The following is a 144,179-nucleotide window of genomic DNA, read 5'->3' as shown; positions in this document are numbered from 1 at the left end:
GGATTGTATTTGCTCGAGTTCAGAAGAATGAGAGGAGATCTTATGGAAACATATAGGATTATGAAGGGTATGGATAGGATAGATGTAGGAAGGTTTTTTGAGCTGGCCGGGGAAACTAAAACGAGAGAACACAGTCTCAAGATTCGGAGGAGTAGATTTAGGACAGAGATGAGGAAAATTAGTTTTTCCTAGAGAGTAGTGAATGTTTGGAATTCTCTAACCAGGGAAGTGGTTGAGGCTGCCTCATTAAACATATTTAAAATTCGGTTAGATAAATTTTTTACATGATAGAGGAATTAAGGGATGTGGGGAGAAGGCAGGTAGGTGGAGTTAGGTCATAAATTAGATCAGCCATGATCGTATTGAATGGCGGAGCAGCCTCGATGGGCCATTTTTGGCCTACTCCTGTTCCTACTTCCTATGTTGTACCAAGTAGATATCTTTGAAAGAAGGTAACAACAACTCAGTACAAAAATTGTGTTAATGTAATACTGGCGCTGATTCTATTCGATGTAGCTTGCGAGATAAAAGAAGGAAAGGATTTTTGCTCCTGTGGACTGATTCTCTATTGGGTTTCTTGCACAAAACTTCAAACAATCTCAACCATAACAAATAAATCTCATAATTCTGCAGGCACTGAGGTTGAAGTAAAAACACAAAATGCTGGAGAAGTTCCGCATGTCAAACGGTGTCCTTTATGTCGCAAAGATAAAGATAAAGATACAGAACTGACGTTTTGGGCTTGACCCCTTCATCGAAGTATGAGAAAATGCTGGCAGGCGTCCGAACAAAAGAGTAGGGGGAAGAAAGGAGGGAGGGGACAGAAGCATTGAGGGGGAAGGGGAGGATGGCTGGGTGGGTGGAAGAACTGGAAAGACAGGAAAGGAGGAAGGGATAGAAAAGGTGAGCAGCTTTAGCAGAAAGCAGTAAAGTCATTGTTCATGCCATCTGGCTGGAGGATGCCCAGACGGAAAATAAGGTGTTGTTTCTCCAGTCTGCGGGTGTTCTGGTTGGGATTGTACACAAGGTCATGGACAGACATGAGTTCGGGAATATAACTTTGAATTGAAGTGGCTGGCCTCTGGGAGGTTGCTGTGATTACGAATGGAGAGGAGGTATTGAGCGAAGCGATCTCCCAATATACGACAGGTCTCTCTGATGGAGAGAATGCCATAAAAGGAGTCCTGGATGCAGTAAATAAGTCCTCTGGATGTACAAGTTAAGTGTTGCTTAATTTTAATGGCCTGTTTGGGGCCCCAGACTGCAGTGGGAGGTGGTGTGGGCACAAGCGTTGCACCTCCTGTGGGCACAGGGGAAGGTGCTGGGGGTGTGATGGGTGGGGAAGGTTGAGTGCAGAATGGAATCGCGGAGGGAGCAGTCCCTGCGGAAGGCCGAGAGGGGAAGAGAAGGAAAAATGTGTCTGGTGATGGGATCCTCTAGTAAGGGCCAGAAATTTCGGCAGATAATGTGTTGGATGAGGAGGCTTGTGGGGTGGTAGGTGAAGATGAGAGGGATTCTGTTTGTGGCCTCTGGAGGCAGAGGCAGCCAGGGCAGATGAGCAGGAAATGGAGGAGATGCAGATGAGGGCTGAGTTGATGGTGGTGGAGGGGAAGCCACCTTTGTGGAAGAAGGCAGACATTTCAGAAGCTCTGGTCCTCATCTTTGGAACAGATGCGGCGGAGACAAAGCAATTGAGAGAAGGAGATGGAATCCTTGCAGGGGGAACGGTATGAGGAAGTGTAGACCAGGTAGTTGTGGGAGATGAAGGGTTTGTAGTATATATCAGTGGAAAGCTTGTCTCCCAAGATGGAGACGGAGGGATCCAGGAAGGGGAGAGTGGTACTGGAGATGGACCAGATGAGTTTGAGATCAACCATAACAACGAGCCCCCTGGGACAGCTAATGAAAGCATATTCTCTTATAGTTGATATTTTATTGTGCTTCTGTGACATTGTTCAGGATTGTTTAGGGATCTGATGAACACTTTTGTTCAGCACAATCTTTTCAAACTGAGCTCTGTACAGAAATCCAAGTACCGGTAATTGTTGAGTGTAATAAACCACAGCCTGTGGTGGTTGGTACATTTTAGTCTTCAGTGAATGATGTTGCACATGTTTGTTGTTAAAAGTCATTTACCTTTCACTAACAGTCAGCCATCTGGACTGTAACTGGTGTTTTTTTTTGTATGCAAGATATATTTTTTAATGATTATCAGAATTTGTATGCAAAGGTTCAGTAACATTTTATTTGGCTTGCTAAATGGTAATTTTCAAGTAGCAAAAATATCTGTTGAAGGCTTTGTCTTTGTAACTTATATTCACGTTTTCCACAGGTTTCCTTTTCTTTGTCCTTGGCATTAATGATGTTGATGAGGTAAAAATGAATAACATTGCAAGCACATTGAGTCTCAGAGCTGGTTTTTATATTCGTGACTTCAGTGACTTGAGCAACATTGGAAACAACGTTATTGCATCCATTTGTCAAGCTGTCACTACAAGTAAGAATATTGCTTCATTTGTTGGTTTTACAGGAAGCAAAAAGTGGAAATGTTTCTGGAAACTAAGCTTAAGCAGCCGTTAAAAGATGTGCTACATCTTGAATGGCATGTCCCTATCATGCATTGTTAAATTGGTCAGATGGGAGTAACTTGTACAATCGAGGAACCCTTGTGCAGAATTTCCCAATCGAGCCGATTCATTCTTGAATTCGGATAAAACCTGCCAGCTGTGGGAACAATGCTCTGAAGGCTGCAGCTTAATTTATAATGTGATTACAAATTATGAGGTCATTGTCATGTTACAAAAACAGAATATAAATAATGAAAATTTGACGCATGATCAATAAAGGAAGTACCATATTTACTTGCTTTATTTTTATTAAGTTTGTGTTAACTTTTATCATCCTTTATCAGAGTGAATTAATAAATCTGTTGGTTAAACCAAAGATATGTGGTGATCAATCCAGTCTTTTAATTTCTTCAGCTTTCATTTGGTATCATTCTCCCTTCAATTCCGATGATTGTGAGTTCAGCTGAGAGACTTCATCCATTTAATATATAGATACTTCATCATACTAAGGGTACAGCAGTGGATTTAGATGACACTTTCCTTGTGGAGTGTTAAACTGTTTGCTTGTTTGGCTGGAAGCAAAATGTCCATCAATCAAAGAGGAGTTTTCTCAATACACTGCCTTCCTTTGGCTTTCAACAAGGCAAAAATTCTTCATACATTTGATATGTGTTTCAATCTAATTCACCTGATCACATTTATTAGATTAAATTGATTGAATAATTTGGGACATGTTACAAAATAGCAAAGTGTTTGCATTTAAGAATGCACCATTTGTGAGTAAACTGACTTTATATCTTTCTTTTTCAGCTTGTCCATTAACAAACATCAGAGGCTCTCTTATTCCAGGTATGAAACACATTTTGGTTCTGTTTTGTCAATGCCACTCATAGTTTAGCTTGTGGAAACTTCTAACTTTATTTCATAACAAAATTGCTATTAGTTCAAAAATCACTCATGCATTTTGATAATTCTCTTGAAGGAATTAACATGATGGAGGCATTTGGCTTAGCAGACAGAGAGTTTTCGGAACTTGAAGGAGTTTCTATGGAGTCCGACATCTTTACAGGTTCACCATCATATAATATTTTTGAAACTGCTCAGCTTATACAGGCTACCAGGTATGTGTGGACGTTTTCTTTCCAAACCATATGAAGGTAATATCGCCGACCTTTATTCCCTACTTATCCCACCAGTCTCCATGACCTGCCGGTTATCTACATGACAGCAGCGATAAAGATTAATCCAGACGGTGTTATATTTAAAATAATATGATTAAACAACAATTATATAATATGCAGGCCTTGAATGGTTTTTATACTTTTTTAATTTTCACACTGTGAACCATATCAACCAAAATACATACAAACATTTCCCTCTTAAATATAAACAGTGGCATTTTCTCCCCTTTTTTCCCCCCTATCTTCCCACCCCCTCCAAAACCAATAAACATTCAACATGTACAATACAATAAACCCATTAATCAATGTCATCACACAATGAAAATAAACAAGAAAAATGTGTCATCTACTTTTACACACTGGATCAAGTCATTTTGTCTTTTTATCATTTTAGGGGGTGGAGGTCCAAGGCAAGCCCTCTCTGTTGTGTTCCATGTATGGTTCCCAAATTTGTTCAAATAATGTGACTTTATTTTTTTAAATTATATGTTATTCTTTCCAATGGAATACATTTATTCATTTCCATGGACCATTGCTGTATTCTCAGGCTCTCTTCTGATTTCCAAGTTGACATTATACATTGTTTTGCTACAGCTAAGGCTATCATAATAAATCTTTTTTGTGCTTCATCCAGTTTGAGGCCTAATTCTTTACTTCTTATATTACTTAAAAGAAAGATCTCTGGATTTTTTTGGTATGTTGTTTTTTGTGAATTTTATTTAATATCTTCCCAAAACTTTTTCACTTTCTCACATGCCCAAATTGCATGTACTGTTGTTCCCGTTTCCTTCTTACAGCGAAAACATCTATCTGATCCCATTTATTTAACTTTTGGGGTGTGATATATAACATGTGTAACCAATTATATTGTATCACGCGTAACCTCGTGTTTATTATATTCTTCATAGTTCCAGAACATAACTTTTCCCATGTTTCATTTTTTATCTTTGTTTAAATCCTTTTCCCACTTTGTATGGGTTTACAGCTTGTTTCCTCGTTCTTCTTTTCTTGCAGCTTGATGTACATGTTTGTTATAAATCTTTTAATTATCATTGTGTCTGTAATCACATATTCAAATATTCAAAGCTGCTTCCTTCTGGTAATCTCAGTCGGTTTCCCAATTTATCCTTTAAATAAGCTTTCAGTTGATGATATACAAACATTGTACCATGAGTTATTCCATATTTGTACTTCAATTGTTCAAATGTTAATAAATTATTTCCCAAAAAACAATTTTCTATTCTTTTAATTCCTTTTCTGTCCCATTCTGTAAAGGAAAGGTTATCTATTGTAAAAGGGATTAGCTGATTTTGCGTCAATAATAATTTTGGTATTTGGTAATTTGTTTTTTTCCTTTCTAAGTGAATCTTCTTCCATATATTGAGTAAATGATGCAATACTGGTGAGCTTTTGTATCGTACCAGCTTTTCATTCCACTTATAAAGTATATGTTCTGGTACCTTCTCCCCTATTTTTTCTAGCTCTATCTTAGTCCAATCTGGTTTTCCCCTTGTCTGATATAAATCTGATAAATACCTTAATTGTGCTGCTCTATAATAATTTTTAAAGTTTGGTAACTGCAAATCACCTTGGTTGTACCTCTATTAATTTATCTAACGCTATCCTTGGTTTCCCCCCTTTCCATAAAAATTTCCTTATTATTCTCTTTAGTTTATTAAAGAATCTCTCTGTTAAGGGAATTGGTAATGATTGAAATAAGTATTGTATCCTTGGGAAGACATTCATTTTAATGCAATTTACCCTCCCTATTAATGTTAGCGGTAATTCTTTCCATTGTTCTAAGTCTTCCTGCAATTTCTTTATTAGTGGCTGATAATTTAATTTGTACAAGTGGCTTAAATTATTATCTAACCTAATACCTAGGTATTGGATTGCTTGTGTTTGCCATTTAAATAGTGATTCTTTTTTAAATTCTGTATGATCCGCATTACTCATTTGCATCACTTCACTTTTATTTGCGTTGATCTTGTACCCCAATATTTCTCCATACTCCTTCAATTTCTTATGTAGTTGTCATCTGCAAATAAACTGATTTTATACTCCTTCTCCTTTATTTTTATCCCTTTTATTTTATTTTCTATTCTTATCAGTTCTGCCAATGGTTCTATTGCTAAAGTGAACAGTGAGGGAGATAATGGACATCCCTGCCTAGTTGACCTACTTAATTTAAATTGGTTCAATACATATCCATTTACTGTTACCTTCGTCAATGGTCCATTATACAATGCTTTAATCCAATTAATATATTTTTCTTGTAGATTGAACTTCGGTAATACTTTGAATAAATAATTCCATTCTACCCTGTCAAAGGCTTTTTCTGCATCTAAAGCAACAGCTACTGTTGGCATCTTATTTCCTTGATCTGCATGAATTAAATTAATAAATTTAAAGACATTATCTGCTGTTCGTCTTTTCTTAATAAATCCAGTTTGGTTTTGTTTTACTATTTTTGGTACACAGTCAGCCAATCTGTTTGCTAATAGTTTTGCTATTATCTTATAATCTGAACTAAGTAGAGATATTGGTCTATATGATGCTGGTGTTAGTGGATCTTTCCCCGTCTTTGGTATTACTGTAATTATTGCTGTTTTACATGAATCTGGCAAGTTTTGTGTTTCTTCTATCCGGTTCATTATTTCCAGGAGAGAAGGAATTAATAACTCTTTTAATGTTTTATAGAATTCTATTGGGAATCCATCCTCTCCAGGTGTTTTATTGTTCGGCAGCTTTTTTAATATATCCGGTACTTTCTCTATTTCAAATGGTTTTATCAGTTTGTTTTGTTCCTCTTGCAATTTGGTGTCGGGTGTCCCTCAGCTGGTCGCATTGTGTTTGCCCGCTCCTCGGCTGAGCCCCCCACCCGTTGGTGTTCTCCTTCTCCTTAGTAAGCACACTAAGTCGCGCATGCACTGTTGTGCACTTTGTTTGACTCTGAAAGCCATTTTTGCAGTCCAGCGGTCAGGGGAGGTGGTTACGACTCTGTGGGGTCATCACCAACCTCGGAGAATGGGCTCTCTTCTCCACGACGGCTCCCTGTTTCTTCATGCAGATAAGGTCTTCTCCTTTCTCTTCTGGCGTCTTTTCTTTTTTTTTTCCCGTTGTTTTTAGTTTTTCCTTTTGGGTGCATTTTCTTTCTTTTCTCTATAACTTTATCTTTTATTTGTTATGTTTTGTATTTCTTGAACTTTGTATTTTCTTTATTTCTTCTTTTCTGGAGAGGGCTGGTATTCCCCTACCGGCTACTACTCCATCACATGACTCCTCCAGGCCTTGAATGGTTGAGGCATGCAGGCCTTGAATGGTTGAAGCACGTAGGCCTTGAATGGTTGAGGCACGCAGGCCTTGAATGGTTGAGGCACGCAGGCCTTGAATGGTTGAGGCACGCAGGCCTTGAATGGTTGCGGCACGCAGGCCTTGAATGGTTGAGGCACGCAGGCCTTGAATGGTTGAGGCACGCAGGCCTTGAATGGTTGAGGCACGCAGGCCTTGAATGGTTGAGGCACGCAGGCCTTGAATGGTTGAGGCACGCAGGCCTTGAATGGTTGAGGCACGCAGGCCTTGAATGGTTGAGGCACGCAGGCCTTGAATGGTTGAGGCACGCAGGCCTTGAATGGTTGAGGCACGCAGGCCTTGAATGGTTGAGGCACGCAGGCCTTAAATGAAGTTTGCTGTTCCTGAAGAGGGTGAAAGAGAGTGGGGTTTCAGAAGGTTGATTAACTCATGAAAACCCTTGTTCCAGGTGTTTTTTTAGATGAGTGTCACCTTCTGCATTTAATACCCTTTTCTTGGGTCGGTAGAGTGGAGTGCAGAATTTCTTTTGCATATTTTAAATCCCCTTTCCAGGGCTGAGGGGGGGTGGGTAGTAGATTAGTTGAAGTAATTTCTTATCCCTCGGTAAGCAAAATGAGGAAATCTGGCAATTCTGTCTATGACCACACAATGAGGCCAAGGTGGGCTTCTCGTTCCCACAAAGGAGGTCAAAGAGCTGTTGACTCTTGTGCTGCTTCCTCAAAATGGCTCTAGAGCAAAACTCTGTATTCAGTTGGTCTCATGGTCTCTGCATCTGGGTTTTAGAAACACTGCCTTGCTTCTCTTCAAATGTATCCATTTTCAGAACACGATAACCAGCTCAGTTTCAGACTCCAAAACCTGCAAGCTTTAATTAAATCTATTCTCTTAAAGGAACAGTCCTACACAAATAAAATGAACTGAAAAATGGGGGAAATGTCACATTGCCTCTCTGCCTTTGCTACTTGAGACACACCCAACATTTAAGATCATTTGGCTCCCCAAGCTGCATCTTCTCTGATTATCTGTAGATATCCTTCATGACATTTGTTCAAATATGTGTGTGCTGCATTTAATTACCTTATGGCCTCAATCCTCCAAGTTCAGTCTCCTGAAGCCTTGTTTGCCCATGCACTTGCCCCTTCATATTTCTATTTGAAAATCTTCATTCCCAATCACTCTAAGAAACATCTGTGTGAATTCTCTTGGAAATTGTTTAGTTCTGTGACATTTTGTTCAATACAAAGAAATAAAGTTGCTCAACAAACAGAATAACTCTTATGGCTGAATATACTGTTATGGCTGGAGGAATAATGATAAAAGAACATGAACTCTTAACTGACTTTCAGTCGGTTCTTGAAATAATCCTTAAAATCTGAATGTTTCTACACCTTTCTCTGTGGCAAAGTATCAAATTTAATTTGTGCTCTCCAATGAACTGCCTTGGGAATGCTTTACTACAAATAAGATATTCTATAAATGAAACATTGTTATTGTGGATAAATTTTAAACATAGCTTTTAAATGCACAAATTATGACGAAATTTTGCAATTCACTTTTCATTGAGAGTAAAACTTTGTCTACAATAAAAACCTAAATGTGAATTTTTTTTTTACCATAACAAATATTGAAAGTTCTAACTACATCCGGATGTTTCAGTTTATTTCATTTCAATCTCAATTTGTGTGATTTCCTTTTGTTGCCAATTTTTTTTTTTAAAAGTTCAATTTAGACAGACAGCACAGTAACAGGCCATTTCAGCCTATGAGTCTGAGCTGCCCAATTTACTCCTGATTAACCTGCACCCCCTGTGCATTTCGAATAGTGGGATGAAACCGGACCCCCCCCCTCGGGGAAAACCACGCAGACATGGGGAGAATGAACAAACTCCTAACAGAGAGCGCAGGATTTGAACCATTCGCTGGCGCTGTGAAGGCATTGTGCTAACCGAGCAGCCCCAAATATTAAGATAGATTTTAACCCAAATTACCATTACACTCAGTGTTTGGTAAATTAATTACAATTCATTCTGATTCCTTTAAGATAGTCAATCCTTTCATCCTTAACAGATAACAGTTGTTCCGAAAACTGTTGTGGAATGAACTCGTATATCAAACCATAATTAGAATGAAAGAATGTAACTCACATTGTGACAGTACAATCAAATATTGACTAGAAGTTGCTTACTGCTATAATGTAATGCACTTGTGGAATGAATTATTGTCAGAAAACTACAAAGATCTAGATTAATGAAACCTGGAAAGAAATTTTAATACTTGTAAGGAATTTAAGACAATTAGCCTCTGGAAAGCTTAAAAGCCTGGAAATTGCGTGCCATTTGTCACGCAACCTTAAATAACGCCTAACATCAGGATGTGAGCAAAGGAAAACATGATATCGAGGGCCAAAGGCTGGTCAGTCGGGAGAGAGAGCTAGTGGTCAGGGACCAGACTTGGGCCTGTGAGGGGTTGGAAGGCCGAACTGACCACCAGAAGCTCAAACAAGACCTGCAGAGCTCTGGATGCCTGGAGGTCTGTGTTTCTGGCAGAATGGCTGGAGGAAAGAAGATAAAAATTTGGATCAGGGATCTGGGGAGTTGTGGTGGTACTCCACCGGCCTACTGCAGGGGGCATCCTCTGTACCTGCAGAAGTGTAAGGGGACAGAACGACACCTGGCCAGCTGCCAATCAGTCGGCCTGAATGGATCAAGCCCCACCCGGTCTGGAGTCAATCACCCTCCGGGATATATGCCTGTGCCGGCCTCCCGAGGCTTCACACTGAGTTGCTGCAGCCACAGCCGGACTGGCTCTGTGGAGGTTTTTGTTGATTAAAGCCTGTTGTTCAGATTTTACCTTGTGTGTGTCTGATTCTGTCTAACAGTGCACCACAGGAGTTAGGATATTAGAAAGTTTGGAATGATTGTGTCAAAAGCCCAAACATTACTCATGCTGGAAAGTGTGAGATCAGAATGCTTACGGAACATGAAACAGGCCAGAAGAGGTTTCATTATTTTTGGCAAAAGCCCTGCTTCAATCATAAAAGTAACACCAGAATGTATCAATATTGATTTTCTGGGTTTTTTTTGGGTTAAGGCTTTCATTGGGGTTCATTTTCTCTCTTTATCACCCCCCCATTCCATTGTCCATTTACAGAGCTATCCCCTCCCCATAACTCTTCTCTGCTCTCCCACACATATCCACCTATGACCTCTTCCCTTTTGGCCTTTGCTCCTCCCCGCCCCTTTTTCCCTCCTCCCCCCACCTTTTTAATCAGATGCCTGTCGGCTTTTTGCTCGTACCTTGACAAAGGGCTCAGGTCCAAAACGTTGGGTTTTTTAAAATCTTTGCCTCCTTGGAGACTGAGTGGCCTGCTGAGTTTCTCCAGCACTTTTGTGTATCACAACACCATACAATCATAACTTGAGGCCCATGTTTGTATGTTGATTTCCTTGAACCGATATGCGATGATACACTTAAAGTTGATTGCATTAAATAAACTATATTGTATTGAATGCACCATCTGCTCTGTTCCCTCAACTTCATTCCTATGAATTAATTTAAAATGCTTTTAAAAACATTCTGTTAATATAATGCAACACTATAAAAAGGAGTAAATTGGTAAGTGGCAATTGCAATAGAACCCAGAGATTATTTCCAACAAGTGTGATGGTCATTTCTTTGCCTCATTTCATTCACTGCATGAACTACCAGAAAGTGCTTGACTTGTTTAGAACCACCCATGTGATGAAGGTCCCCACCACAGCATGAAGTCCAGTATATGCTGGTAGTACTCCTATGTGCGCTCCGTCATTGGAACTGAGGAGCGTTGGGGAAGTAAATTGAACAAACTGAGCAAATGCCTCCATTTGCTTTCCACCATCATCAATTAAATTAAGAAAGATTACACTTTCAGTGCATTCTAATTTTTATTTTTGTTAATGTGTATCTTTTGTTTACTAGGAATATCCATCCCACAGGACTACATCCAGAGCATACCATTACCCTGCTGTTTCGATTACTACCTAATACTCATAGAGAACCATTTGCAATTTGGCAGATTGTGGATGAAGATTTTCACCCTCTTGTTGGAGTAGTGCTCGACAGTAAGGCTATAGAACACAAATTGTAGCAAACAGATTTTTTTTAATGCACTTTTAAAGGAGAGCCTTACCTGCTTTGGTTAAAGGAATGTGTGTTTGCATGAGAATAGAATGACTCCCATTTCTAACATCCTTCCAATGAGTAGAACTCATATGGGAGAACGATTCTGTCAATGTAACACCCTCACATATTCTAAATCTTACAAATTAATGGCTGTTTTGCATTTAAAACTACACAATTCTAATTTAAGCTATTCAATTTAATTTTCAGATAAACAGCAAACTCTGAGCTATTTCACAATGAATTACAAGAGTGAATTTCAGAGAGTTACTTTTAGTCAACCTGAAGTTAAAAAGATTTTCTTTGGAAGTTTCCACAAGGTAATGCTATTTATTTTCGACTGACCAGAAATCTCAACATTGGAGGATTTCTCCTCTTCCTGTATGTTCAAAGTTTACATAATTTTACAATGTTTATCATCTGGGGAATTAATCAATTCACAGAATAAAATTAAGTAAAAATATAAATGGTGTTTGCTGATGCAGTTTTACAGAGAGAGTTTAACAGTTTTGTGTGACCAACGTCTAACTGCTGAGGATAAAGGTGCTATTCAATTTTAAATGCTGCAAAGGTCACACAAATGAATGAATCTCACATCTTCAAGGCACAAGTAACAAGGAAATTAACTGAAGAAATAAAGAGCAAATAACATATTTTTCTGAAAGTCTAATGGTAATAAGAAGAAAAGGCCAAGAAGATCAAAAAATTGGTCAAATAAAATTTAAATTTTTGTGTCACTACTGAGTACAATGAGAGGATTCTTCTGTGAACGGTCTAGCATATTATCTCTAGCATTCATATTCCATGTAAGGAACATAATGGCAGAGTGTAGGAGTACCTTGAAAAGAAAGATCGGTTAGTACCAAGCAAGGGCAGCGTGAAAGCGCTGTTATGAGGATCATTCCAGAGCCCAATGGCTGAGGGGGAAAATCTGTCCTTCGCCAGTTGGTACTTCATTTCACACTCTTATGCTCTTCCACAATGGGAGGAGGGAGAAGAGAATGTGGCTGAAGTGTGATGGGTCCTTGATACATTGGCTGCCTTTCCAAGTCACCAGAAGATGCAAATTGAGCCTCTGGAGGGGAGGGAAGTTTGCATCATGTTCTGAGTAAAACCTGAAAATCTGCAGACCCTGTGACTGAAGTAAAAGCACAATGCTGGAGAAATGACCTCTTGCCTGTCAGTCTGTGCTCCTCCTCCTTCCCTTCCCCCACCCCACCCCCCAAACCTTTTCATTCAGACACCTGCCAGATTTTTGCTCAACCTTGATGAAGGGCTCAGGCCCGAAACATTGTTTTTTTTTTAAATTTTTAGATAGCAAAAATAAAAATGCATAACAAACATTTGGAGCTTTTTAAAACAAAGCTTTTCATCAAAGAACAACATTCTGAGAGGCATAGATAGGGTGGATGGCCAGCACCTGTTTCCTAGGGCAGGATCAGCAAATACCAGAGGACATCTGTACAAAGAGAAGGGAGGGAAGTTCAGGGGAGACATCAGGGGTAAGTTTTTTATGCAAAGAGTTGTGGGGGCCTGGAATGCTGTGCCGGGGATGGTGGTGGAACATTAGGGGCATTTAAGAGACTCTTGGACACAAGGATGAAACAAAAATAGATGGTATTGGGGTAGGGAACATTTAGTATTTTTTTGAAGGTATAAATGGGTCAGCACATCATCAAGGGCTGAAGGGCCTGTACTGTGCTGTATTGTTCTATGCACCATGCAGCTTGAAATGTTAGTTATGTATCTCTACCTTTTCTGTATAAAGTACACTGTTTGACCTGCTGAGTTTCTCCAGCATTGTGTTTTTACTTGCATCTGGGCTGATTCACTACTTTCTGTAGCTTCTGATCTTGATCCAAGCAGCTGACGTACCCCACCACAATGCATCAAGCAAGTATGCTTTCGCTGGTGCATCTGTAAACTTTTTTGAGGGATGAGGGGTGCATGCCAAACGTCTTCTCAGAAAGTAGAGGCGTTGTTGTATTTTTTTTGACTGTCATGTCAATGTATTTGTCCCAGGTCAGGATATTGGAGATATTTATTCATAACTACTTGAAAGTACCCTAACCCTAACCATCGACTCTTTGCTGTTAATGTGGAGACAGTACTGATGTTGAGAGAGGGGTCTTGGAACCATGCCAAAAGTCTTTCAATCTCTTTCCTCTAGTTTGTCAATTACAAGCAATATTTAAACCGAATTAGTCTTTGTGGTTTCTTTAGGTCCATATTGCAGTGAGTAGGGATAATATCAAACTTTACATTGACTGCATGGAAATTGGAGAGAAACCCATCAATGGCATTGGAAAAATTTCCACAGAAGGATTTGAAGAGCTTGGAAAGCTGGTAAACAACAAGGATACTGGCAATAGTTCTGTACCAGTGAGTGATTCCATGGAAATCATTTAAAATTCATTTGTTGAATATTTTTTGATATGTTTCCTTTTGATTGCATCTTGTTCAATTGGTTGTTTAGTTTCAGTTACAGATATTTGAAATCGTTTGCAATGCTTCCTGGGCCAAGATGGATAACTGTTGTGACCTCCCCACATTGGTGAGTCAAACTAAAATGAATAAATAGAGACTTTAATGCTAAGCCAAGGGATGTTGTGGTTTCTAGGGGAAAGCGATGACTGAAGTCCCACAAAAAATGACAAATGTCCCATTGTTTGACGCACTAATGTAGTCCAAACATTATAGAACCTGTCTGCTTTTGAATCACTGCCACGGAATTTATTGCGGGAACAGCCTGCATCAACCAACAGCTGGATTGACTAATAATGTGGCAGTTCTTCAATATTGTCAACTTGGGTGATATGTTGGTTTGCAACCCATACTGTAGGTCGGAGGCAAAAAATGTTGCTGCTTGATCTATGGAAACAAATGAATCTTTTTTTTCCCCAAATCAATGGAAAAGCCACAATTAAATCTGACTTTGTTATTTTATAATTGACCCCCAGCTCCATTATTAATTTTCAAGCTATAAAACAAGAAATACCCAATTTAATTGAAATATTACTCCAAAATTTCACTGGAGGGAAAGTTATTCATTCAGTTCCCTCCCAACACTGAAATAAAGAAGTTAATGTAAAGCATTGGTTCCTGTACGTCTGTTAATGTAAGGAGAAGGGGTGTACCACATTTATCATTCAACTGGAATAGAATGGCATTTCCTAAAAAGCACAATGACTGGAATATTGGCTCTGTGGTGGTGCCTCTTTGAGTACTGCACATAATAAAATCCATGCTGTTGCAGGACACAATGTTATTCTCTTTTTCACATCAATAGTGCCTGAAGCTCAGCTTGACCATTCCCATTTTGAATACAATAAAATCCCTGTCATCTGGAATTCATGCACCTGGCAGCTGAAAGCAACTGGCAAATAAATTGCAGAAAATAAATAGGTAAAAAATATGGAAGTTTAAAAGTGGCGCACCTCACCACAACAGGAAAATTCACCTATCCGGCATCCACCAATCCCCCCAAGTGCTAGATACCAGGGGTTTTACTGTACTTGTGTGGACCATTTCCCTGTCATACATGATGCCATTTAAGTACAGTCAGAGCAGTTTTACATATAAGAAAGTTCACTGATAAAAATTAATAGACATCCATTGCAATATTATTCTTAATGCTACTGCAGATTGTATGGTACATGAGTTATGCTGAGTGAATTTTTTTTTTCTCTGGTTATAGAGAGATGATGCGAAATGTCCTCCTCGAGCCCAAGTCTGCACTTGCTCATCAGCAATCAGAGGAGGACCAGGTCCTTCAGGGCCACCAGTGAGTTGTTCATTTATCCTCACACAAGTCGCACAGCACAATGATCCAAGAAGAGGTATACAAGCTGGTGCAGGCTAGGCCTAATTACATCACCAATGCCTGATTGATGCACGCAATAGATAAAACTATTATTATTATTTTGGGAATATTGTAGCTTTCACTACACACGGTAGACCTGGCAGGTGATTTTAAGAACATAATGTAAATATGGAGATTGACTCTATCCTAATCAATCTTGATTGGGATGGAGCCTGTCGTATCTCTATCAACCTCCACAATTATGTGAACAATTATGTACATAATTTATGTTTATAAATATCAATGTGAGGATCTTCAGTAAGATTGATAACATTCTCAGGCAGTCTCATTCTTTCAGCATCATGTTCATGTCTGACTGAGTCAAATATTTTTGATCAGATTCACAAAGAGTACTGATAGTTCTTTCCGGTTGTGATTTACCCTTTTCATGATGTTTTGGAAAGCTATTGTATTTTGTCTGGGTTTCCTGCAACAAAGACCACCTGCGTGGAATTGAGGTTTACTGACTCATGATATTCCTTGCTTAGATCTTTATGACGAGTCTGAACATGGTTTTCCCTTTGTATGTGCCTTTGAAGAGACGACCTTCAGTGAAACTTCATCCTCAATTCTGGGTATCAGGATCATTCTAGGACAGACATGAGCTTAAGGGTGAAGATTCCAGTGAGCAGAGCCTCACCTTCATTGACCAAGACCTTCAGATCTTTATTGGGACCTGAAGTGCCAGCTCTCTCTATCACTCTTAGGACTTCTTCTGTCTACTTCTTATCAATTGGATTCTTCTTCTCTATTGTTAACAGGGCCTCTGTACCTCCCAGTTGATGAATGCTAATTATATGGTCAGCTGTCATTATTTTTGCCTGAAAGAACATTTGTCATTTATTTTGACAGAGGACATCAAGCTTGCCATGATCTGATAAGAAAGTTATTGTTAATAGTTCTAGTATAATAATTGGTACATCTTACAGGTTTTATTTTTGTTCAAGTCAATTTTAGTGCCAGGATCACAACTCATCTGTTTAATTACCCTCTTGCCCTTGGTTCTTAAGGATCTTGTCGACTGAATGACTATTTCAACCAATCAAAAACCTCAGCCACTCCAGATTGTTAAATTGGAATAATTTTCAAGGCTCCCTTGGTGGTCCTGACCCTAATATTGCCTCCAGAAGAATTGCTTCAGCCATGCTCTTTGCTATTTGAGTCCATCACCATCAGCTCCCCTCCCTGCCTGGTCCTGGAGCTTTATTCCCGAAGGTGACCTTCGGAGCAGGGGTGTGGTGCTAATTTTTTTTTGCTATCGGAGCTCAGCAAAAACAACAAGGATGCGCCCGGAGCGGCCCCATGAGGTGCCCGGAGCGGCCCCATGAGGTGCCCGGAGCGGCCCCATGAGGTGCCCGGAGCGGCCCCATGAGGTGCCCGGAGCGGCCTCATGAGGTGCCGGAATGAAGCACCAGGGAGCTCCAGCAGCCCTGCACCCCTGTTTAGGAGTGTTCTGCATTTGTTCAAAATCTATTTATTGGGTGTGCCAATCTGTATTCTTCAAGTGCCCGGTTAGTTTCGGTAGGAGGGCAAATTCTGTCTGCAGCCTTATTCTGCCAGTTTTGATTTGCAACTTTGTGATTTTTATCTTTCCCAAAATTAGGACAGCAGTGTCATTCACACTGGCTAAGTTCACTCCTTTAAGGTCCAAAAAGATTTGCACACCTCGTTTTTAAGTCCTCTTTCACTCTCCACTCTCTTGGTGCCTTTTCACTTAACAGGATGGAGTATAGTTGTGTAGAATGCTCTATTAGTTTTGCATGACATGCAAGATAATCCTTTGGCCACTGGCACTTTTTGAGGTAAACCTGAAACAAATGAACTCAATCTCACAAAGTTCATTGAACTTCACAGAAGGAATATAGAATACTTTCCATGATAAGACCAATCACCCTTTCTGCCGTCTTCTTAAAAAAAAAAGTTATCTTTTATGGTACTGCAGTGAACTGGAATTCACTGTCTGGATGATGTTCTGATGGCTGGCACCTCCCTTGGCTCCACCCTCACCCTGGTTTTTCCCCCCTTACCTGAGGACAATTGTATCTACCGGCCATTGATTGTAAGCTATTAAAAGGGCGTTTGTGTTTCTCTCAAGTCTCTGAGTGCAATCAGTCGCGTTACAGGCATTAATTAAAAATCCTCTTAAAAGAAGGAAAGGCTCATTTATAGAATGAAATGGAAGTCTGCAGATTCAGTGATTGTAGTAAATGCACAAAATTGGTGGAGAAACTCAGCAGGTCCAGCATCCATAGGAAGCAAGGATATATAACCAATGTCTTGGGTCCGCGCCCTTCGTCATACCTTGATACTGGTTATATACAGTATCTTTGCCTCCTATGGACATTATGGAACCTGCTGAATTTTTCCTGCAATTTTGTGTGTTTACTGGTTTATAAAACATTTCTCAAGCATTAGATAATCCCAAAGCACTTGACATTCCGTTCACCATTTTCAACCATAGCCACAAAAGGAAGTAACATAATGATCAGTCTGTACCTTTTAGAATGTGATTCAGGTGACAGCTCTTGAACTTCAGTCTTTTCATTAGACACCATTCTTTGTTTAATTGCCTTATAAAAATTTCAACTGCGTTTCTTCACTCCAAGTTTTTGTTTTAAAATAAAATTATATGTTTTTTTAAAAAAAAGTTTGAGCTCTTAATCCCAGTTTTGTAATCAATTCTACAGGGTCCTCCTGGTGTAAGAGGTCCCCGGGGTGAACGTGGGGTGCCTGGACCTCGGGTAAGGATTCATTTCTTGCTTGATACCAATATAAGCTTCAGTAATAAACTAGCAAACAGGTGTTTATTCAAGACTAATGCTCCTTTCAGAATTTCCTTCTGTCTGAACCTATTTGTTTCCTAGGGTCCAGAAGGTCCAGTTGGGGAGAGAGGACCAATGGGATTGGAGGGTGAACCAGGACCTCCAGGTGCGAGGGGACTTGGTCAACGAGGACCTACAGTATGTATACTATACGTGTATAGACATCAGATACAAAAGAAACACGCTAAGAAATATTTCATTTTTTTTAAAAAACTAAGTATTTGTAAATGATGACCTGTTTGCTGCCGGGGGAAAAATTACATTTAAGATATTAAATTGACAAAATTATTTTCTAAAGGGTCCTCCTGGAGAAAAAGGGCAAAAAGGTGAACCTGGACAAAGAAGCAATCAGGTAAAGATGCAAACAGAAATATAGAATAATACAGCCCAAAAATGAGCCTTATTGCTTCACCTTGTCCATGTCAACTATGACACTCAACTGCACTCATTCCATTTGCCTGCATTAGGCCCATATACTTTCATGCTCTTCTTATTCAAGTACCTGACAAAACACCTTTTAAATGTTCTAATTGTATCTGCCTCTACCACTGCCTCTAGTAGCTCATTCCAGATGTTCACCTCTTTCTGTGAAAAATATATCCCTTAGATTGCCTTTAAATTCCTCTCCTCTCACCTTAAATATGTTCCCTTTGATTCTAGACACGTCAATCCAAGGAAAAGGACTTCATCCTGTCTTTGACCCTCAACATTTTATAGACTTCTGTAAGGTCACCCCTCAGCTTTCTACGTTCCAGTGAGAACAATCTCAGACAATTGAAATTTTTTTGTAACTGCTGCCCTCCATTCTAGGTAACATCTCTCTATTGCTACCACATCTTGTCAACAGGAAGGGCTCTCACTCCAGCATGTATTTGGCATGCAACCACAAAATGATCTTCATGTTGATGTGCACAAAGGTTTGCCGGAGCCTTCTACAACATCCACATATTACATCAGTTCAATCTTTCTGATCTCTTTGTATCTTCCTGTAAGCTTATCAGCAGACTGTACAGTAATAAAATAAACCAATTTAAATTGGGGTAGGTGATTTCCGTGAAGTATCTAAATGGAAAGATTTTAAAAAATAGCTCAATAAAAGCTGTAAAGTATCCCAATCAGCTTGTCATCAGAATGTGCAGTTTGTTTGTCCAGACAGATCAACTGATTAACTTTTTTTTCTGAAACTCAAAGATAGTCTGGATCTCCAAGCAAAACATAATCTTTAATATCTCTGTTAGGACATAAATGCAGCCTATGAATACCTGAACTTTGTGGAAGCCTCTGGGGCAAAATCCTTGCGCTCCCTCTGCCTGCCGTTATTTTCAACTTCATGGTGGAATTTTGGCGACGTCCCTCATGCAGCAGGGAACAGCAAACTGAGGTGTGACAGAGGTCAGCGACAACAGCCAAGAATGAGCCTGAGGCAGAGAAAGTGACCATAATGTTTACTTCCAAATGGAAAGGAGTCAGGACATGAAGAAAACCATGGCATAGGAGCAGCCAATGAGGCTACCTTGCTATTTAATCATGAGCTAATCTATTAGGGGGAAAAACCCAACACCCAACCCCAACCAACCAATTTTCCCCTGCAGCCGCTGCAACCGTGTCTGCCTGTCCCGCATCGGACTTGTCAGCCACAAACGAGCCTGCAGCTGACGTGGACTTTTACCCCCTCCATAAATCTTCATCCGCAAAGCCAAGCCAAAGAAGAAATCTATTTTCCCACTCAGCCCCACTGCCCTGCCTTCTCCCCGTAACTGTTGATGCCTGACTAATCAAGACGCCGTTGATCTCTCTTAAATACCTAGCCTCACTACTGCTTATGGCCAAAATTCCACAAATTTAACTCCCTCTGGCTGAAGAAATTCCTATGCATTTCTGCTCTAAGTGGAAACCCTTCAATCTTGAAGTTGTGCACTCTTGTCCCAGACTCTCCCACCATGGGAAACAACCTTTCTACATCTACTCTGTCTATGCCTTTCAACATTCAAAATATTTAAATGAGATCCTCCCTCATTCTCCTAAATTCCAACAAGTTCAGGCCAAGAGCTGTCAAACACTGCTCATGTGATAATCCTATCATTTTCAGAATCATCCTTGTGAACCTTCTTTGAACCCTCTCCAATGTCAGCACATCCTTCCTTAAATGAGGAGCCCAAAGCTGCCCACAATACTCCAAGTGAGGTCTCAACCACGCCTCATAAAGCCTCAACATCACATCCCTGCTCTTGTATTCTATTCCTCTTGAAATGAAGGCCAGCATTGCATTTACCGCCTTCACCATTGACTCAACCTGTAAGTTTACTGCAGGCTGTCCTGCACAAGGACTCCCAAGTCCCTTTGCACCTGGGAATTTTTAATTTTCTTCCCACTTAAAAAATATTCTCCCAATTTATTTTTTTCTACCAAAGTGCATGACCGTGCACTTTCCTGCATTATATTTGCTACTTCTCTGCATGTGAAATGCTGTTTTGGATTTTTGAACATTTTAGTTTTTTAATTAAAGAGTTATTAATGGGTAAAAAGGAAGATAAACTTGTGGTGATCATCTTGCTGAATGAGCAATAAGTGACTCCAAGGTTTCAGCCTAAATTTTATTTTTTCCTTAGGGACTTCCAGGTTCTAGAGGTCCACCAGGGAGAGATGGAGTTCAGGGACCAAAGGTAAAATAAAATTTGCTTGAAAATAACTTGGCAGAGAACCAAATAGTTGTTCCAATAGTTTAGAAAGCATTAAGAAGGGTACACCTTTGCCATATTTCATTGGGAACAACATTTAATTGCCATTTTTCCAAATGGAAGACAGGACAGTGACAAGATTAGTGTCACAATGTCATCAATTTCATCTGTTGCAAAAAGTAATTTGAGTTCATACATTGGGATAGTTCATTTGCAAACCTGTCCAAGATATGAAAGTGTAGTGATGGACAGTATATTGGACATGCCAATTTGTGTTAAGCTTTGGTCTGTTTCCCATGTTAGTGGTTCTTAAACATATCTTCATCGGGAAGATGCAGGACGAGAAAGGAAACTTAGTAAGGAAATGAGGATTTCTTACTCATGTTATCACCTTTATTCTGGGGACAAGGAACACCATCAAGTCAACCTGATGTCCTGCTACCCAACTGCTCTGGAATAGGTGACACCAACAGTGAATTGATGCCCTTTGTATCATTTGAGAAATGTTTAATATTTAAGAGAAAGATCAAACTGGATTTGAATAAATTAAACCTCTCTTTGAAAAATGGGGAACACCAACATCTCTTCAAATCAACTATGTCTTTTTTGTTGGTTTGTTATCTGCGATCATACTGCACACAGCAAGGAGTGTGAAGATTAGTCATAGAAAGTAAATGCAGCTGTGTTTAGGCCTTTACGTTTGAAGACCTGTCTTCTCGTCATTTTTTTTTGTGGGGAAGTAATTGTCAACTTCTTCACATTTGCCGCAAGAAGCAATGGGGTAAAGATCAGGTAATCTTTCTTAGTATGTTGATTAAAGGATAAATGTTCTTTAATTCCCAGTGAAAACTCCCCATCTGTTCTTCAGATCCTGTACATTCACATAAGAGGGCAGTTAATCTCAGTTTAAAAATCTCATTTAAAAGATGGGACCTCTAAAAGCACAGCATTTCCTCAATTCTGCACTGGACTTTATACTTGATTGATAAGGAGGTGGTGGGGGGGTGGGGGGGGTAACTTAAACATCAGAAATGGTTGTTCTAGGGTCAGGTGAGATGCTAAATACAAAAAAAAATTTGCAAACCTTCACCAACCCTTCTCTAACTCAAAAGGTGGAAACAAAGTAGGAGAGGAAGGAAGGCTGGGTAAGTAACCTGGTCCCAGGGGGAAAATTCACCATTAACATTGTATAATGAAGCTACATATTTAATCTGCCTTTTCCATTTAACACTGACTGTTTGAGAATAGAACAATTAGAAATCATCTTTCTTTCATTGATCTTTAATTGACTTGATATGAATATAAGAAAATTTATCAGGGAACATTCAAAAGTTGGCTCAGAATACTGAAAGTGTGGCTAAATTGTGACATTTTAAAATCGTTTGATAAATCATTTATCTTGTTTGAAATCAGGAGAATTTACTTCCAATGGATAGAGGCTTCAATAGCTCAGAGGTTAGAGCTTTGGCCTTGTAAGCCAGGGGTCGCGAGTTCATTCTTCATTGGGGCCTAATTCCCTGTGAAGGGTGATGGACAAATTGGCAACTCTCTGTCTTCCTTAAAGAATTTCATGCACGCTACATTCTAAATGTAGTATTGCATGATAGTAATGGAACCTTTACCTTTATTAACTCAATCTTGTAGCGGGAATGAATCTGACAGTTTAAGGCATAGATTGGAATGGAACTACAACTTCTGATTTCCATATTGCCAATGAACAGACTGAGTGCTTATGAATTATGCAATGATGTGAATGTTTTAGGGGACAAGAGGACTAGAAGGTGCAATTGGACCCCCAGGACTTCCTGGACCAAGAGTAAGTTTACTTATAAAGAAAATTGTTTGATAAGAAGTGAGAAATAATGGTTAGCATAGCAGTTAGCGCAAAGCTCTTCCAGCACCAATGATCAGGACCTGCATTCGAATCCCGCTCTGTCTTTAAAGAATTTGTACATTCTCCCCATTTATGCTTCGGTTTTCTCTGGATGCTCCAGTTTCCTCCCACCCTTCAAAAACCTACCAGAGGTTGTAGGACAATTGGGTGGTACAGGCTCGTGGGCCGAAAGGACCTGTTATAGTGCTGTATGTCTAATTTTAAATTTGAACATTTAAAAACTTGTGTGGAGAAAATGTTTGGAATCCTTTTGGCCTGTGGATGTTTGAATGATGTCCTGATCAGAAATGAAAGGAATAGGTTGTTTGGATTGGATTGTTCATGGGAAAAGGATATTCTATTTTTCATTAATATTTTAAATTGTCAATTATAGTAGGAAAACTATAGGCTCAAAATCATGTTTGTGGAATGCATTGATAAGTCTCTTGCTAAAAATGAACATTAAAAGCAATGTTACGTTATATTCACTCATCATCTCTTATTTGGTTTCGAAGAAGTTATAAATCAAAACATTTTCAACATCTATGGTATAAAAAAGAGTGTTCATGTCTCATTCTTCCCTTTTCCACCATAACTGAGGGATTTACCCACTGAAGTAAATCATAAAGTATAGAATAAGTTAATGTATCAAGGGGTCTTGCATTAAAATCGTGTGAATTACTGATCTGAAAAAGGTATGCCCATCAACGTTCTTTTCAGCCATCCTGGCAGTTACATCAAACAAATATGGAAAATTTGACTATTCCTGACAATCCATCTCCATCTCCAAAAGAAACAACAAATCCCAGATCTGGAGAGTTTTTGACAATGCATGCTGTCCTTCTCATTCATACCTCAAATGAAAATTTATGAAAAAGGAGATGATTCAACCCACTTTGGATAAAGTGGCCAGAGTAAACGAGTCACCTAATCTAATCCCACCTTCCAGATCACTGCTCTTTATGTGCATAACCAGGCACTGTTAAATTTTGAGGGTTCCTGCCCTGAGCAATAATTTTGTCAGTGAGCTCCAGACTCGCTGAAATGCAGACAACAATCATCTCTCCATTAGTCCATCCACCAATTAGTTTAAATCTGTGCCGCTTCATTTTTAAGAGTTAAGAGAAAAAGTTTCTTCCTACTAAGTTTCACACAGGCTTATGCAATCAAAAGGCTCTTATTTTCTGACATTTATAATTTATATTTCAATTGATTAGCATAATCTCCTTCAGGTACATGTTCCATGGATTACAGTCTCAATCTTGACCTTGGGTTCCGTCTATGATGAGATGAGGGTTTATTGTACAGATTTACAATTAGGCCAACATGTGACTTCCACATCTCTGCACTGCTGTCACATATCTTTGACATCTGGACATTCAGACAAACCCTCCTCAACTAGCTTTGTGTCTTTATGGAGCTTCTGACAAGCTCTCGGGGTGGCCCAGCCCAATTTCCTACAGTACACTAAATATTGCCTACAGCAATTTCATTCCTCTGTGTGGCTTGGCCAATTTATGGCAACACGGTTTGCTAATTGAATGGTTATTAATTGAGAGTAAAGTAGGAGATGTAACTTGTTTTATTTCAATTAACATGATGATTCAGAATTCCCTACTGAAGGAACTTATGTTTGTGAGCAGGAAATAATATCTCAAGTTTTCTTTGAGGGCTCAGTGATTATCAAACTTGATGAAAGAAATTTAATTCTGTTTCAGTTTAAAACAAAGCGGCTGGTCATAAGTGCTTAATCATATCATTCTTTGCTATTTTGTTTTCTGCCACTAGTACAAGCCTCTGGAGTATTTTCTAAATCATTCACAAGGTACATGTTCCTGGCATCTTGCCCTTTAGATGAAGATGTGGAATACACAAAGGATAATGGCGTTCTGGTACATTCCTCTCCCTGCTGGTTTTAAAAAGGCACAGTTAGTGTAACGCTGTTTCATTGCCAGCGATCGGGACCGAGGTTCGAATCCTGCACTGTCTATATAAAGAGTTTGCACGATCTCCCCATGTCGACTTTGGTTCCCTCCAGGGGCTCTGGTTTCCTCCCACTTTTTTAACCATACCGGGGGTTGAATGGGCTTGTGGGCTGAAATGACTTGTTACCTTGCTGTGTGTCTTTGCAGCTAAGACACCCATAAAATAATAGACAGACAAATCTCTGATGGTATGATTGTGCACCTAGATAGAATGTTACATTTTTAGCTTCAATTTCATAACTGCCATTGAGAAAATTCTGCCATGATCTTTTTTTTTAGGGACCAATAGGTATCACAGGCCCATCGGGTTATCAAGGAGATCAAGGGCTGCCAGGTGATGTAGGGCCATCCGTAAGTATTGCAATGGATGTTAGTTTGTCACGTGACATAATTGCACTTATGCACTAAAATGAGCATTCATTCACATATTTCAGTGACTCTGCAATGTCCCAGTCAAGCAGATTCAAGATTCCACTTATTGTCACATACGCAAAATACCAAAAATCTTTCCTTTGTTTGTCCTGCAAAGGCACACAAAAAGGGTGCCATTAATCTAGCGCCTCTATCCAGACAAGAAGCAAAAGAGAGTCTCTTCGGAGATGATGAGCATCCAAGGATCTTGCTGCCTCCTCCGATGGTGTAACCTCCTGTAAACTCTGTAGCTGTGTTGCCTCCTGTCCTGTCCAATGGTGAGCCTGAGCACCAGGCATTCAAGTCCCATTTCCTCAACCCCTGGTTCCAAACCTCTGAAACATTAGAAAGCCATCAAAGTCTGAGGCCCAACGGGAGCCCTGCTCACCATTGGCATCTTTGTGAATCTCGAATCTAACAGAAGCTGGTCACAAAAGCAGCTTGTAGCCTGGTGTGAGGCCTTCAGCCACCAAACCCTGACCTAGAGCCTAGTCATTTGCTATGGTGTCCTATTCTGTAGGGTCCCTTCCAAGGCTTCACCTCCTCGGTAGGGAGATGATCTCTTTCATCAGTGGCCTGCGCTGATCTGTTGCTTCCTTGGAGCCTGAAGCCCTGGGCTGCCAAACATGGGTGCTACCATCTTGGATCCAAGCATCCAAGGAGTTTTGTTGTTAATAAACATCACTGTTCTGCAGGCAATTTAAATCCTGTTGTTGGGTGGCCAGGCAATGGAATCCCATGGCAGAGCTCTGAAAGGCCATGGCCCTGCTCCTCTGTTGGGTCCACACCAATAGCAACACTGCTGTGCCACCATCTTGTCTGCACAAGGACGGTGTGCATGTGCATGTGTTACAAATTGGTGATGTGGACAGGAGGAAATGAGATAAGGTCAACAATGGATAAAAGCAAAATCTTAGTCTGTTGTCAGGCAGGATTGTCTGAAAGTTAAGTTGGTGGCGAAGGCAAACATAATTCTGGCATTCATTTCAAGAGAAATGGAATATAAGAACAGGGATGTGATGTTGAGGCTCTATAAGGCACTGGTGAGACCTCACAGAATGTTGTGAGCAGTTTCTGGCTCCTAATTTAAGAAAGGATGTACTGATGTTGGAGAGGGTTCAAAGAAAGTTCACAAGGAAAATTCTGGGAATGAATGGTTTATCTTATGAGGTGCGTCTGACAGCTCTTGGTCTGTACTTGTTGGATTTTAGGAGAATGGTGGGGGGGAAATCTCTGAAACATTTTTTTATTTTGAAAGGCATTGACAGAGTAAATGTGGAAAGGTTGTTTCCCATGATGGGAGAGTCTTGGAAAAGAGGGCACAACTTCAGGATTGAAGAGCGTCCGCTGAGAACAGAAATGCACAGGAATTTCTTTAGCCAGAAGGTGGTAACTCTGGAATTTGTTGCCACAGGCGGTTGTGGAGGCCAAGTCATTGGTTGTATTTAACATTGATAGGTTCTTGATTAGACAGGTCATCAAAGGTTATGTGGAGAAGGCCAAGTAGTTGGGCTAAGTGGAAAAATGGTTCAGCTCATGATTAATCAATAATGAAGATTGATAAGAACATCTCCTCCATAATCTCCATCGGTACTGGAGCACCACAGGGCTGTGTTCTTAGCCTCCTGCTCTACTCACTTTCACACCTACGACCATGTGGTTTGGTAAGACAATAACATGATCTACAAATTTGCTGACGATACCACGGTAGTGGGTTGTATAAAGGAAGGGGTTGAGTTAGCATAGAGGATGGAGATTGAAACTTGGCTGAATGATGCACCAACAACAACCTTGTACTCAATGTCACCAAAACTAAGGAGCTGATTATTGATTTCAGGAAAGGAAAGCCAGAGGTTTACAATGCAGTGATCATTAGGGGATCAGAGGTGGAGAGGGTGAGCAAATTTAAGTTCTCAGGAGTCACTACCTCAGGATTTTTCCTGGCTCAAACACACCAATGGGATCATGAAGAAAGAACGTCAGCACCTCAACTTCTTCAAGAGTTTGTGGAGGTTTGGTATGACATCAGAAACCTTGGCAAATTCCTACAGAGGTGTTGTGAAAAGTGTGTTGACTGACTGCATCATGGTCTGGTACGGGAACACCAATACCCCTGAGTGTAAAGCCCTCCAAAAGGCAATGGACTCAGCCCAGGACATTCACAGGCAAAACCCTCCCCACTATTGAGCACATCTACAGGGAAAGCTGCTGTTGGACACCAGCAGCAACCATCAAACACCAACACCATCCAGCAGGTGCTCTGTTCTCTGATGCCATCAGGAAAGAGGTATCTGTGCCACAAGACTCACCACCTTGTTCAGGGACAGCTGCTCCCCCTCCACTATCAGACTCGTCAACAACAAACTCAATTAGAGGCTCATCTAAGGACTCTTACTTGTGCACTTTATTGATTTTCTTTTTGTTCTCTCTCTGTTGCACAGCCAGTTTGTTTACATTTCATGCTGTGTACACTTTATTGTTTGCATGACTAATTAATGGTAATTCTGCCACACCTGCAGGAAAAAGGAATCTCAGGGTTGTATGTGATGTCACGTATGTACTCTGAACAATATATCTGAGACCTGAAATGTTGGGGCAGACTCGGTGGGCACAGCTGGTGGACAAGCTCAGGTAGCAGGCTGCTGGCTCTTGGCAACCAGGCATTGGAACTGGAATTTGAGAAGGTGCTGAAGGCAAGAAAGGCTCCCAAAGGAACCCAGGCGCTGAAGGCTGCCTGATTGTAGCAGAGATTTGGATCTGGTGCTCAGGTTGTTGATGGTTAGAACTGAAGTACGTCCGGCTGCAGAGGCTATGGGAGCGCTGGACACTTGGTGTCTCTCAAGGGACTCTCTTTTGCTTCTCTTTCTCCTATTATTAGGGGCACCAGGGCAATGCTCTCGGCAACTCCTTGTATCTCTTTCAGCAGACATGTTGAAGTATAAAATATATTACATTTTTAATGTATTATTTTAATAAATGAAACTTTGAACCTTTACCTCACATGTGTGCTGTCTGCGTGAAGCTTGCTTGATCTTCAATGACTTTATTTTCTGGGTCCTCTGGTTTCCTCCCACACCCTAATTGTGGCCCTTGTAATTTGCTCCTGACATATAGGTGAGTGGTAGAATCTGGAGGCTTGGGGCATGGGTGGGGCAAATGCCGGGCAAAGAAAATATGATGAATGTATAGTAATATGCGTACAAGGCCATCCCTGGGAAATGAATACCTGACATGGTCCGTGTTAAAGATCAGGAAATCAATTTGCCTGAAGCTGTGCAATTCAATAATGGAACGTGCAACATGCGCATATGGAAGATGAGGTGCTCTTCTTCAAGCTTGTGTTAGCCCTCATTGTAATAGCGCCAGAGGTCACAGATTTATAGGTCAATGTGGATGTAAGATGGGAATTAAAGTGGCAGGCAACAGGAACCTTGCTGTCACCCTCACCCGCTGAATGCAGGTCCTCTGCAAAGCAGTCATCCATTCTGGGTTTGGTTTCTCCATTGTATAGGCGACTGCATTACGAACGTTGAATGCAGGACATGAGACTGGAAGAAATGCAAGTGAATCACTGCTTCACCTGGGAAAGCTTGTTGGGCCCCTAGATGGTAAAGAAGAGTGAACTATGAAGTCCCTGTGAAATGGGAAGACGTGTCCGATGGTAGAATATCTTTGAAGGTCACTGAAATTATAGAGATTAACTGTCGAACGATGAGGCTGTCCAGGTACAAGGTGAGGTCCAGGTGAACTATCTTTGTTTAATCCCAGAAAGGGCAGGGGCTTGGAAATTGATGATATGCTGTCGAAAGAGCATATGGAGGAAAAGTCATGGTTCATCAAGAGGGGAGACAATTCAGGGGTCCCTGAACAGAAAGTCTCATCATCAGAACCAACATGACAGAGACATTTCCCCATCCACCCTCCCTGCAGCTTGAAAAACTTGTTTTCTTCTTCCCCAGTCTGACAAAGACTCTTTGATCTGAAATATTAGCTCTGTTTCTCTTTCAACAGACGCTGAGTATTTCCATCCTTTTCTGGTTTGATTGGCTAAACATCTGTCAGTTGACACAGCTTCAGTCAAGTATCATTATAAAAGCTTGTTCAACCAAACTCTTGAAGATCAGGTCCAGAGGAAATGTTTAGTGTGTCACAGCTGTCAAAAAGTAGAACTACGGGTGATTATCAATGATTACATTCATTGACTGAATCAAAAGATTGTTATAAAAAATTTCAAATGGGGCTGGAAGGATGTTTTCACGTGGATACTTGAAAATCATACTGTCGGGAAAGGGCAAAAATACATAATACATAGATATATGAATACTCACGGATATTAGAGGTTATAATGAGAAACAATTTAAGTGTATGATCAAATTTGTGTGTTAACACTAACTTATTCCTTTGAAAATCCGAGATGGGGCATGAGAGCAATAGTTGAAGAATTTGTAAGTATGCAACAAAAGAAAATTAGGACCGAGCACGTAAATCAGGTCAAAGATGATAAGAGCATCCCAGGTAATGATAAAGTGCCAAAAATAACAGGGAGTTTTACTGGCTGAATTCCTCTGCGCTTGGAGGAGGGGGCTATCAATCAGTTTGGTCCTCTGCATCCAGGCCAGGGGAGTGCAACTGGCAGAGAACATGGGTGGCTGGTCAAAGCCAGCCCAAGTAGCTCATTAGAAATATCGATCTGTTTGTATCTGACATTTAATCAAGGTGCAGTCAAGTATGAAGTGTATTTGGTTTAATGACTCATTTATTTTTGATAATTATTTCACAGGGACTTCCAGGGACAAAAGGAGAAAAAGGAGAGAAGGTGAAATTTTGTTCTCTTTGTTTTCCCTGGTGATAATTCTGAAGGAAAGGTAGCGGCAAATCCCCCCAAAATTCTCTGGAGTTATGATTTTGTTTTACCTGCAGGGAGAACCTCAATCCCTCACGGCAGTTTATCAGATGGTTAGCCAAGCTTGCGAGGAGCTTGTTCAGAGTAAGTAACAGTTTAAGATTCGTGGTGCAAAAGCATGGAGGTAAATGGGCATACTGGCTTTGATCATTTCTCATTCAAATTTATTTAAATATTTAAAGCACGAGTGATGATAAAGTGAGATCAACCAGGCCACTTGAGCAGAAGAAAGGAACATGACAGGCTGTCTGCCTTTGGGGTTTCCCACATTTTGGGTACACAAACTGGGGTTAGCATGGCCTGGACTGAGGGAAAACAAAAGTTGAGACATTCTACTGATACAGGGTGGGAAGGGGAGAGGGAGAGATTTATCTGGGAGCCAAAAATTTCAACGAAGTCATTGCAATATTGACAAACAGTGAAATGAATTGATGAGTGTTGTTCTCAGCTGAGCTTTTGAGATGAGAAGCAGGCAAAAGCTGATAGCATCAGAATCTCCCCATGTCTGCAAGGGTTTTCTTCTGGGGCTCCAGTTTCCTCCCACCTTTCAAAATGCACTGGGGGTGTTGATTAATGGGGTGTTAGTTAGGCGGCATGGACTCGTGGGCTGTATGTCTAAATTTTAAAAAATAAATAACAACTGTTGGGCCTTTGTAATGTCTGCCTCATTAAGTACTTGTATGTAAGTAACCTATTTGTAATTTCACAGCTCATGAATGTAAAATTTCACAGGTTAGCAATCCATCCTCAGTCACATGTTTCATTCATGATTTAATGTGCTTGCATTTTTTAAATTAGAATTTTACTTATTGAATCAAATGTCTGTCAGTTAATGTGTTGCATTGTTATCATTTGAGATTTATCTGCCACATTTGAATCCTGTTCTAACATTTGAATTTATAATTTTGTCGGGCAACTCATTTCATTCAGGTACCTTGCCATTTGGCGTGGGCTGTCATGTCTCTCCATCCGTAACCATCTCTGACCTTCAGAATTGTAGTTGTTGGAGTTCTCCTTCGGTGAAGGCTCCATCTTTGAGCTGAGACCACAGTCGATGTTGGGTTCATGATTATAAAAGGGAAAAATACTGAAATGGTTCCCCGTTGCCTTCTTCAGTTGCAGTTGCGATGTCCACACTGGACGGGTGACCCTGGTCAATGATCAGCAGATTTATCTGCCCAGTGTTTTTACAACCGTAAATTCCAATCTGTCGAATCTGCTTGTAAAAACCATCTACAATCCATGGCTTCACGTGACCCTGATTTGGAGGCGAAACAGGTGCTGCACCTTGCCCAAGGGTGACATCCAGGCTGTTGCACGGAAGGAGCTCCTTTTGCTGAGCAATTGCGTAGCCCCGACACCGATGTCAGACAACTTATACTGTGTAAAATCTGCACCTTAGAGAGCCTAGAAAAAGTTTGAGGATTTGCATTCCCCAGGTAATTATTTGTACTGCAATAGGAGTTTCATAACACTACAAAAATCTGTGATGTCCAAACAGATGAGTGAATTATAGCTGACGGAATTATCATCCTTTGTAATAAACCTTTACTTTCTTTATTCACAAATCACTAGGTCACATGTTGAAATTTGATTTGGTCGTGAATGAGTTTACCACGAACCCAGTGCCGGTACGGATCATCCAGGGACCTGCTGGTGAGGTTGGTCAGCCGGGGAAGCCAGGACCACCTGGGAATCGGGGGCCTCCGGGAATCCCTGGTGTGCCTGGCAATACTGGGAAAGCCGGCTACCCCGGAGAGATAGGTAATTTGATTTGCCTGCTTCAAGCTACGACAGGCAATCTTATGTTGACCATGAAAATATTGCCAGCTTATTTCCCATTCTTTATCTATGTAATGGAATGTCATTGTACGTGCCAACCCAATTTCTGATCGGTAGTGAAGGTGAATGGTGGTGATTTCTCTTCCCCCCCCCCCCCACCCCATTTCAGATCCTGGCTGTCTTTTGGGGGATTCCCATTTAATCTGCAAGTAACAGGGCAGTGAATGGAATTGCAAGCATCCTTGTGGTGGTTTCTTGTGTCCAGCACAGCCGCCAATTGTGCTCAATTATCATCTGCCAGCAACTTGGCCATTGATTCCACAATCTTGGCTCAGTCTGATATTTTGGTAGGTGGCTGTGGAGTGCCCTAAATATCCATTTTACAATTCCTATATTACCCAAGAATCCCTTGCAGGGGGTGGGGGGGGGGGAGGAGTCTAGTTGTCTACAGAATACAGCACTGTAGCATTATATTGTTTGGTTTGAATATTGTCAAGGCTGCGCATTTGGAGAAGAGTGAGAGAAGTAGTGCTTGTCCACATGGATTTATGAAGGGGAAACCAAGACATCATACTTGACGAGTGCTCCAGAATTCTGAGGATGTAACTAGTGCACTGGACAACAGTGAACTAGTTGATGTGGTGTATTCGATTTCTGATAAAGTTCTGGACAAGAGGTTATTGTGCAAAGTCAGAGAGCATGGCATAGGGGATAATACGTTGATGTGAATAGAAAACTAGGTGGTAGGCAGGAAGCAGAGAATGGTAATAAATGGGTCATTTTCAGATTGGCAGGGAAATGCCACAAAGTTTAGTGCTGGGACCCCAGTTATTTACAATACATATTTATGAACCAGAAAAAGGATCTAAGTTTGCAGATAAGACTAAGCTGGGTGGCAGTCTGAGGGAGAGTGCAAAGATACCTAGGTGCCAGTTATTGGAGGTTGGAATGCAGGTATGGCAGGCAGAGAAGAAAGCAAATGGCATGTTTGTTTTGAACATAGAGGGAGGTCCTACTACAGTTGTATAGGGCCCTGGTGAGTCCCCACTTTGAGTACTATGCACAGTTTTGGTCTCTGAATCAGAGAAAGGAGATTCTTCCCATTGATGGAGCATAGCAAGGTTCACCAGACTGATTTCTGGGATGGCAGGACTGGTGTATGAAGTAAATCAGGATGGACTCATTAGTACTCTGAAAAATGAGAGATCTTACCGAAATATAGATTTCTGACAAAAATAGACTGGTTATGTGCAGGAAGAATGTTTCCAATGTTGGGGAAGTCGAGAATAAGGGGTCGCAGTCAGATGATGAGGGGAAAGCCATTTAGGGTTGGGATGAGGAGAAATGTCTTCACTCAGAGAATTGTGAACTTATTGAATTCCCTACCACAGAAAGTTGTTGAAGCTAATTCCTTAGATAAATTCAAAAGGAAATTGTGTGTTGCCCCTTATGACCAAAGGGATCAAGGGATATGGAGGGAAAATGGGAGAAGAGTACTGGAGTTCTATGATTTACCATGATCGTATTGAATGGTAACCCACCTCACTGACAAAAGGCAAAGGAGGAAAAACCCAACCCCAACCCACCAATTTTCCCCTGCAGCCGCTGCAACCATGTCTGCCTGTCCCACATCGGACTTGTCAGCCACAAACGAGCCTGCAGCTGACGTGGACATTTACCCCTCCATAAATCTTCGTCCGCGAAGCCAAGCCAAAGATTGAATGGTGGCGCAGTTTCAAGAGATGAATGACCTTCCTCTGCACCTATTTTCATTGATTTTATTATTGCTGCCATAAAAACATTTAAAATGTAAGAGTGGATTTGCTGCCTTCATCTGATGGTGTTGTGTACCTGATCTCAGGCACTGAGAGATCAAGCCCTATACAAATAAAATGGAAAGAAAAGCACTCGATCTTGTGCAGTTTTAATATCTCTGCATTTAATGTTATTGTCAACAGGTAAACCTGGTGAAAAAGGAGAGAAAGGAAGCCCAGGAGCCAATGCTCCTGGTTCTGAAGGACCCAGAGGGACCCCAGGTACAGGGAATGATTATCTTCATTCACCTTTGGTTGTAGTAGACTTACAAATTTCAAAATTTGCTAAAAAGGAAGGCAGTATATATTGTGGGTTTAAGGTATTACAATTTAGAGTAGTTGTTTTCAAACTTTTCTTTCCACTCACATCCCACTTTTAGTAATCCCTGTGCCATCAGTGCTCTGTGATTAGTAAGGGATTGCTTAAGGTGGAATCTGAGAGGGAAGGGAAGGTTGAGAATCACTGCTCTAGACCCAATTGTCACTGAAATATTTGGCTTGAGAAAAATTATCACTGGGCCGTTTCCTACGGAGATCTGAAACCGTGCACATAACGAGTCCACGAGGGACGATTAAAACCATGGTTTTCAACCTTTTCCTTTCTACCCACATCCCACCTTAAGCAATCCATCACTCATCACAGAGCACCGACAGCAGAGGGATTGCTTAAGGTGGGATGTGGGTGGAAAGGAAAAGGTTGAAAACCAATGATTTAGAAGAATCTAGATACAACTGAATCTTAGTAACAAGGTACTAATATTTTACCCACCTCTTTGGCATAGAATCAAGGTAAAGAAAAATTGAATTTCAGCTGCAAAAAGCCTAACCAATTACTGAAACTCAATGTAATATGATGAAAACCTGTGTCAAACACTACTCTAGATGGAATCTACTCTAATCTCTGAAAAAGATCCCATACAATATCTCTACAATCAATTGAGACATAGCAAATGGTTACTTGCAGAGCAGCATGCTTAAAGCTGTTGACGCAAAATGACCTTCGAGTAACAATTGGATGCCCGTGAATCAATTATATGTTCTCACAGATAGCCTCATGACATGGATGTGCTGAGCAATGGATTGACAATGTAAATGCGCACACAGCTACAAGGGAACTTGAAAACAAGATTCAAGGTTATTTCATTGTTTCATACGCAAAATAAACACAACTTATTTTTCTTTTGTTTGCCTTGTGAGGGCTCATACAGAGAGGCATAGATAGTTCAGTGCCTCTATCAAGATGAGAAAGAGAAGCAAAAGACATCACGTGTCTGTGGATCCTTACGCATCCTCCAATATTGCTGCCTCCTGCGCTCCTGTAACCTTTAGCTGCGTGGCCCCCATTCTGGTCTAGCGGTGAACCTGAACCCACACAGGTCACCCTCTGTGGTGAACTGCTATATTCGTGGTTACCTGGTTCCACCCCATCCTCCGATTGTCCCTGTGGCCCCTCCCTCTTTTGACCTTGTGTAAGGCCTCTAACACCTTGACCCTTCCCCAGAAAGGCTGGGTCATGGCACAGGATGAGGTCCCTGTCCATTGTGAATAAAAGCCTGTAGATCATTGACTCTGTCTCAGCCTCTCGAGTTACTGACTGTGCGTTACCCTCCTCAGCCCCTGGTTCCAAAACCTCAATGTGATTAGAACCTGTCAGTGCCTTAGGCCTGAGAGGAGACCTGCTTGCTATCAGCACCCTCTGATTTCCAGTCCTGATACCTGGTTTCCAGATGCCAGTGGCCTGAAGCCTAGTGTGAGGCCTTCTGCTGACAAGACCAGGATCTGATCTGTTCTGTGCTGATGTTTTTGTAGTCTCCTGTCCTGTAGGGTCCTCTCCCAGGCTGCTTCTCCTTGGAGGGGGTGATTTTCTGATTTTATGTTGGGCATGAGTTCGCTGCTTCCCTGGAACTTGCACCCTCCAAGATTGGGAAGTGTCGCGAGGGCCCTGCCATCTTGCACATGGACCTCTGTGGTTCTAGATGTAGAAATAAACCATTGCTGGCCTCGTTCAAGAGGAAGTGGAAACCTGTGCAGAACCATCATGTAGGATGGCAGGGCAGTAAGACCATGCAGAAGGTACAGAAAGGCATGTGCCTGCTTCCCTGCTCTCTCAGGTTCACACCAGCAGGAGCTAATACAGCATTATCACCTCCTGAAGCAATTCAAGCATGTTTCAGGCTTAAAGATGCACATTACATAACATCCCATTTAACACCTCACCCCCTATTGCCCTGCTGATCCATGAAGACTCTGAAGGGAATTATTGTAATTAGTGCCACATCGGACTCTGGATGCCAGCAGAGAGAATTTGTGTCACTCTGGATCTTTAAACGAGGTGTTGCTTTGTGCTCACATGATGTTTTAAATACTTCTGAGCTTTAATTTTCACTTGGTCGTGCAGGTCCTCGAGGTGAAGGGAAACGGGGCAAACAAGGGCCCCAGGGTTTACCTGGGCCTCCGGGCCGGCCTGGCCTGCCAGGCCTGCCTGGCTCCACTGGACTACCTGGAGCTGCAGGACACTGTGACCTCTCTGCCTGCAACACATTTCACACAGAGAGTGAGTACAAACAGATCTCATGAAAGTACCAGTAAGACCATCGCATCTTCTAACTGCATTATCCTTTTACTCTGTCATTTCACAAGAGATTTTTAATTTGACTGTATTTCATTGGTTTTAATTCTTTGAAATTTTGTTTCTATTAGGTGAATCAGACAGTAAATCTGAGCATAAATTTCAACAGCTGCCTTAAGTCATTTATAGTTACGGAAGCCACTCTTGTTTTTATTCTCAAGGATGAATGAAAAACAGCCAAGCAGAATGAAATATAATGCAGTGTTCAGTTGAATGAACCACAATCAAAAGCTATTTTTTAAAATCGAGAGCAATAACTTCTCATATTGCATTGTTCTAATTACATGTACCTTGTGCTGAGAGATGAAACAGGTCAGAAGCAAGGTGTATAATGAAATCTAATGTTAATGTAATAGCAGTAAATGGAATTCTTAATTGGTTGCTATGAATTTTCTGTGAATATGGTAAAATGGCATGAGAAGAGCACATGCATAAAGCAGCAGAAAGTTAATTTGCAGCAACATCAAGACTGAATGTTTGTATATAACAGCTGACAATATTCACTGGTGTTCCAGAAGTGCAGTCACGATTTGCAAAATCTTTTGGTATTGTGAAAATAGTTGATAAGATTCAAATTATTTCAAAATGGGAATAATTAGTTGCAATAATGATGTACGGTACAACTCGATTATCTGAAATGGTTGGGACTGGGCCTATTTTGGATAAACATTTTTTTTCGGAGAACTGGTCATTTTTACAAAACAGCCTAGTAGCAACAGCAAATCATTTGTACCAGTGTTTAAACAATGACAAACAACAAGGGAAGGCTTTTTAAACATTAAAATAATGTTTAGTTCTCACCCAAAAAAAATGTTGGCGTCCGCCAATCACTGACACCTCCCCCCCCACCGTGGACCCGCTTGCGCCGGGAGCCCGAGGTTCCCGCTCCTGCCGGAAGCCCGATGTCCACGCTCCAGCCCAAGGTCCCCGGTCCAGCCGGGAGCCTGAGGTCACCGGTCAGTTCGGCTCTGAAAGAATTTCGGATGCATGAGGATTTTTGATTTGTTTCGGATATACTCATTTATCCAATATTTGTAAATAATTTTCAGATAAATGAGGATTTCAGAGAATCCAATTTCAGATAAATCAGAGTTGTATTGAACTTTGCTTCGGAGGGACAGTTAAATTGAAATTTTTTGAACATCTCTTTTAATATAGGGTCTAATATTATCGTTATTACCCCAAGCTTATTGTGCAAGATAAAGATGTTAGAATGTAAATATTGTTGCATTTTCACAAAGTAATTGTCTGTTCAGAAGTAAATATGATTTATGTTTTAAAATATAACATGGTTTAATTTGATGTCAAACCCATGATATGTGACTAATATTAACATATACGCATGATGCCAAATAGTTGATCATTCTTGCCCATATTAAATTTAAGTTTACACATTCAAATGATTTCTAAATTTTGAAATACATAAATAAATTTATTTCAAACCAAAGTAATTATCTTTTCGTACGTTAAACAGAATGAATTCAATTTACAACTCATGAGTGATCTATAATGAATCGAACTAGAGAGAGATGTGCTGTTTAGGGTTAAGTAAAAATTGAAGGCCGCAAATAGACGTAAATCCAGGTGTTGCTGAAAGAAACAAAAGACCACATGGAGAAAACCAGAAAATTGGGTGAAAAAGGATGAAATAAATAGATACTGTTTAAACAGCTAGAGCTTTATACAGATGGCTGGTGCAGATAAAATAAGTGTTACCTGAGTGGCAAGCAGTTCTGGAATCTTGGCCCTCAACTATCACCTTGGCACTTCAGCAGGATTACTTGGATGAACAGCACTGGGGCAATAGATTGCACATTGTTTGAGACCAGTGGTTCTCAACCTTTTTCTTTCCACTCACATACCTCTTTAAGTAATCCCTATGCTCTGTGATTAGTAAGGGATTGCTTAAGGTGAGATGTGAGTGGGAAGGGGAGGTTGAGAATCACTGCTCTAGACCCAGGTGTGACTGAAAAATTTGGCTTGAGAAAAATTGTCATTGACCTGTTTCCTTTGGGGTTCTGAAACCGTGCACATAACGAGTCAATGAGGTACAATTAAAGCAGTGGTTTTCAACCTTTTTCTTTCCACCCACATACCATCTTAAGCAATCACAGAGCCCCTATAACATAGGGATTACTTAAAGTGGAAAGAAGATGATTGAGAACCTCTGTTTTAAACCGAGAACTTGGTGTAAATACATGTGGGCACAGCAATGTTCTATGAAATGTCCTGGTTTATGTCTGATTTTTGTGGAGTTTGTGTTTGAGAGAATGCTTAGACACCAGTATTCAGTGTGAAGTTTCCATTTTCTCTTTAAACAAGCATCTTGAGAAATGATTGAGTGAGTGACAGAACGCTAACTTTGACTTCATGCCCACCTTCAGTGTAGCTTCACAGTCCAATAAATAAAACCAGCCATCCCTGAACAGAAGAATGGACGGCATCTTCAGTTTAAACAAAAGTTTGGAAATTGCTGCACAAAAGGATGGTTAATTACGAAGTTCTCTGAGAATGCTAAAAAAAAAAATTGGGAAATCTATAACAACTTTATTGAGAAAGTAGATTTCCTGGAGCTAAACGAAATCTGCTGGAGGTACTCTGTGAGCCAAGTAGCATTCTGGGAGAAAAAGAATGGTTGACATTTCGAGCTAAAGTTCTCGACAGTCTCGGTAAAGGGGTTTGGCTCCCACTGGTGCTGCTTGACCCTCCAGCAGAGTGTGTTCAGCCCCAGATTCCAGCCTCTGCAGTCTCCTGTTGTCTCCAGTAAATATCCTACTATTGATTGAATAATCCCAAAATTATGAATTGAAAATTGTTTTGAGAATCCAAGAATGGGAATTAAACTGTGAAATTTGCATTATTTTCAATGGAAGATTATCTGGGGCTCAAGGTCTCAAGAGTTCTAATAAATGGAAAATAACGAGCTGTGGTGAGGCCAGAACCCATGGATCCATTCTGAAACATATCCCAGAACATCTTGAGCCACAGTAGTAGTTAGAAGAGTTAGTTATTGCTATGAAAATAAGAAAAAAAACCAGAGGCCAAAGTTAAATACCTATGTTGTGAGACTTGGTTGTGAGACCCAAGTAGGGAAACTGTGAGAAGCCATCAATTTCATTTTCATCTGTTCCTGATTCACTCAGAACTAATACATGAGAGAATCACCCAAATCTGCGCTCTGAAAAGGCATGTGCTTGCAATGGAACTTGTGACCGAAATGTCGATGTCAATCTAATGATCACAACATGAAACTTCCTTGCACATAATATTGTACAATGAACAATGTGCTTCTGATTTCGACGCAGAACCAAGATCTACAGAACAGTGGAATTACTTGGAATTCAGATACATTTTTAACTTTGCCAAGGAGGCATGCTGAAATTCAAAGGTGTATTCCTCTGGGGGGGGGGGAGGGGGGGAGAAAGGGGGAAAGAAGACACAATTTAAGAAATAAATATTCTGTTTTTACAAATTGTCCTTTGCATATTCAGCATTCTCACTGCCCATGAGAAGAACCTGTTCCTCAGCCTGGTTTTGCTGGCTCTGATACTCCTGTATCTCTTCCCTGATGGGAGCAGCTGAAAGATAATGTGGGCAAGGTGGTAGAGGCCCTCAATGAGTTTGCCTGCCCATCACATCGATGGGTGGCGGGGGAGGGGGGGGGGTGTTGAAGGGAAGGGAGATTCCAATGATCTTCTCTACCACTCTTATGGACCTGTAGATTGACAACTGATCAATTTCTCTGCAGCAACCATATCACACTGATGCAGCTGGCCAGGATGCTCTCAATAGAACTCCTAGGTTGACATAATGGTGGCTGGTAGCCTTGCCCACTTCAGTCTTCTCAGGAAGTGTAGGTTCTTTTGTGTCTTCCTGACAAGTGAGGCCTTGTAACTGAAAAGCAGATATAATAGGTTGGAAGCCATCCAACCTCAATTCACCAGGTTAAATTGTGGAAGGAAAAGATGTCCTACCAAAAGAAGTTGGGCAGCTCAGGTCTGTATGTCTTGGATGAGAAGAATGTTGGATTATTTCATCAACACAAATTACATAGTAATGGGTAATTGAGGCTCTGGGGATCTGCCACACAAGAGGAGAGAGGGAATTGAGGCTCTGGGGATCTGACCTGGGGGGAATTGAGGTTCTGTGGATCTGGCACAGAAGAGGAGGGGCTACCTTAGGTAAGTGATGGTCATATTGAATGGCAAGAGAGGCTTAGGGGCTTCTTGGACTACTCCTGTTTTTACTAAACTGTGTCCTTGTGTTTGTTTTAAGTAGTAGGTAGTAGTCTGAATACGCTTGAGATTGTCTGATCTGGGAAGCTAAGCAGGCTCAGGCCTGGTCAGGACTTGGAGGGGAGACCACCCAGGAACACCAGGTGGTGTGGGTTTCTGTGAGGGGCACTGGATAAAGTGACGACTCTCCGTCTGCCTTACAGTAGACAAAAGTTAAAGAATTTTATGTATGTTACATTCTAAATGTAGTATTATGTGACAATACCTTATATAATTTAAGAAATAATATTACAATATTTGAACAAATATGGGAGCCATACATGAAACACAATAGAGAAAACCTACCGGGGACATCTACCACCTAAATTGATAGAAGGAGAAGGAAATGAAAAGAATTGACTCAGTGGAATTTCTTGTTTATTTTTATTGAGTGACAACATTGTTTGACGGGTTTAATGCATCTTAGACTCTGTACTTTAAATGAATGGGAGGGGAGGTAGGGAGGGTGGGATGGGAAGGGGGGGGGAGAAAATGACACTGTATATATTTGAAAAGGAAAATGTATGTATCTTGATCAATGTGGTTTATAGTGTGAAAAAAAAGAATTAAAAAAAAGATGCAGTGAGATAATTATTTTGCTTTAATGCTATATTAATTACAGCATTAACAACGACACTTAAGTAAAAAAAAAAATTTTCCACCTTGTCCAAGATGCATTCCAGCCTTTGTAGTGTCCAACAGTCCCGAAAATCGAGTTCCTCTCCAAGGACAATATGGGATTAAATGAGGGGGAAAATGGTTCTGGCAGGTCCCTCGACAGCTCACTGCCTGAATCCTGAATGACCAGGGAGACCAGGCCCAGGAATCACTTGACCAACCCCTCACCATCTCCCCACCCTTTCAAGGAATAAAGAACTTTGCTTGAAGTTCCCAAAAGCTGATTCTAATTCTGTGAGCAGAACACATGCAATCACTACCCAAAGACCACTTTAGGATACTTTCCAATGATGTTGAGTTACCCTTGAAGATTATTCATACTTTTCCAAACATTGGTTGCTAAGAAAGGGCATTTCTAATAATTTCCATTTCATGGTTTGTATACATTCTGGATGTTTAGTATTTAATTTGTTTTGATGATTTACTAAGTCTCTTTGAACAGCCTCCGCTATAAACCACACATGGAATATGTGTACATAAATCTGCATTTTCAAATTGCTTCACAACCAATTACCATATGGCAGGATAATTTTCCCTCCTACTCACTCCTGACTTTATTTAGCGTACTCAATCTGAACAACCTCCTTGATGAACTAATGATGAAAACTCCTACATCAATGCATTCAGATTATCAACAAACTGACGTGTAACACCACAAAAATCTCAAAAGTAGCTATCAATGAATGACTATATCATCTTTGAATGGGCATACCATATTCATGCCATAAATAAAGTACTTATTAGGAAGTCATGCTTTACGGAAAGTAAACCATCTACTGGGGAAACAAACTTCCTCACGTCTGTAGTGAGCAATTTAGTTATTTGGCTATAAACTAAATACATAATTTATGTCATGTGGAATCTATGTTGTAATAGAGTTATTACCTTAGTCATATATAAGTTTTGAGAATATGCTTCAGCCATTGGCTGATAATCTTGCTAATACTGTGCAAAAAAAAATTGTTTAATTTTGCTTAGAATTAATCTTAATTAATTTGAATTGCTGGACCATTGGTTTGATAATTCTCAATCACTCCAAATAAAATCTCTCAAGTAAAATAAAGCTTTACAAATCTCTCATAATTAATAAGAAGCCACACAACGTTTCTTCAGTTTAATTAGTCATTAAGATGCTTGGGTAAGCAGCTGTTGTGGGTCATTCACGAAGATTTTCAATATGTTTAATCGCCATCTGGAGCCCATGTGAGCTGATATAATCTTTTGCATCTTGCTGCTCTTTGTGTTAAAATGCTCTGCATGGTGTTTTTTTTTAACAAGACTTTAGTTGGCTTTATTCTCAGATTCTTGGAATAAACTGGCTCCAGATTGTCTGTACAATGTTGTGAAGAAAATGACTGAGAAATTGGAAGCATAAAATGCCAGATTACCTCACATTAGATTGAAGGAAACATGAAGCTTGTGATGGCAAAAACACTGTAAACTGTCACATTTAAATATCTTCCATCTGTGGAGAGTTTTCATTGGAGACTCTCTGTCTGTCTTACAGTGGACAAAAGTTAGATGTTAGATTCTAAATGTAGTTTTAAGGGACAATAATGGAACTTTTACCTTTTTGTTACATTTAAATGACCTCCTTAGCTCCGTAAATGGCAAAATAATTGAAGTGTCATTAATGGGCATATGTGATAAGTTGCAGGAAAACAGGAAAGGACTAAATAATTTCCTTTGGAATCCATACAAGGTGATAAGGTACAGCAGACGGAAATGTGAAATCTAACAATCATGCCCCATGAGTTGCCCAAACCCTTCATTATTTTTTGGTTTATTTGGAGCAACATGATTATTTTCCTTTTGTTCCTCCGACACAATTTCAACAATATTTTATGGATGATATTATTTCTGGAAAAGAATTAATAATTAATATAATGACAAAATGATAGATGCCATCTCAAAGATGAGTGTAACTTCTGACTAACTGATGCGTATGTGTGGAACAGTGACATATTTCAGTAAATTGAATTAGAGCAGTGTCTGAATTGTTTCCTGTGCTAGTGGTATGGCAATCATACATTCTATAATTTATGGCTCAACCAAATCCTAAAATTAAAATTACAGCAGAACTAATTTCAAAATTGAATTAATGTGAATTCAGAACCAATGCTTTCAATGTCGATGAAAAATAATTGACCACCCTTATCCCCCCCACAAACAGCTTCCTCCAGCTACTGCCGACGGAAAAGAGATCGAGGAGTATCAGAGCCAAAACCACCAGGCTGAGAAACAGTTTCTTCCCACGGGAAGCAAGGTTGCTGAATGATGAATGAACCCTCAGAGGCACTATTATTTATTTAACAATATTATTTTAATATTTGTATCTAAGTACCTTGCATGGGGATTATTTGACCCTGTGTTACATCTGTATGCACATTTGCATGTTTTTGCACAGAGAGAAGAACGGAAAACGTTGTTTTGTTGGGTTATTCTTGTGGAACTGGATGATAATAAACTTGAACTAGAACTATTCCACTGGAATAGAAAATCAAATCCAAGGAATGCCAAATATCAAGGGATATTTCTGGCTGGATTAAAAAATAACAAGTAGCGATATGATATGGAGGCATGTCCTTTGAGAGTACAGGAAGGATAAGGAATACTTAAGAAAGAAATTAGGGGGGCAGAGGGGCCCCCCTAAAATCATCAACAGTAAACATTGCCAATCCTTTTTCCCCCAAAGCATTTATCAGCATTTTAAAGGCAAGAGGGAACCATGGAAAAGATAGGGGCAATTAAGGACTAAAATGGCAATGTGTACGTGGAGTCAGAGTACATGGACAAGGTCATAAATGAATACGTCTGTATTCACTAAAGTGACGGACATTAGAGTTGGAGAATTCGGGGTGAACGTCCAGAACATGGTGATTGCTGAAAGTAAAAATGGGTAAATCCGCAGAGCTTGCAAAGGTATATTAAGGGAAGCATTGGGAGGTAAGGAAGGAGACTGTTGGATCCTGACAGATTTTTACATTTCCACTGGCCACAAATGAGGTGCGAGATGACTGAACAACAGCAAATGTGGAACCTTTATTCAAGAAGGGCAGTAGGGGTTAAGACAGTAATTGCAGGTCCGTGAGTAGAATGCCACGGCATTATACATTAATAATTTGGGCATAAAAAGGTTGTAGGTGATGCAATAATTGGTGTAATTCCTGACGGTGAGGGTAGTCTGATCAACTTTCAGAACTGTAGTAGATGGTAAGTAGCAGCAGATGGATTTTTGGTGGAGAAATAAACCTTGAGCATAATGAGGAGGATCAGTTGATCCCACCAGTGGGAACCAAGTTCTGCCATTTAGGGGTTAGCCCATCCACAGGTAAGCATACCTTGCTGTTGGCTCCCTTAATCACTTTACCTATTTTAGGCACACCTGGGCCAGCCCCTCCAGCCGGCTGCTGTATAAAGCCTAATGTGGAGCATCTCTTTCTCTTTTCCCTGAGATACAAACCCTAGCTCCACTCCAAATGGCAAACCGTGGACGACGTTTCATACCTAGACCAGCAACAATAGAAATTCACCAAGACAATGGTATTTTTAAACAAGCTGCCAGTTTGCCATGCTGCAGAAACTAGTTCTTTCTCTCTCTCTCGCTCTCTCTCTCTCTCACACACACACAGAGAGAAAGCCTGTTTGGTCTTCTCTCTCCCTGCTTGCAAAACCACATGACCTTCTTAGAACAGCAAAGTGCATTCAGACAGACTGCAGCACCAGATCCAATCTTTTGAGTCCATTCATCTGTTGCTTTCAAAACAATAATCAATTTCTCCACAGTACGTCCAATTACTACCTACTTGTGAAGCCCCTATAGGCATTCTTCAAAGTTTTTGCAAAGGCACTCAGAGCCAGGACTGTCTGGCTTGAGCAGAGCTCTGGCATTTTAAATGAGATCTGTTTTGTGATGTGTTTGAGATTGTATCTATCTCCTTCATATCTAAACATATCTATATACAATATAAAATATAATTGTCACAATATGAAGTGTATGGTTAAATATATAGGTGACTGCATATTGGTTAGAATGAGGTTAATACCTCTATGAACAAAATTCGAATGAGATAGATTGATGTGATTTATGTATTTTGTTTGTGTGCCACATGATATGACTGCATATGTAAATAAAAGTTAAGGCATGCATCAAAACATTTTTCAAGAGTGGTCAGAAGCACAAATAATTCCAAATGGAAAAATCTGCTAAATAAAGTCCAAGTTCATGGCGTTGGAGGATAATGTCAGAAGTAACGGTTATTGCTCAACAATCTTCATAAAACATACTGGGTAAAATGCTTTAATTGGAGGACTATTTAAATCCAAGAAGTGGACTTACTGGGATCTGTAAGTTTCCTGTTTACGCCGGTGAATGTAAAATATCCATAGCTCTGTGTGTAGAAGAATAAAGATTACTTCTTATGCTGAAGTTGCTCATTCCACTTATTTTGGGATCTGTCAAAATATGCACCCGCTTTCCTACACAATAATAACTGCACATCAAAATTAATTGCTTGGCTGAAAAACCTTGTGGCATTCTAAAGATATAATCATGTGCTTCTTTCAAATAATAGTTAATGAAATTCAGTCATGGGACAGATATTTTACCATGTCTTTATGCTTTATAACATGAGGTGTCTTGGTAAATATGCGGAAGATATTAAATTATGAATAGAATTCTTTGCAACTTTTCATGTTGATACATGAATGACTGCAAAGACTGAGAGTGAGAAATGATAGGCTTTAATACACTTTACATTGTAGCTGGCCCGACTCCATGTGCTCGAATGAATGGATAGGGGGAGGGAGGGCGACCTTTATGGCTAGGTCACAAGGGGAGGATTTACTAGGGAGCAAGTCATCAGTGGATTGGGCAGCCACTCATACAAAGCATATCACCTCACACATGCATCTGGATAATCTAATTAATATGCATAAAACAGCAAAATGGCATTTTTTTGTGAATCTGACCCACAGTTATATGCAATTATCATTCAGTAAGTGAGTTAAGCTATTGGTGATAGATCTTGGCAAAAGGTTTATTTAAAAGAACTAATTATGAAGAAGTGAAGTTTCCCAGATTTCAATCCCAGATCCCAATCCTTGTTTATCGAAATTTATTTGGAGTTACGTCATGATCTTAAATAATTGAGGGTGTTATGGTGAATATTCATCTTTATGGATACTGCTATTTCTGTATTTGATAGGAGCCATCTCTACTGTGAAAACTAAAAGAGGGCAACTACAGTTGAGTTGTCCCACTTCCTGTTCTCTGCCCTTGCTTGTTATTTCTAAGTTGCACACTAAATTGTTAAGAGAATAGATACCCACCAATTCTGTATATTTCCTTTGGTGTTTAAATGCCAGGGTTACAGTGGATTTCATGAAGCTAACTGTACCTTAATGAAAGCATATGACCTTCAGCTATAAATGATATTGTATACCACTTTTGGTATGACATTGAGTGTTAAGTCGTGCCATTGTTATGACTGTGCAATCTTATTAGAGTACTTCTTTTTTACAGAAACAAATAATTTTGGAACTCTTTGCCCAGTTTAAATCTCATTTACTGTATAATGTTAGTTGGCAGTATTGAATTAAATCATTACTCCAATTGAATCTGAAGTTGTTCTGTGCATCCGTCATAGGCAAGAAAATAAAGCATTCTAATAATATAGGAATCAATACAAAGGTACTCCAGAATTCTGGGTACAGTATGTAAAATAAATAATGCAAGAAATCAACACATTTATGTAAATCTTTCTTTGATTATCACCTCAGATACTTTGATAAAATTCTACTGATAAGCATTGCTTAATTCTGGATAGTATATTAGCTCTGCAAGTAATATAAAAACAAACAGTAAGAGTTTCTTTGGATAAGAAGTCGGTGGCTAAGCTAAGTATATAATCTCTGGAGAATAAGGTTTAGGAGTTAATAACACAAAATCAAGAAATGGCAGCTATGTTAAATCATTGTTTTGCATTCGTCTAGTCAGTTTATTGTTGGCAAGATGCCAAAGTCAGTATTGGAAGAAGAAATAACAAATTGTTTAGAAAAACTGTATGCAATCAAATCAAATTTATTAACCATGATTAACAAATTTGTCCATATTCTATGGGGATGCCACAGGGAAAGTTGACAGAGGAGGGAGCCTAGATATGGTATGTTATGTCGGATTAGATGTTAATATCCCTTATTGCACTCCTGAGACTTGCTGCCTAGTCTCTGTGGGGTAGCCATGTGAGTGGTGGCATCTTCTGGGTTATCAACTGGTGGCCCTCCTTCCTCAGTGTTTCACTGATAGTCCCATGACATCCCAGCATCCCGGCCTCACCCCTAGATGCCCTTCACTCACTTGGGGGGCCAGATGGAATCCTTTCTCTTCATCCAGAACCACTGCCTACCCTTTTCAGCAGCTCTGGAGAGGTCTTTGACTGCATGTCAGTGTGTCTTTAGATTTACAAAAGGTACTTGACGAGATGCCACACATTATGCAGCAGGATTGGATGAGCTTCGTTAGCATGGATTGAATTCCAAAAATACTGACCCATACTGTCATCCACACAATATCCCTGGTGAATCTGCTTTGGACTGGTTTCACTTTTTGGGTGAGAGGACAAAAACAGTGCACAATGTTCCAAATATGGCCTCACTAACACCCTGTGGAACTGAAAAAATCTCCCCTTTTAAAATCCACAGCTATTTGTTGGATCTACTCACTAACGTCCTGTGATTTATGTTAAGAACAACTAGATTCCACTGAACTCGACTCATTTGCACTTTCTCTCCAGTTTGGTAATATCCAGCCATGTGGCTCCATTCTCCAAAATGCATGACTTCACACTTCCTCACATTCAGTTCCATTTGCCAAGTTTTCACCCCTAATACAAAATCACAATGTCCTCATCACATATTCCCTACCACCTATTTTTGTATCATCTGCAAATTTGGGAACCTTGCATTTTATTCCATCCTCCTGGTCTATAATGTAAATAGTTCACACCTGAAGGCCAAGAATCAATCCTGAGTTATGCTATAATTTTAAATTCTTCCATTCTGAAAAAGACCCATTTATTTAAACTTTCTGTGACAGCCAGTTTTTAATCTACGTTGACATGCAAGAAAATAGGAGCAGAGGTGATCTTATTCAAGATACGAGACCCTATGTTGAAATGTTTTCGCCTGTGCAAGAGTCATGGACACAAGAACATCATTAAATGAAAAGGGCCAAACATTTAATACTACCTTCTCTCAGAAGGTAGTGAATCTGTGGAGTTCCCTGCCCTTCTGGGGTGGGGCTAAAGATCAGATTACTGGAAATATATGGAGCAGAAAGAGATTTTTTGAAGGACTTATGAATTGTGGGTTATCAGGATCTGGACCAGAGTTGTACATGGATAGATCACCATATATTGAATAGAGGGGCAGGTTGAACACCAGGTAGCCTACTCCTGTTCCGAAATTCACATATTTTTCTAATAAGTAATTTTAGATGTGCAGCACTGTAACAGGCCCTTCTGGCCCATGAGCCCATGCTACCCAATTACACCCTGTACGGTTTGAGGGGTAAGATGCAAGTGATGGGCCAAGAGGAATCCCATGCAGAGATTGTACAGACAGACAGCGCCCGGTTCAAACACCGATCAGTGGCACTGTAACAGCACTGTGGTAGACGCTACGCTAACTGTGCCACCCACAAAAAAAGTTATTTTGTTTTGAGCTCACAATCGCAGAAATAGATAGAGGCAGGAAAATTGTTTTCAGGTCCCTTCAATATTTTGTAAAGTTCCATCAAATCATTTTAATTTAAATTCTGGGCATTTCATGGTCTGTACTGTATTTTCTCCAGTGGGCATGTTTTCTCTGTGGGGAAATAATAGAAGAAAGGCCTTTATGTTTAATTTCATATTGTACCATGTACAATACCTCATAGTGGAACATCTGCACCTTGGGGTCCTACACAGGGCCTCTAAAATATGTTGACATGTGTTGAAGAATTTCTAGTTCTCTTTTCCTTGCTATAAGGCTTTGTATGAACTCAAATGATCTTATTTTTGTTTAAAATCTTTCAACTATAGCTTGTTCTTTTTGCATTAACTCACTGGCATTCATGTCCCCACCTCCTACCTTGCCTTTGCTCCTCCTGAATACTTTACACTTGATTTCAATGTTGTGTCCCATTATATGCCCCATCTCCACATCAGCTTGTGAGATTTATAACAAAAGGTGGTGCATTTGTGAGGTTGACGAATGTGCACAGGCTTCTCTTTGACCTCACAAGTGGCCTGGATGCTGTGACCAGCCGCTTGGCATCATATTGCTAAAGAAAACAGAATGGCTGCCATTCTGTTCGTCAGCAGAGTCCAAAATGAACATTTGTACAGAACATTGTGGAAGTTTTTATTATATTATGTTTTTTAGTACAGATACAAATGAGCAGAATCACATTGATCCATGTGCTTTGGATCCACTTTACTGCATAATGAGCTGTTTGTGGCCTTGGTAATTGTTAGAATTCTGCCTAAGCGATATTTTTGGGGACTTGAGAGCATTGAGAAAGGAAATGTTAACTCCCACTCATGGCGATGATCCAACATCAATAAGTTATATTTACTTCTTGATCTTCACAGATGCTAGAAGCTGTTTTACACTAAGATAACTAAACATAAAAGAGCCACAGGGTTGCACAGCACAGAAAGAAGGAACTGGCCTTCCACATCCATGCTGACCATTTTGCCTATCTAGATGAACATCTTTGGTCCACTATTAAATCCATATTATTTTATATTCTGCCTATTTAGGTGCCTGTCTAAATGCTGCTTAAATATTGTGATTCAACCTGACTTTACCACTTTGTCTCAGTGTATTGCAGGTGTCAACCCCTCTGTGAACAAAAACCATTTCCCTCCGATCCACTTTGATTTAGTTTTTTAATTTATAGATACAACACAGTTATGGACCTTTCTGACCTATGAGCCCACACTGCCCAAATATACCCATGTGACCAATTAACCTACTAACCCCATATGTTTTAGATGGGGGAAAGGAAACCCTCAGAGGTCATGGGGAGAATGTACAAACTCCTTGCAGATAGTGGCAGATTCGAACCCAAGTCGCTGGCACTGAAAATAGCATTGCGCTAACTGCTACGTTAATTGTGCTACCTTTTAAAACTCCTTCATCTCACTTTAAACCTATCCCCTATTGCTTTTTAATTTTTTTTTTAATTAAAAGATTTAAATTACATTTTAAATTTAAAAATTTAATTTAAAATTTAATTTAAAGCTATCTCCTCTTTCTTTTGATACAGTAATGGATTTGTGTTAAACTCTAATATTAAACTATATTTCTTTTATAAAAAATGTCTTAGTAAAATAAATTATAGAGTTAAAATATTGTATCTGTATTCTTAGTAAGTTAGCCATGGTTTGTACAAGGTCACACACAGGCCACAGCACATTTATAGAGAACCATTGTTTTCAAAGAAGTGTGTTCATTCTCAGAGTGACATGTCTTGGACAGATAGAGCTAATGGATTTCAAATGGGACTTTTAAGATACTGCTGAGGAAGCCATTTGTTTTTAATCAAAGCCACTTAAGCCTCTTGAACAGAGATGAGGTCAGAGTTGAATGGTTGTTATGGATATGGAATGGTTTTCAAAAAAGAACGGAATTTTGGTAGAAACAAAATTGATGGTCATGTGGTTTCCAAGAATTGGGACTCACCTCGGTGATGATGTAACAGTCACATGATTTGGATAAATATATTACCGAATTCAGACATTTTGTTTTCGGTTTGGGAAAGGTTCAGCTTAGAGTTCACAGAAGTCAAAACTATGTGATGTACAGGGGTTGAATCCTTGTGAAAAACAAGGCTGAGTTACAGGAAAAAGAATTGGTGCTGTTTGTTGTGTGTTACTCCTAGAAGAAAGGGACACAGAATCAGTGGCTTTTGAATTAAAGAAGACCACTTTGCCATCTCTTTGGAAAAGAGAACAGAATTCTACTGCATCTATTTCTGTGCTTGGCCACTTCATTTAGCCCTTGTCTGGTTTGTGACTTTATCGTGGGAGAAGATAACGACATTTGTTTAACCCTTGTCTGGGTTAAATAAACATGAAAAGACCTCTTTTGCCCACCATTAAGACCAATTATATTCTGCCTATTTAGGTGTCTGTCTAAATGCCTCTTAAATATCATGATTAAACATCAGGCTCCTGAATTCCCAGAACATATGTGGATAGTTTACCATGGAATTTTACTGTACACTTCTTAATATTTAAATTTTTTTTATTGTGTTTAACATCTAACGTATTCTTATTTATGTAAATTGTTCCGAGGTCCTGGAGAAACACTATCTTGTCTTTACCATGTTAGCGTAGTATAAACGATAAATAAAAGTGGCTTGACTTGGTGATTCTATCTCGTCTCACAGTGCATTGTAGATGTCACCAGCACTGTGTACAAAAAACATTTCCCTCTGATCCACTTTGATTTAATTTTTGATTTCCAGATATTACACGGCAACAGGACTTTCCAATCTACAAGCCCACACCAATGAATTACACCCATGTGACCAATTAACCTACTAACCCTGTATGTTTTAGAAGGGGGGGGGGTATGGGGAGAATGGTCAAACTCCTTACAGAGAGTGGCAGATTCAAACCCAGGCCGCAGCTGCTGTAACATCATTGTGCTAACTGTGTTGCCATTTAAAAACTCCATCGTCTCACTTGAAACCTTTGATACACTTACCACAGGGAAAACATCTCTTATCCCATCTAGGCCTCTCAAAATTCTGTGCACCTCTAATAGATCACCCCTCTGCCTCCATACTTCTAGGAAGACAGGCCTAGCCTTCCCATCCTCTCCCCACAACTGAAGTCCTCCAATCCTGAAATTATTTTGGTGACTTCCTCTGCACTTTCTCTGGCTCATCACATCCTTTGCTAAATTAGTTGAAAAGAGCTGAATTATGAATGTGATGTTTAGTCAAGACATTCAGCAAAAAAAAAGTGATTTCCCAACACATTTGTAAAAGTAGAAGCCAGGAGGTTTAAGGAGTGGATTCCAAATGGTGTGATGAAGGGTGAGGGTAAAGACCTTGTAGTTGAATTTGGGAAAATGCATCAGGCTACAAGAATTGTAGAAAATGGGAGGAAGCAAGAATATGGAGAGATTTAGAATGAAAATGTGGGAAATATGAGTTTTTACTTTAAAATGTTATTCACATTATATCCTTAAAAATAAATTTATTTCTGTTTGGAAGTCAACAAACAGCAAATAGACTCAAAATGAACCAGATGCTACTCGAATTCAGTCAGTGATGAGCTGCCTTTACTCAACAGTAACCAAATGAAATTCCAATCTTTCAGGCTGCGATTCTAACTGGTATTGGAATGAATTGCAGTAGAATAGAACAAAAAAGGGGGCATTTTCACCAGCGGATCACCAGACATGGTAAGATTAAATTCCATTTTTCCCTACTCTAGTTTTGGATTTTATTCATACCAGTAGGTAATTTGTGATGAATGACAAGGAAATTAGTTATCGAGAATGAAGGATGGAATAACAGTAAAAAGGACAAAAATGCGGATAAGAAATTAATTTGTGATGGGGTGAGGCACTTTTTACACATCCGCTGAAGAACAAAAAATGTCATGACAGTGTAAAAAAAAATTTCAGGACAGAATTTATTATGTAAATTTCATCCCGTAATTTTTCCACAGGGCGGCTGGAGTGTAAATTGAGAGCCACTCGGTAAGAAACTGGCCTAATGAATACAGCGTTCCCCCTCCGACAAACTTCGCAACACAGGAAGGCTGTGTAAAAGTGCCCCTGTGTAAACAACCATATCGGGACACACCGGAGGTAAGTATGCTCATTTTTTTCTGGAATAATTCCAAAGTTTCTGTGTAAAAATACCAATTGAAAAAATAGCAAACAATATAGTGGATATTGTGTTTGGTATTATGGTTGCTGGAGCATGATGTCATTATAAAGGGATGCATGAAATCATAAAGTAAATACTGTTGCAATCTGTAAATCTGTGAGCTCAATAAGTATGTTTGTTTGCTTGCATTGTTCCAGAAGTGCTTGGGTGTGCCTGTGAAGTAGTCTGTAAAATATTTGTCCCTCCAGCAGTTTATTAATTTCAAACTAAATGTGATTTTTCTTGCAACAAAACTAGGTACAATTATTGTTCCGATCCTTTTAAAATAATTGATACGAAGTGGTTTGCGTTCAGTACAGTGTTGTTTAGTAGATGGATAAATTGAATTGAAGCCATGATCTCCTGAATGGAAAAGCAGGCTTGATGGGCCAACTCCTGTTCCTGTATCTCAGTGTTTACAGTATAATTAGCTGCACCTGTGGAGAAATGGTTGCATTTCTTGGCAAGTGAATCTAAAAGCCAGTACAAAAAACTGCCAGCTATCAACTTAAATGGAGAAAAGTTGACCTGAGTGATTTCTCAATGTTTGTTTGGCCATTCATCCAGTTCTCCTGAGATATTAACCTCCCTCCACCACCCCCCCCCCCCACTCTCTCTCACACACACACACACACACACACACACACACACACACACACACACACACACACACACACACACACACACACACACACACACACACACACACACACACACACACACACAAGATTAGCCCAGATGATTTTATATTTAAAATAAAATTTTAAATCATTAATTAACAACTATATAACACCTACTCTAATTTAACTAACAACTAAATTTTTATACCATTATATAACTTTAACTAGGCGTGAATATATTGGCGTGTGTGGAATACCCCAAGTCACTACAGCTCAAGGCTCAATTCTGGGAAGGCAGTTCCAAATTCAAAGTTCAGAAATTCGGTGATAACACATGGACTTGAGACACGCAGGCCTTAGATGAATGGTGAGACCCGCAAGCTTTAAATAGTTTTTTATTTATTTTTTATTTTTCACACTATGAACCATACTGACCAAAATACATACAGACATTTTTCTCTTGAATATATACAGTGTCATTTTCTCCCTTTTTTCCCCCCTCCCTTACCTCCCTCCCTCTCCCCCCTTCCCATTTATTCAAAGTTCAATCTATATGATACATTAAACCCGTTAAACAATGTCGTCACTTAATAAAAATAAACAAGAAATTTTTGTCTTTTACTTTTACATACTGGGTCAGTTAATTTCGTTGTCTTCTCCTTCTGTCATTTTAGGTGGTGGAGGTCCATGGTAGGATTTCTCTATTATATTTCATGTATGGTTCCCATATTTGTTCAAATATTGTGATGTTATTTCTTAAATTATATGTAATTTTTTCTAATGGAATACATTTATTTATTTCTATGTACCACTGTTGTATTCTCAAGTTGTCTTCTAATTTCCAGGTTGACATGTCATCTATGACCACACAGCGAGGCCGAGTGGTTTCTCAATCCCACAAAGGAGGTTGAAGGGATGTTTCTCTTGTGTTGCTTTCTTTAAAGTGGCCTTTCGAACAAAATGTGTCCTGTCTTTTTAAGAAGGTGGTCACATGGTCTCTTCCCCTGGCTTCTCCAGGACTGCTCCCTCTTCACTCTGCAAATGTATCAACTTTTTGGAATATGCTGTCTTCTGCTACTAGTTCGCAGTCATTTCCCAAAAACATGCAGCCTTTTGCTAAATCTGATCTCGTACAGGGATAGTCCCACACAAATAAAATGAACTGGATAATGGGAGGAACACCACAAAGCACATGCACACACATGATCCATGAAGACAATGGCAGAAAGGGGAATCATTTTCAGGAATGTACTGTGTGAACTGCTTTGGACAAAGGAGGGAAAGTAGGTCATGTTTTTATCAGATAGGGACAGTTGTTCTACTTGCTCCCTCTCAATTAATATGTGAAGAAAAGTGTACCTCCCTTCATATTGTCATGTAACTATTCTATAGATACGCTAAACAAATAAGATTTTTCAATTAAAGTGATCAATGAATCTGCTCTACATCGTCCTTTCAGTAACAAGTATACCACTTTGAATAATTATTTGGGTGGGGGGTGGTGAGGGGACAACTTATCAGACAATAGGAGCCATGTCTAGTAATTGGCATCACAAAGGGTTTTGAGGCTCAACAGGGAAGGGTGGAGTGATGACGGTTGATGACTCCATCGCCAGGAGCTCAGATCTGTGTTTCTGTGACCACAAGGGAGACTCCACATGTGATCATATCTTCCTGGTGCTGGGTTCTGAAGGTCTCTGAGCAGATTCTGGACATTCTGATAGGGAGGATTGGTTCTAAAGAATTATTTCAAGGAATTAGGTAGCAAGTCAAAAAGCAGGACATCAGTGGTCATGTCCTGTCCTGTCTTAATTTAGAAAAGATCAGGTGTTCTGCTGTATTCTAGCACTAATTTCATAAAATTTGGAGTCTTTTTATGGACTATTTTCATGTTCATTAGATCTGTTTGTCTTGATCATTGAATGTTTTTATTTATGCGTATGTTTCAGCAGAACTTATATGAGCTTTCATTTTATGTCAAAACATCCCTGTTTTTTTTTCTTTGTCTTTGTCATTCCAACATCATTTTATGGGGATGTGTGCATCATTGCTGCTTTATTAGTTTTGGAAATGTACTTGTATGCTTCATATTTGGTAACCTGTGTTCTTGTTCTATAAAACTCAATAAAAATATTGAAAGAGAAAAAAAAAACAGGACATCCATGGTTGTAATCGGGTCACCTCAATGCAAGAAGGATAGGGAGATTTTGAAAAGAGGTTTACATGGATGTTACCTGGCTTTGAGACAATGAGCTCCAGGGAAAGGTTGAACAAACATGGGTTGTTTTGTCTGGAGTGTTGGAGATTGAGGAGAGACCTGATAGAAGTTCATAAAATTACAAGATGCATTGATAGAGTGGTCTGTCAGAATCTTCTCCCAAGAATAAACGCATCACAGATCTCAGGTCGTGTGTTTAAGATAGTCGGGGTGGGGTTGGTGGGGGAAGGGGGAGGGTAAGTTTAAGATAAACGTGCAGGGCAAATTTGAATTGCTGAGCGTGGTGGATGTCTGGAAGAGGCTGCCGGACCTAGTGGTGAAAACATGACAATAAAAGGAACCTTGGTCATGAAAAGTGTTGCTGGTTGTAAGACTGACAACAAGTCGCTATTAGAATTGCTCGGCACCCCTTACCGTAAAGAGAAGCAAAAGAGAGTCCCCTCAGAGTCACTGAGTGTCCGTGGATTGGCATCCAGCGCTTCCACAGCCTCTGCAGTTGCACAGATAATGGGAACCCAATCTCCAGGTCCAAGCCTCTGACACGATCAGAAAACCTTCAAGGCCTGAAGCCCCTTAGGAGCCCTTCTTGCCTTCAGCACCCTCTTAAATTCTAATGCTGATGTATGGTTCCCATGAGCCATGCAGGTCCCCTGACCTCAAGTCGCCCACTGCCAGTGTGGGCCCATCAGCCGCTGAGCCCCTCTCTGGTCCAATGCCACGATCATCATCCTGTAGGGTCACTTCCTCTTCCTTCCTTCTCAATGGGGGAAGGGGGAGGGTTTTCTCCCCATTTCAGGTGCCTAGCACTGTTCTGCACCTCTCCCGGAGTCAGCAATCCCTTGTGGCCGCTGCTGAGCCCAGACCTCACGTCTGCAGTATCTTACTTACAAACACCATCGGCTCATTTAACAGGCAGTTTAAAGCCTATATGAAGGTGCCAGTTTAACACTGGGTTGTTGAACCCTTCAGGGCAGCGCTCTGTCTCCACGCTGCACAATTCCAGGTCCACACCAGAGGCAATGCTTCCTTTTTTGGGACACTATATAGTAGTTCTGTCCTACCTGTAGTGATTGAAATGTGCAGGATTTGAGAAAGAAGAAATTCTTGTGTTGTTTCAACAATTGCTCGCAATACATTTTTCTGTTTCATCCACAATATTTAATGTTTTATATGTCGTTCATGAACAACATGAGCCACTTGTGTAAAAGTAAACCTTTGTACTGCAACTTGAAGATGAGCAGTCTTAGCAGATATGTACTGTCAGCTGATAATACTGAATGTTCCCAAGGTGAATCTCAGCAATATACCTTCTGTGCCCTCCATAATGTTTGGGACAAAGACATTTTTTGTTCCTTTATTTGCTCCTGTGCTCTGAAGTTTTAAATTTGTAATCAATCAATTCACTTGTTGTGATAGTACAGATCTATCACCCATGTACATAGTTATATAGTTACTGTATCTAGACTGTGCTTACAGCGATTGGCTGAGAGCTAAGCCACGTCTATTGCCTGGGCCTTAAAGGGTTGTGTCCCTAGCCAGGTCGGATCATTCCGGACTGGTCGGCCACCTGTGAAGAGCTCCTGTCTTTTGCTAATAAAAGCCTTGGTTTGGATCAACAAGTCTTTGGTTCTTTCGACGAGCTCTTGTGACTAAAGTGCACATTCCAGATTTTATTAAAGGTCCTTTGTATATATTTGACCATGTAGAAATTGTTTGATTACAAATTTTAAAATGTGGAGCACATGGGCAAATGAAGGAACAAAACGTTTCTTTGTCCTTAATATTACTGAGGGCACTAAGTTCATGTGCTCAATTTGCGAGGAAAACCCATTATATATTATCAGGAAGAACATTTTACCACTCTATTCCATGTATATCCATGACTGCACTTCCAATTTCACCTCCAATGCAACCTACATATTTGCTGACCACCCCACTGTTATTGGGCTGAATAATCAAACTATGAGTTAGAGATCGAAAACCTGGTTGGGTGGTGCCTGAACAATAGTCTTGCTCTCTATGTCACCAAGACCCAGGAGCTGATTGTTGATTTTAGGAAGATGCAGGGGACGGACAAACCCATCTGCATTGATGAAGAGGAGGTGGAGAGAGTCAGAACTTTGAAATATCTGGGAGTCCATATCTCAAAAGACTTTTCTTGGAACCAGCGTATTAAGGCAACTGTGAAGAAGGCACACTCATGCCTTTACTCTTTGAAAAGATCTAAGGAGATTTGGTATGTCGCTAGATAAGATCCAGCTGCGCTGGATGGGTCACGTCTCCAGAATGGAGGACCATCGCCTTCCCAAGATCGTGTTATATGGCGAGCTCTCCACTGGCCACCGTGACAGAGGTGCACCAAAGAAAAGGTACAAGGACTACCTAAAGAAATCTCTTGGTGCCTGCCACATTGACCACCGCCAGTGGGCTGATATCGCCTCAAACCGTGCATCTTGTCGCCTCACAGTTTGGCGGGCAGCAACCTCCTTTGAAGAAGACCGCAGAGCCCACCTCACCGACAAAAGGCAAAGGAGGAAAAACCCAACACCCAACCCCAACCCACCAATTTTCCCCTGCAGCCGCTGCAACCGTGTCTGCCTGTCCCGCATCGGACTTGTCAGCCACAAACGAGCCTGCAGCTGACGTGGACTTTTACCCCCTCCATAAATCTTCGTCCGCGAAGCCAAGCCAAAGAAGAAGAAGAAGAGATGCTTTATCAAACTTCTTCAGGTGCCTTGTGGGAAGTATAATGATTGGTTGCCTCACAGCAATCTGGTTTGGCAATACAAATGCCCAGGAACACGGAAGATTGCAAGCATAGCCAGATCCATCACAGGCTCTGACGTCCCATCCATTGCAGACAACGATGTCAGCTGCTGTCTCAAAAAAGGTGGCCAACATCTTAAAGGACCCCCAGCATCCTGTTCACAATCTCTTCTCGCTGCTGCCTTCGGCCAAAAGGTGCAGCAGCTTGAAAATCAGCACCTCTAGGCTCAAGAGTAGTTTCTTTCTAATAGCCATCAGACTCTTGAACCACCCCGTGGTACATAAATCATAAATGTTGAAGAACAGGACTAAGTAAAATCAGTCCATTGCACTCGGTGAGGCGGAGATTTCAGCCTTCCGTTGTGCTAAGAGCGACCTGACTAATGCGACTACTCTCGTTTATCCTCGCCGTGATGTTCCTTCTGTCTCATTGTCAATCCATCAAATGTCAGAGTAGGTGCAGCTATTCAACAGCTCATAGGTAGTGCCTGGCAACTTTTTCTCCAAGCGACTCCAACCTGCTGAGACCAAGTATAGCACATTTGGTCATGAACTTCTGGCCATTCACCTTGCCATCAAACATTTTCGGCATCGACTTGAGGGGCTGCACATTCACTATCTACGCCGATCAAAAGCCTTTGGCATACACTCTTCGTTCCAAGCTGGACAGGTACTCTCCGTGTGAAGTCTGTCACTTGGATTGCATATTGCAGTTCTCCTCCGATATTGAACATGTCAAAGGGAAGGAAATGAGAATAGTAGATTCACTGTCACAGCTGCATGTAAATACACTGCATATCTCCTCTATCATCGATTTTCAGCAACTTGCCTGTGACCAGGAGGATGACGATGACTGGGCTGTGCTCCAACGATCAACCAAACTCTCGTTCAAGTATGTACTCGTGCCAGCAAGTGATGGACATATCTGGTGTGATGTATCTACTGGACATGAACGACCCTATGTTCCTAAGAAACATAGGTGGTCTGTTTTCAGTGCTCTCCACGGTATGTCGCATCCTGATATAAGGTCTACACAGAAGCATCTTGTTTTGTATCACCTAACATGAATAAGGATGTTAAGCAGTGGGCTAAGAGTTGCATCGCCTGTCAGAAAGCCAACCTTAACCATCAAAACAGAGCTCCCCTGGACACGTATGCTACCCCAGACGCCTGATTTCAACACGCACGCATCAATCAGATGGGTCCTCTCCCTATATCAAACAGGTACACTCATCTTCTCACCTGTATAGACCAGTAAGCATGATATGACAGCCGAGACAATAGCCAGAGTTTTGGTCCACCACTGGGTAACATGTTATGGCTCAGCATCTATGATCAAAACGGACAGGGAACGATGGACAGAGGATGACAGTTTGAATCCCAACTCTTCCATGAACTCACCTCTCTATTGAATAGTACACGCACCCACACAACAGCCTATCATCCTGCAGCTAATGGCATCATCCAATGCTTTCAATGTCAACTCAAGGCTTTCACTGTCAACTCAAGGCAGCATTGAAAGCCCAGCAAAACCTAAATCAGTGGTATGAGTACTTGCCAATCATACTACTGGGCATCCGTACGACGGTAAAAGAAGACCTAAGCTGCACACCAACTGTACTAATGTATGGGTCTACGCTATCAGTTCCTGGACAGATGGTTGCACATGATCGACCTACATAGATACTAGACGCAACTAATTATGTTAATCGACTACAGCAAAACTTGGCAAATATCACTCCTGCTGAGACGCATACACAAATTGTTGTATCACATGTACCAGCCGAGCTCAGTTCGTGTTCAAATGTATTCGTCAAATGTGATACAGTACATCAACCCCCCAACACCATGTACTGGTCCATATAAGGTGATACATAGATCTCCCAAGTATTTTGTTCTTGATGTACAAGGCAAGAAGGAACCTGCTAAGGATTTCTGGTATTTTCAATTCTATTGCTTCATGAATTCGATTGAGGCAGAAACTAGAAGGAATAGGAAATCATTCACCCAAGCTTTTCAGATACACTGCCTCGTCAGAGAAAATAATCAAATAAAGAAAGTCTCTGTAGTTAAATTCTCCTCAAAGCCCTCCTTTACATGTTCCCACAGAATACATATGCTTGGAGGTGAGTGGCTCATCGTAGACAACGTAGTAATTAGTGCAAAACTGTTACAGCGCCAGTGACCAGGGTTCGAACTCGGCGCTGTCTGTAAGGAATTTGTACGCTCTCTCCTTTTGTTTTATTCAATGTTTATGAAGTGCCAGTTGATGAAGTAGACAAAGACGATGTGGGCAAACAATAATCATGGCTTTTATTAGCAGAAATTCATGGTGCAATAATGAAAGACAATAGATGCATATACAGTTATACCCAAGGGGAGTGTCCTTAACAGTAGAGATAATGCACAACCAATGTTGGTACAGCAAGGCTCGCCAGAGGGGAGACAGGCAGCTTGGCAGATATTTGGCCTTGAGATACTCTAACAGCCAAAATACACCAGTATCTAGCAAGCAATCAAAATATAATGAGATGTTTTATGAATATGTCAGCCTATCAGGTTGTTTACGAATTCTGGTGCTTCGTCTCAAAACAGGCAGCTCCTTTGCAACCTTGGGAACTGGTACAAGTCCTGGGTCTGTAGTGTGGGAAGGACTGGCTTCTGGACCCACTCCAGAATCGCCAGCGTGAGCCAGTGGAGCCTCAGCATGGCCATCTGAAAGCTTACTAGTGGTCATAGGCTGGTGGGGCGGGGGGGTGGGGCTGGTGAGTCCAACCTCTCAGGCTTTCTCTGAGTAGGGGTGCGAGGAAGGGGTGAACCAGGCAAGGCCAGATCTCTTAGGGGTACAGTGTCAGTACTCCCGTCTGGGAATTTAACATGAGCGTAGTTGGGGTTCGTATGCAGTAGCTGAACTGGTTGGACTAGAGGGTCTGTTTTACGCGCCCAAGCCTGGCTCTTCAGCAGCACGGTTCCAGGCTCAGATAAACAGGCTGGCCAGTCCATCACAGTTCCTGATTTCCTAGGAAAGGCAAACATGTGTTCATGAGGTGTTTGATTTGTTGCAGTACACAATAAAGATCGAATAGAATATAGTGCCTCGGGCAGCACCTCCTGCCACCGGGTAACAGGGTAACCATGTGTTTTTAAAGCAAGATTAACAGTCTTCCAGACTGTAGCATTAGCCCTTTCAACCTGCCTATTTCCCTGCGGGTTGTAGCTCGTGGTACGGCTGGTGGCAATCCCCTTTCATATCAGGGCTCGCCGCAGTTCAGCGCTCATGAAGGCTGAGCCTCTATCGGTATGAATGTAATTGGGAAAACCAAAAATAAATTCTGTCAAGAGACATCAGGGCAGGATATCGCAAAGGGAAACCTGGAATATTCATCAATTACAGTAAGGAAATATACATTTTTGTTGTTGGAAGGTAACAGCCCTTTAAAATCTAAGCTAATCCTCTCAAAATGTTGGGTTGCCTTGATGAGAGTGGCCTCTGGAGATTTGAAGTATTGCAGTTTGCATTCTGCACAAACAGGACAGCTTTTAGTCAATTTCCTGACTTCATCCAGAGAGTAAGGAAGGTTGCAAAAGGTCGGGTTGCCTTGATGAGAGTGGCCTCTGAAGCTTTGAACACACATTAGCCCTCATTAAATGTAAGGTTGAGTTCTTTAGCTGTTGCTAAAAAATTTTTAAATCGTTGTCGTGCTCAGCCTGTGTTTCCCACAGATAGTGACATTATCCAGATAGGGAAACATACCCTGTAGCTCATAAGTCCTAACAATCTTATCCATTTCCCTCTGAAACACTGACACACCCTGGTGGTCAGGATTTGGTGTTCGCACTGCCGCAGCCTGGGTTCGATTCCCAGTCAGGGAACCAACAAAAACTGTACGGGACAAGTGTAAAGTTACTTTAAATTTGCAGGGACATTGCCTGGCTGATGTGTGGCTCTTTATTATGCCGGAGCTCTGCGCCCCTGTGGTATTGGGGTTAGATATTCAATCTCAGATGAACAGTGTAGTGTTAAATTTCGGTGGGCCACTACCCACACTTACCATCCCCCGCACTATTTACTGCGGTCTGACCACATCGTCTTTGTCTACTTCATCAACTGGCCCTTTAATTTTATTAGCAGAAACTCATGGTGCAATATGAAAGACAATAGATGCATATACAGTTATACCCAAGGGGAGTGTCCTTAACAGTAGAGATAATGCACAGCCAATGTTAGTCCAGCAAGACTCGCCAGAGGGGAGACAGGCAGCTTGGCAGACATTCACCACAGTTTACACCTGAATATTCAGATAGGTCTGGTTTTGGGGATCAACTCTTTTTCATATTGAAAGCTACCGTACCCAATTTGTTTACTAAACCAGGTTCTCCAACAATAGAATCCATAGTTTGCAAGAATTTTATTTGATATGATTCAATGTCCAAAGCATCACTTTATTTTACAATACATGGGAAAACTATTGAACTTATATAACAAAATAATGCTATATAAAAACAATACAGAGATTTTTTAAAAACATGCTCTTTGTCATTGAAGAGATATATTTCATAGGATGGGATTAGAACTAGAAGGGCAATGGAAGATTCCATTGGATTCCTAAGATATTTGAGTGGGAATAAATGTTTAGTAGTTGAAGTGCACAGGATGGCTAAAATCATACATCTGTGTTTCCCAATTGGTTTTGGCAAGAAATTATTTTTTTCTATATTTAAACATACAGCACAGTAACAGTTTCTTCCGGCCCATGAGCCCTGTGCATTTTGAAGGGTAGAAGGAAACCAGAGCACCCAGAGGAAATTCACACAGACACAGTGAGAATGTACAAGCTCCTTACGGACAACACTGGATTCGAACCTGGGCCGCTGTAATAGTGTTGCGCTAACCGTGCCACCCTTGTTTCTTTAATCTGAATTCCGCACAGATTTTAATGTCTAGCTCTTGGTTTTCATGAGCGATGGATGCATAAATATCTACAGTATTTTATTATTCAGTTTTTCTTAAACTTTGTTGTCTGTTATTAAAAATCAAGTCTCTGCCTTCTTTATCTCTTTCTGTTTCAGCTGGTGATCCACTTGACATTTTAGAAAAGCAATTGATATGGGAACTTAATATCAGTTACTTTATAAGACAGAACCATGTGAAACTGCATGTTATAAATTCACCACATTCCTGTCGGCAGAACATTATTAATGGCTGTGGATATCTTCAGAGATCAGTTACAAGCAGAGTTCTGCAGGGAACAGTAATATGCCTTTCATTTCTCTATTTTCAGAAATTCTCAAGATGCAGTATATATATATTTTGCAGTGGGATGACAACTGTTTTGGACTCTAATCTAGCCAATGTATTTTGATTCCATTTTCTTCTATATTTATGATTAAATGAAGCAAGCCACAAACCCAGATTTCAGATTACTAATTGAGCAAGCATCTATTGTTCTTTGTGGGGCAGACCTTCAACTTTCTTTATGTAAATAAGCTCTTTCAAACTTCCCATAAATGCTTGATTCTGATATTGCTAATACGTTTTCACATCTTACACTTTCCTAACAGTAAAAGAAAATTCTCTTTATCAATCCTTTCATAATACAAAGAAATACAATAAAGATATTCCCTTTATGCTATTTCTTCCAGGGGTACAAAACTAGATTGTACAATTTCATAATCTAGCCAGAGTTGTATTTTGCACAGTAACAGCCCCTTCCAGCCCACAAGCCCATGCCACCCAATTGACCTACAGCCCATGAATGTTTTGAGGGTGGGAGGAAACTGGTGCACCCGGAGGAAACCCACCTAGACTCTTTACTGACAGCCGAGGATTCGAGCCCGGCTCTCTGTTAACCAGTATGCTAATCGTGCTGTATAACTCTTGTTCATTGATTATATTGACTTGAAAGATTGGAGAAGAGAAGGGAACATAAATATAAATTCTGGAAGAAAAAGCCCAGTTTTATGTTAACTACTTTTTTTTCCTGAAGTTTCCAAAATATCTAAACAAATTGCCAACTCAGGCTGACTCAGATGAATGAAGAAGTTCAAACCTGGAGATCATGTCCTTTTAAAAGATAGGTGAACATTATTCAAAGTTTCCTTTTATTGTCTTTTAATAAAAGGATTAAAAATGTAATATACATGATATACCTCAACTTTTTTCTTTTAAGCAAAGAGTCACCATGAACATTGCCTTGGCCCCTAATGTTAGGAGAAAGAGACGCAAAAGAGAGTCCCATTGAGTACCCGTGGATTTACCTCCAGCATTCCCACAGCCTCTGCGACTGCACAGACTCCAATTCAAACCATTGGTAACCACTCGCTCCAAATCCAAGCCTCTTCAGCATCTGAGGCCTTTCGGGAATCCTTCTTACCCTCAGCACCCTCTTGAACCCTGGTTCTGATACTCTGTTCCCATGATCCAGTCTCCAGCAGCCCTCAGCCCCGCGTGGGTCCTTCAGCTGCAGTTTTCCAGCAGCCCGCAACTTGTGTGAGTTTTTTGATAATGTCACTAACCGCCCACAGCTTGTTTGGGCCCTTCAGCCACTGAGCCCATCGATGGTTTACTGTCCTGTAGGGCCATCTCCTATGCTTCTTTTTCTCAGCGGGGCGGGGGGTGTTTACCTATTTCTGGTGCCCCGTGCTGGTCGGCTGCCCCCCCCCCCGCCCCACCCCCCGAAATCTGCAACCCCGCGTGATATGCTGCCCAACATAGGTCCTGCTGTCTTGGGCACAGACCCCATGGTTGCAGGATTTTAAAATGGTTGCAGGCCTTTTAAAGTTTGTATGGAGGAATCGTTATTAGCACTGGGTGGTATGACCTGGTAGGGCAGCACTCTGTCTCTACTCCCTGATCTCCTGGGTCTACACCAGCAGCTTCTGTAGCGCCACCATTTTTTGGCAGCTGTACTCAAGATTTTTCAATCTACTCACAATTTGACTTAAAATATTTTCCATGTCTTCTCCAAGAGATTACCCAGCTGCTGAAGGTGAGCAGGAGGGGATTTAACGAATGATAAAACCCCTCCTGGCATATTAACGTGTATTCTCTTGAATTGCATTTGGTTAAACTAGGTTGGGATAGACTAGTAAAACTTTTCCTGTCTGGAATTTTCAGAGATATTCAGTTTGGGTTTGGCTTTGTAAATGTGGTCAGTATAAATCCTCAGGATTACACAGATCAGGCCCTTTAGCCCATCATAGCTGGACCACGATGTTAGCCTATAATATCTAATTTACACCTAGGTAGTGTTTCTTTCAGCCCTTATCACTAGATTTGAAATATATTTAACAAGATTCCAAACTGATTCAATCTGTTCTTTTACTTTTGATAAAACTGACATTCAAATACATCATTCCCTTGGAAGTTCTATCATTATTTATAGTTTCTCACCTTGAGGCATGTTAGCTGAAAGAAACCAGCTGTTGGAACTTGATTTATATACCCATTAAAATGTGTGGCAAATCAAAGCAAATTTTACAATGTTTCTCGGGGCTGTCAATTTCCATTTTTTTCCACCTGGCATTCTACAAACTAAATCATGTGACTGAATTCAATTTTCTCCTCCCCAACTTCAGGTTATCTATTTCTGAATTAACTTGAAATCCTCCCTTGAATTTTAATCTCCGATACAACTTCACAGGGAGCTCCACGCCTCGCAAACACATTTTTCATGAAAGTTATATCTGCTTTGCTGGATGTTGACTGCAGTGTTGCTACCTCTGGGTAGTAGTCTGTTACTGCTATACGACTCTTCCCATTACAGTCAAAGTCTACTTCAACTTTGAAGTACGATCTGTCTGGAACAGGGTGTGGTGTAAACGGTTCTGCTTGCTGCTTTGGTCGATAGGTAAGGCATATTTTGCATGAAGCAGTGGTTCAGCCTGTGTCTTGGTTCATTCTTGGCTAGTACATCACCTCTTGAGCTCTACGTTTGCAATTTTCTTCACTAAGATGTCCTTGCAGAGCAACACTGGAATCACAAATCTGTTCCCTTTGAAGACCGTATCTTTATAACTGATAGATTATCTCTGCATGCTCAATAATCCAGAATACCCATGGACAGTCATTCTTAGCTGCTGGCCATCGTTTCTGTATTGTATCTTTGAGCTCTTTCATTGTTTCATCTATTTCTGATACTTTCCTGATCTGTTCTATCCTGGGATACTGAAAATGAGGTGATAATCATGTCAACATAGGCCTGTATCTCCGCATTAACCTCTTGTTTGCTCTTTTCTTTCTTGAGAAAGTGCTTCAGCTGCAAACATGTGTTGTCCTGCCGTGTAGATGATTTTCACATCATGTTTCTGCAGCCTTATCAACTTGTGCTATACTCTCATGGGACAGTCATTCAGTGGTTTGGACATAATTGAGACCAATGGTTTAAAGTCTGTCTCCACTTCAAGAGCATGCCTAAAAATGTATTGATGCAACTTTTTTTTGTAGGCATAAGTGCTTGGAAGAAGCTTTTTTTCTCTATCTGTGCATTTGGCTTCAACACAGAACATAGAACACTACAGCAGAGTACAGGCCCTTCGGCCCTCGATCTTATGCCAACCCATATATTCCTTTAAAAAATTACTAAACCTTCACTAGCCCATAATCCTCTATTTTTCTTTCATCTATATGCATGTCTAAGAGTCTCTTAAATGGGCCTAATGTTTTAGCCTCCACCACCATTTCTAGCAAGGCATTCCAGGCAACCATAACTCTCTTGAGTAAAAAAAACTTACCCATGATGTCTTCCCTAAACTTTCTTCCCTTAACTTTGTATACATGTCAATCGTTACCAATTCCCTTAACAAAGAAATTCTTTAATGAACTAAAGAGAATAATAAGGAAATTTTTATGGAAAGGGGGGAAACTGAGGATAGATTAACAGAGAGGTACAACCAAGGTTGTTTGCAGTTACCAAACTATAAAAATTATTTCAATAATTAAGGTATTTATCAGATTTATTATCAGACAAGGGAAAAACCAGATTGGACTAAGATAGATCTAGATAAAATAGGGGAGAAGGTACCAGCATACTTTATAAGTGGGATGAAAAGCTGGTACGATATAAAAGCTCACCAGTATTGCATCATTTACTCAATATATGGAAGAAGATTCACTTAGAAAGAAAAAAAACAAATTACCAAATACCAAAATTATTATTGACGCAAAATCAGCTAATCCCTTTTACAATAGATAACCTTTCCTTCAGAGAATGGGACAGAAAAGGAATTAAAAGAATAGAAATTGTTCTTTGGGAAATAATTTATTAACATTTGAACAGTTGAAGTACAAATATGGAATAACTCATGGTACAATGTTTGTATATCATCAACTGAAAGCCTACTTTAAGGATAAATTGGGAAACAGACTGAGATTACCAGAAGGAAGCAGCTTTGAATATGTGATTACAGACACAATAATAATTAAAAGATTTATAATGATCATGTACATTAAGATGCAAGAGAAAGAGAATGAGGAAATAAGCTGTAAACCCAAACAAAAGTGGGAAAAGGATTTAAACAAAGATAAAAAATGAAACATGGGAAAAGTTATGTTCTGCAACTATGAAGAATACAATAAACACAAGATTACACATGATACAGTATAATTGGTTACACAGATTATATATCATGCCCTAAAAGTTAAAAAAATGGGATGCAACATTATCAGATAGATATTTTCGCTGTAAAAAGGAAATGGGAACAACAGGTTTGGGCATGTGAGAAAGTGAAAAAGTTTTGGGAAGATCTAAATCAGATATTGAATAAAATCACAAAAAACAACATATCAAAAAATCCCGAGATCTTTCTTCAAAGTAATACAAGAAGTAAGGAATTAGGCCTCAAACTGGATGAAGCGCAAAAAAGATTTATTATGATAGCCTTAGCTGTAGATAAAACATGTATAATGTTAACTTGGAAATCAGAAGAGAGCCTGAGAATACAGCAATGGTCCATGGAAATGAATAAATGTATTCCATTGGAAAAAATAACATATAATTTTAAAAATAAAATCACATTATTTGAACAAATTTGGGAACCGTACATGGAACATAACAGAGAGGGCTTGCCTCGGACCTCCACCCCCTAAAATGATAAGACAAAATGACTTGATCCAGTGTGTAAAAGTAGATGACACGTTTTTCTTGTTTATTTTTCATTGTGTGATGACATTGTTTAATGGTTTTATTGTATTGTATATGTTGATTATTTTTTTGGTTTTGGAGGGGTGGAGGGAAGGTAGGGGGGAGAAAATGCCACTGTGTATATTTAAGATGGAAATGTTTGTATGTATTTTGGTTGATATGGTTCACAGTGTGAAAAATTAAAAAAATATTTAAAAAAACTTTGTATACATGTCCTCTGGTGTTTGCTGATCCTGCCCTGGGAAACAGGTGTTTGCTGTTCACCCTATCTATGCCTCTCATAATCTTGTGGACCTCTATTAGGTCTCCTCTCATCTTTCTACGCTCCAAAGAGAAAAGCCCCAGCTCTACTAACCTTGCATCATAACAGTTAATTTCCAATCCAGACAGTATCCTGGTAGATCTCCTCTGCAACCACTCCATAGCTTCCACATCCTTCCTATAATGAGGTGACCAGATCAAATTCACTGGACATACTCAGTGTGTGAGAGTTGGTTAAGTATTGGTTGAAGCTCATACCTTGTTTCTGGTCACAGGAGAAAATCTTGAATTTCTCAAACGTGATGTTTTTATTTGGAACAAAATACTCCTCAAATTGTGTCTGATATCAGAGTGTCCAATGTGAAAGCTGTTTCATCAATTTAAAAACTATTATAGTTGCCCAAGGCATCTTCACCCATCACGTGTAGAAATATAGACACTTTTCAATTTCCAAAGGTCTCTCCCACTCCACCATCCCCTAAATAAATGTTGAATCGCTGTATGAAGCAGTTCCAATTATTGGTAAATTGCTGATAAACTGCATTGGTGTGGGAGAACTTGTACCTGCCGGGAAATATTGTCTTTTCTTACTTAATCACACACTTCATACATCAATTGTGTTTATTTCTTTAAGAACAACAACCTTGCATTGTTTTATCACTTAAACACCTTTATTTCTTGAACTGCTTGAACCAACAACGCAACCAACTTCTCCCATGGTCTCCATTTTGTTTCAATGCATGCCACATGCATTGCCTACTGGGAAATGTAGTTCTTTATTATACACACATAATAACTCAGGAGCCAAGAATTATTTGGAATATGGACAATATCAATAAATTTACTTGATGCCACAGGTTACTGATACCAATTAAGAATGGAACAAGGGGGTCACAACTTCATGACTGAACGGTGTCTACTTAGAACCCTCTCCATAAATCTTCGTCCGCGAAGCCAAGCCAAAGATAGAACAGAGATGCGGAGAATGGTGAATCTATGGAATTTGTTCCCACAGACATTTATGCAGGCCAAGTCATTGGGTGTATTTAAGGGAGAGATTGATAGATTGCTGTTTAGCTAGGGCATCAAAGGTTATGGGAAGAAGGCCAGGCAGTGGAGCTGAGTGGGGAAATGGATCAGTTTATGATGGAATGGTGCAGCAGACTCGATCAGCTGAATAGCCTGTTTCTGCTCCTATGTCTTATAGTCTTATGAGTCCTGCATGATTCTGTCCATTATTAATCTAGGTCATCTGTAAAATGTTGCTGAAATCGGCTAACTTGACATTCTTGAAACTGATATTGAAAATAAAGAGTCTATGGCCTAGAGTTATGTTGAGAAAGAATGTCAGGTTCTGTGGTTTCACAGAGAGACAAGTCTGGACATGAGGGTTTGTAATCACATGCAACTTTTATTAACACACGCACAATTTATAGAAGAAGATGGAAAAATCGTAACGGGGAGAACTTTAAACAGTACACAATTACTCATTCACAGGCAATGCAGATGTTTGCACAAGGTTGTATGCATGCTCCTGCACCCCTAATCACGGGCAGGTAGTTCTATTACACACTATACACAGGGGTTATACGTGCGATCCCAGATCCCTGAACATTGGGAGATGTGGCTCTACTGCAAGTATTGATCTATAGCAATACTATTGCTCAGCTTCAGTGCAGTGCACACCTTACCTGTGATCCTTTAAAGCGACGTCCACAGTTGCGACTTGGCATGGAGCGGTGTCCAGGATTCAGGCCCTGAGGCAGAGAGAGCAAGTATGGAGTGCGCACCTTTTAAATACAGAGCTTATCTGTGTGTCTAGCCAATAAAGACACTAAGTGATTTGAATTAGCCAATGGCAAGGTGTACACTAATTAGTGACTGGTGCCCAACCTTGATTTACAGGTGATGTGACTTCCGAATAAGTTTCAGATGGGGAGGACACGTGACCACCTGCAATGCAGGTATGGAGGCCACACCTCCTCCACACACAACGCCTAGTCCTAAAATGGACAATATCTTCATCTATTAAGAGTCTGAAGGATGCTATAGAATTCATAGTCTGTGATGACAGATTTGAGTTTTCTTTGAATTTGGATAATTATTTGTACAGATAGTAAATCAATGCAGGATATTTCCCATTACTCGTTGTGTCTGCATGGCACTCACAGATGTTGCATCTTTCCTACCTGCAGAGTCTTGTCAAATGTCACATTAAACAGGCAAGTAACTTTGTGTGTGACTTCCTTGAGGCAGAAAGTTTACAATACAAGGGTGGAAATATCAAATACTGCTGTTTAAGGTGAAAGGAGGAAAGTTTAAAAGAGATTCGTGGGGCGAGTTTTCTTTTACAAATACACTGGAAGGTGGCTGAAACTCACTGCCAGAGGAGGGGCTAGAAACAGATGTGTTAGTAACATTTAAAAAGAATTGGGGCAGACTCATTAAGCAAGAGGGAATGAGTGTGTAGCCAGAAGGGATTAGTTAGAAAGGCATCATGGTCAACACAGATAGGGTGGGTCAAATGAACTGTTCCTTCAGTGTTCTTGTCTATTTTCTATGCTCTAAGATCCAAAGGAAACCACTTTAGCCTTCCCAACGAGTCTTTAAGATGTGATCTATCTGGTGTTAAAAATAATGCTTGTATCATGTCTGATGTTCAGTTCTTTAACTTGGTTGATAAAGGAAAGCACTAAATGTTAGACCTGAGAGGTAAAACACTGAATTCTGTTGCCACCGTAGTTAAGTGAAAAAACACGCAAATGCTGGAGAAACTCAGCAGGTCAAACCGTGCCTTTATGTAGCAGAGGTGAAGATACATCACCAACATTTTGGCCTTGAGCCCTTTAAGGTGTGGGGGACATGAGAGATGTCTTTTGTTTGGAGATCTCTCACGTTCCCCCACACCTTGATGAAGGGCTCAAGCCCGAAATGTTGGTGATGTATCTTCACCTCTGCTACATAAAGGCACGGTTTGACCTGCTGAGTTTCTCCAGCATTTGTGTGTTTCTTTTTCATATGTTAGACCTCACTCCTTTTAGATTAAATTCTATTTTCTGCCAAATGGAACAATCCATTTCTATCTTTACATCTGAAGCTTTTCTTCTCTCTGTGAGTCTTAGGGTTAATATTTTTATATTATCTGTAGTTATCTTAATGTAGCCCTAGATTTAAGGCCAGGTTATGAATATATTTTCACAGAAAAAGAACAATGGAGTCATTCGAAACTCCCTTTGGAACAGTCTTCTAGTCACAGAAAACATCCATACATTTGCTTCCTGTCAATTGGCAAGGTACGGAATTAAATTCTTTCTCTTGGAACTCAAGAGCTTTTACTGTTTTGGAGCACCAATTTAACTGCTTTGCTGCCTCAGGAACGCAGGTGACAGATTAAAAGATCCATTCCATCCTCTTTCTTTGGCTTGGCTTCGCGGACGAAGATTTATGGAGGGGGTAAAAGTCCACGTCAGCTGCAGGCTCGTTTGTGGCTGACAAGTCCGATGCGGGACAGGCAGACACGGTTGCAGGGGAAAATTGGTTGGTTGGGGTTGGGTGTTGGGTTTTTCCTCTGCCTTTTGTCAGTGAGGTGGGCTCTGCAGTCTTCTTCAAAGGAGGTTGCTGCCCGCCAAACTGTGAGGCGCCAAGATGCACGGTTTGAGGCGAGATCAGCCCACTGGCGGTGGTCAATGGGGCAGGCACCAAGAGATTTCTTTAGGCAGTCCTTGTACCTTTTCTTTGGTGCACCTCTGTCACGGTGGCCAGTGGAGAGCTCGCCATAGAACACGATCTTGGGAAGGCGATGGTCCTCCATTCTGGAGACGTGACCCATCCAGCGCCGCTGGATCTTCAGCAGCGTGGACTCGATGCTGTCGACCTCTGCCATCTCGAGTACTTCGACGTTAGGGATGAAAGCGCTCCAATGGATGTTGAGGATGGAGCGGAGACAACGCTGGTGGAAGCGTTCTAGGAGCCGTAGGTGATGCCGGTAGAGGACCCATGATAATCACACTCTATTCTCACCTCTCCCTTTGGGCAGAATATATGTGTGTTGAAAAGACGCAACATCATATTCACGAAGTTTCTTCCCTCCTGTAATCGGGCTATTGATCGGACCTCTCATTCTTTTAATGGTTACGCTATTCCACTGTTTCAACCAAACGTTTTCTCTTTGACACTTATTTTGCACCACCTGCTGTCAGGCTAGATATAGACAAACAACAGGTAGGTGACCTGGTGTCATGACAACTGCAGTTCATAGTACCTCATGATGTTCACGTTGAGTAGGCCAGGGCTTCTCAGTAGATCTATAGGTGCTGTTGAGTCACTATGCTGTAGTGGCTAGTTGCCAGCTGTTGTGTCCAGCTATCGTGAGTTTGGAGCTGTTAGTGCTGGTTCTACCCATTCCACCCTCCACGCCACACCAGCGTACTGCCTCAACACAATGATTCCTTGAGATTTTGGCAGCATATTTCTGCTGTTCTTTAGCAAATTACATCACGTTGTACTGAAGAATATGTTCTTCCACCCTTCATAAATCCATAACAATTGTTTTGCAATCCATGTTGAGTGATAGGTAGGTTTTCCTGGAGATTTTTTTTCTGCTAGCAATCAAATAAGTTTGGTTCAAATATTTCTACATCGAAGTAATCTTTAGTATGTACAATGCACAAAAGTGTTTGGGGATCTCAGCAAGCCTCTCAAAATTATGGAAAGCAGAAGGCAGTTGACAATTCGGGCCTGAGCCCTTCCTCAGGTATGCCAAAAACCAAGCAAACGCACAAATAAGAAGGTGGGGGCAGGGGCGTGATTGGTGGATACACATGGGAAGGGGGAAGAAGAACAAAGTGATGGATTTGGAGCAGAGGGTTGTGAAAAGTGCTCTCTGATAGAAGAAAGGAAGGCAAGGAGATGGGGAGCTGGAGAAAGAAAGGAAGGAAGAGAGATGAGGGAAAGAGAAATATGAGAGGACAGGGGTTACCAGAAATTGGAGAAAGCAATGTCATCTGGTTGGATTCTGTCAAGATGGAATATAAGGTATTGTTACACCAGGTGCTGTCACCCTGGCAGTTCATGAGGCATGTTAGTGTAGAAATAGGTTTCCGAATTGAAGTGGCTGGCCACTAGGAGGGCTTTGCTGTTGCAGTGGACAGAGCGAAGTTGTTCAACCTTTAATATGTGCATAGTTGATTCATAATTGTACCATTGGTAAGCTAACCAGCAGGCAGGCCAGGCTGATGAGAAATGTCCATTTTCCTATCTTCATTACAATTTTATTTTACAAGTGGAAGAGAGAGATAAATTCTGGAGGTGAGGTGAGAGAAACTGTTTTTGACATTGAGTCAACTTCTGAAAGAATGTAACACCAAGGAGTTCTTGTGAAACTGATAGGCATAAATAGGATTTTTTTCCCTCCAGGAAGGGTCTATGTGACATCTAGATACCACTGAAGCAGTTTCTTATCAAAGGCCCCATCAAGTTCTGTGGCTTCTTTAATGATCAATCTTCTCTTTGTTTTCAGATCAGAATCAGGAATAATTGCAGATTGTTGAACAGCATTCACTCAGGATTGATCATTTGCTTCCATACTAGCTTTATAGGTTAGGTGGCCCGTAGGAGGTAGACAGTGATGGTCTTTTACCCAGGATAAAAATGGAAGGCTTAGGTTTAAGGTGTGAGGAGAAAGATTTAAATGGAACCTGAGGGACATTTTTTCATATCATATGGGCAGAACTGCCAGAGGAAATGATAGAGGCAGGGATTATTGTAATCTTTCAGAGATATTTAGATGGATATGTGGATAGGAAAAATTTAGAGTAATGTGGACTAAACACAATCAAATGGGACAAGCTTGGGTGGACAACTTATTCAGCATGGATGAGTGGAGCAGAAGGACGTATGCTGTACAACCTGAATCTAATAGCATGATAGTGTGGAACTTCATGGAGAATTGCAAAAGATTAATCTTCTATTGACTTTTGCCCTTCACAATCTTAGAAGTGGAGCCAACTGGTTTGTAAGGTGTGATAGTAAATGCATCAGCAAGTTGATGGCAGCAGATGTTACACAGTTCAGCTATGATTCAGCACTGGACATTGGAGTGAAGTATAGGCTGCTATTGAGAAAGATAAACATAATAATCTTGGTGAACATCAAGAATGTTCGTTAAGTTCTCTTTAATAATGTGCATCAATAGATTCTACTCAATAGTTACACTGGACAACAAAGATTTTTCTTCCTGAACACTTTTGGATATATTTTGTGGATTTTGGGCTGCTAATCACGAAAATCACCTTAAAAGTTTCCTATCACATACTTTTTTGAATATATCTTATTTTTGTGATTTCCTATCATATTTTAAGCCTACATCATGTATACAAAACCATGAAGTGCAATATGTCATAGAAAATTCATTTTCCGCGTTTGCACGTGGAGGTCTTCCCCGCTGATCTTGGTGCAGTCACTGGCAAACATAGTGAAAGGTTTCACCAGAACATTGCAACCATGGAAAAGTGGTATCGGGGCAACTGGAATCCATCAGTGCTGGCCAACTATTGTTGGACACTGACATGAAAGGCATCAGATGCTGAGTGAAAATAAAAATCAACGGCAAAACATTTTTAGGTCAGTCGAACTAATGCAATGTGACAGGATCATTATGCGATTAAACAGGCTAAATTCAATAAAAGTTCATTTAATGTTTCTCCAACTTCTTATGAGATACAGCAAATCTGAAATTATCTTTGTATTCAGCTTGAAGTTGTCTTCAATAATCCCCAGTTTTATTTAAATAAGCAGTCCTTTTGGGGGAAAAAAAATGTTGTCCAGTGTTATCATTCCATGCTTGAAGATCATCCAGTTCCAGCTGTCTGAAGTCATCTGTTTCATTGCCTAGAGGAGGGGACTGGAAACCTGGTTAAGTGCAGAGCCAGGGTTGGAGCTGAGATTTGGGAATGACCAGGGATTGAGAACAAGATCAAGATGGAGAGAGCAGTCAGAATGCTTAGGAGTGTTCCCAGGATCAGGGTTACAAATCAGGTGAGATCTGCAACCTGAGGCAGGCAGAAAAACTGCTCCTCTGGGAAACTTCTACAGGAAGGGATGCACCTCTCTGCAATGATCACACACAATCTTAATTCATGGTTTATTTCACAGTAGTAATCCTTCCCTCTTGTTCTGAGAACCTGAACTACCTTAAGCATTGGAAACAATATCACTGTCATTGATTTTTTATTTTATTTTACTTTCAGTCCGATAACAGGCCCTTCCATCCATGAGTCCATGCTGCCCAAATACACCCAATTAATCTACAACCTCCATACGTTTTGGAGGATGGTAGGAAACCAGAACAACCAGACACAGGAAGAACATACAAACTCTTTACAGACAGTGCTGGATTTGAACCCCGGTCCCTGGTGCTGTAACAGCATTATGCTAACCGCAACACTGACTATGTTACCACAAAATCTTCCAAATAAAGCCAGTCAATGTCTTTTCTCAGGCCAACACTTAGCCACTAGTGACATTTAGTTTTCTCTAAATGGTTGGACATATCATTCACATTGGCCAACATCAGATTTCAGAAATAAGACAATGCTATTTTGAGCTTTCTCATGGAAAGAGGTCACCAGCCAAACCGAGGGAAAGATTCAAAACTGTGTTTAAAGTCTCCACAAAAGAATACAATAATTATTGGGAATTTCGGGTTCATGACTGCTTAAAGTACAAAAGATGCATTGGAAAAAATGAACCCAAGCTTCAGAAGTATAGTGTCAATGTTGTGAGGAGGAGACCACTTCAGAATCTACTCGACTGCCTCATCAAACACCCTCTGCCTCTTTTGAGGGAAACTGCATTTTCACATTTGCGTTTGTGTGAAAATACATTCCCTCGGGTCTCTTTGAAATCTATCCCCTCTTACCCTAAATATTTTAAATTTAGGGTTTTTAAAAAAAATGTTTATATTAAATTTAAAGATGAATTTAAACCTTAAATCTATGCCCCTTAGTTTGAGAAGCCCCCGCCTCTGCCCTGCATAAAGAAAACTATGACTATTTAAAATACATCACATTTGTTTTCTTTGCTGGATTGAATGCTTAACTAAGACTGTAGGTATTTCATTCACTGGGATTCAGCAATTAAAATAACTTCTCAAGAGCAAATATTGAGAAGTAATACCTCTTGGCCTTGCTAAATATACCACATTCAATAGCAATAACAACAGTAAGGCATTGAGGTGTTAACACAAGCACATATGAAGCAATGTTTGGATTTCGTCTGCTTTGACTAGGGAGTGTATTACATTGCAGACGACGTGAGCAATATCACCTTTCTAATTTCATAATCAAGCATTATTTATTAGGAGTTGAGCAGAAACAATAATTTTCTGTGCTTTGGAAAAGAAGTGAGAGGAAGATGCAGCTTCAGGTCAATGATCACATAAACCAAGTTCCTTGATGCAAATAACTATCTCTTAAAGGCATCCTTGTAACAATATAAGTTGCTTGTCAATGACCATGCACATTATAACCACCTGAGGATAATGCATCGACTGAAAGAAAATGATAACAGCAATATTGACACAGCAGGTCGGCAAAGGGGAAAATGTCGTTCTGTCATTAATTATAAATATAATAGATATTAAGCAAGTACAGAATAAGGAAAGGATAAGAAGGAGAGGAGGAAACGGCAATGGCAATCTTCATTACCAAGTGTCTGATAATACTGTGGTCATGGTCTTTACCTGGAATCATTGAACTGAATGTTGAGGAGGTGGTAGGGCAACCAGCCGAAGAGTGAGGGGATATTCCTAAAACCACCTTTGAGCATCTGTGAACCAGTGCAGATTGGGATTGGGAATTCAAGTGTCAACTGACTGGCAGGGAAACGTTCGTAGGTTGAGTGGGAAATCTGCAATGGAATGAGTAGACAGTCAGTCTGCATTTGATGGATGGAGGAGATTTTGTAAGGAAATTGAAAGTCCTTGTAACAAGGACTCTCGTATTAGTTTTTAAACAGCGTCTTTAGTTGTTGTGGCATCGAAGTGTCACATATCTACCCTGACTGGAAGCAATATGTGGGGCATGTGTTATCACTTATTTTTAAGTGAAGAATTTTCAAAACAGTGAGTGGCTCTTAAAGAAGAAGCTTTTTCAAACCTCTTAAAAATATTGACCCAAAATTTTCCATGCAGTGACAAACCACCCATGGTTGTCACTCTCCTCCTGCCAGGTCCACTCTTTTCCAGGTTCAGATCTTCCTGCAGCAACTACCCAAAAGAAGTCAGCTCCAATATGGTGGCTGTTGCCTGCAAACTCCATTTTGGTGCAGGTCATGTGTACAACCCGCGGCAAGGGCTGAACAAACCCAATCCAACCATAAGTCACACCTTGAAGTTTCTGAATGTCTCTTACTTTCTCGAATCTATAAATCCATTAGAAATGAATCACACCAACATGGAAACATGGAAGAGGAGCACAGGCTGGCAGGTGACTGGTGAACACTCGTGGGAGGGGGAAGATGTAACGGGGGACGGGGCAGAGGGCTGTGAAAAATGCTCTCTGTAAAGACGGTGAGGGGGTGGGGAGCTGGAGGAAGGGAGGAAGGAAGGGAGTAGAGAGGGTTGAGGGAAAATGAAAGAATTCTTAAAATATTGGTAACTCCAATTCAAATCACCAAAAAAGACACTTCCATTACATTTCAAAACACTGAAGTGAAACCAATTAATTATAAAATTTTGATTGTTCGCAATCTCATTTGGAGAAGGAGAAAGAAGAACTAAGATTTTAAAGTTAATACAATGAATATAAAATGCTTATTGGGGCGAAGTGACAGCTGGGGGCACCAATTTAAAACTTTCATATTTTTTACCTGTTTATTTTCCACAGTTTTTTGCCATTTGATTGAATTCTAGGTAACAGGGATTTTACCATAATAGGATAACTATACCTGTACTATACAGAATTCCTCATCGCATGGAATAAGAAGAGAATACCTCTGGACATTACTGGCAGTTTGCTGTCATTAATGTGGGAATTCCCATCTGTGTAGCAGCACCAGGCTTGGTATGCAACCTGCACATTCCTCAGGGCTCATAACTCAAACAATATGGACAAATGGCAGTGCTGCCCCTGGTGCGGACCTGCAGAGAGCGAGGAGTGGAGCCACAATACTTCACTCTCCCCTCACTTCCCCTTGGGGTCCAAATGCCCAATCTGACGACTGTCAGCATATAGGCTTTAAGTAGCCTGTTAATGGAGCCAATGGTTGTTTTATTTCAACATTCTAAGACCATAGGCAGAGGCGTCACTAGGGTTACTAGGGTTGATGTCACCCAGCGGGGTAACTCATGGTGTCACCCCCCCTCCCCCACCAGGGGCGTATCTACAGAAAATAGTGCCTATGGTGGGGGTGGCCAACCTCTCGCGAGAGGCTTGTTGGATGCCATATTGCATTTGGCTCTGGCCTTTTAATAAGTGGAGAGCGAACGGGTGGACGGAGTGGAGAAGAAAGAAGAGTGTGTACTTTGTGTGTAGGGTGGGGGGGATGTTGCGGCAGTGCTGGATGGGGGTGGAGTGCATTAGAAGGTACAAAAAGTAGTTTAGAATAGAGTTTTAGCCTTGCAGGCATACTGATACATGTAAGCTGCATTTACAAAAAATATTTTTGCTTTTATAACGAACTACAGTGATTTATTTTATAACAGATAATAAATTTCTGCTGAAACACTGGACAAAAATTTAATTGACAGTCACTTTGGTGTCACCCTCTCTGATGGTGTCACCCAGTGCAGTCTGCCCCCCCTGCATGCCCCCACCCCCGATAAAGCAGTGACGGTAGGGTCTGCGCCCAAGATGGTGGCACCTATGATCGGCAGCAACCACGAGGGGTTACAGACTCTGGAAAAAGCAAACGACTGGCTCAGGGCACCAGAAAACAGGGAGACCACCCCACCCCATTTGAGGAGGAGAAGACACGCGGTATGGTGACCATGGTGGCAGACAAATGAGGGGTTCTGCTGCTGCAGAACACACAGGCAGCGGGCTGTTGGCAACTCGAGGCAAGGAACCCATGTAGGCTGCGAGCTGCCGGAGAATGGCTGAAGGGGTGCCAGGTATGAGATCCGGGATGTGAGAGGACAGTGAAGGTTTCCTGATTGTGTTGGAGGTTCAGATGTGGAGCTCGGCTTGCCGATGGTTTGGACTTGGCTGTGTGGTCCTTGGCTGTGTAGTCTACGGCAGTGCTGTAGGCAAATTCATGAACACTCGATGGCTCTCTCCTGCTTCTCTTTCTCTGACTGTACGAGGAGCTTCAAACAAGTTCTGCCTATGGCTGACCAAAGGAAATTCCACGTGATAGTGCATGAATCTTGAACTTAGAAGTATAAGGTCCTCCTGTCAATACTTAGGTTGATTTCATAAGAATGGTTACAGCATTCTGCTGTAACAGTTTCTGCTCTACGAAATCGAGCATATGAATCATACAAATTTGTCTCAACACACTGCAAATTTAAAGGTAATTTAATGACCTTATAATTACAATCTCTTTTTGTAAATTCACTGATAACAAACCTAATAATCTGTTTAATATTAAAATCAATACTATTCATTAATTATTGGAAATAGTATTGTGGAACCAGTGATTGATAGAGACCAAGTAAACATAATTTTTTCTAATCTTTTTTTCTAAAGTTGATATTTTTCATTTGTGCTGTTACTTTAAGGAGGTTTCCAAAGCTGTTTGGACAGTTTTTTTTTCTTGGATCTTATGACAGCTTCAAACTCAAAAAGACCATTCAAAAAAATGGGAGGGGACCAATCGTGGCATGGTGCCAGCCTTAATTTAGAATTCAGGATTCCAATTATAAAACCACTGGTTATGTGCACTAACCTCCATTGACAAAAAGTCACAGAACAAGTTCGACTTGTTGCTGAGATTTCTCATTAACTCAATTACCACACTGTGACTAAAATAATTCCACACAGGGCACGAACATTATCCGCACAGAAGCAGTGAACAAAATATACTGAGGACAAAATGCAGTGGTTCACTTTGGTTTCTGCTGCAGCCGTACTGCTGTTTATTCTCTATCTCATACGGAGAAGGAGGAGGTAAGGCGAGAAACTTGACTTCGATATTTTCTTTTCTTCATCAGTGTGAAGTCAGTGAATGCGTGCATTGGAATTTAAATCACAGGAGACTTTAAGGATCCTTTATCATATGTTTTAACAGTAGATCATCAGTTGAAATATTTAAAATGACTGTGAAAATGATATAAAATTCTGGAATTGGGCAAAAGATTAATGAGGTGCTGTTGTAGTAGTTTCTGATAATCAAACATATAAACTTATATTTGATGTGAGAAGACCCAACACAAGTTCTTTCAAGAGTAAACCTCCACAATTTGAAGGATTTTGATTTAGTGGTGAGTACAGTAAATATTGATGATATTCTTGCTTTAAAATATCATCCCTTAACACTCAAAATAAGTAGATTCAATATCAAGTTTTAAAAAGCACACTGGTACCTATGGGGATTGGTAGATGCTGGATAAGTGAATTTTCCTTTTGCTTGAGGTTGTGTGTTATGTGGATTGGTAAACTAATGGTGAGGCACACCAGTTTTAAAGCTGTATTTTTTAACTATTTATTTTTTGCAAATTTTTTTGCCGGTTGCTTGAATTCCAGATAACAGGGGTTTTACTGTACTCAAAATGAAAAATATTACAGAAACCAAAACAGTTTATCCTTAGTAACTGGAAAGCTTCTCTGTCATTGAACCTCCATCCTTTTGAATTTGAACAGATGTTGTTCTGTGCTGCTTTTCATCGCATATGGAATGTAATATTTTAACATTCATTATGGCACTCACTCAGATATTATTTACTTTTATTTGCACAAAACTAAATAATAGTTTATATGACAATTCAAGAAATAAAACAAACAGCTTGAAATTCTCATTGTGCCATTGATCCAGTGAAATAAAATGCAAATCAGATAACGCAGTCAAATGCTTGCAGTTGTAGAGTTACATCCTCAGTGCCTCGAGAATGTTGTGGGATATATGGAGATTAGTCATACGTTACTAAGAATTAATACATGAGATCCTTTTTTAAATATCAGTTCTGGGACAAGGTGAAAGGATCTGTGGATGCAGGAAGTTTGTAACATGAAGAGTGCCGGAAACTTATGAGAGCAGTGGAGCTGATGCAATGAAAAACTGAAAAAAGCTGACTATGTTGGAGAAAGAAAGTAGCCATAAAGAGGCTGAAATTATTTCTTTCGGAACATTATAAATTGCTATTGTCTGTAGCAGTAAATGGTTATGCATTAAAAAAAAACGACTTGCACAATTCTAGCAAAAGAAGTTTCTGGAACAGCCTTATGATCATTGGAAATTTATATTTTTATGTGTCATATCACAGCAAGTCCATTTCATTTTGAAGTTAAAATACATAATTTCCATTCAAATTTCTGTCTTGCGAACCAGAACAATCCGAAGTTTCTATGAAAATATACAAGATACTTTTTGACGTAAAGTTGGAAAGAAATTTTTCTGAGTCTTTACTGAACATTAATTAAGAGGTTTCCAAGGGAAGTTGCAACTGAAGCTGTTGTCAGACAGTTTTAATGTACTTTCAGTGCCATGGCTAGCATAAAAGTTACCGCAGCGCTGTTCCAGCGCCAGCCACCCAGGTTTAAATCCAGTGCTGTCAATAAGGAGTTTTTGCATTCTCCTCATGTCTGCAGGTTTCCTCCAGGTGCTCCGTTTTCCTCCCACCTTTCAAGACATACCAAGGTTGTAGGTTATGCGTAGGCTGTAATTGAGCGGCACAGGCTCATGGGCTGAAAGGGCCTGTTACTGCGCTAAATTTTAAATCAATACTTTAGTGAACTCAAAACAATTTCCTTTCTTAGCAAATTGAACATGGGTATTAATCCTTGTCAAATGAGGAGAGTAACTCCTCTGATAAATTGACAGCAAATAAATTTTTGTTTGCGATTTTAAACATATGTGCAATATGAACACAAGAACAGAAAAAAAAAGATATAAGCTTTTCAACATTTGATCAAATCAACTAAAAATACAAGCTCATGGTTACAATTGACCTTTCTTATTCTCATGTGATATAATATTCGGACTTAGTCAACTTTTCAAATGTTTTACGGTTAGGCATTTAATACTGTCATTGTTTTTAATCAAAATAAACAGTTTTTTTTAAAGTTCTTTATTGCGTATGATTTCTAAAATAGTCTGCCTTCCCAAGTGAAATGGTCCTGGCTGGTTTTCAAGTCAGCCACATAGCTATTTTAACTTCCCTGACTATACTATCCCCACCCAAACTCCTATCCTCCACACAAAGAGGAATGGGAATTGCTCTAGGAAAACACTGCACATTTTGAATCTCTGAACAGAAGACCCATGTCTTTTACTTCATCATCTCCAGCAGTAACTCGTCTTTCTTTAATTTGCTGTCATTTTCATAACAAAGTTTAAACAAAATTATTGAAAAGCCAGTACTTGGCCAATAGTGGCCAATTTTCAATAAATAATAGTTTATTTGGTATTGCTGTTTCAGTTGGATTTTTTTTTCATTAGGTTATGTACTTATTTTTATATAGAAAGAGTTACTTCATTAATTAATGTTAAACTAATTCCCTATATCACTCACAAGAAATAAACTCTGCCACCCTAATTCCCTTCCACATTCTGACAGCTCATTGTTAACGTATATCAAAAAGAGTGTGTCTGTCCACAGACCACACCTAATTTGCTCTACAACTAGTTCTAAATTGCATCTGTCCGTCCGACTTCAAAAAATTATCCGAATTATCCTCCATCCAGGTCACAAGTTTTCACCTCTTGGCAACTATTTTCATCCATTACTCTGGAAACTATATGTGGCATTGTTCATTTGGTTCTCAAACTCGATATCATTCTGATTTGATGTTTTCACTCCATGTTATGCATCACCTACCATACATGTCCACATATAAGATGACTGGTGTATAAGAGGATCCGAGAATTTCCACTTAAAATGTAGGTTTTAAGTTATACTCTGTATAAGACTGCACCAAGTCTGGCACTTACCACTGAGAGCTGTGATAGTATATAGATAGGTTTTTGGGAGATAAATTGGGGCAGGTATTTTTTAAGAGTAGGTCACATACAAACACTTTAAAGCAGATCTTATTTAAAATACTGGAGCTCTGCTAATGCTAGATGTATTGGCCGAGAGTCTTTGCAAAATCTTTGGAGAGTGTCCAAGAGACTTCACTAATAGATCGATGAAAGAACTTGTTGGAGCCACAGACTGTCTGCAGTGGAACTTGCTGTTCTAGGAGGGTCATGTGATTTTCCAAGCAGAAAGAGTAAAATGTTTTTTTTTTCTCTGAGAGAGAGAGAGAGAGAGAGAGAGAGAGACATACAAAGATCAGTTCTACAGTGTTACAGTCAGCACAAGAAGCTGGGACTAGAACAGGACAAGCTGGCAAGCTTGTGGAAACCCCCATTTGGAAGATGGGCCGTGAGTGCCTAGTTCAGCCTGGTCAAAGCCTTTGTGGTTCATGCAAGAGGAGAGGACTGGCTATCTAATGTTTCAGTTGAAATAAGTGAAACAAAAAGGAACTTTGTGGTGAGCTGAAAGAAAGAAGTTATCATCTGGTTAACCCTGAGGGGGGCAAGATTCTTTGGCAGGATACTGAAGTAGCTGATTTTTTTATGAAAAAAGGAATCAGTTGTGGTGCCAGCATACAACGAATCTCTCTCTGAAAACTGACAAGAACCTTCCTGAGTGGTAACTATTTACATTTCAAGCACCAAAGCCCGGTGAACTTTATAAATGTTAAATTCTGTGCACAGTATAAGAATTGCCTAGAACCAGTGAACTTGAAGGAATGAGAGTGAGATTGGACTGTGAACCAAAGAACTTTTCTGAACTTGCACACACATTACATACATGTGCGCTTAGAATTAGAAGAGGGTTAAGTTAGGTTAGTTAAATCAATAGTGATAAGTTAAAGTGTGATTCCGTTTTCATGTTTAAAGATAATTAAAAGCAAAGTTTGTTTAAGTAATCATTTGTCTTGGTGAATATCTATTGCTTCTGTGTTTTGGGGTCCTCTGTGCTCGTAACATTTTTGGGGTTCATTGTGATTTATTAGTTAATTGTTTATTTTTCAAGCTAATTTAAAGCTTGTGTGTGAAAAAAACAGCACCAATGGATGTTGATACATTTTTTCACAAACCATCACCTGCAGAGTTGCAGAGCAAGAGAAAAGAGGAATTGATGGGAGGGGTCCACTGGTGGCATGGTGCCAGCCTTAATTTAGAATTCAGGATTCCAATTATAAAACCACTGGTTATGTGTGCTAACCTCCATTGACAAAAAGTCACAGAGCAAGTTTGACTTTAACCACACTGTGACTAAAATAATTCCACACAGGGCACAAACACTATCCGCACAGAAGCAGTGAACAAAATATACTGAGGACAAAATGCAGTGGTTCACTTTGGTTTCTGCTGCAGCTGTACTGCTGTTTATTCTCTATCTCATACGGAGAAGGAGGAGGTAAGGCGAGAAACCTGACTTCGATATTTTCTTTTCTTCATCAGTGTGAAGTCAATGAATGCTTGCATTGGAATTCAAATCACAGGAGACTTGAAGGATCCTTTATCATATGTTTTAAAAATAGATCATCAATTTAAACATTTAAAATGACTGTGAAAATGAAAGCAGGGTGTTGAACACTGATATAAAGAGTTGCCTCATTAATTAATGTTGAACTAGTTCCCTATATCATTTGTAAGAAATACACTCAGCCACCCTAATTCCCATCCACATTCTTACAGCTCATTGTTAACATAAATCAAAAACAGTGTGCCTGTCCACAGACCACTCCTAATTTACTCTACAAGATAGTTCTAAATTCCATCTGTCTGAACTTCAAAAGTGATCAGAATTTTCCTTCATCCAGGTCACAATTTTCATTTCTTGGCAACTATTTTTATCCATTACTCTGGAAACTATATGTGACATTTCTCAAACTCGATGCCATTCTGATTATGCATCATCTACCATATATGTCCACATATAAGATGACTGGTGTATAAGGGGACCCCAGAATTTCCACTTAAAATGTAGGTTTTAAGTTATACTCTGTATAAGACTGCACCAAGTCTGGCACTTACCACTGTGAGCTTATTGTCCCAATAGGCCTTAATCAACCATCCCATTGTCACAATATTTTAAAAGCAAATTATCCAGAAAGGTTTACATTTTATTAGCGTATTTTAAGAATAAACCACCATTGGCTCCTTTAATAGAGTATTTAAAGTCAGTACAGAACCAACAGCAGTCAGACTGGCAGATTGTCTCAGCGGGGGAGCGCTGAGACTTTGCTGTTCATCACCTGTTGCAATGTATGTGCAGTTAGTTTGGTTTGCTGTGCTAGAATTTTAAGGTATATTAGAAAAGTTTATAGTGTATTTTTATTGTTTTAATATAACATTACTATTAATCCACCTTCCCAAACAAAAGTTTCAGTAGAAATATATTTAGTGGTAGGCTCATAGGGGCTACACGAATGTTTTATGATGTTCTCCATCGTCATGGGGGACGGATTTTATACTTGGTGTATAAGATGACCCTTGGTTTTGGGGTGAGATTCTTAACGTTTAAATACCAGCTTAAACACCGACATATGTGGTAACCTGTCCAGTGGCACCTTGGTTACATTCTCACCCATGCCTTGTTTTACTTCCAATGTGATGGTTCTAATTCATTCCATTCTGATCTCTTGCAAGAGGTTATCCAAAACTCTGTTGCGCATTTCCCTATTTTCACCATGTCCCCCTTCACAAATTTTTGCTATTTAGCCTCTAATGTTACTTGATCAACCAATAGTAAGGTTGCCTTCTGCAAAAAAAAACCCTGAAAGTGATTGTTTAAAATTTACCATCCCTCTGCCTTTCTATAGTCCTTTAGGATGTTCCTTACAATCTATCACATCAGAAGAAATACGAGCAGGAGTAGGCCATCTGGCCTTTCAAGGCTGCTTGGAGTTCATGGCTGATCTGATGATGGGCTCATCTCCACCTACCTGTCTTTTTCCCAAATCCCTTAGCTCCCCTACTGTGTAACAATCTATCTAATCTTATCTTCAATATATTTACTGAGGTCGCCTCCACTGCTTCAATGGGTGGCAAATTCCACAGATCCACCACCCTCTGAGCGAAGCAGTTCCTCCTCATCTCTGTCCTAAATCTACTACCCTGAACCTTGTGACAATGTCTTCTAGTTCTATTCTACCCTAACAATAGATAGAACTTAACAACCTCTATCTTATCTAAGCCTTTCATAATTTTATACGTTTCTATAAGATCCCCTCTCATTCTTCTAAATTCCAGTGAGAACAGTCCTAGACGACTCAATGTCTCATAGGCTAACCCCCTCATCTCCGGGATCAACCTGGTGAGCCTTCTCTGCACTGCCTCCAAAGCCATTACATCCTTCTTCAAGTAAGGAGACGAGGACTGCATGCAGTACTCCAGATGCAGCCTCACCAGTACCTTGTACAGTGGCAGCAAAACCTCCCTGCTTTTAAATTCAGTTCCTTTGGAACATCTGTTGTACATTCACTTTGGTAAATCTGCTGTTTTATTACATTCAGAGGTCAATATGAACATAGACTAGTATTGTAATTGACTAGCTTGGATGTAGGGACAATTAGTTTCTTTTGAGTTTTTCGATTCTGTGATCCCATGGGGAATGGTTGAAATTCTTAATTGCTTTGTGGAGAATATGAAATGGATTTTAGGGAATAGAAAATGATAAAGGTTAGAAATGAAACCAATCCAGCTGCAATATTTCAGATGTCTTTACATGCAATAAGAGGGTTAAGGGATTTAAGAGATTAACTGAAAGATTAGAGAGATCAAGTTATTTGTGGGTGAGGCCTATTCGTCAGCTATGATGGCATCTCAAGATCGCAGAAGGTTGTCACTAAACTTCATTTAATTTCTGATTCTTTCTTTTCTGTCATCTGCGAGGATGAGTGGACAGGTTCTAAAAAGAACTTTAGGATAACTGATAATGAAGCTAGAATTGCCAATCAGGGCGCATTTTGCACTTTTACCATTTCAGAATACTCAGCCTCTTGTCAACATATTTTATATTTTTTTTACCCTGTCATTTTATTAAAGCAAAAGCATTCGATGCTCTATATTATTGTGAACTACAATAGGTTAATAATATTTAAAAATTTAAATACTTTAATAAAATTGACTTCAGCTGTCTTTCAGATTATTTAAATCTTGAAATATTTCTAAGTGTCTCTGACTTTAAGAAATGTAAAACAGTTGAGATGGCCAGGAGGGCTTTCTCAAGCCAGAACCTGAAGAGACACATCCTGAGGTAAAGGCCCAGTGGTGGGCAGCTCCACTCTACAGGATAGTCACTTCACACACAGACCACAGACCATGACGGACTGATCATTATCGCTGGGGATTTCAACCAGGTCAACCTCAAGTCAGGGCTACCTAACTTCCATCATTATGGGGACTTTGCTACGAGAGGGGTGAACACATTGGACTTTGTGTATACAAACATTTCCAATGCATAGTGGGTGGACCCCTGCCCCCACCTTGGATCCTCAGACCACATCTCTGTAATGGTGATCCCAGTATACAAACCACTCGTCAGATGCTCCAGTCCGGTTCGGAAACAAGTTAAAACCTGGCCAGTGGGGTTCATTCATGCACTTCAAGACTGCTTTGAGCGCACTGACTAGAACATGTTGAAGGAAGCAGCAACCAGTGACAACTGCATCAGTCTGGAGGAATATACGGCATCAGTGACCAACTACATTGGTAAGTGTTCTGTCGATATCACTGTGCCCAAGACCATCATAACTTGCTCCAACCAGAAGCCATGGATGACTGTTCAGGAACCGAGGTGCTGCATTCAGAGCGGATGACAAGGTAGCCTTAGCTATTGCAAGAGCTGAGCAGTCTGAGGCCATAAGGGAAGCAAAGCGTATGCATGACCAGCACATTCACAGTCACTTCCTGGACAACAAAGACACGCGACGCATGTGGAAGGGCATCCAAGATATCACCAACCACAAGACCACATCATCTCCCTGCACTGCTGATGCCTCCCTTCCAGATGCACTGCTTTGAGGCGAAAAATGATGTTGCAGCGAAGAAGACCTTCTCTGCTCCAAATGACCAGGTGCTGTGTCCTGCAGTGGCTGACATGAAGTGAGCTAAGCAAAGTCAACCCATGGAAAGATCCTGGACTGGATAACATTCCCAGCAGAGTGCTCAAGGGACTATTGCTCAGCTAGTAGATGTTCTCACCAACATCTTTTAACATCTCCCTAAGAAGGGCAGTGGTCCCAACATGCTTCAAACATGCTGCCACCTTTGTCCACATGCCAAAGAAGTTGTTTGTGACCTGCCTACCACCCTGTCGCTCTCACGTCCATCGTCATGAAGTTCTTCGAGAGAATCATCATGGGGCACATCAAGCTCCTGCTGCCCCCGTCACTGGACCCCCTGCTCTACAGATGATGTCTTTGCCTTCGTCCTCACCCACCTGGAAAATAAGGACTTGTATGTTCGAATGCTGTTCATCGACTTCAGTTTGGCATTCAACACAATCATCCCTCGGTACCTGATAAGGAAGCTTGGCCTGCTGGGTCTAAACCCTTCCCTCTGTAATTGGATTTTCGACTTCCTGTCGGGGAGACCTCAAGCAGTCCGGATCGGAAACAGCACCTCCAAGACCATCACACTGAGCACAGGGGCTCCCCCAGGGCTGCATGCCGAGTCTACAGCTGTTCCCTCTGCTGACCCACGACTGTGCAGCTAAACACAACTCGAACCACATCATCAAGTTCGGTGACGACATGACCGTGGTGGATCTGATTAGTAAGAATGATGAGTCAGCGTACAGAGATGAGATCCAGTCACTAAAAGACTGGTGGAGAGCCAACAACCTGTATCTGAATGTTTAAAAAAACACAAAAGCGATGGTTGTCAACTTCAGAAGGGGCCGGGGGAATGCACTCCACTGACCATTGATGGCATGACCATTGTGGTCATCAAGAGCATCAAGTTCCTTGGAGGGCACTTGGCTGAGAATCTCACCTCGTCGCTTAACACCACCTCCATATCCAAGAAAGCCCAGCAGCACCTCTACTTCCTGCGAAGGCGAAGGAAAGCCCATCTCCCACCCTCCATCCTCACCACATCCTGTGCAACTGCATTGACACCTGGTTTGGAAGCTGTACCTCCTCTGACCACAAGACCTTGTAGAGGATGGTGAAGTCAGCGGAAAAGGTCATTGGGGGCTCTCTTCCTATCATGAAGGACATCTACAACACTCAAAGCCAGTGAAAGACAATGAAGATTGTGAAGGGCTCCACACACCCCTCGTGTAAATTGTTCTCCCTTCTGCCATTTGGTAGGAGCACTCAGGCCCTTACATTCAGATTGGGCAACAGCTTTCCCCCCACCAAGCTATGAGACTCCTTAATTCCCAGAACATTTGTGGATAGGACCCCGTGGACTTTTACTGTATAAATCTTAATATATTAATGTGTTTAACTTTTATTCTAACTTTTATTTATGTAAGTATGCTCCGTGGTCTTGGAGAAACACTATCTTATCTCTACTGTGCGAGTATGGTAAGAACAATAAATAAGGGTGACTTGACTTGAATTAAACCTGATAAGCCATAAAGAGTTTGTGTGGGTGGGAGGATAGACTAAGTATGAGAGGCAAGGCAGATGAAGCATGATCTGGTTATTGTTCCAAGGCAATGCGTTTACGTCATAACTGGATAAGACTGATGTTGATGTTAGCGATCAGATAAGCAAACATCACTGGTATTTTTAATGTCATCTCGTCCAGTTTTTCCCACACATTAGATGGGAACATTACAGAGGATTATTTTTAAAAATTAATTTAATACAAATTCAGAGAGCTGCAGCTAACCGTTTAATTTGAAATACGTAAAATCAATGCAACTCTGCAGAACTTTGAAATTATTTATGCAAATGTTAAGTGGAAACACATTGCAATGAGACAAACACATTCTGCTAACAATATCCTTAGGATATATTGATGATCGCCATGCTTAAAACAGTCAGGGTGGGGAATGTATATCATGGTCAGATGACTTCACTGATAATTTTCATATGGACACTGCTTCCATTGTGGGCTGTGTGGCTATTATTAAGTAGTGAACGTATGATATTACAAAGGTGAAAATTCATTGGAAAGGTGTTAACATACAAACATTTGTGTCAGCTTCAAGTTCTGACTAAAGATAATAAGTAAGATGGAGCTCCTTTTTACTGGGCTGCAGCATGGATCTATGGAGTAGATGGGCCATTTTAAGCAAGACTCAGACTTTAATGATTCTTTTGGCTGGGATTGTTCCATGAGGCCATAGCTCACCAGTTTCTCCTCAGTCACAGCTCAATTGTGGGTGTTATGCAATGCAAAAAAATTTATAATATGGCATCAACCATTGGACTCACCACCATGCCTTGGTGAATTCCTGATATATTTTGCCTCTGGCCTGTTCATTTTCACCTTTTTAAGAAGTCCAACGTTACTTGCTTCTATACCACCTTAGAATTAAGCTTAGAATTGTCTGATTTCAGAAGTTAAGCAGGCACAGGACTGGTCTGTACTTGGAGGGGGATACCTGGCGCTGTAGGTGTCTGAGGTGCTGTGGACAAAGTGGTGACTCTCTGTCTGCCTTACAGTAGACAAAAGTTAAAGAGTTTCATGTATGTTACATTCTAAACGTAGTATTACGTGGCAATAATGGAACCATTACCTTTACTGCTTATATGGGTCCTGAGGTGGCTAACCAAAGCATTGATGGAACCACAGATTCTTCTGCTGCAGGACGTGGCTGATGGGTCAAGCAGGCGAATAACTAACAGTCTTTCTGCTGCATCTGTGTGCTCTAGTCAGTGGGACTGAGCTTTGAGCACATCCTGGAAAATAGGAAGAGAAAAATACAAAATAAAGAATGGCAAGTAAAAATAGAAGGGAAGCAAAGGTCCAGAAAAAAAAGAAAGTAAAGTGCATTTGTTTTGAGAAAAGATTCAGGTGAAGCCTTTACTGATGCTTTTGGCAATAGGGGTTTGAAACTTCCATCTCCACCATAGTTCTGATGAAGTCTAGTCTAGTGAAGTTTATTGTCATCTGCTTACACAAGTACAAGCTGACGAAGCAGCGTTCCCCGGTCCTCGGTGCAAAACACACAGACACTTGACCAGACATAATACACGTGGAGGACAAGTATTCTTATATACAAATAAATAAATAAATATTGTGACGTGAATCTGAGAATCCCAGATGGTTCATATGAGAAGTCACTTTGGCCATTCAGCATTCTCAGTGCTTGCAGGAAGAAGCTGTTCCTCAGCCTGGTGGTGCTGGCTCTGATCCTCTTGTACCTCTTTCCCGCCAGAAGCAGCTGAAAGATGCCGTGTGCAGGGTGGAATTGGTCTTCAATGATTTTGTGCACCCTCTTCAGACAACGATCCTGGTGGATAACTTTGAAGTGGGGAAGAAAGGGAAGAAGAGTCTTGGACCAGAAACTTTAAATCCGGTACTCTTTCCACAGATGATGCCTGACATTGAATACTTCTGATATTCTCTGTTTTCATTTTAGGCCAACAATGGAAGGCACTGTAAACAATAACAGCACAAATAAACTGCTGGGCTATTGATTTCACCCTCTTCCATGGCAATGGGAAACTTTGTACGAGGCCACTGGAATATCTGTGAACCAAATTTCATCCTGACCTCAAGTGCTGTCAGTAATTACAAGTTCTTTCTGCAACAACGTGAGTTCCAGCTTTCTCCCACATCCGAGAGATGTGAGAATTGGTGGATTAAATGACCATTTACAGGTATATGGTAGGACCTGAAGAATGTTTAAGGGAATGTGGAGAAAATATGTCTGAATTAGTGAGAATGGGTGCTTGATGGAGCTCAGATTTGGTGGGCTGAAAATGTAGTTTCCATTCTGTATTAGCTGAAACATGAAAGTCTGCAGATGCTGCAATTGTAGTAAAAACACAAAAATGCTGGAGAAACTCAGCAGGTCTCACAGGAGGTAAAGATATATTACTGATGTTTCAGGCCTGAACCCTTCCTCATCCTGTATACTCAAGGTTGACAATTTATGCAATGCTAAGGATGTGCTGTCTGTTGGATGAGATATTAAACCGAGGGCCTATATACTCTTGCATATAGAAGAGGTTGTGGTAAAGTGAAAGAATCCACTGCCATAGATTTAAATGATTACAAAGTTGAATCATCGATATTATGCAATTCTTCATTGATGTTGATGGAATAGGTATTCTGTTTAGATCAGGCAAATGAAGAGGAACAAGGAAGTTAATCTGATGCCATGGCCAATGTTAATCCGTCAATCAACATCACGAGATAGATTACCACTATACTGCTCATTTAAATTTGCTGTGTAGAAACTGCCATCTTTGCATCCTGCCTTATAACAGTGACTGACTACATTAAACCCTCCTTCAAAGGCTGCAAAGTATTTGTGGAAGTCTTTGTTTTTGCTTAACACCAATAGCAGTGGGGTTGAGAAAAGTCTTCACTTGCTTGAATTATATTCCTTCTCATGATCATTCCTGGTCACCAAAGGGTCCCGGAATTTTATTGTTTTGAACTGTTGAAGTACTTAACCCATGTGTTCTAATCCTTCAAGAGGCATCCAATCTTTCCTAATAAAATCTGCTATATCTTCTAGCTATTGGAATGATCCCATAACAGAGATGAATAGAAGATTAGGTCAGTTAGAAGCATACTTGAAATCAGTGTACACTTGGAATCCTCAAACTATTGACACAAATTTTGCCGCCATGCAGTCTGCTATCAAGCTGATGAATGCCTTGAATCATCTAATTTAAGGTTGACATTGTAGTTCAGTGTAGACATTTGCTGCAGAGCAATGCACAGGACCATAAGAGTGGCGGGGGGTGGGGGGGTCACATGATCTGTCAGGATCATTGTCTAAAGAGGGCGTGCAAAATTATTGAAGACTCCTTCCACCCTGCACATGGCATCTTTCAGCTGCTTCCATTGGGAAAAAAGACACAGGAGTGTTAGAGCCAGCATCATTAGGCTGAGGAACACTTCTTCCCACTGGCAGTGACATTGCTGAATGGCCATAGGAACTGTTCACACTAGCCATCCGAGACTCTCATGTGTGTTATGCCTGAATGTGCGTCTGCATGTTTTGCACTGTGGACTGGAGAACACTGTTTTGTCAGGTTGTACTTGACAATAAACTTGACTTAACATATTGATTGACTGCTGCCACATTTCTCCTGAGAAATGGGTTCTATTGTCACTTTAGGTGCTGTTGGTATGGGGTTTCCATATTCTTCCTTGGTAGGTTAATTGTCCACTGTAAATGCAGGTTGTGGCAGGAGTGTCTTTGAGGGTGTGGGGAATCATTTGATAGGAATATGGGATTGATGTTGATAGGTGTCAGATGCCCAGCACAGACCTGATGCATCAAAGGACCCATTTCCGGGTAGCTTGGCCCATCAGAAATTGTTGTAAGTTGGCTACCTGACAGTGTAAAAAGCCTTTAAGTATCAAGTGGCAATCTCACTCCATAGTAATCTGTAAGCATCTTGTATTGCACTCAAAGTTTATGAATTAGAGAAAGTCATGACATACTGAAATGTTGACATTGTTTCCCACTTTCACTTTTACTGTAGGAACTCGCATTCTTCTCTCAAATCGATGCAGCGTAATTAATGTCAAGAACAGGAAACTGAATATCAAACACTCATTGAGCAGGTGTTGACCATTATCACAGTGTTGGCTGCAGAGGAAGTGGCAGGTATAATTCAGTTTGTAGGTTTTAGGAATCTGGTTTTAGGAGGTCAAATTCATCGAAAATCCCATTGTCTGATTGGGTGCTGGGAGAAAGTGGAGAGGGGAAAGAGGTGGAACAAAATCTCGAGAAAATATAAACATATCATTAACTGTTTTCAACCTGCAGTGAAACCTTATGATCATTCAGGGTAAATGGTTTGCTTCTCTGAAACCATTTGCATGGTTATTTTCAATCTTCAGCATGATGCTGAACCAAGCCATGAAAGACCTCAACAATGAAGACGCTGTTTACATCCGGTACCGCACGGATGGCAGTCTCTACAATCTGAGGCACCTGCAAGCTCACACCAAGACACAAGAGAAACTTGTCCGTGAACTACTCTTTGCAGACGATGCCGCTTTAGTTGCCCATTCAGAGCCAGCTCTTCAGCGCTTGACGTCCTGCTTTGCGGAAACTGCCAAAATGTTTGGCCTGGAAGTCAGCCTGAAGAAAACTGAGGTCCTCCATCAGCCAGCTCCCCACCATGACTACCAGCCCCCCCACATCTCCATCGGGCACACAAAACTCAAAACGGTCAACCAGTTTACCTATCTCGGCTGCACCATTTCATCAGATGCAAGGATCGACAACGAGATAGACAACAGACTCGCCAAGGCAAATAGCGCCTTTGGAAGACTACACAAAAGAGTCTGGAAAAACAACCAACTGAAAAACCTCACAAAGATAAGCGTATACAGAGCCGTTGTCATACCCACACTCCTGTTCGGCTCCGAATCATGGGTCCAGTACCGGCATCACCTACGGCTCCTAGAACGCTTCCACCAGCATTGTCTCTGCTCCATCCTCAACATCCATTGGAGCGCTTTCATCTCTAACGTCGAAGTACTCGAGATGACAGAGGTCGACAGCATCGAGTCCACGCTGCTGAAGAGCCAGCTGCGCTGGGTGGGTCATGTCTCCAGAATGGAGGACCATCGCCTTCCCAAGATCGTGTTATATGGCGAGCTCTCCACTGGCCACCGTGACAGAGGTGCACCAAAGAAAAGGTACAAGGACTGCCTAAAGAAATCTCTTGGTGCCTACCACATTGACCACCGCCAGTGGGCTGATATCGCCTCAAACCGTGCATCTTGGCGCCTCACAGTTCGGCGGGCAGCAACCTCCTTTGAAAAAGACTGCAGAGCCCACCTCACTGACAAAAGGCAAAGGAGGAAAAACCCAACACCCAACCCCAACCCACCAATTTTCCCCTGCAACCGCTGCAACCGTGTCTGCCTGTCCCGCATCGGACTTATCAGCCACAAACGAGCCTGCAACTGACGTGGACATTTACCCCCTCCATAAATCTTTGTCCGCAAAGCCAAGCCAAAGAACATCACGGGACACAATGCACAAAGGCAAATCAGGTAGATCTGACTATAGAATGGGAGGGGAGGCTGGCTTGGTTTATCATCCATTTAATGCAATGGGATTTGATTCCCCCTCTCATTATTTTACTGCGTACCCAAGAAATGTGCTGCACAAAAAAAAAATCTATTTCACTTTAAATTTAAGGCTTTCTTTAAAAATGGGTTTCAATTACTAACTTAGAAGATATCAGAATTGGGGTTAGTGGTGGCTAGAAAATGTATTGCTGTTACGTGGAAGATTGATATTGAATTGAATGTACAAAGATGGCACAATGAACTAAAATCATGTATTTACTTAGAGAAGATAACTTACAAAATAATTATCCTTTTTTTGATTGTGGAGTTTATATTTGAAGTGTATGGGTTTAGATATAAGATAAATGTTTTTTTTCATGATGTAATGGGTTGGCACACTACACAGCAACTGATAATTACCCAAAATATGTATTTTGGATCAACTTGGGGGGTGGGATGTAGAGGGTGGGGGTGGGAGGAGGAGGGAAGGTAGTAGTAGGGGTATCGGTTTTTTTAAATTTAACTTGTTTTTTATGCATTTTACAAAATCTATAAATAAAATGTTCCAAAAAAAGATATCAGAATTAAATAAAGAGGATTTATTTTTACCATTGAATTCTGAGACTAGAATTTGAACATAATTTTTACAGAAAAAGTCGATTTATTTTTAGGCATTTGTTTGACTTTTATTCCTTTGAACTTATAAGATGCACAAAACTGAGGAAATGTATCAAAGCCAGTTTGCCATTAAAAGCCCTATGTAATCATATTGCAAAATGTGATTTTGATTGCATAGGGCAACAGATCATCCCTCCATTGTGGTAATTCATGCTCAACAGTTGTCACTGTTGCTTGTGGTCATGCTGCCCTTTGACAGCAGGGGGCGTTGTGGATGCGCCACTCATCATGTTGGCAAGCAGTGGTCTGAGCAAGGTGCAGGATGCTGCAGAGCGACATGGCAAGTGCTGCCAGATCCTGAGTTTCACCCTTTGGCGTCAAAAGTCAAAGGTCTTGGACCTTCTTGCTGCTGGTTAATGGGTCTGTTGCATGCTATACCTTCGAGAGTGATCCAAGCCTCGCCAGCAAACACTCCAGTTTAATCTGGCTCCAGAATCCACCACATAAGTATTGAGACATTCCCGAGATTTTATGGAGGTCCAGCTGCTGCACTAACCTGAAATCTGACTGGAAATTCAGGTGGACCAGGAATGACCACCCTCCACTGTAGTAGAGAGAGTGAAGAGCACCACACTTTAGAATCTACTTAACTCATGAGCTTCTGAAGACACACAACACCTCCTCACTTGTCAGGAAGGCTCAACAGTCTGAGAAGACTGAAGCAGACAAGGCTACCGGCCACCATTATGTCAACCTTCTACAGGAGCTCTACAGTGAATGTCCTGACCGCCTGCATCATAGTGTGGTATGGTTGTGGGAGATAAATGGATTGGAAGTCAATCCACAGGACCATAAGATCGGCAGAGAGGATCGCTGAAGTCTCCTTCCCCTCATCAGTGATCTACTGGGATTATGGTCTGAAGAGGGCACACAAAATCATTGAGGACCCTTCTACCCTGCACACATCTTTCAGCTGCTCATGTCAGGAAAGAGATCCAGGAATGTTAAAGCCAGCACCCTCAGGAACAACTTCTTCCGACGGGCAGTGAGAATGCTGAATGACCAAAGGAACTGCTCACACTAACCATCTGAGACTCTCCTATTCATGAAACAATTCTAAGTATTTTTTTGGTATGTATGAATACTTGTCCTGCATTTGTATTGTTTTTCTCTATGTGCGTTATATCTGGTTGTTTGACTGCATGTTTTGCACCAAGGACAGGGGAACAAAATTTTGTCGGGTTGTACTTGTGCACTCAGAAAACTATAAACTTGACTTGACTCTGACAACTATGTCTTGAAAAATTTGTCTCATTTACCTTTGATATTGGAGGTTGAAATCAACATTTTTCTCTGTTTATTGATTAGCTTATTCGTGGACAGATAAGCAGAGTGGGTTTGGAGTTCCACCTGCTGGTGTGCATTGACCATTATAAAATTATTCTGAACTCAAGCAAGGGAACTCATTTTTACCACAAAGGCTAGCTACACCAATATCATAGCTATCCAAGGCACCAATGAAGAGGGAGAGTAGCTTTTAAAGGAGACCCTAATTAGGAAAGAAAATATACAGTCTGCAGTGGATTTTTATGTTTGAAGAAATAGAAATGATGTATTTCTTGAAGTTAATTGTTATCATGGGTCATTAAATTGTTGTGGTGAAATGTTTTAGCTGCACTTTGAGATTGCAGCCTGTGCCATTGCCATATGTGGCCAAACACTTCATGGCAGTATTTTTTTAAAGAGGAAGCATGATTGATATTGATGCATCATAAACACAATATGTTGATCTAACTGATTATATTGTTTTTCTATTGTATTGATATTTATGAATAAAATATATCTTTGGACATTAAAAGGAGGCAGCTTTGAAAGAAAACACCTTAAAGATTAACACGATATCTTTAAGGGTTCCAAAGGAGGTATTTCCTATGCAAGGTTTATGGCTAGAATAGAAGGGGAAGATGTGGTTGCTATTTCACATTTTTTCCATTGAAAAATTTATATTGTTGTCTTTCATATCTTAAAACTTTCAGTCACAGTTGTAATTGGGAGTGGAGTGAATGACTCTCAGAATGAACTTGTCAAACTTCCACTCACAGAAGTTTAATAACCACATCTTTTCTCATTGATTCTAATGTGATAAATGTTTGCAAGGTTTCTGCAACTTTTCTTCAGTAGATTTTTTATGGTTACCCAGTGTATGGCAGGAGATATCTTCTTCACAAAACTGGGATGGGTAGGAGTGAAAAGCAGAAAGTAGGAAAATCTACTTGCATGGTCCTATCACTCGGTATGCAGAGGGATATATTCACTGAACATTTCAAATCTCTATTTTATGGGAACATAAAAGTATAAGAAACAGGATTTGTCGAACAATTGGTCCACGGAGTCTGCTCTGCCATTTAATACGATCATGGCTGATCCAGTCTTAACCTCGGCTCCACTTTCTTGCTCCCTTACTTTAGCCCAAGATTTACTTCTAGTTTAAATACCGGTTGGTCTGTGATTTGTGATAAGTTTAATGAACCAGTCTCCACAGCAGTCAGTAGTACAGAATTCCAGATACGCAATTGTCTGAGTGGAAAAAAAGGTCTTCCTTATTTCCATTTTGAGCGAACGATCTCGTATTGTGAAACTAACTCTAGAAATCCTCTCAATATCCACATAGTCATTTCCCCTCAGAATCTTATAGGTTTCAATAGACCTGCCTCTCACTCTTCTATACTTTATTGTGTATTGGATCAACCTCCTCAACCTTCCTTCATACGTCAGTACCAGGAATCAACCAATAAATGTTTACTGGTTCAAATGTCAGTTTTTCCATAAATGTGAAGATTAAATCTATACACTGTATCGCTCAGTAAATTGGATCAGAATATCTCCACTCCATACTTCTAGCAATAATGACCAACACCCCCTCCTCCTTCCTAATAACTTGCTGTATTTGCATGCCAACCCTTTGTGCTTCATACACAAGGACTTTCTGATCCCTTTTCACCAACTATTTTGCAGTGTAATTATTCATTATACTGTATGTTCCAAAATGGAAAAACTTGTATCTTCCCTTATATATTATCTTTCATCTGACAACTTCCTGCCCACTCACTTAACCTGTCAATATCCCTTTGTGTCCTACCCACAGCTAGCTAATCTTTGCTTTATCACTAAATTCTCAAATGTTATGTTTCATATTTCTTATGTTTTCCCACAATATGGAAGGAAGTCCATTCTGCCCACTGAGACTATGCCAGCTCAAAGTGGAGATATCTATCAATCCCATTCCCCTTCTTAATTCACCAAGACTCTCTCATTTATTATCTGTAACATGTCTGTCAACTCCCCCTTGATTCTTCTGCCACTTAGGGATAATTTACAATAGCTGATTAACTAACCACCAATTTTTGGGGGGATGTGAGAGGAAAGGAGAGCAATCGATATAAAGCCACAGGGGGCATGCAAACTCCACAGATTCAGCAGTGGAGTCAGGATCAATCTTGTGTCACTAGAGCTGAGCTCCTCTGCTAAGCTTTGAATACAGTACACTAAGTCCTATACACACACCATGAATAACAAAAATAAATAGTTGAATACCCAGCAATAATCCCTGTGGAAATGCAATAATGACCCAATTATCCCGATTTTCTGCTTTTTGTTTCTTTGCTAATCTCCAATCCATTCAAATTATTATCTTTTACCTACTGCTGTCAATCTTTAACAAGTGCTTTCTCAAAATCCACACACAGCATGCACACCATCAAGCCCCATTTCCACAGTATTTGTTACATCCTCAAATAAATGCTAACATATTTGTTAAACACAAAGGAATGCCCTAGAACAGTGGTTTTAAACCCCCCCCCCCCCCCCAACAACTCACATTCCACTTTAAGCAGTCCCTATACCATAAGTGGTGTACTAAGAGATTACTTAAGATGTGAGTTGGAAGGGAAGGTTGAGAACCACTTCTCTAGACCCAATTATTATTGAAATATTTTGCTTGAGAAAAATTGTCACTGGCCCATTTCCTTTGGAGTTATGAAACCGTGCACATACAAATCAATTAGGTAGGATTAAAACAGTGGTTTTTCAACTTTTCTTTCCATTCACATACCACTTTAAGCAATCCCTAATGGCTTAAGTTGGAATGTGAGTTTATGGAGCAGTTTGAAAACCACTCTCCCTAGAACATTCCAATGCTCTGAACGTCACCTTGTATTTCATGGTTGTTGGCAATCAGTTATATGAAATGGAACAGCCTCCACAAGTGATGTTGTAACTTTTGCATCAGTCTGAAAACTATTACTTCGAGTGCATTATATCAAAGCAGGATTAACCTATTTGCAAATGACGTATGTTATAACTTAGATGTTCCAAAATATTAGTATGTAACATTTCCTGTCACCTGAATCATTAAGCATGATTTCTCAACATTATAAATAAATCCATTCAAGAGGTCAAAAGATTTTAGATGTTGGAAACAATTTGATAATGGGATTAAATCCTTTCTATCAAGGCAGGAAATTGCATCTTACCCGAATACAGTATTCAATTCCTGCAATTATCAACAAATGAAAATTCATCCCTTTAATTTCACAGTCCTTCTGTAATTTTCTGTTTGTCAAAATGAATGTGTTTTTTTTTTCTTATCCACTCCAAGCACCACTAATTATAACCATTCATTCATCACAAAGCAACGAGGAATAAATTATTTGCTGGAATCCTATTTATCTGAATTTCATAAGGAAATATTGATCAATTCCTGGGTACCTATTAAATGCTATTAAATGTGATTCTGACCAATGACGTGCAGCTTCGGGACTCGTGCAATAATCACATGTGCTAAAGCTGTTAGCAGCTGGTCCCAAGAACTTTCCAACTGCATTCCTCTTAGAATAGAATTTTAGTTCATTTACTAATATTTGTAAATTTCATTTAAATGTTTACCTTTGATTTTGATCCTTATTTATTTTAAATTATGAGAAATATAATTGTTTGAATAGTTTTTGTATATCTTCACTGCTCTGTATTGTGTCTTTGGCAGCTTTAACAGCTGGTTCAGCTGTGGAATTTGATTAGCCTGTTATCAAACTTGGTGGGCTTTTTATTTCCTGTCAATCCCACTGAATAATAGAGATTTTGCACATATAGGAGGTCATTGTTTTCCTCAACACATTGTTGATTGCATCAGTTTGCATCTCAACCAAAGGATCTCAGGGTTTTTCAAGAAACAATCATTAAGTATGAAAGTGTCCAGTTTCGAGAATGTTTATTTGCAACAGCACCCTTTTCCCTCGACATGTACTGGTAACCATCCCTCTGCTGATTTTAACGATGAAAGCTAGTCATTTCCACCACGGTCACACAATTGGCTTGGAGTGTTAAAATCATTGTGAACCTGACTAATATGAGAGGAAATGAAGATTTTTTAAAAAACTGCCCATGCACGAAACCTGAAATATAAAACAGAAAGTGCTGGTGACATCCAGAAAGTCAGGCAGAATCTGTGGAAAGAGAAATGGTTAGGTTCAGAACACTTTCTGAGATGCTCACTGTTTCTCTTTCCACAGATGCTGCCTGACCTGATGAATATTTCAATAGTTTTCTGTTTAATACTATAGGAAGTATCATTGATAACTGAAGTTCTTTTATCAACAGACATTTCCTAGCAAAGTTGAATCAAGACTGGTGAGGGAGGGGGTGGATCACACCAGCATTGAAGACCATTTGGGCCAGGCCAGATTGAGTCAGAGTCACATTGAGCCAGATTGAGTTTACCTCCTTTTGATTTTCCCTTGCACTTCTTATGAACCATGAGCCCTGCTACTGCAGTTATCCAACAAGGAGGAATAGTTCATGATCAGTGGCCAGATCTCAGCAATGGATTCTGAGAGACTTACCCTGGTCTAAAATGATGCTCTGATTGGTTGTTTGGCATTGAAGTCTGAAGCCTTTGAGCGATTCCTAAGAGTCTTTGATAGCCAGATATTTAAAAAGATGAATTTAAATATATTGTTTACATTTTAAATATGTAATGCATTTAAATGGTGGAAAATAATTAAATCCATTAATAGCAAATCATTTTTTAAAAATTAACCTGCAATTTTTCAATCAAGGTCAGTGATCCTATGATTGGGGTTGTGCAACAAAGGTCATTCAACACACAGGTACAGAAGCTAGATGTGAACTCGAGACATTTTCACACTGAATTTCAGCACCCCCCCCATGTCTAGTATCAACGCTGAGCTATTGGTAGATTGGGATGTCTGATTTACCAGCATCCAACCTCCACCTTGTTCCTGACTGCTATGTGAAACTGAACAGGCAAATGTGGAATGCAGCAATGAGCACTGCAGTTCGCTTGTATTTTCTGCAGTGGAACCAACGAAAAATCAGTACATTCCACTCCCCACCCCCCAAAGCAAAGAAATGGAGACAGGTTGCAGGTCAGATGATAGCTCATTGGGCTAATACTGGGCCAAGGGGTTGAAGCTGCATCACACCCATTCACTCCACTTGATAGCAGTATGGTTGGCATTAGTAGCACAAATTAAAGGAGTCACCTTTCACCACAACATTGTTCAGGTTATTAGTTGGTTTATTCTATTTACTTTACTTTATCTTAATTTTTTAAATTTAATTTTATACACTTAGGACATTTTTTACCTAAAGGTGTTTAATTTATTTATTTTAATAATTTTTTTTAGTTAATTGTAAAATATTGAAGCTGTTTTTTTTAAAATATCTCTGATTAGTCTCTGAATCCAGATCAGATTGTTATAGTGAGTTCAAGAGACAGCTTGATTAAGTATAATTTCAGGTCCATTATATTTTATTAGAAAATAATATTTATCAGATAACTTGGCTAAAGCATTCTACATAGAAGCATCAGCATATTTCAGTCCATGCCACGAATATTAGAGGAAGACCACAACATACTGATCCTGCTTTATTGCCTCTTCAGTACAACTGAGGGTGGGATGATTTCCTCGACATTTTCTATCATTTTTAACCTGAATGTAAAATCAGTTTAACATAAATTAATCAGACTTGGAAATTTGCAGTGAAACTTCCTTCTCCATTGTATTTCTATTTTTGGAATTGAATTTAACTTGGAGATTTGAACAATTGGTATCAATTTCCCAATGAAATTTGATATTTTATCCCCACTTGGTATACTCAGTTTTTCTAAAATAAATGTTCTCCCAAATGAATGTTAAATTTATCATTTTGGGGCAATTAGGATTGGTAGAAACTGGACATGATATGGACAACACTTACTCCTCTCGGTCTTTTGGGTTGAAGAGAATCCTCCTTCTATTTTTACAACAATCAGAGGTGTACACATAATGCTGGAGGAACTCAATGGTTGTGGCAGCATCCATCGAAAACAATAGGACATTGGCATTTTGGAACAAAACTCTGTCTCAGGATACTTGATGAAGTGTCTTGACTTGAAACATCATCTATCAGAATGTTACGCATGGTAGGACATGCTGTTGGATGACCCCAAACTCATTAGAGTCAAAAGGAAAGTTAAAAATTGGAAGCATGAAGTCAGGTCATCATGGTTTGCAGAGCGCAATTGTTCTCAACCTTTTTCTTTCCACTCACATCCCACTTTAAGTAATCCCTATCCCATCGATGCTCTGTGATTAGTAAGGGATTCCTTAAGGCGGAATGTGAGTGGGAAGGGAAGGTTGAGAATCACTGCTCCAGACCCAATTGTTACTGAAATATTTTGCTTGAGAAAAATTGTCATTGGCCCATTTCCTTTGGAGTTCTGAATCCGTGCACATCATGAGTCAATGAGGTACAATGAAAACAGCGGTTTTCATACTTTTTCTTTCCACCCACAAACCACCTTAAGAAATCCCTTACTAATCACAGAGCACTGATGGCAAAGGGATTATTTATGTGAGTGTAAAGAAAAAGGTTGAGAACCACTGGCATTGCGGTTAGCACAAAGCGATTGCAGCATCAATGACCTGAGTTCAGATCCCCTGCTGAAAGGAGTTTGTACTTTCTTCCTGTGACCACATCAGGTGCTCTGGTTTCCTCCCACCCTTCAAAATCGTACAGGGTTCGTAGGTTAATTGGTGTATGTGGGAGGCATGAGCTTGTGGGCTGGAAAGGGTCGTTACTGTGCTGAATCCTTAAAAAATGTTTTAAAATGTCAAACCTTCTGGGTGGTGTGAAATAATTTAGAAGCGATTGTTGTAAAATTAATTTTCTATTTAATATACCTTTTAAATGATTTCTGTTGGCTTTTTAAGACATTTGTGTTCATTCCCATTGACAGTAATAATAATAATTGTTTGTTAATTTATTATTTTTATTGTTCTTTTAGGTTATCAAAGGAACCACCCCTGGATAAGGGCTTAATCCCCTGGCTGGGACATGCCCTTGATTTTGGGAGAGACAGTGCCAAATTCTTATTAAAAATGAAGACAAAATATGGAGACATTTTCACAGTAAGATTTCTTTAATTTTGATCCCACACAATTGCCTAGAAATTGGAATTTACTCCTTTTTGGTGCACTAAACATGCCTAATTTGCTCTTCTATTAATTGGGAGAAAAAAAAATCCAATGTCATGAAATGCTGTGTCTGATGTCCTGCACATAAATTCAGGCTCTAAAAGGGAATGGCAGTAATTCCCTTCAGGACCTCTGTGGAGGGTTTTATGACTGCCATTATCAATAGTGAACAATGAAGTGACAGGTTGTCTGTCAATATTTATGACACTGACCACTAGCCAAAGTCAATTGCCTCAGGTAAATTGTGCTTAGAAGTGTTTGGGCAAATTTCATTATGGTTGCTATTCAGCAGAGACTATTGCTAGCATATTCGAGCGTGCATCTGTGCAAACATCCAAATATACTTCATTTGATCTAGTGTTGCATTGGAATTACTTCTGTGCTAATTTCATTTCTATCGCCTTTCCTCTACCCACATCAGAGCTACTTTACATGTAATCAGCCTTGGATACATTACTTTTTCAGAAACACACTGCATCCAATTTTCTAACTGAAAAGTAGAACATTTCTCTTGTGTGATGAAACATATACATAGGGTTATGTTTATATAGCAGAGCATTACAAATACATTATGATAGTACAGATTCTATCACCAATGTGTATATGTACAGATGGTAGTGTAGGATGACTGTGATTGGCTGAGAGTGTAGCCACACCTACTGGCAGGTCTTAAAGGATTGCTCCAAGCCAGACCAGGTCATTTTGGACTGGTCGACCTACTTGTGATATGCTCCAGTCTTTTAGTTAATAAAAGCCTTGGTTTGGATCGACAAGTCCTTGGTTCCTTCCACGCGCTCTACCTACTGGCAGGTCTTAAAGGATTGTTCCTAGCCAGACCAGGTCATGCTGGACTGGTCGACCTACTTGTGATATGCTCCAGTCTTTTAGTTAATAAAAGCCTTGGTTTGGATCGACAAGTCCTTGGTTCCTTCCACGCGCTCTACCTACTGGCAGGTCTTAAAGGATTGTTCCTAGCCAGACCAGGTCATGCTGGACTGGTCGACCTACTTGTGATATGCTCCAGTCTTTTAGTTAATAAAAGCCTTGGTTTGGATCAACAAGTCTTTGGTTCTTTCAGCACGCTCTACACTCTGATGTGCAGAATTATGAAAGGGAAAGTGTTACACTAAAATGTAACATGTTGCTTGATGAGACACTGAATAAATAGTTTGTTATTCTTTCTGAGCCAGTTGTTGCACTGTTCCAGTTGAATCCAGATGCAAGGTATTCTAGCACGATAATAACTTCTGCTGCAGAGCACAAACGTCTGCAGACACAGTGGTTGAAGTAAAAACACAATGCTGATCAAGCCTGAAATGTCGGTTATGTATCTTTATCTTTACTAAAGACACTGACCTGCTGAGTTTCTCCAGCATTGTTTTCACTAATAATTTCTGCTGCCATCTAGTGGCACAAAGAATTAACCCTGTAAACCTTATTCTTGGAGAAGGCTCAAGTCCAAAACATTGTTTTACCTCCTATGGACACTGCAAGACGGGATGAGTGCCTCCAGCATTTCTGTGTGTTTTAACCACATGACTAAAGAGCAAAAAAAAACCAATCTGCTGGAGGAACAGAGGGAGAAAAAGAACTGTCGATGTTTTGGGCCAGAACACTTCATCAAGAGTTCAGGGTAAGGAGGGGTGAGACAGGGGCCAGTAGGGGAACTCGTGAACAAAGGAGGGGTGAAGGATGACAGACAGAGAGGCAAGTGCCTGACAAAGGGGGAGAGAGGCAAGAGAACCAGGGAGGTCAGGTTGAGGAGGATGGTGGGGGAGCATGATGAGTGGGGACAAAGGCTGCCAAAGATGGAATCTGATAAGAAGAGGTTACACTAGTGATATAACGAGAGACCAGGTAAATGAGCAATTTCGTTCAAGATTCCAGCTCGTCACAAACATTGAGTCACTAAAACTCCCTTCTCAAGTTCACTATTCAATTCCCCAAGGAATTCCCCAGCTTCTGCAGGTGGTAATGACAATGAGTTTGTTCAGTACCAATGACATTATCTGGTTCTAATTCAGAATGGAAAAAGCAGAACAGATTCCAAAGTCAAAATTCTACTTGCCAAGCATTCCTTCAAACTGTGCAGGAAACATGACAGTTTGAATTTTAAGTGGTGGTTTCCAGGGGAACTCAATCCTAGCAAAGGTGTACATGCCAATATGTATTGGGGATCTGAGGGATTGGATCCACTTTGTACTCAACAGGCATAAGGTGGTGCATCTCATGTGGTCTCATTCATATTCATGGCGTTATCCATCTTCATTAAAAAAAAGGCACTTGTTTATGTCCAACACTATTACAACGTCAGTGCCCAGGGTACAAATCCGCTTCTGTCTGTAAATAGTTTATACGTTCCTCCTGTGTCTGCATGGGTTTCCTTCAGGCACTCCAGTTTCCTTGCCCCCTTCAAAATGTATGGAGTTTGAGCAGTACAGACTGTTGGGCTGGAAGAGCCTGTTACCATACTGTACGTGTAACATTTAAAATTTAATAAGCTGAATATCTCCTCCCATACACACAAATCGGTTCACCTAGTTTGCTTCTTTTTTTCATTTTTCTCTTCTGCCACTATCCTTCACTATCTGGTTCCATCTGCCCACTGACCCCTTCCCATCTGGTTCCACCTATCACCCTCTGGCCCACCCCCTCCCTTGTACTGCTCTGTACAGTACTGCCTTCTTTTCCTCTTCCCTCTCCATCTTGATGAAGGGTCTTAACCTGAAAGGTCAACATCTTCTGACCCCACAGGCTCACAAATCATATGAAAGAGGATACAAGAAGTTTCTTCAAGTATATAAAGAGGATAGGAAAGGTGCAAGTAGATAAGGGACCACTAGAAAAATGATGCTGGAGAAATAATAATGGAAGACAAGAAGGTGGCAGAGGAGCTAAATGAGTACTTTGTGTCACTCTGCACTGTGGAAGACATTAGTAGTGTGTCAGATGTGGAAGAGAAGGCAAGTGAGGGCAGCAACTATTGCAAGGGAGAAGGTATTCAGAAAGATGAATGGTCTAAGGATAGCTAGGTCTCCCGGTCCAGATGGATCGCACCTTTAGGTTCTAAAAGCTGTAGCTCTAGAGTCTGTGGAGACATTGGTAATGATCTTTCAGGAATCAATAGATTCTGATGTCAACCCACTATTTAAGGAGGTAGCAGAAAGGAAATTGTAAGCCAGTTATCCCGACATCTGTGGTTGGGAAGAAGTTAGAGTCAATTGTCAAGGATGAGGTGAGGGAGTACGTAGAGGCACATGACAAGATAGGCATGATTTCCTTAGGGGAAAATCATGCTTGACAAACCTGTTGGAATTTGTTGAAGAAGAGCTGAGCAACCTCGATAAAGGATGCTGTGCATTTAACTTTCAGAAGGCCTTTGACAAGGTGCCGCAATGAGGCTACGTTAGAGCCCGTAGTATAACAGGAGGCATGCTAGTATGGGTAGAGCATTGACTGACTGCCAGGAGGCAGAGAGTCTGAATACAGGGATGATATTCTGGGTGGCTGCCAGTTGCTGGTGGTGTTCCATTGGGAGGGGGGGTGTCAGTGTTGAGGCCATTTCTTTTTATGATGTATATCAATGATTATGGAATGGATGGCTTTCAGGTCAAGGTTGCAAAGGATATGAAGGTCGGTGGAGGAGCTGGTAGTGTTGAGGAAGCAAAGAGAAATAAATGGGGAGAAAACTGAAAATTCACAGATGCAAAGGGACCTGAGATTCCTTTTTCAGGACACCCTGTAAATTAACTTCCATGCTGAGTCAGTGGTGAAGATGGCAAATGCAATGCTGGAATTTATTTCAAGTGGAGTAGAAAATAAGAGCAGAGATGTGTTGTTGAGGTTTTATAAAAGCACTGGTGATATCTCACTTGATTTGGGCTCCTCATTTAAGAACGGATGTGCTGGCATTAGAGAAGATTCAGAGGAGGTTCACAAAGATGATTCAAGGAATGAAAGGGTTATCATACAAGGAACATTTGACAGCTCTCGGCCCATACTCATTCGAATTTAGGAGAATTGTTGCGAGCTCATTGAAATATTTCAAATGTTGAAAGGTATAGACAGAGTAGATGTAGAATGATTGTCTCCCATGGTGGGAGAGTCGAAGACAAGTGGGCGCCACTTCAGGATTGAATGGCATCCACTTAGAACAGAGTTGTGGACAGATTTCTTTAACTGGACTGTGGTGAAACTCTGGAATTTGTTGCTATATACAGTTGTGGAGGCCATGTCACTGGGTGTATTTAAGGCAGGTACTTAATTAGCCAGGGCATGAAAGGTTATGGAAGGAAGTCTGGGTAGTGGAGCTGTGGGAAAATTGATCAGATTATGATTGAATAGCAGGACAGACTCAGTGGGCTGAATGGCTTATTCTGCTCCTATGTCTTATGGTGTTGTTTATCAGATCATCAAAGATGTCCTTCTTCAAAAAATACCATTGTCTGCCCTCACCCATATATGTTCCATGCCCGCACATCTACCCTAGCCCTCTCTGCCCCCATGTGCAATAAGGACAGGATACTACCACTCCACCAGCCTCCCCATCCAATATCATTCGCCACCATTTCTGCCACCTTCAACGTGATCCCACCACCAGACAAATTTTTCACTTCTCCCTACTCCACCTTACACAGGGACCGCTCCCTCCATGACTCTCTTGTACTTTCCTCCCTTCCCACCAATCGCCCCCTTGACACCTATTCCTGAGACTGCAGAAGGTGGTGCACTCGCGCCAACACCTCCTCCCTCAACACCATTCGGAACCCCCAAGCAACACTTCACTTGTGAATCTTCAGGAGTCATCTACTGCATCTGATGCTCCCGCTGTGGTCTCCTCTACATCAGAGAGACTGGATGTAGACTGGGAGATTGTTTCATTTAGAACATCGGCTCTGTCCGCTGCAATAATGGGGATCTCTCAGTGTTTTTACTATAATCACAGCATCTGCAGGCTTTTGGTTTCACTCTTATAGTGTTGCTTGACCAGCTGATTTCTACCAGTGTCCTGTTTTGATAGATAATAAAAGATTAACTCAAAAAGCAGAACAAAAACACAATACCTAATGTTCCAATGGACACTCTCCATCCTGATGGCATTAACATCAACTTCTCCCATTCGGTTAGGTCTCTCTCTCTCCATGCCTCTGTCTCCTTTCCTCCAGCTCCCCACCCCCTTTCCTCTCCTTTCAGAGAACTACCCCCTATCAATTCTCAGCTTTCTGTCCTCCCACTCATACTACCTAAGGCCTCTTAACTGTTGGCCTGTGGCTCCACACCATGCCCCCTCCCCCATCCTAACCCACCATTTCTTCCCTCCTCACCCTACCTTTTAATTCGGGTGCCTGCCTTTTATCTGCTCATTCCTTGATGAAAGCTCAGCCCCATAAACATTGGATACATAATTTTTGCTTCCTATGGATGCAACGGGACCCGATGGGTTTCTCCAGCACTTTTAGGCATTACACGACAACAGGAAGCGAAGCTTTACAAAATAGCAACTGCGGTAAAGAAAGATTTTTAACAAAGAATGGTTAGCATTGTCATATAAATTTCATTATAATATGTTGAAATTTCCAGCTGATCATTTTTCTCCTTTGTAAGTAAGAAAACATGTGGTTCATATTTAAAGTAGGTCCCATTATTAGAGTGAAGATGTTCTATGAAATTTTATATTTACATGATAAGCATTGCAACAACTCTTGTGGGGACTTCCACAACGCGCACTTACTAATCTGATTGTGTTTTCTTGTCTCTTAGGTCCGAGTTGCAGGTCGATTTGTAACTTTTCTATTTGATCCTCATTCATTTGATTCTGTTGTATCAGAATCCAGTGCAAAATTAGACTTTACAAAGTTCTCATTGGCTTTAATGGATAGAATCTTCAACCTTCAGCTTCCAAACTATGATCACCATGAAGAGAAGATTTTGATGAAAATGTGAGTACTCTGTGTACTGATAATAACCGCAACAGCAGTGCGAGTATCTCTCTCTCTTTGGTTTGGCTTTGCGGATGAACATTAATGGAGGGGTAATGTCCATGTCAGCTGCAGGCTCGTTTGTGACTGACAAGTCCGACGTGGGACAGGCAGACACGGTTGCAGCGGTTGCAAGGGAAAATTATTGGTTGGGGCTGGGTTTTTCCTCCTTTGTCTTTTGTCAGTGAGGTGGGCTCTGCAGTCTTCTTCAAAGGAGGTTGCTGCCCGCCGAACTATGAGGTGTCAAGATGCACGGTTTGAGGCGAGATCAGCCCACTGGCGGTGGTCAATGTGGCAGGCACCAAGAGATTTCTTTAGGCAGTCGTGTACCTCTTCTTTGGTGCACCTCTGTCTCGGTGACCAGTGGAGAGCTCACCATATAACATGATCTTGGGAAGGCGATGGTCCTCCATTCTGGAGACGTGACCTACCCAGCGCAGTTGGATCTTCAGCAGCGTGGATTCGATACTGTCGGCCTCTGCCATCTCGAGTACTTCGATGTTGGTGATGAAGTCGCTCCAATGAATGTTGAGGATGGAGTGGAGACAACGCTGGTGGAAGCATTCTAGTAGGTGATGCCGGTAGAGGACCCATGATTCGGAGCCGAACAGGAGTGTGGGTATGACAACGGCTCTGTATACGCTAATCTTTGTGAGGTTTTTCAGTTGGTTGTTTTTCCAGACTCTTTTGTGTAGTCTTCCAAAGGCGCTATTTGCCTTGGCGAGTCTGTTGTCTATCTCGTTGTCGATCCTTGCATCCGATGAAATGGTGCAGCCGAGATAGGTAAACTGGTTGACCGTTTTGAGTATAAGACAGCTTTAATAAACTAATATGTACACCAAGAGGTCCTGTCTCTCTGCAAGACAAACTTGGAAGGCTGGACTGTAGCTCTGGACTGATTTATATACAAGGTCACTGGGATGACCCCTGGTGACCTAGTGGTGTAATTACAAGAGGTTTTGTCTCTGCAAGACAAACCTGGAAGGCTAGACTGTAGCTCTGGACTGATTTATATACAAGGTCACCTCTGCATCTTCTTCCATCCAACTGCAACTTTTCTATGATCTAGAGATGAGTGGTCAATACCTCAGCTGTGGCCCAACCTTAGTTGTACAAAAACCTCCCTCTTTTTACATTCTAAGCAGTAGCTAATGAAAATATGTGTCTTGTTTGCCTTCTTCACCACCTTATCTGTCTTTGCTGCCATCTTCAGGGATCCTTGGATTGCACAGCAAAATCCTTCCATTCCTCAATGCTCCTGGAGGCCTGACAATTCATTCTAAATGTCCGATCTTATTATTCCTTCTAAAAGACTTATTCTTCTGCTTATCAGGATAATTTCCATCTGCCATGGCACTGTGCACCTTACCAAGTAATCAATATTATCCTGTTGTCTTCAGCTATCCTCCTCACTTCAAGAACAACATGAATTTTCATGTTGTCTGCAAGTGTACTAATTGTACCCCCTGCATTCATACCCAAGTCGTTAATGTGTTTGACACACATTCAAAGTCTCAGCATTGATCTCTGTGGCACCACACTGGTCGTTGGGTTCCAATCGCAAAAATAACCCTCTACCCTCACCCTATTACACTGGACAATCATTTTTTTTTCAATAAATTTCCTTCCTAAAAAAAAATTATGATTGATGAATCATGCTGAACAGAAAGATAATTTCACATTGGCATTTCACATAGGAAGTTGGAGAAACATTCAATTAAATTAATGAATTCAACATGTTTTAATCGCATAATGATGCTGACTCATTGGATTGGTTCAAGTGACCTAACGATGTTTTGCTGCTGGTATTTGTTTGTACTCAGTATCTGATGCCTCTAGTGTCAATGTCCAACAATAGTCAGCCAGCAGTGATGGATTCCAGTTGCCCTGATTCTGGTTTTTCATGCTTGCAATGTCCTGGTGGCAACTTTGACCATGTTTGTCACTGACTGCATCAAGATCAGTAGGGAAGACGTCCAAGTGCAAATGCAGAAAATGAATTTTCAATGACATGTTGGACTTCATGATTTTGTATGCTTGAAGCAGACTTAAAATATGACAGGGAATCAGAAAAATAGGTTATATCTAAACAAATGAGTGATTGGAAAATTTTAAGGTGATTTTCATGATTAGCTGTCCAAAATCCATAAAATACATTCAAAAGTGTTCAGAAGCAAAAATCTCAGTTGTCAAGTGTTGTTCCAATTTTAGATCTAATTTGCCAATTCCTCTTGAGCCTAAAGGTTCCAAGCTTTGGACCAGCTTTCTCTGCAACAAGACCCCTGCCGAAATCATCAATTACACTGCCCTCATCCTATTACATCTTTTACATATTCATTCAAATAATTCACATGAAATCTCCCACTGACAAGATTTATTGCTGCCCTTCCAAATGTGTGTTATTATTCCAATTTGTAAAAATGGAGTAGAGGTGAGCGTCACATACATTGAGAGCAAGTGTGATCAGAAAATGTCAGCCATGCAAACTGTGCCTTGGTGCCTTGTCCAATTTTGTGATGGGCAGAATTTCAACAGGAAATGGCTTTGTTGTGTTAAAAGTTGCAGTGAAGCATTTGTGAGTTTCATTCGGATCAATTTCTCAGCCGAAGTAAAGTAGTTTATCACAATCACCTATCAAGTCACTTTGATTTGTCTTGGCACTCTGCCATCAGATGATGGGGACCTTCCGATACCCATTTCTATTGAAGGTGGGAATGCACCCATTGGGATGGGGGGGTGGGCAACCGTTGCCATGTTCAACATCACCTTGAAGAGGAAAGCAAAGTTCATCATGGGATGATAAGAGATCAAATTCTGGTAGAGAAATGGATGATCTTTACAGAGGTGTACCTGAGGAGGGAGAATCATTAACCCTATAAAACGGGGAACAGGGAGAGAAGATGGTCCATGCAATTGGAATGGGGAGCGAAGCATTTTGTCAATGAAAATGTTAGCTATTCTTTTAAATCTTAATAGTGCACATTTTTGTTTCTGGCAGGCAATTCCAAGGAAAAAATCTTTCTTCACTCACACAAGCAATGCTCTCTAATCTTAAAACATTGTTGATGACAGATGAAAATGGAAGGACCAACACTTGGAAGAAGGAAGGGCTCTTCAACTTCTGTTATGATACAATGTTCAGGTAGCATTTTAATGACATATGATTGTGTGGATTCTTCTCTGAACTCAAAGATTGAGCTTGATGTATAGGCCATTACTTTCTGAAAGGTACATTAAACTGCTCTTTTAAAGAACTTTTGGTTATTTAGCAAGGACAAATATGTACTGAGAGCATAATATTTAGGAATTAAGTAGAATGTAAGACAACGTTGTAAAATAACTAGTAAAATGTATTAGCTGCTGACTGATTTACCTCATAGATCCTACATTCAAATTCAAATTCTGCTGAGGAAAGAATATCCAGTAACCAACCCCCCCTCCCCCCAATTGTATCTGGCACCTTTGGGAATTGGTAGATGCTGGATAAGTGAATTTTCCCGTTACTGGAGATTGTGTGTTGCAGAATTGGTGAACTAACTGCAAGAGGGCGCCAATTTTAAACGTTCGTATTTTTTACCTATTTATTTTCCACTATTTTTTGTTGGTTGCTTGAATTCTGGATTACAGGAATTTTACTCCATAACAATTAAAAAGTTGTCCAAAACTAGATTATGATGAATCATACACTGCCAGGTTCCCATATCCATCACAGTGACGCCACCTTTGCAACAAATTTATTCTAGAGAAGCATTTTGGTATGAGTGACCTTATAGGTGAGGCAATTACCAGCCATCCCTAATTCCCCTAGAGAACGTGGTGACAATGTACCTCTTTTGAGCTGCTGCACCAGTCCTATTGTGCTGCAGCTGAGGGAATTTCAGGGCAGAACCAATGACGCTGAATGGCTGGTGATACATTTTCAAGCCTTGATGATGAGTGGCGGAGAAAAACCTGCACCTGTTGGTGGTTCCAATGCAACATCTCCCCTTCTTCTTTTTGGTGTAGTTGTGGGTTTGGGAGACTCTGTCAGAGTAGCCTGGCTGAATATCTGCAGTGGATCTTGGCTGTACTGTGTGCTGGTGAAAGAGAGAATGAATGGTTGGATGGATTGATGGTATTCTAATCAATCAAACTGATTTTGTCTTGGATCATGGCAAACTCCTTGAGAGTTTTAGAGTCAAGAAAGTGGATGGTATTCCATCAAGCTCCTAACCTTGATGGAATGACCTTGGAACTTAAGGAGGTGAGTTGCTTCCTGAAGAATACCTAGTCTCTGTCTTGCTTGCATAACTGTTGTCTATATGCTCCCAGTCCATTTTGGTCACTTGTAAAGTGAACGCCCAAAATGTTGATCACATTTGAGTGTCAGAAGTGGTTGGACTCCCTTTACTTCGGTCGCATGAATGTTGCTTGATACTGATCAGCCCTTCCCAGATTGTGTCCAGGTCCTGCCGCATGCAAGAGTGAGAGGCTTCATTTGCTGAAGAGTTGGGTATTAAATGAAACATTGCACAATCATTAATGAACATTCCCAGTTGTCTAACCTGTTAAAGGAGGTAAGGGCATTGATGAATCAGCTGGAGATATTTGGAGCTGGATGCTATCTGAAGAAATCCTATAATGATGTCTCAGAGTTGAGATAATTAATCACCAACAATTACATTACCCTCCTTTGTAACTCAAACCACGAGAGTGTTTTCCCCTTTGATCCCTATTGATGATAATTAACGCCTTGATGCCACAATCTGTCAAATGCTGCCATAATAACAAGGGGTGTCTTCTTCATTTCTTCATGAATTCAGTTCTTTTGTCAGTGTTTGATCGCATTGTTAATGGAAGTTTCCCTCCTTTTGCTGATTAGTGTGGTTGTCTATTTGGGTAATTATTAGCCAGAATCAAATAGTCTTGCATTTTGTGAACAGGGCAAACTTGGGCAATTTTTCACATTGTCAGGTGGATTCTACTGTTTCAATGATGTGTCCAGAGAGGCAGCTAGTTCTGCAGTGCACGTCTTCACTATCACAGCTGGTAGTACAGCCAATACTCTGCAGTATCTATACTTCAACATCTGATAAATATGTTGAATGCTAAATATCAAACATTTGTTTGCAGGTAGTTTTGTTCCTCCCATATTTCATTAGATAACAACCTTCCAGCAGTTAGGAGACTTGAACCTGCATTCTCCATGTGGAAAGTCTTTTTCAAATGCAGGTCTCGTAATTTTAGCAGATCCATAATATAATGTTACTCTTTTTCACAATCATGTGTCATGGGTCTATGAAGCAGTTTTGATTTTTTTTTTAGAAACGACCTTATTGTGCTTTAAGAAACCCTTTGGTAAAAAGAAAAGCTCGGGGATATGATAACCTTGGCAGCTGTTCAGAATGTTCTCACTGTGAGAGAGATTGCCTGGAGGGCCAGTGTCCAAGCAATCCAGCTGTGGTGATTATCTCTCATGAAGCTGAGAAAAGAAAGGGAATAAAGACTTCTATTTATATGAAACACAGAAACTGCTGGAAATTTCTGTGAAATATGAGAAGCTGGTGGGGGCTCAAAGGGTCAGACAGCATCTGTGGAGAGAAATGATCAGTCAGGACCCAAACCAAAATGTTGACTGTCTATTTCTCTCCATGGATCCTGCATGACCCATTCAGCCCCTTGGATTCTCTTTGTCCACTCTATTTATATAATGCCTTTTACAACCTCACGATGCCCTGAAGTGTCTTACATTCAGTGAAGTACTACAATAAAACTCTTGTTATCCTGAATTCAAGCAGCGAGCAAAAAATAAATAGGTAAAAAATTTGGAAGTTTAAAATTGGAGTGCCTTGCCATTAGTTTGCAAATCACGCAACACACAAACTCAAGCAACCAGAAAATTCACTTATCCGGCATCAACCAATCCTGATAGGTGTTGGATACTAGGGGTTATAATATATTATGAGGTTCAGTTAATGTGATACAGAAAATAGAGCAACTTTTTTTTTAATTGGTTGTCCTTCGGTTCAAAGAAGACACATTGTGCAGTTCATCTGTGGACACGAAGATGACTTTGCAGTCCCTGTCTGGAAGCACAAAGTCTAGAACAATGGGAGCACTGGAAGCCCATTTTTGTAATAACCGTGGTAGCAGATTTGTGAAGCCACTCACTGTTTTCCATTAGTTTTTGGCAACACCCGTCTTCGAAAATGGTGTAGGCTTCATAGCACAGGGTTTGCCAACGGGATCTGTCAGCAGGCTGCAGCTTCTAGTTCTCTTGGCTGGATGCCACAGTAGCCTAGGATTTCCTTCACAACGTCTTTATAGCGCTTGCGTGGACGACCTTGAGGTCTCCTTCTGGTCTTCAGTTCACTATAGAGCAGCTGGTGGGGCATACAATGGTTATCCATTCTGATGAATAATTGACCAGAACTAAAGGAATTTTGTAAAGGGAGTTTTTCTTATTTACATCAAAGCTAGTTTCCTGTGACTCTCTATGTCTAAAAATGGGAATCATATATCTGTCTCAAATTTATCATCCTACTTGTTTCCTTTTTCTCACAGTAATAATACTTCTCCCTTGAGAGCCATGTTGTAAATTAAGTTAGAACTAACTAAAAATACCTCATCTGAAAGTTCAGGACAATTGTTTTGAAAGATAGCTTGGTGCAATAAACACAGTGAGAATTCTTATCTTAGAAATTTTCATTAGAACCATAGAACAATACAGCACAGAAATAGGCCCTTCAGCCCTTCTAGACCAAACTATCATTCTCCATAGTCCCACTGACTTGCACTCCAACCATATCCCTCCATACCCCTCCAATCCATGTACCTGTCCAAATTCTTTTTAAAAATTAAAATTGAGCCAGCATTCACCACTTGAGCTGGCAGCTCATGCCACACTCCCACCACACTCTCTGTGTGATGAAGTTCTCCATAATTTTCCCTCTAAACTTTTCCTCTTTCACCCTTAACCCATGTCCTCTGGTCTGTCTTTCACTTACCCTCAGTGGAAAAAGTCTACCTACATTTACTCTGTCTAGAACCATTTTTAATTTTAAATACCTCCATCAAATCTCCCCTCATTCTTCTATGTTCCAGGAAATAAAGTGTAAACTGTTTAGTCTGGGCAGCATCCCAGTAAATTGTCTCTGCACTCTTTCAATCTTATTGATATTTTTCCTGTTGTTAGGTGACAAAAACTGCACACAATACTCCTCACTAATGTCTCGAAAAATTTTACCATAACATCCCAACTCCTGTGCTCAGTACTTTGATTTATGAAGGCCAATATGCCAAAATCTCTCTTTACAACTCTATCTACCCGTGATGCCACTTTCAGGAAATTATACATCTGTATTCCCTGATCTCTCTGTTCTAGCGCACTCCATTTACCATGTCCTTTCTTGGTTTGTCTTTCCTAAGCAGCACCTCAGACTGGCCTGCATTAAATTCCATCTGCCATTTTTCAGCCCATTTTTCCAGCTGATCCAGATCCCTCCGCAAGCTTTGATAGCCTACCTCACTGTCCTCAACACCTCCAATCTTTGTGTCTTTTTCAAATATGCTGATCCAATTTACCACATTATCATCCAGATCACTGATATAGACAATAAACAACAATGGTCCCAGCACCGATCCCTGAGGCACACCACTAGACACAGGCCTCCAGTCCGAGAAGCAATTATCCACTACCACTCTCTGGCTTCTCCTATGTAGCTAATGTCAAATCCAGTTGACTACCACCCCATGAATACCTAGCATCTGAATCGTTCTGACTAAATTCCCATGTGAGAACTTGTTGAAGGTCCATGTAGACAACATCCACAGCTTTTCCTTCATTAAACTGATAGTTTATATTGCAGAGATAAGAGACTGTAGTTGCTGGAACCTGAACAAAAAATGAGTTGCTGGAGGGTCAGGTGGTATCTATGGAGGCAACCTATGTTTGGCGTTTCAGGTTAAGACCTTGCATCAGTCCTTCATGCTCCCTGACCCACTTCATTTCCTCCATTGGCTTGTTTTTTTTGGTTCACATTTACAAGACTGAATAAAAGTATCTATTTTTGAATCTGACTACTGGTGAATATTGGAAAACATTTTTGACAGCTTTGCTTTATATAAATATGATTAAATCAAGTGGAAATGATGGGAGTTTATCGACAACACTTGCTGATAATATTATAATTTAATAAACTTGCTTCTTTAATCTGAAGATTTAGAACTCCCCAACCTACCAGTTCAATCATAATTTCCAATGCTTTGAGGTTTCTACCCAAATTCCATTTGTCTGTTTCACCAGTGTTATTTTAGTGGAAGTATTTGATAATGCATTGGATTCATGAATAACAGGAAATAATTGCTATTACATGTGCAGAGGTATTTGAAAAGGCAATTGAATTCAAAGCAGTTTAAAATAACTCCGAAAAGAATGTTAAAATTCTTGTTGCTAGTCAGTATTTGTCATTTTGACCATTGGCTGTAATTTTTTTTGTTCTTTAATTAGGGCAGGATATCTCACACTGTATGGAAATGAAGCTGCAGAAAGTTGGGAACAGACATCCAAAATTAAAGATAAAGTTAATTCATCAGAAGTTTATAATGTATATAGGAGACTAGACCAACTCTTGATGAAAATCGTCCGCTCCACATTGTCTGCAGGTGAGCATGTCATGTATGTAATGATCAAGTTCAGGTTTAATCATCATCCAAGTGCACGAGTACAACCCATTCAAGCAGCATTCTCCGGTTCTTGGTGCAAAGCATGTGGACACACAAGCAGACCTAACCCACACACAGACCTACAATGCATACGCAGGACAAATATTACAGTAAAAATCCTTAATTCCAGACTGCTCAGGGATTGAGTTGGTCCAGATTTTTGAATTTTCCAGATTCTCAGGCAACGCCTCTAAAATTCAAATTTAAGGAGGAATAAAGAAGAGATGAACAGGTTAATTTTAATCGTTTATTCATTCACAAATCCAGCATGTTTCATTTATCAGAACAAGCAGTTTTAAAGAAAAATAAAGTCAACACTTGGCAAAAATGTAAACATCAATTTATTTCGCAACAAAAAGGAACATGTCATGCATGAAATTATGTTTAAAAATGAACATAGCAAAAAAAAATACAGTATACAAATGAATTTCTTTGTGATAAGATTACCTGTATTACACGTGGTCGTTTGTTGCCAGTGTGCATCTGTGGCCCTTACACACACCAAGGCCTGCTAAATTTAAAACATTTGAAAGTCCAGATTCTCAGGTGGTCTTGCCTTTACGGTACCTTTATATTTATATATGAGCAGTGTCTTTGGTTGTTCAGCAGGAAGAAGCTGTTTCTCAGCTGGGTGGTGCTGAGTCTGACACTCCTGTATCTCTTTTCCAATGGAAGTAGCTGAAAGATGCTGTGTGTGGGGTGGTAGAGGTCCTCAATGATTTTGCACCCACTCTTCGGGGATTGACCCTGGTGGATCACGTCAGAAGGAAAAAGAATTTAAAAATTAAAATAGAATTTAAAACATTCACAGTCTGATAAATTGTGAAATTTTGATTTTCATTTAGACAGATTACAGCATGTTAATAAACCTTATTCCCTTGGTAGATGAGAAGATACAGGCTGCCTCAGTAAAAGAGCATCTTTGGCAGTTGTTGTCTGTGGAGAAGTTAAGTACAAGAGTGAACAGAAGCAGTTGGATTCAGACTTACTGCAGCCATCTCCAGAGGCAAGGCCTACACAAGGACATGCAGGCCCGAGCAATGGTTCTACAACTGTGGGCCACACAGGTAGGGAGTCCTTGCAATAGAACTCCTTTCACTGCTGCAAACATACTTACATTTAAATAATATCTGATCTCTCCAGAATACACTTTTCCCATTCATAATATTTCATAGCATTTGTGACCCTGATAGAGCTTACCTGTAACTAAGATTTCCATGGAATTAACCACCTATCTACCCTTTACTGATGTGTTTAGATCCAACTTGTGTTTGACCCCTTATCTTTACACCAAGCGGATGTAGGAACTATAACTTGTATGGGATCATTGATTCTGTAAAAAGCTCAACCAATGTTACTTTATTTATTTTTGGAGCAAAGTCTTCAGACATAGTTATTGATGTAAAAACACAATGTTGGTGAAACTCAGCAGGTCAACAGCGAACTTTATATTACAAAGATAAAGATACATAACCATTGTTTCAAGCTTGAGTCCTTCACCAAGGTATGAGCAAACTGTAGACTGGCTCCTGAATAAAATGGTGGAGGAGATTCATAGGCCCATAGACAAAGGAGAGAAGGCACAAAAGAAAATAGGGGAAGGGGGATAGCTCTTCGAATGGAGAGGGAAGGGGTGGAGAGCTGGAGGAAGGGAGACAGAGGGACAGGGAAGAGAGGGAGAATGGAGAGTAGCCTGGCAGAAACTTGATGTTAATCCCATGCAGCTGAGGAGTGCCAAGTAGGAGTATTAAGTGTTACTCCTCCAAAACAAGGGTGGCCTTGTTTTGGCAGTACAGTGAGACCATGGACAGGCCGGAATAGGGCACAGAATTGAAATGGTTGGCCACAGGGATGTCCTTGTCATCGATGCACTCAGAACGGTGCTCAGTCTCTCAGTCTTTGTCCAATCTCTCTGATGTAGAGGGCTTGCTGTGTTTCTCCAGCATTGTGCTGTAACTTCCTTTATTTCTTATCATTTTAATGAAATAATTCAATTTTTTTTCAAAGGAGTTCAGCACAGCTAGTACGCCTGTAACAACTTGGATTCACTTCTGGGCTTGGCTGCTGTCTGGGTGGAGTTTGCATATCCTCTCTGAGACTGTGTGGGTTTCCTCTGGGTGCTTCAGTTTCACCAAAGACAAGTGGATTGACATGTTAATTGGCTCGCCATTGTCAATTCTCTCTATTGCAGAGGTGAATGGCAAAATATGGGGAGCTGACGGGAAAATGGAGAGAATAAAAAATTAGATGAGTGTAAATGGGTGCTTGATGGATGTTGGGCTAAGGAGCTTATTTCCCTCCTATGAGCCCATATTTTTCCATGTTCAGTAAAATCCCCATTATCTGGAGTTCAAGCAACCAGCAGCCTCAAGCAAATGGCAAAAAGAATCACGGAAAGTAAATAGGTAAAAAAATAAGAAATTTGCAAATTCTATCATGGTAATTTCATCAATCACACAACACGCAATCTCAACCAACCAGCAAATACACATATCCAGCATCCACCATTCCCCATAGGTGCCAGATACCAGGGGTTTTACTGTCTAACACACTATGAATGCTTTATCAGTTTATATTTTATAGTCACCTCTTTGTTATTGCAAGTTCTCATAAACACTTCAAGTAGGTTGAGATCAGTTTGTAAACCATGCAGAGAGGAGTGCAGTGGGAATGGATTTAGCTCTTGTGATCGGAGAAAATATCCTTCCAAAGTACTTACAAATCACATCAGAAATCTGGCGTTTAGTTCATTAGAACAGAAATCAGGGAGCTGGTGAATGCCTTAAACAGATCAGTTCAACTGGGAATAGTTTTGAACAGTTCACTCCTGATTTTTTTAAAATTTAGACATACAGTATAGTAACAGGCTCGTCTGGCCCACAAGCACGTGCCTCCCGATTGATCTACAACCCCCAGTTCATTTTTGGAAGGTGGGAGGAAACCAGAAGAGCTGTTGGAAACCCCCACAGACACAGAGAAAATGTACAAACTCCTTACAGATAGCGCGGGATCCGAACTCAGGTCACCGGTGCTGTAAGATTGTTGCCCTTAACCGCTATGTTGACAATGTCAGCCCTAAATTCTTTTTTTAAATATTATGTTGCAATTGGGGAGCAAATGTTAGTATTTCCCTACTGATGTCAAGAAAAAAGTGTTCCTCTACTCTCTTGTATATAGTTTTTGTGGGAAACTCATTATTGTGCTTGAAGAATTCTTTGTAAAAATTGGTGAATGTGAAAATAAGGCTAATTATTTACATTTCTCTAGAGCTATTGTTTCTGGATAGTCCTTCCCAGACTAATTTTCCAAACTGTTACTTCCTCACTCAGACTGAAATAGTTCAATGTTATGGAGTTAAAAAGGCTGGGGTGCAGTCACACATTCTGAACATGGCCATGCCTTAAAATGGATTTCTGATATTCATCTGCATTAGAAGTGATGCAGTAAAACAAGCTGGTGGATTCTGTTTCCTAACACACAATAAGACCTTGTGTGATATTGTGAATCATTCCTTGGCAGCATGTACCGATCTGGAAAGCACAGATCAGCCTGGAGCCAGTGCTATTTTAAACATGATAATAGTAGATCCTGTTACAAGGGACTGCACTGTTATCCCTGAATATTGTAAAATGATCCTTAACTATATTTGCCTTTAAAGATTTCCCTCCAATCATTCTTCCAATTCATGGTTATTTTTGGTATAACTATTAAGAGAGAATAGGATATGTCTATGAAAGGCACTGGAGGAAAAATGCGATAGCTTCTGAAGTTTCTGTAGGGATCAGTTCTAGACCCAACAATGAAGCAGCAATTCCCAGGCACTGATAGATTCCAATACAGCAGCCATCCAAAGTCAAAGTGCTGCAGGGACTGCGCAGGCTGCCCTCGTAATGACTATGGATTGCAGCGGATAGTGGAGATAACAGAATCTCACAGCAGGCAACTTCGTTTGCAGACTAACATAGTTGCTGAGGTACCACCTAGGGTGATTGGCTTTAATGCCTGCCTTTCTTCAGAATGACAGCATTTGTCATCCACCCTTGCCACACTGCCTGCACCCTTGTTATGGCCTATCAGTAAGCCAGCCTAGGGACCTGTCACTCACACTGAGATGGAGCAATGTGCAACTGTGCCATCTGGGTCCAGAGTTGCTCGAGGTCATGCACCAAAACTATCTGCCGTCTCCTCCATTTAAAATCATCCCCCTTGCACCAGTCATGTTGGAGCCATTCATCGGACTGTATTCACAGCCAAGGGAGCTTAGAAGTCAGTCACAAGGATAGCGCAATGCCTTTACAATGTCAGTGATCAGGACCAGACTGGGGTTCAAGTCCCACACGGTCTGTAAGGAATTTGTATATTCTCCCCATATCTGTGTGGGTTTTCTCTGGGGGATCCTCTTTCCTCCTACCATTCAAAATGTAGCAGGATATAAATTTGGCAGCACAGACTCCTGGGCCAAAATGGCCTGTTACCCTGCTGTATGCCAACGTTACGTCACATTTCAATCTAATAACTTTAATTGATTTAATATGTTGATCTTTTCCTATTTAGAATTTTCCTATTTTGACCAAGTTGGTATCATAATAGTTGGGAAGGAAAGGTGTGAAATTATTGTTTAGGGAAATGAATACAGTTCTTCACAGATGGGTCAAGCACTAAAAATTTGTCAAGCTTAGCTCCTTCTTTATCTGAAATGTCTTCCTCCTCATTAGATCTTATTTGATGCCCCAATACAGTTCCATCATTTAAAGAAATGTCATTTTAAAACATGGAACACAAAGGAAAAAATTGTGTACAACCAAGACCCACAACCATTAGTGAGATATATAACTAGATGATTTGTTATTGTGACAGAGAATTCCAAGTGTGCTTACTGAAAGGTTAACCCATTTTATACACCTATGTCACTGGAGAGTGCTTTTAAAAAAAGCTCACTCTTTATCAACAATTAACAATTGAAACCTTACCATTAAAAATCAGTACTCCATTAAATTTGTCTTGTAATGGGGTATTTTTGAGTGCCTTCATATTAAATAAATCAATTTGTTTTTGCTGGTAATCGTCAATTATGTTCAGACTTTCAGCTAGGAATGTGCTTTAAGTACAAAATGCTTTAAGTCATAAGGTTATTATCGGTAGACAAGACCATACAAGTAACAGCTCATTTTCCTAGAGCCTGGATGCAACTTCTAGCATTCATTCCCAAGAGGATGATCACCCAATTATTTTCTAATCCACCATCTTGACAAGCAAAAATCTGCACTGCAAGCTTCAGATCCCAAAATTCCCTTACTCATTCTGTCTCAAAATATTATTTACATCAAGTCTTGCTTCTTGATATCTGCAATAATTTTTTTTGTGTTAAGATATTTTGAGAGCATTTCTGAGAGATGAATCAATGAGTAATCTTAAATAAATAATCCTTTGCCCAACGCTGTGCTTTAAAAATGCAATTAATGCCACCTGAGTGGTAATTTGTTTACAAATTATTTTTGTCATGCTCTGATCAACTGACAAGAAAGAAAATGTCATTTTCTTATTTGTCCAACAGTCTACTTCCATGAGTCAAATTAAAGGGTGGCTTTCTTTTCACGGTTGCTGTAAAATAAACCCTTAAAGTTTGAAACATCATATGTAATGGTTGAGTTTTTGGGACCAATTTTTAGAGTAAAATATCAGGTGTCAACTATAACGCACATACTACTTTTGACCATGGTAAGTACCCGAGACCTTTGGGGATTTGGGAGCTCAGATAGGCAGGCTGGCGGCCAGGACCTGTTGGTAAGTCCGCGTTCATGGTGTCAGGAGATCGAATGGGCGAGTGGGCAGCTGGCATCGGGTGGCAAGTCTGAGTTCGGGGCATCGGGTTCTCAGATGGGCAGGTGGCAGGTCAGGGCCTAGATGCGAGTCTGCGGTCGGTGCGTCGGGAGATTGGATGAGTGGGTGGGTGGACAGGTGAGAGTCCACAGTTGGATGAGGGGAGGGGGAGAGAGGAGGTCAGGAGCTCAGATTGGTAGCATCAGGGAGCTTGGATCAGCAGGTGGCCTGTACCTAGATGAGATTCTGCAGTTGTGGTGTTGGAAGTTCCAGTGGGCGGGCAACCAGGCCCTGGGACATCTGGAGCTCTAGTGGGTGGGCAGCCAGGGCTTGGGCAAAAATCAGGGCATTGGGAACTCGGATGGATGGGTGGCCGGGGCCAAAAATAGGGAGGGGGGGTGGTTGACTTTTATGCAGTATTGTCAATTACATGCTTATATTCAGTAGATTTGTGTTCCCTTGACCATGGTGCTGAATTCTCAGCTGATTAAAATACTCTTGCTTTACCTTGCTGAAGGGTTCGAGGCTGAAACACCGGTTATGTATTTTTATCTTTGCTATTTGAAGGACACTGCTTGACCAGCTGAGTTTCTCCGGCATTTTGTGTTTTCACTGATAAAACCACTCTGTTGCTTTTATGTGTAATGTACATGACAGATGTCTCTGATTATTAACTTTATGCAGTAACATTTCCTTTGGATATGTGTCTTTAGGACCTGAATTATTGTTTCCATTTTGACATGCTAAATATGTAAGCCAAGGTCACATTATATTGATTTCTTTGTTAGATATCATTAACATTCCTTGTGAATTTGCAGAAAATATAAGCCAAAAGGTATTTTAAGTTCTCAGCATTAATAGGAAGTAAAAATTAGCTAGATTAAAAATAAAAACTCCCTCTCTCTTTCTCCAGCTGTGTGGGTGGTTTGTTATTTGAAACTAAAGAACTAAATTCCTCACAGTTTATATTAACTATATTATTGCAACTAGACATGGGTTGTGGTTTTTTTTTATAACTTATCTCAGAAAAAAAACCGATCTTGGTCCACGTGACAATAAATTTGCATGTGAACTCGAATGTTGAGAGGGTTTCCCAATTCAGGATTAAACTCCCACTCTTTGCAGGCAGCTATACTGTATCTGTAATTACAAAAGTCCCTGCTGCTTTTGCACATTTTGTGTTTTTGTTGTATATTCAATAAGTCAGCACTTTTCATCCATTTCTATTTTGTCCTGAGCTTTGGCCATAGCTCAATGGTACCACTCATACCTCTCAGCTGGAATTTGTGACTCGAGTGCGCAGTCTAACTCATTGTATCCATGAGCTAAGTGTTTCGCCAAGGAACATAAAAAAAGGTTCTGTCACCATTCTCAAATGAATGGTGAATAAGTCAAAACATTATCTGAAGTAAGAATGTTTGGGTTTTTGGAGGGGGGGTGGTTGAGGGTTAGGGGAAGAGTTCTTTTGGCTAATGCTTATGGCTAAACCTACATCATTGCAAGTAAACTCACTGGCCGTTTATCTTGTCACAGTTGGTCACATCTTTCCCTAATTATAACAGCAGCCAAGCTCACTTCAATAATAATTGCTGGTGACATATTTTGTCTATGTCAGCAATCAATGTACAAATATAAGATTTTATGTTTCTATGTATGAATTTATTTTTTATATGTGTTTTATCAATTTACCATGTTTATGTCACTGAAGGATTATCCTTAGTCCGGGCTTTTCAATATTCAGTCTCTGAAGCTATCACGAGTAATTAAGAAAATTCTCCCCACATTCATGATTAAGACGGGAAAAGTTTGGTACATCAAAACATGACTGTTTTAACAATGATTGATTACTCAACAGGGTAGTTTCTTTTAGATTCGGGGTCAAAGATTGGGGAGGGAAGGGAAGATTTGCTCATTCCTGCTTGTAACAAAATGTCCATATTGTAATTAGTGGTCTTCCCCTCCTGACACCACCTACCCTCTTCCCCATACAAGAAATACTGGATATAACTTGTGGAGTTTCCATTATTTGCCAATAAAGCATGCACCAATATCTTTCCCCTTTATTGAAGAAAGCAGAAGGTTCCAAGTGAAGATAATTATTCACATCTGGATTGTCTCCAATGTATCATCAGGCAGTAATAGGAGCAAGGAAAAAAAATTATTTGGATTAGTGAGTCTCCCTATTAATAGTTATTAGATTGAAATGTGACGTAACGATGGCATGGATAAGCAGTGAATAAGAATAACTTGGAAGCAAATAATTAAGTAAACTTAGAAAAATAAAATTTAAATTGTGCAATTCTGGTCTGTAGGAGCTCATTGTAGAATGGATTGTATTTTAATGGATTTTACTTTTATAATCATTTCAGTTAAATCTTTAAAGAGCAAGTAACATCATGAACTGAGTAGAAAATGAGCTAGTTTTCTGCACAGCCTGATAATTAATAAAAAAACAATCGAAGTGCAGTTGCTGGGTTTGCTGTTCTGAATTATCTAGTTCAATAGACTCTACACCGCAGATGAAGAATGAAATCTAGCCAGTCTATTATGGCAACATCAATTTCCTCCAATGTTTTAATCTAACTAACTTTTCACTCATACCAAGTCATTAGTTAAATGTGAAGAATCTATTTTAACAAGTTGTATATTTTGCTTTGCAGGGAGAAAAATCAACATCAAAAATGTTTTAGTGGTGATAAAATTGAAACAGTAGACCAACCCTTAAAGAAGGCTTAATATAGGGATCAAGTTATGGTGCACTTTCTTCTTCACTTCACTTCGAAATTACATTAAGCACTCATAGTTCTATACAGGTAGCGATTACATTTGTAAAATGTTGAGCACATGAATGTTGTTTATAAATCAATCCTTTTTGGACTGGTCACTTTCTCCTGTCCAATTTCTCCCTCCCTTCATTGCTTCTTGCTGCAACACCATTGCCTCTTGTTTTATTCTGTATTTCGCGCACTTGTCAAAATTGTAGCCAATGCCAGTCCTATTCCTTTGTATTAGCTAGGGGTGCCACTTTCACTTCTGAGTCATGGGAGTGAAACAAAAAGATGGTGCTCCAGTGGAATGCTGAAGGACTGCTCCATTTCCAATTATTCTATTTTTCAAAACCATTATTTTTGGATGACATGCTGTATATTACAAGTTCTAATCTTCTTTAAATGCACAATTTTAACATCATAAAAATTAAATAACTAGTACATGGAAAATCCTTTAGATGCTAATAAATATTATGGATCATAATTTTCTGTGTTGAATTACTGAAAGTTTAATTTTCAACCAGATTCACTGTCAACAAAGACTTTTACAAATTGTGCATTACTTCTCCAATGTGGCCTTTGGCACTTGACATTGACCCATCTACTGAATCACTTGATTAAGAAAACAGATCTTGTCAAGCGTTGTAACATCATGAACTGCTTTTGATTTTTTCAGGGTAATGTTGGCCCCACGGCATTTTGGCTCCTAATATTCCTCCTAAAGCATCCAGAAGCGAAGAAGGCAGTCCAGGAGGAAATTAAGAAAATCTACTTTAACCAAATAATGTTCACTGCTAATCAGGAAGTACTCAACAATACACCTGTTTTTGGTACGATTTTCTTTATTTATAATATCCCTTCATTCGTTCTTTGCTTAAATTTCAGTTAATTTAATAATTGATATGTTAACAACCAGTTTTTAAAATAATTGAATTAGCTCCAACTTAAACCATGAGCCATAGATCAAATGTTGCTTGAGGTTTTAGGATTATCTTTAATCTTTGATTTGGAATCTATAGATTTACAGTTTCAGTGTGGAATTTTGATATTGTGCCTATTGTTCTCTCCTAAGAGTAACTAAATTTGTAAAATTATGATGGTACAGGGTTTCATTTTGTTTCACTTTGACTCTCTTCAATGCACAAATGTAAATCAGCATTGTTTCCTTCTGTATTAATTTGGTTGAGTGTAATATTCAAAGAGATTCAAAGAAATCTCTTGGTGCCTGCCACATTGACCACCGCCAGTGGGCTGATATTGCCTCAAACCGTGCATCTTGGCGCCTCACAGTTCGGCGGGCAGCAACCTCCTTTGAAGAAGACCGCAGAGCCCACCTCACTGACAAAAGACAAAGGAGGAAAAACCCAACACCCAATCCCAACCAACCAATTTTCCCTTGCAACCGCTGCAACCGTGTCTGCCTGTCCCGCATCGGACTTGTCAGCCACAAACGAGCCTGCAGCTGACGTGGACATTTACCCCCTCCATAAATCTTCGTCCGCGAAGCCAAGCCAAAGACAAAGACAAAATTCAAACATCAGAAAATATTGGTGCTCAGAACATGCTTAAGCTAATGTAAAAGCAGCTTTGATTGAGATAGTGTCAAGTCAAATTATAATCAATCTTTGATTGTGTCTAAATACTAATCTTGTACAAGGACTGCTTAAAGAAATCTCTTGGTGCCTGCCACATTGATCACCACCAGTGGGCTGATCTCGCCTCCAACCGTGCATCTTGGCGCCTCACAGTTCGGCGGGTAGCAACCTCCTTTGAAGAAGACCGCAGAGCCCACCTCACTGACAAAAGACAAAGGAGGAAAAACCCAACACCCAACCCCAACCCACCAATTTTCCCTTGCAACTGCTGCAACCGTGTCTGCCTGTCCCGCATCGGACTTGTCAGTCACCAACGAGCCTGCAGCAGACGTGGACATACCCCTCCATAAATCTTCATCCGCGAAGCCAAGCCAAAGAAAGAAAAACTAATCTAAATGAAATATGGTTCAATAATAAAATGGTTTGGGGATTTGGTAAAACAATGACATATTACAAAGTCCTAGATGGTTTGGATTGTCTACATTGAAAGTGTTTGATTTATATTAACTGCAAAATTCATAAATGGAGTGAAATTGGGAAGGTTGACTATTCCAAATGAAACTCAAGATCTCAGTCCTCTTAAGTATGCTGTATTAAAACTCATTCTACATGTGAAATGGATGAATGCACCACCAGAAAAATGTAGGCTCATTCTTCAGAGCAACCTCACAACAATATTCATGGTGGAAACCATTATCATATGATTCTTGGTTTGTTGCTGTTACAAGATCAAACCAGCAACCACAAAGAAGGCACATCACACAGGGGTAAAGATGAACAATCACTTTATTAACAAAAACTCATCTCCAAACTTTCATTTAAAAACAAACCCTTTTATAACAATGCCCACTGGTTACTATGCAAATTTCTATAACAGTATAAAACTAATAAATTCCCCAGCCTAAATATAACATGTAATTAAAGTCTAAGTTATATTTCCAACCAGCCCACAGAAAAACTTAAGACACAAAACAAACACAAAACAAACACAAAACACACAAGACTCACAAAACTTCGATCTCAACTGAAGCAAAGATCATAAACAAAATTCAGTTTGTTTGGTAAACTGAAGCCAAAAGATCTTTGAAAGAGAGAGAGACAGACAGACAGACAGACAGACAGAGGCAGAGAGAGAGAGGCAGAGAGAGGCAGAGAGAGGCAGAGAGAGGCAGAGAGAGGCAGAGAGAGGCAGAGAGAGGCAGAGAGCGAGAGAGCGAGAGAGCGAGAGAGCGAGAGAGCGAGAGAGCGAGAGAGCGAGAGAGATTTGGATCCTTCTGGCTGCCGAAATTTTCATCCTTTTTGAAATCCCAACATTCTAATCTGTCTTCCAGAGAATGACTCATGTTTTGGGCCTTCTTCCACTCTACAGCACCACCAGTGGTGGTTTATCGTCCAAGTCCAGAAATCTTTAGACATTTTCTGCATATGCCCAATCCGTCTCCCACTCTCTCAGCAGTCCACCTTCACCTTGGCCCCAAGGCAAACTGTCACTTTTCAACATAAAATCACACAACACATAGGTCAATACACAACACAGAACTCTTAACAGTTGCAAACATTCTTCAATAGTAAAAAAAAAACAAGTGGTTTGATTGATTTTAATTTGAAAAATTCAGAAAATATTCTTCCCTTTTGTTTACAGATAGCATTTTGAATGAGACTCTGAGATTGACGGCAGCACCATTTATCACCAGAGATATTCTTCAAAATATGTCACTGCAGCTTGCAGATGGCAGAGAATACCACCTCCGAATGGGAGACAGACTGTGTCTCTTTCCCTATTTAAGCCCCCAAATGGACCCAGAAATCTATGAAGAACATGAGGTCAGTTCTATTCACTTGTCAGTGCCCTTTATAAGAAATATTTCAAAATTAAAAATCTGCATGACATAAAATGATATGAATACAACAGTGTTTCTTAGTTTGAAACAGTTAAAACCCAAACATTGTTACTGTATATACTCATGTAAGAGTCAAACCCCATATTTTTGACCCCAAAATCTGGTATTTTCCATTTATAGCATGTAGGTTGAACCCTCTATTTTTTGCCTCCTCCCATCTGAGCTCCCAACACCTTAAGCACGGACTCACCATTCACTCCCGGCCTGCTGCCCACCTATCAGAACACCACACGCCTCCAACAACGCAGGTACTTACTGTGGTCAAAAGTAGTATCCATGTAAGTCAACCCCATGAATTTAACGTAAAGAAATGGCCTTAAAAACTCAACTTTTAGATGAGAAAAAAAGGTAATTCATGTGTTTCATGCTTGATGGTTTCTTTAATTAATCTGTTGTTTTCAATTAATGGATAATGCTGCAAAGGTTGTGGATTCAAGTCCTTGTGTCAGACCTGACATTCCAGTGAAAACTAGCATTCAAATCAATCTTCCAGTAAATTTGAGATCTGGATTAATAATCTTTTGTGAATGCAAATACTACCATATGTTGTGTTGGGAAGAGTATCAGCTTGGGTGAGTTTACAGAGAGACGTGTCTGAATACAAGTGTTACAATCACACGTAATTTTAATTAACACACAGGAGACAAACGGGAGAACGTCAAACGATACTCGATTTACCATATTACTTAGACAATGATATTAACATTCACATCATACCTAGGTTGCTCTCCAACCCATAACCACCTCTACTTTAAAGACTCACACACTTAGAGTACACGCACTACAAACAGGGACTCTTACACGCATTTAGTCCCATGTATCACAAGACTATGGCTCAGCTTCAGTGTAGAGCACACCTTACCCGCGACACTTCCAGTGATGTCCACAGTAGCGAACTGGCGATGTCTGGGACTTGGACCATGAAACAGTGAGAAAGAATATGCTGTGTGTTGGTGTTATATACAGTGCTAATCTATGCTTCTAACCAATAATGACCCAAGGTCATTTAAATTAGCCAATGGCAAGGTGTGTACTAATGAGTGGCTGGAGACCAACCTTGATTGACAGGTGATGTGACTTCCAAATAAATTTCGGACTGGGAGGACATGTGACCCCCCACAATACACTCATTCCAGACAGCCAGAGATGCCACATTTCTTCCAAACACAACACCATATTATCTAGTAACTTTATTTTCTGTCAATAAATACATTTGGAATTAAAAAGCTATTATCAGAAATGGCAACTGATATTAATGGATATATGTAAAAAATCCTTTTGGTTCATTGTTATTGATCTGGTCATTCGGTGGATATATTAATTCTATTCTTTTGACACACCAAACTTCATCAACATGGCCATGCTTTGGATTCAGTCCTTGCTGGTAGCTTATGGGAGAGGTTGCTGGCCTTCAGAAAACTGGAAACAGAACTTCCAAATGAATATGGGTAATTTGAGATATATTACCACAATGGGTGGGTGGGGGGGGGATGGGGGGATGGGAGCAGTCAGTAGAAAGAAGCCATGTCACACCATAAAAATATAAAACGTACTTCTGGCCTGGTTCATGGTAATGGAGAAGATGTAGATGCTTCATTGCCGAGGACCAATTTTAAATTGGCATCAAAATCTAATGCCTCTAAGATCGCAAATAATGAATGTCCTGACTGATTTCATGTTTTTAGCTGCTCAAAGGCACTAGTTGGAATCAGGGTTGTCATGGCAAAGTGGGAGATAATTCACCTACTCTTTTATATACTTATCAGCTGTGATAGTACAGATTCTATTACCAATGTGTATATGTACAGATGGCAGTGTAGGATGACTGTGATTGGCTGAGACTGTAGACACACCTACTGGCAGGTCTTGAAGGATTGCTCCTAGTCAGACCAGGTCATTCTGGACTGGTCGACCTACTTGTGATATGCTCCAGTCTTTTAGTTAATAAAAGCCTTGGTTTGGATCAACAAGTCTTTGGTTCTTTCGACGAGCTCTACATTAGCATTCAGTGACCCCAGGTCAGTTTCTACCCCAAGGTAAAGTACTTTGATTTCAGGTTGGATCACCGAGGATCACACTGACTGACCTTAGGGTAATATTTTGTTTTGCTTGCCAGCATTAAAAATGGAGCAGGAATATCAGCTGACCATTGTCGCCTTTTCCAGTAATTTTACTTAATTGAAGTGAATTGAATTGAATACTGTAATCAAATGTCAGAAAGGAAGTACAATGTACAACCAGCACTCCACTTTGTGTGAGTAAACACCTTTCTATCCCTGTTCCCAAGAACATATTTAGTCATTGTTATTTTCCATAAAAAGATTGTGGTGGACTTTCTCCTTAAACCGTTCCAACTATATTGATGACGGTGCCTTCCAGGTGGCAGTGTGTGGAGAATTCCTGTATTTGAATACAGAGAAGGAGCAGTGACATAAATCTCTGTCAGTGTGGAATGTAGTTGGGAACAAATGGTTCCCCTGATAATTCTGCTCTTGTCCATCTTAGTGATGGAGTAATGGACCAGGACTGCCAGCGCAGTTGGAGCTTTCTGAAGATCATTGTACCTTATTTTCTTTTAACTGCTTCCTTTCACTGGCATCACACATCATGCTGAAGTTAATTCTGCTCTTTCTGAAATCTGCTACTTCAACTGGGAGCTTCCTACAGTTGGGAGGACAAGACAAATGATAAATACAAAAGTTGCTTTGCTTCATTCAGGGAGGTACATCAACTGCAGACTGAAGCAGATGTCCTATTCCTCAGTGAAGAACAGCGCAGACACCAAGTATAATATCTCACTTTTTTAGCTTGAAAATGGATGGCTGAAGCCAAGTGACTGCCAGCTGTAACTTAATTATTCAGCAAATGAAGCTAATTACATTTTACTACTTGGTGCCAAAGCATTTGCAGTCTTTTCCTGCAATATAGGGTAAGGAATACAACGGATACCTTGACATTAATAACTAATTGCTCCCATTCATCCTGACATTTTCTTGTTATTCTTTGACTTCAAAGGAAAGAATTAAATGGTGGGACATCACAATTATTTTTTACATGCAGATTTAATTGAATTCAAATAGATATTTAAGTTCAGATCAGAGGTGGAGAGGGTGAGTGAATTTAAGTTCTTGGGAGTCACTGTCTCGGAGGAGCTTTCCTGGACCCAACACACTAATGGCATCGTGAAGAAAGCACGTCAGCACCTCCACTTCCTCAGGAGTTTGTGGAATGACATCAGAAACCCTGGCAAATTTCTACAGATGTGTGGTGGAAAATGTGTTGACCAGCTGCATCACAGTCTGGAATAGGGACACCAATACCCCTGAGCATGAAGCCATGTAAAAGGTAGTGGACACAATCCTAGGACATCACAGGCAAAACCCTTCCTACTACCAAGAACATCTACAGGGAACACTGCCATCGGAGAGCAGCAGCAATCATCAAGGATCCACACGACCCGGTGCACACACACACTGTTCTCACTACTACCGTGAGTAAAGTGCTGTAGGTGCCACAAGACTCACATCTCCAGGTTCAGGAACAATGGTTACCCCTCCACCATCAGGCTCCTCAATGACAAACTCAATCAAGGATTTACTGACTTTTTTATTCTCTCTGTTTTACACAGTCAGTTTTTTTAAAAACATTCATTGTCTTATTTACAGTACTTTATTTGTTTACATGTGTCTGTTGAGTATGATTTCTTTTCTTGCACTACCAATAAGTGGCCATTCTGCCTCACCTTAGGAAAAAGAATCTCAAGGATGTATGCGATGTCCTTGTTTAGTACAAACTATTATTATCTTAAATAAGTCATCGAAGGAATGAAAACAAAAAATGGTTAAAAAATACTCCCATAGTTATCGTTGCAACGGAACTGAAGATCACAGAGCGAGAATAAGAATGACAGTCCATCAGTCGATCCTGAAGTTGAGGAAATATAAATCTCTTGCCTTTCAATCACTTCACTAACTAAAGATTCATTCAATTCCCTTCTTGTACTGAGGAAAACTCTCTTGCTTTCTGGATGGTCTTCTGCAAATACTCGTGGCTCTGTGTAATCTGTTCGATTTTCCTCTGCTGGTCTCTGATCCTTCATTACAGGTTTTATAATTATGACAAACATAGTTATGTTGTTTGGCAATCATAACACAGTTGGTCATACTATCCTCTCCGGACCAGGAGATTGTGAAATCAAGTTCACACAGATGATTTTGGGATGAAACATTGTGCAGGACAAAAGCAGTTCTGCACGTTCAAAATGACGTGTTCCCCGAGAAATATGCAGAGCTCTCCATTTCAACTCCTGTTGTCCTGTCTGTTCCTTATCGTTCAATCAAACAATGTGTTCATTATTAAGTTATTGTTTATGGGAACTTTAAGTGTATCACATAACAACACTTCCAACGTAATTAATTGAAAATAATGCTCTTTGAGAAACTCTGAAAGAGTTATTTAAATTGACAGATAAGTGCAAGTAGTGTATATTTCGGAGGTTAAGACGACACTTGAAGCACCCAAAAAAGGGGTCATCCTATAGGGGTCAGATACAAAAATAGTGACCTTAAAATTCTACTCAAAGTACCACTTGATTGGTTCCATCACCCACCCAGACCCCACCCTAAAACAAAACGTTTAACCTACCAGAACATTTAAAAAAACATGTCATGTACACAATTTTTATTTTGCACTAAGATGCATTACCAATGTGGTGTTAAATCAATAAAAGAAAGGTAAAATCAATAAAATGGATCCTTGAAAATCACTAGCCTCATCGTCTGAGGCAAAGAACGGGACAAGCAGATCCGGAGTCTCACTGTTTACATGTCATCATATGGGTCCCAGTCTGAATCTGGTGAGTTGTCTTCGGCTTCGTCATCAGTGTCCCACAATAAGTCATCCTCTGAACCATCCATTGCACTAGAGATATGCACTCTTTGAAGGATTTTACTGCAGTCTCTACTTTCACTTTATCCCATGATTTAATCACAAAATCACACAGCACTTCAAGTGATGCAGCACTCGTTGCCCCACCTTTTGTAAAAGATTTTTCAGCATTCATCATCCAATTATTCTATTCTTCACGCACATGATCTTTAAATGGCCATGCCCACCAGCTCAGTCAACACACATATGGTACCGGTATGTTTGGGGGTTGTCTTATACCACCAATACGAGCTAAAACCATGACATTCAGACTGAAATTGGGGTCTCATCTTATCTGAAGGTCACCTTATCCACCAAAAATATATGGTGTTTCTTCATGTAATTATGGTTTGCTTTTTATAAACTTTACTCTGCCTATCCCCTCTGTAATATCAGAGATCAGTGAAGAACAGCGTGGCTTTGTCGAAGGCAAGGGAACATCAAAAGCCACTTATATTCTCAGGAAAGGCTAATAGAAGTACAACAAGTCCTATACTTCAGTTTCATTGACGACACAAAAACTTTTGACACAGCGAAACACAAAGTCATCATGAAAATCTACAGAAAATATCCAAGAATAATCAGGAATCTCTGCTGGCAGCAAAGGGCAGCCATACAGATAGACAACGAGATTGGTGAATATCAGCTGTGAGGAGTCATCAGGGTTGTGTTCTATCACCAGACCTGTTCTCCCTGTACAGTGAGAACCATACAAGTTCTACCTGGAACAAGTATAGGAGGACACAACATCAACAATCTCTGCTATGCAGATGATACAGCACTGATAGCAAACAGTGAAGTGACGTTACAAAAATTAGTGTCTACTACCAACACAGAGAGCGAAAGATTTAGCCTAACATTTTAAAAAAACCTGAAATAATGGTAATATCAAAGAAACTTGATATTCCAAATTGTAGGATCATATTGGGAAATGAAATCCTGAAACAAGTTCACAACTTTGAGTACCTTGGATCATGGGGAACATATGACGGCAAATGCAAAACAGACATAAAATCAAGAGTAGCAATGGTAAGAAATAAGAAGCATCCTAATGAACAAGAAAATAGCCCTTAGCATCTGCCTTAGAACTCTCAGCTGCTACATGGTTGCGAGTCATGGACCATCAAGGATGTAATGGAACAAAGAATCCATGCAGCGGAGATGTGGCTTCTCAGAAGAATGCTACGCATATCATATGCGGACAGAATAACAAACAAAGAAGCTCTACAAAGCACAAAAACAAAACGTACATTACTTAAAAGAATAAGAAAACAGCGATCACAATTCTTTGGCCACATCATTAAAACATTTAGTTACAACTGGAACGCTGGAAGGAAAAAGAAGCCAAGGCCGACAGAGAATGGAAATGACAGATGGATTAACCTCATGGTTAGAAACAGAGGAGACAACAACTACAATTCGGAGGGTCAGAGACCGTGATGGATGGAGAGACATGATCGCCCACTTTGAACAACAAAGCACCTGAATGAATGAACACTCTGTAATCTACTTAAGGGTTGAATATCAGTTTCTGTAAGGAATCCACTATTAATCCCATTTTGTCTCCTGTTTTGTGTGCAATAACATCATTGTTTTGATTCTCTTTGCTAAGTCCCAGATGTCCTTGCCCGTGCTTGTCTGCATTGAATATTATTTTCCACAGATTTGCCGACTTCTCAACATATTGGGATTACTTTGTGTTGCTAATTTTTTGTTTTTAAAAAAATCTTTGTTGACCCAGTTTGGTTCCATCTGTATTAATCTTCTATTTCAAAGCCACAGTAAATGGAAATGGTCACAGCCCTATTCTCTGTGGTTATATTACTGAGCTATCACAATTATCTGCTTTACATCGCCACAGAATATTCTTTTGCTTTAGCAATTTCTATAGTTTTCAAAAAGCTTCCTTCCAATCCATGCCTTTATAACTCTGGGCAATTCACTTCTGAAAACTTCTTTAAACTGAGCATTATCGAATTTCCATAATATCTTCATGCTGACTTAAGTTCATGTTTGTTTGTACAGTGAGAAGGGTTCTTCTGCATGTCCAACAGGTTGTCTCTAACATTTCATACTAGTGTGCAGGGAGCACAACTTACAAAGAATAGGATTCAAGTGAAAAGAAATGCTTTTGGTACTTACCATTGGATTTTGGCATCACCTGCCTTTAATTCAATTTTTTTTTCTCTAATTCCCTTTTTTAAAATTTGTTTTGATGCTAGTTGAATTCTGATCATTAGTTGCTATCACATTCCTAAGCTTTTTCAAAAGATAAGCTCAAGAGCAAGAATGATTTTGTTCGTGGTTCTTTAAGCGATTTTGCATATTTTTAATTCATATCAAGGGGGCATTGGTATAACAAAAGCTGTTGTTTATTGCACATCCTTTTCGGAGGTGATGGTGTTTCAATGTACTTGATATCATTGTCCTTCAAGGTAATAGAAATTCTAGTTATGAAAGTACAGTTGAAGAGTCTCTTTGAGTTCCTATAGTATTTTCCACTGAGTTGTGATGTCTCAACATTCACAACGTCCTCATGTCAATCTGCAAGCAAGATAAACTATTTGGTGGTGAGGAAAGGACAATTCTGAATTATCAGATCAAAACTAAACAGAAACTTTTCTGAACACATGCAGTGCGTAATTTTTTTTAAGTTTTGAGGCAATAGGCTCACTTACAAGCTTGTTGATAACCAGCAACTAACTCATCTGTGTGATGTGGGTTATATTACTGCACTTCTCTCCAAGATGAGATTTTATTCATAACATTTTCTTACTGAGTTTACAGAAATTTAAGTATGATCGGTTTTTGAACCAAGATGGAACAAAGAAAACTACATTCTTCAAGGATGGAAAGCAGTTGAAGCATTATATATTGCCCTGGGGTGCAGGGACTAATGTTTGCATTGGAAAGCACTTTGCAATCAATAGCCTAAAATTGTAAGTGCTGCATAAACTTACTCTGTGTGTGTGTGTGTGTGTGTGTGTGTGTGTGTGTGTGTGTGTGTGTGTGTGTGTGTGTGTGTGTGTGTGTGTGTGTGTGTGTGTGTGTGTGTGTGTGTGTGTGTGTGTGTGTGTGTGTGTGTACATGTTGTTTGTTTAACATTTATTTGTTTTTTTATTTGTCTGACCTGGTTTTTCTCTCAAAGGGCAGGGGTAGTCCGTCCAATATTCTTGCCAGGGAGTTGACGTATTTAGAATGTCAGAAAAATTGATTTGCTCCATAATCCTAACTGATTAATCCTATCTTCTGTGAAGCCAAACTCAATGAGCTTTACAGAAATCTCTTAAAATATATTGGTCAGGTGATGAATACATTCCTGAATTGTAGAGAAAACCAAATAAAACTGTAGATGTTGGAATATAAAGCATCCCACGGAACATTCCCATGCATCAGAGGAGAAGCAACACCTTCTCACTTCCCACCACCCAAGAGCCCAAACAATCTTTTCAGATATGAACCAGCAATTCACTTGCACTTCTTCCAATCTAGCCTATTTCATTTGATCATCAGAATGTAGTCTCCTCTGCATGCATTTTAAATCTCAACACCATACTGACCTGTCAGTTGCAGTCTCCTGCTAGAAGAACATCTAGTCTTCCTCTGGGCACTTTGCAAAGGTCCAGGGTAAATATTTGATTTCCCAACTTCAGCGAAGCTTTCTCATCATTTTCTATTATTGAGCTCACTCATTTTCTCACACATTTCTTTAAAGTACCCTGTCAGTCCTCAAGCTTCTTATCATCTAATCTGTCTTAACCTGTCTGCATATGTTTTACTCCTCACTTCTCCCTCCAGCTCTGCTTGGAAACTTTCCATCCTCCTCCTCAATTCTGACTCTAAACATTAAGTGGTTTCTCTTTCCACAGATGTTGTTGATGAAGTTTTTGTGGCTTTTCTATTTACTATTTCATATATTGTAGACTCTCTCATGGCCACCTAGAATGACCCTGCCCCATAGAATTGCTGTTCATTGTCTTCAAAAGCTAGCCAGTTGGATATTATTAAAAACTAGTATGAATTCCTTTGCTGCCCGTTTTTGTTTTAGACGAGAGCACTTTATGTTACTGATAAATCCTTGCAATCTCCTCAAGGGCATCTGTGTCAGTGATGTACAGTGAACTGGTAATATAGATCATTCCCCCACCCCCCACCCCCATCCCCACTGTTTCCATTGCTTTCATAAAGTTGCATGGAGCTTATATCTAATGACTAAACTGTTCATAATGACTGCATTGCTGTTTTGATAACTTTTAGTCAACAAAACTGAAATTAGTTTTTCTTTTGGTTTTGCAGGTTTGTTTTTATAATGTTAAGTTGTTTTGATTTTGAACTTTCTGATCCAAAGATACAAATTCCAAACTTTGACACATCCAGATATGGATTTGGATTGGTACAGCCTGAAAATGATGTCATGTTCCGTTATAAATTCAAGGTTGAATAGTCTAAGCCAACACTCTGCAGAATTCTCCAGCTTGCTTGAACAGTGCAATACTTATGTGTGTGACTCCATGAGAATTTTCTCCAAGAACCATTTGGCCTTGAGTCACTGCACAATCCACCAGATCGATAATTGGCCTTTTAAGTCATCTATATAATCCCACAAAGTGCACACAGATCAAACTAACAGAGGCCGTGATATTCAGCAGGATCCAGCTGGATCACACAAAGCAGGCTTTTCCAACACATATAATGTCTGCTTTGCCACAAGTTAAAGGAGATCTGTCTGAGTGTGCCCCAGACCAACAGAAACAGACTTGGGTATCAGTTTCAGATAGTTGACTTTAATGTAAAAACTTGCTCCATGTGGCAACTCTTCCACCACAACTCTCAAACAAATACCTATCTTTCAGATTGTAATCAGGTTGTTTTACTCTTATATGGCCATATGCACAGAGAACACATCTTCCAATAGGTAAAACAACTGTTCCATCATGGATGATGCAATGGTCCTCTCTTGCAATAAATTTTTGCAGTAGAGGTTCTCAACAAAAATATTAATTGGGGTCATAAAATATGTTTTTTCTAGATATTGAAGAATCTCTATTAGGTCTATGCTGAGTATTTATTTTCTTTCTAAATTGGACTATCAGTGGAGTAGACTTGTGATGTCACTTCTTTGTATAAGCATTCTTTTTATTCAGACTTAAAAGAAGACGTGTATTTTATAGCCCAGAAGTTGTTCCACCAGTTCACAGATTAAATGGATTGAATAAAACTATTGGCAAATACTTTTGGCTGTCTATTTAAAATGCTAGAAAAAAATTACAAAGGTTTTCATAACAATGGCCATCATAACAAAGGATATATTTAACACACCTTACTGTTGCTGTCCACCATGGGCAGATGTTGATAAAGAGAACATTTCAAAGAGGCTTTTATTAAAATAAAGATCAAATTCAACATGAAATAGTTGTGCTATATGAATAAATAATACCTAATTAGAATAATTCACAAGCACATCATTTAATTCTACATTACAAATAATCTCTGCGATTCAGAAAATGTTGCCTTTAATTGGAACACCTGATGTGTTCAAGTGACATTAGCCAAGACAGCTTCCAGGAGTACATCTGCCTGGGGACATTGATGTTTCCAGATCAATCATGAGCTGTTTTCTGATTATTGTGAAGCTAGCATTTCACTGTTTTTGTAAAATGACTCTTCCAGAAAAGGGACAAAAGAATTTAGCACAGTTATCATCAGTTAGAAAATATATTTCACTGAAAATGTTTTTTATTAGCGTTAAGAAAAAGTCTTTACTTTTCTTCATCGTGCACAGAAATTTTAAAGAGAACGAATGCATCTATTTCTGAAACTCTCTTTTTATTTTCTCTTAGATTTTTTTCTGAATTAGTTTATAGATTATTTTTAATACATTGGAATGAAATATAAATTTGAGAAAATGAGGTTATAGGTTGCAATAGAATCAGAAAGAGACTATATTTGAAACATGAAAATGTGTCACATTATTGAACAGAAAGGAATAAATGGGCTTTGTGTACTATTTTAATAATTTGTCCCCACTCAACCTTGCTGTGGGGAAATTGTCAATTTTCCCATGACATTTCCTTCATTTCTGAAGAACTTTAACGTAATTGGCTGTAAAGCATTTTTGGATGTCATGAGGTCATGGAAAGGGCTTTTATCAATTTCAGTCATTCTTTTAAGATATGCAGTCATGTTCTCATATCATATAATGCAGTGAAAGCAGTATTAAATCAGATGTATATTTATTTTTAATATCTATTCATTTATATACTATTTTATTCAAGCTATTTAAATATTAATTTTGTATATGCAATTTTATTTATAGATTTTAAAGAGCATATAAGGCTTAGGATGGAAGAGAGAATTTTAGCACTAAACAGCACGCTAATTTGGGTTCAGAAAAATTCTTAATATTGACATAGGGATTCAGGTTGGCCATGGTGAAGTCTACATTTAGTTTAGGCAGATTTCACCTTTCTGGAGAGGCAGGTAGCGCTCATTAAATTTAAAGGAGATGATTTGATTGAGATTTTCACTGGGACTAACAAGCTATATTGGAGTTATCTTAGCTTCCTGAAAAGCATAAGGTAAAAATAACACTGAATGATGAGGACTTTGCATCCTGAATACTTTTGAGTGTATTTTATGGATTTTGGACAGTTGATCACAAAAATTGCCTTAAAACTTTCCTTACATGTACCGTTTTTTTAGATACAATCAACTTTTGTGATTTCCTGTCATATTTTAAGTCTACTTCAAGTAGTCAAAACCATATAATTGAAAATTTATTTTCTACATTCATACTTGGACTTCTTCCCTGCTGATCTTGGTGCAGCCTGTAGGGCTTTAGAAATTGGATTGTGACATGAGTTTAACCTGCCAATTTGGCAGGTTATCTACCCATGTACAGGCCAATTGGTGGTGGATTATCTACCTGTGTGCACACACCGTGTAGCTGCGGCTGGTCAATTTGTAAACAATCAGTGACTGCTGGAGTAGAAAATGACATCAGTGCTTGTGTGCAATGGCTGTCTTCCTTATCCATAACATCCCATGCCACTGGAATGCCAGAGTGATTCCAGTAGCATTGAGGATTGTGGGTAAGAAGGCCATTGCTCCTGCCCCTGCCAGCCCGACTGCAT

The 144,179-nt window shown here is 40.2% G+C and overlaps 2 protein-coding genes across 9 annotated transcripts in view; both read left to right on the top strand.

The window, feature by feature from the left end:
* The window catches only part of LOC138735658 (collagen alpha-1(XIV) chain-like), a 109,183-nt gene extending 71,819 nt beyond the window's left edge, over positions 1–37,364 (top strand). The window contains exons 29-48 of one of the 4 annotated variants that reach the window (XM_069883808.1): positions 2,333–2,497; positions 3,378–3,416; positions 3,550–3,688; positions 11,017–11,159; positions 11,428–11,537; positions 13,441–13,599; positions 13,694–13,771; positions 14,915–15,001; positions 17,767–17,820; positions 17,944–18,039; positions 18,200–18,253; positions 20,511–20,564; positions 22,342–22,395; positions 24,717–24,788; positions 29,629–29,664; positions 29,769–29,835; positions 31,327–31,515; positions 33,492–33,569; positions 35,746–35,901; positions 36,048–37,364. In XM_069883808.1, the coding sequence (XP_069739909.1) occupies positions 2,333–2,497; positions 3,378–3,416; positions 3,550–3,688; positions 11,017–11,159; positions 11,428–11,537; positions 13,441–13,599; positions 13,694–13,771; positions 14,915–15,001; positions 17,767–17,820; positions 17,944–18,039; positions 18,200–18,253; positions 20,511–20,564; positions 22,342–22,395; positions 24,717–24,788; positions 29,629–29,664; positions 29,769–29,835; positions 31,327–31,515; positions 33,492–33,569; positions 35,746–35,901; positions 36,048–36,094 (1,877 nt within the window). In that variant the 3' untranslated portion in view covers positions 36,095–37,364. Of the gene's footprint in view, positions 1–2,332; positions 2,498–3,377; positions 3,417–3,549; positions 3,689–11,016; positions 11,160–11,427; positions 11,538–13,440; positions 13,600–13,693; positions 13,772–14,914; positions 15,002–17,766; positions 17,821–17,943; positions 18,040–18,199; positions 18,254–20,510; positions 20,565–22,341; positions 22,396–24,240; positions 24,789–29,628; positions 29,665–29,768; positions 29,836–31,326; positions 31,516–33,491; positions 33,570–34,393; positions 34,714–35,745; positions 35,902–36,047 lie in introns of those variants that run through there. The other 3 variants (XM_069883809.1, XM_069883810.1, XR_011339851.1) reach the window with 3 other exon arrangements.
* A 43,396-nt stretch (positions 37,365–80,760) lies between these two features.
* On the top strand, positions 80,761–142,277 carry ptgis (prostaglandin I2 (prostacyclin) synthase). Of its 5 annotated transcripts, XM_069883806.1 has the most exons (12): positions 85,360–85,437; positions 92,365–92,743; positions 94,655–94,779; positions 105,166–105,289; positions 111,116–111,294; positions 114,332–114,475; positions 119,822–119,976; positions 120,922–121,103; positions 129,301–129,454; positions 131,862–132,043; positions 139,834–139,985; positions 141,395–142,277. In XM_069883806.1, exons 4-12 carry the CDS (start codon positions 105,260–105,262, stop codon positions 141,642–141,644), a joined length of 1,428 nt encoding a protein of 475 aa, XP_069739907.1. In that variant the 5' UTR covers positions 85,360–85,437; positions 92,365–92,743; positions 94,655–94,779; positions 105,166–105,259; the 3' UTR covers positions 141,645–142,277. The 5 variants fall into 5 exon arrangements, with proteins under 5 accessions (XP_069739904.1, XP_069739903.1, XP_069739906.1 ...); XM_069883807.1 differs by lacking the exon at positions 94,655–94,779; XM_069883803.1 differs by lacking the exons at positions 85,360–85,437; positions 92,365–92,743; positions 94,655–94,779 and adding an exon at positions 80,761–80,977.
* The last annotated feature ends 1,902 nt before the right edge of the window (positions 142,278–144,179 follow it).

The sequence above is a fragment of the Narcine bancroftii genome, chromosome 6, assembly GCF_036971445.1.
Source record: "Narcine bancroftii isolate sNarBan1 chromosome 6, sNarBan1.hap1, whole genome shotgun sequence".
In the NCBI taxonomy this organism is placed as follows: domain Eukaryota; kingdom Metazoa; phylum Chordata; class Chondrichthyes; order Torpediniformes; family Narcinidae; genus Narcine; species Narcine bancroftii.
Note: the sequence above shows the minus strand (reverse complement) of the source record. Positions and strands in the feature narration are given on the sequence as shown.

Bases quoted from the DNA above. Each gene is read 5' to 3' on its own strand.
- ptgis (XM_069883803.1), top strand. From the start codon at position 80,904: ATGCAGTGGTTCACTTTGGTTTCTGCTGCAGCCGTACTGCTGTTTATT. The intron at 119,977-120,921 runs GTGAGCATGTCA...TTCCCTTGGTAG, and splicing joins CCGCTCCACATTGTCTGCAG to ATGAGAAGATACAGGCTGCC. The intron at 139,986-141,394 runs GTAAGTGCTGCA...TCTGATCCAAAG, and splicing joins GCAATCAATAGCCTAAAATT to ATACAAATTCCAAACTTTGA.